This window comes from Acipenser ruthenus, chromosome 30, assembly GCF_902713425.1.
Source record: "Acipenser ruthenus chromosome 30, fAciRut3.2 maternal haplotype, whole genome shotgun sequence".
Taxonomy (NCBI): Eukaryota; Metazoa; Chordata; class Actinopteri; order Acipenseriformes; family Acipenseridae; genus Acipenser; species Acipenser ruthenus.
Genome location: NC_081218.1, coordinates 4,014,215 through 4,158,393, shown reverse-complemented (window position 1 = coordinate 4,158,393; position 144,179 = coordinate 4,014,215). Strand labels below are relative to the sequence as shown.

At 42.0% G+C, this 144,179-nt stretch overlaps 4 protein-coding genes across 8 annotated transcripts; all 4 read right to left on the bottom strand.

The window, feature by feature from the left end:
* Positions 1-16,746: 16,746 nt before the first annotated feature.
* LOC117395298 (tetratricopeptide repeat protein 9A-like) lies at positions 16,747-58,637 on the bottom strand. Its single transcript, XM_033994174.3, has 3 exons — positions 57,949-58,637; positions 29,295-29,477; positions 16,747-24,561 (listed from the first exon to the last, which is right to left on the bottom strand). Exons 1-3 carry the CDS (start codon positions 58,391-58,393, stop codon positions 24,467-24,469), a joined length of 723 nt encoding a protein of 240 aa, XP_033850065.1. The 5' UTR covers positions 58,394-58,637; the 3' UTR covers positions 16,747-24,466.
* A 9,925-nt stretch (positions 58,638-68,562) lies between these two features.
* On the bottom strand, positions 68,563-83,234 carry LOC117398220 (uncharacterized protein C19orf47 homolog). Of its 4 annotated transcripts, none has more exons than XM_033997202.3 (10): positions 83,146-83,234; positions 82,292-82,379; positions 81,783-81,897; positions 78,821-78,919; positions 77,484-77,565; positions 76,922-77,035; positions 75,945-76,073; positions 75,000-75,076; positions 74,064-74,492; positions 68,563-72,429 (listed from the first exon to the last, which is right to left on the bottom strand). In XM_033997202.3, exons 1-10 carry the CDS (start codon positions 83,162-83,164, stop codon positions 72,424-72,426), a joined length of 1,158 nt encoding a protein of 385 aa, XP_033853093.2. In that variant the 5' UTR covers positions 83,165-83,234; the 3' UTR covers positions 68,563-72,423. The 4 variants fall into 4 exon arrangements, 3 of the variants coding, with proteins under 3 accessions (XP_033853093.2, XP_033853090.2, XP_033853099.2); XR_009309491.1 differs by having other exon boundaries at positions 69,261-72,429; positions 73,657-74,492; XM_033997199.3 differs by lacking the exon at positions 68,563-72,429 and having other exon boundaries at positions 73,312-74,492.
* Positions 83,235-83,799: 565 nt separating this feature from the next.
* Positions 83,800-92,095, bottom strand: LOC117435703 (cyclin-P-like). 2 transcript variants are annotated; one of them, XM_059004637.1, is made up of 9 exons: positions 91,892-92,095; positions 90,752-90,883; positions 89,397-89,481; positions 88,745-88,899; positions 87,281-87,379; positions 86,642-86,797; positions 86,193-86,351; positions 85,112-85,290; positions 83,800-84,757 (listed from the first exon to the last, which is right to left on the bottom strand). In XM_059004637.1, the coding sequence occupies exons 1-9, from the start codon at positions 91,952-91,954 to the stop codon at positions 84,592-84,594; spliced, it is 1,194 nt and encodes a 397-aa protein (XP_058860620.1). In that variant the 5' UTR covers positions 91,955-92,095; the 3' UTR covers positions 83,800-84,591. The 2 variants fall into 2 exon arrangements, with proteins under 2 accessions (XP_058860620.1, XP_033914959.2); XM_034059068.3 differs by having other exon boundaries at positions 89,397-89,484; positions 91,892-92,094.
* Positions 92,096-97,558: 5,463 nt separating this feature from the next.
* On the bottom strand, positions 97,559-142,001 carry LOC117397139 (RAC-beta serine/threonine-protein kinase-like; the record flags this gene model as incomplete). Its single annotated transcript, XM_033995706.3, is given in 14 exon segments — positions 97,559-99,266; positions 100,010-100,112; positions 100,824-100,911; positions 101,676-101,890; positions 102,532-102,660; positions 102,805-102,927; positions 103,132-103,200; positions 106,118-106,183; positions 108,947-109,078; positions 111,181-111,334; positions 112,168-112,279; positions 114,253-114,381; positions 119,928-120,083; positions 141,407-142,001. Coding segments are annotated over 13 exon segments (1,446 nt in total). The 3' UTR covers positions 97,559-99,186.
* Between the last annotated feature and the right edge of the window lie 2,178 nt (positions 142,002-144,179).

The following is a 144,179-nucleotide window of genomic DNA, read 5'->3' as shown; positions in this document are numbered from 1 at the left end:
CTCACATGTATTTTATCAGGGAGGGATTTAACCCCCTGCCATAGTTGCTCACAAAATAGATATAATTTCCTGGTGGCAGCCACTGCAACAGTGTACGTATCTTCAAATCAAATAGCATAATTTTAATTCCCCTTGTCTACATTTCCTTTACTGTTTTACGTTGTTTGCAGTCATCCTGAGTGGTTCTGGGTCCTGTTGCTCCACTGTGACGTGTCTGAAGAACCCTAAGTGCCAGGACTGGAAAGCCTTCCTCAGTCCATGCATCATGTGACAATGTGACCCCTGAACACAGCATTTATATAAGCATTGTTATTGCTCTAAAAACTAGGGGTGCTCAGGAAATATTGCTATGCCATAAACTGGACGTTAATTCAAATACAAACTCGGGTATACCCTGGTGTGGGGCACGTTCTCCTGGTATACCCTCGTGTGGGCAAGTTCTCCTGGTATACCCTCGTGTGGGGATGTTCTCCTGGTATACCCTGGTGTGGGCATGTTCTCCTGGTATACCCTCGTGTGGGCATGTTCTCCTGGTATACCCTGGTGTGGAGCGTGTTCTCCTGGTATACCCTGGTGTGGGCATGATCTGGTATACCCGGGTGTGGGCATGTTCTCCAGGCATACCCTGGTGTGGGCATGTTCTCCTGGTATACCGTGGTGTGGGGCATGTTCTCCTGGTATACCCTAGTGTGGGCATGTTCTCCTTGTGTGGGCTTGTTCTCCTGGTATACCCTGGTGTGGGCATGTTCTCCTGGTATACCCTGTGGGTCCCTTGATTTCTCTGGGAGGCTGAATGGATGCTGTAATTTACTGAAGCCTCATTCCGGATCAAGTCCACTAAACAATGCTAAACCCTGATTGTGAGGGCTACTTTCAAGATGATAAGGCACCCATCCACCATGACAGAATTGTGCATGAATAGTTTGAGGAGCAGAATTGAGCTATATACATATCTATTCAAAACTATTCAATAAGTAACAATGATAAATATAAGACTGCAGCCCCAGGTTTATATAGCATCAGTCTACACCTGGGTGTGGATTATTCCCTACAGTAACAGTAATAATCTCCCCAAAGTCCCTTGGTATCTCTCCCCCCCCCCCCATCCATCTTATATGAGACAGACTGTGCTGTGCCTGGTGACACTCAACCATGCAGACATTTGTCTGTTACCTGGCAACGCCAACCCCCCCGCCCCGAGAGCAGCAGATACAAAAAAAATCTAAATCATATACCTGCTAGTGTCAAACTAAACGTGAAAAAGCCTGTGTTGTTTTGTGGTGCTTGTGAATTCAGTGCTCATGTAAGCAGGGATGATAGTTCTGCGCCTCAGTCTTGACCTGTACACCCTCCTGCCTGAAACACAGTCACCCAGTCACCCAGTGGAGGGTAGATTCAAAGCACACCGAGAGAACACAATACTTCCATTCAATCTTACCTAATATGTTTTACCAGCACCTCATAGATCTCACATTTGCCAATATGACAGAGGTGGACTATTATTTTTATTGGTATTTATAAACAATAACATTTCCAAGCACTCTTTTCCATGCTGTGCTTTTGCTTCTGGTTTGTTTTTTGGTTCCTTAGAGCATTTAAAAAAATATATGCATTTCTCAAGAAAAATCGTCGACTAATTTCAAAGCAGCAGCAGCAACATCTTAATGTTTTGTGTGTTTAAAGTGTACACTAGCAGCGAACTAGCAATGCCTAGCTTTAATATTTGAATTGTGTTCAGCTGTTTGAAATGAAACGGAAAGTATTTGTGAAGTGTGCGGTTTCAGATGGACAGAAGTATAAAGGATCATGTACACGTCAACCCTCTATCACACGCCACAAGCCAATGAAGTGTTTTTAAGATGGGGGTCCAGCCCTACTGTTTGTTCAAATGCAAGCTGCAGAGTTCTGCACAAGCTGCAGCCTAGCGATAACCACACTAGTCAGGTCAATGAAAAGAGCATTGCAATAATCAATCACATCCTGAACTAATCTCACAGCATCCATCATTCAAGATATGCACCGAGGATGTCTGTCTGCCTCAAAATCTACAATGTATGGTGAACGCAAGGGTTGCCTTGAATTTTCTGCATCTCCAAATTCTAATCCGAGACTCCGAGCTGCCTATAGGCTTTTCTCATTGCATTTCTCGATAATCTGATGCTGTTGATTTTATAGACTTCTCTAATAGATGCTGTTTGGCAGATATGCTTCACCAGCTGTGCTGAACCAGCAGATCAGTGTAATCCAATGTTATAACCCTTAGAAATGTTTACAATGCTTACCTGTGCTTTGCCATACTTTCACTATGCTTTATTACACGTTGCTATGGTTTTACTATGATAAATAGGGGAAGTATCCTTCGCTGATGTAATTTGTTGTGAGTATCATACCCTGAAAGTTGTGTGGAGGAAAAAACAGCAATAATGATTTAATTACAAGCTGAGCTGCAGTGTTTGCTAAAGTTACTCAAACAGATAATTAGAGACGTGTCAGCAGCCTCTCATTAAACAGGGGGGTGCTGAGGGGGCAAGAGTCATGATGTTTAACAGCCCACTGCTTTCTGCTACTGTATTATTATTATTTATTTCTTAGCAGACACCCTTATCCAGGGCGACTTACAGTTGTTGCAAGATATCACATAATTTCTACATACAATTACATTATTTTTACATACAATTACCCATTTATACAGTTGGGTTTTTACTGGAGCAATCTAGGTAAAGTACCTTGCTCAAGGGTACAGCAGCAGTGTCCCCCACCTGGGATTAAACCCACGACCTTCTGGTCAAGAGTCCAGAGCCCTAACCACTAATCCACACTGCTGCCCAAATATAGTAGGGGTGGTGATACTTCATTGTGGATCCCAAATGGCTCTGTGATCAATCAGCAATAAAGTGAAGAGGAGAACAAGAAATAAGATTTATCCACCAACTACTGGTCAATCATTGAGAGCTCCTGGCTTCACACCACTAATTAAAAAGGTAACCAGAAAATAGGCTTATATAGTCAAAAGTGTAGAAATCAAAGGAGGGTATGATGAGGTTGTATAATCAGACTAATCACTGGTCTTAAAGGAATGAGCCATGAAGACTGAGAGGACTGCATTTAATTAGCAGAGAGGAATTAGGAGGGCTTGATTGTTAACATCTTACAATGAGTTGAAAAGTTAACCTTAACCAATACTTTAAGTGAAGCACAGAGACCAAGACCAGAGGACACAGCTGGAAATTCAATGGCAACTTAGGACAGAGGGTAAGAGACATTTCTTTAAACAGAGAGGCATTTATATTCAGACATGGCATAATACATGAATCCAAAAGAGTAACTGCACTTTCAAAGAAAAGTCAGTTTACTCATAATAGAATAACAGTTTTTGAAAGCTGCAGTTTTTGACATGATTTGTAGCTGATGCTAGATAAAGGCTCGTCACAAAGACGGCCGGAGTGGGTGGCGTCAGACCAGAAACAGGAACACAAACGACAGAGAGATGTGGAGTTTGGTGGAGCTGAGCGAATGCCTTCGCTCAGCATTTAATGAATAAACAGACAGAAAATAAACGGTTGTAACAAAACACAAAAACACGGGACACGGCACTACACGCCAAAATAAAAAGACAAACAAAACGGACTACACAGACAAAACACGGTGAGCAGATTTAACTATTACTATTATTACTATTATTACTATCTTTACCTCCGTCTCCACTCACCGAACACCTAACCCCGACTGCATGCTACGTGTCTCTATATATACTGTTGTGCTGGGATTCAATTACTAATTAATTATTCATTGAATCCCAGCACGTGAATTAATTCTGTGCAACCCCGTGCTCACATATTACATTTAACCAGCACGTGAAGTGATTTGTGCTCTCCTCGTGCCTAAATACAAATCTACACTTTTTAAATATACGTGAAACACAGACCCGTTTATATCCCGTGTACCAATCTCTATACACCAACATTAACACACGCACGCAACATACAACACATAACACACAAATGCACACAGGGGCGGGGCACATTGCCACAAGGCTACATTGCACAAGGAAGACTTTGTTTATGATGCTTTCACTACAGCCTGACACGTGTCTAGATTATCAAAGCCCTACAGCCAATAACATAACGAACCAGTAACAAGCAACACCAGCATTTAATTGAGGGGCTTGGAAACAGTTTTATTTATTATACCGTAGTTGATGTTTTCCTTTCAGAAAGAGAAAATTAAGTAGATTAGCACATTTTTACTATATTTGCCAAAATATACTGTCCTTTTAAGCAGAAAATAAACTTTATTTAGCGCCCTGTAGGATGAAAATGTATTGGAAATATCACAAGAGTAAAATGGATGGTAATGTTAAACCAGTTCAATAAAAGGCGATCTGGGTTAGAATAACTGAGGTTTACATGATTGGAAAGATAATGCATGTGCAAAAATGTATGGAATGAAATATGGTCAATAATTTACCAAGGTAACCTTGTAAAAGAGATTGGTTAAGGGTCGGTTGCACATGAAGGGAGTAACAGGTAAAGGGCAAATTCTATTGAAAATAAAGAAGATAACAAAAACAGACTGTAGTCTGAGCCCACATGGTAGCAATACCGGGCATGGAGGCGACAGAGAAGCCTCTAATACCTCCAGGATCATTGTGGACCATCAGTGAATCAGTCTGAGGGCTCTCTCCAGGAGTTCAGGTAATCTGATCAATTGCCTCTCTCTGTTAATACTAGTGGCACGTATTGTATTGTAACGTCGAGCGTGCTGTGGGTTCCAAGCGGGAGGTTAATTCAGCAGCGACGGCGGCGAAATAAGCAGGCAGACACTGTTTGCTGAGTTGAAACGCACCCAAAGGTACCGTTTATTGCTCTTTATCAATGCAATCACCAAATCAATAAAACAGAACAGAACCAGAACATCGGCGCTGAGCCCCCTAATATAGCCCAACCAGGCTTGATCATTGGCCAACTAAAGTTGTCCCTAATTAGCATACTAACCCCCCAATCCCTGACAACTATACTTCCCCCCAATCCCAGCTGTACACAATTGGCACTATGCCCACTATACTACACAATGCAAGGTGTCTAACTATGTGATTAGCCCCCGTTTTTATAGCCCGCCGCTACATTGCCCCCCTTTTGCTGCTTACCGCCCTCGGAAAGCTCAATCTGTGTCCCGGAAGCGCAGGGGTGCCCGAACCTTGCGGCGGGGTCTTTGGTTAGGTTCAGAGGCAAGATGGCTGGGTTGAAGGGATGGAGGTCCCCTCTGTGAAGTAGAGGCTCGAGGCCGGCGGTGGCTTGCCACCACAGGAGGGGTGATTGTGGAATGATGGGGCCTTCCTCTATGGGCTCCCAATGGACCACTCTGAGGTTCCTGTCCTGGGTGGCCGGCTCCCTGGGGTGCTTCGGGTACCTGGTCTCCCCGGTAGGGAGCGAGGCGGTCCCGGTGGAGGACCACGCAGCGTCCTGTGAGGTGTATTTGGACCCGGTACACCACCTCGCCCAGCTGTTGCAAGATCCGACAGGGTCCCACCCAGGGGCTATCCAGTTTGGGGCAACGGCCCTTCATCCGTTTAGGTCCGTAGACCCAAACAAGCTCCCCCACTTTAAAGTGTCGCCCCTTCTCCCGGACGTCATAATTCCTCTTCTGTCGTATGCCGGCAGCCAGTAGACAGTCCCGGGCAAACTGGTGAGCAGCATCGATCCGGTCCTGAAGGCGTCGGGCATACTCTGGTCCAGGAGGGAGAGCTGTGGCGTCAGGAGGGCGACCGAACACAAGCTCGGCCGGTGTCTGGAGCTCACGACCGAGGAGCAGCAGTGCAGGAGTGCAGCCTGTCGATTCCTGCACCGCCGTGCGGTATGCCAGCATGATTAGAGGCAGCTGGAGGTCCCAGTCTCGTTGGTTCCGACTGGTAACAATAGCCAGCTGTGCCAAAAGAGTCCTGTTGAAGCGCTCCACGAGGCCGTCGCTCTGGGGGTGGAGCGGGGTGGTGCGGGTTTTCTTTATCCCGAGGCGACGGCACATCTCCGCAAAAATCCGGGATTCGAAATTCCGGCCCTGATCCGAATGGAGCTCCTGAGGAACCCCGAACCTTGAAAAGAAGCCTTCAATAAGAGCATCTGCTACCGTGCTTGCCTCCTGATCCGGTAGTGCGTAGACCTCTGGCCATTTTGAAAAATAATCCATCGCCACCAGCACATACTTATTGCCCTTGTCAGATACAGGTAATGGCCCAAGGATGTCCACTCCAACTCGTTGCATCGGACCGCCCACTGGACATTGCTGCATGGGAGCACGGGACTGCCCCGGAGGACCCTTGCGGGCAGCACAATGGTCACACCTGCGGCAATGGTTTTCGACATCCCTCCGACACCGGCTCCAGTAGTAACTCTGCCGCAGGCGTTGGAGGGTCTTGTTCACTCCAAAGTGCCCCACCCCAGGGGTCCCATGAACAGCCCGCAGAATCTCCGACTTGAGGGCTTCCGGAACCACGAGCTGCCACCTTGTCTCTCCTGATGTTGGTGTTACCCAGCGTCTCTGCAGCACTCCCTCCCGAAGTGCCACGCCATCCCATTGTGACCAGAGTGCCTTGGTGACTTCTGAATGAGCAGCTACATCCTCCCAGACCGGCCGTCGGTTCTCCGCCAGCCACTGGAAGACTGGTGCTAGATCCTGGTCTCTCTCCTGCTGCGCTCGCCACTCAGTTGCAGGCACAACACGGATCTCCCCGCACTCCCTCGTCTGTCCAACACCCTCTGCTCGGGCTCCCACATGGTACAGCTCCTTTGACCCCTCTTGCTCCTCTGTCTGCTGTTCCCTCTTCAGGCAGTAGGCGCAGTCGTCTGGCAAGCAGGGGCGCCTGGACATTGCGTCAGCGTTAGTGTGCTTCTCTCCAGCCCTATGCTGGATGGTGAAATCAAACTCTTGCAGCTGTTCTAACCAGCGGGCTAGCTGCCCTTCGGGCTCCTTAAAGTTGACTAGCCACTGGAGTGAAGCATGGTCGGTCCGCAGAAGGAAGTGCCTTCCACACTGGTAGGGCCGGAACTGTTTGACAGCCACTACCACAGCAAGTAGCTCTCTGCGAGTTACACAGTATCTCCGCTCCTGTTTGCTGAGGGCGTGGCTGTAATATGCAACCACGTGTTCTCCATCTGGCCACTTCTGGGAGAGCACTGCGCCGAGACCTCGGTCGCTGGCATCCGTGTCTAGCACAAAGGGGAGATCTGGCCGTGGCAACATAAGAACAGGCGCCTGGATCAGTGCTTCTTTCAGGGTGGTGAAAGCTTCTTCACAGGCCTCGTCCCAGTCAAAGGTCTGGTTCTTCCTCAAGAGTCGGTGGAGAGGGAACGCGATGTGGCCAAACCGGGGAACAAATCGGCGGTAGTAGGAGGCAAGCCCAATGAACCCTCGCAGCTGGCGTTGGTTAGCCGGCCTGGCCCACTGCCTCACCGCGTTGATTTTTGAGGGGTCAGTCTTAATTCCATCCTGCCCCACAATGTACCCCAGGAAGTAGACCTCCTGCTGCATAAAGCGGCACTTGTCCGGGTGCAGCTTAAGTCCGGCCGTCTCCAGTCGCTGCAACACGGTCCTCAAGTTTTCCAGTGCCTGCTCGAAGGTGGGGCCGTGCACTAGCAGGTCATCAAGATAAACCAGGCACACTTGAGGGGGAATGCCGGCCAGTACCCTCTCCATCAGACGCTCAAACGTGGCAGGGGCATTGCACAGCCCGAACGGCATAACTTGGAACTGCCACAAGCCCCTGCCAGTTGAAAAGGCAGTTTTTGAACGAGCGTCCGGGGAGAGCTCGACTTGCCAGTACCCACTGCGGAGGTCCAAAGAGCTAAACCAGGAGGACCCAGCGACCAGGTCCAGTGACTCATCTATCCGAGGCAGGGGGTAGGAGTCTTTCCTCGTAACCTCATTGAGGCGGCGGTAGTCCACACAAAACCGCATCTCTCCACTCTTCTTGGGAACGAGAACGACTGGAGAGGCCCATGGACTGTCTGATGGTTCTATAATGTTAGCCTCTCTCATCTCCCGGATAATCTTCTCAGCTACTCCCTGTTTGGCAAGTGGAAGTCGGCGGGGGCGCTGCCTAATCGGGGGGGACCCACCGGTGTTAATGGAATGCTGGATAACATGCGTGCGGCCGGTTTCTTCAGGCTTGGTGGCGAAGCAGTTGGGGAACTTGGCCAGCAGCTCCCCCAACTGGTCCTGCTGCTCCGGGCAAAGCCCCTCACAGCTACGGCGCCAGACTGCTTCCACTGCCATTTTTGTCTCAGACGGGGTGGTAGATCGCAGTTTCATGCCAGTCTCCTGGGACATAACTGAGGCAGGTGAGGGCTTTGGTGGAGGGGTGATGTTTGTTGTAACGGTGGCCTGGAAGTGCTGTGGGGTTGGGGGCAACCCTTCCCGTGTAGAGCAGGGGACTGGAGAAGGCCAAGCCGCTGTGCCCCGTGAGCAAGGGGGCTCTGGAGGAAGGACTTCAGCAGCAGCTGATATCGACTGTAGGGCTGTCTGTGCATAACACGCCACCCCCCTAGACTTGGTCGACTCCCCTAAGGCTGGCAGTGCCAGGCCAGGCTCGGCAAAGGTGGTGATGTGCCCATGGCGAAGATCAAGGGAGATACCGGCCCTCCTCAGGAAATCCAACCCGAGGATACAGCAGTCTTGCACTGCGGCGAGCCAAACTTCGTGGCGGAAGGTCCGTCCGGCGTATGTGACCCTCAGTTGGCCCCTACCTTCCATGGGTGCTTGCTCTCCGGTGACCGTTTTCAGTTGAACCGGTGTTGGTCTGACTCTGTTTCTCCAGTCTCCTACTGCTTGGTGAAGGACATCAGGACGAACGACAGTGATGGAGGAGCCGGTGTCGATGAGGGCCATGCAGGGGACCCCCTCAATGAGGACAGGAGCACGCAGGAAGGCCCCGTCACCAGTGCGGCCCACCACACGGGGTTGGCTTGAGTCGAATTCGGCTGCGGTTGGGTTCAACTGTTGGGCCCATGTTTCCCCCCCTACATGGACCCGTTCCCGTTCCCCGACAGTTCCGTCACCCCTTTTCCCTTGGGCTCTCGTTGGCGACAGTCAGCGATGAGGTGCCCAGGCTGTCCGCACCTCCAGCAGATTCTCTCTCTCACTCGTCGAGGGTTGGTAGTAGCCGCTCTCACTTTGTACTCTGGTTCGCTGTCAGTGCCTTCAGTGTCTCTCCACATATGCTCCACCAATCGGACTGGCTTGGAAGTAAGGTGGCGTGGTAGTGGCTCTTCATCCAGTAACACCTCTTCAATGGATTGTGCATATCCAAGGGCTTCTTTTAGTGTGCTGGGCCTCTTCAGGCGGACCTGGTGACGCAGCTCTGGGGGTTGTAGGCTGCGGAGGAAGGTGTCCAAAGCGATCCTCTGGCTAAAGCTGGTGGGCTCGTCACGGTATGCTTTACAGGAGAGGCGAGCGATGTCAGCTGCCAGGGCTCCTAGCTTTTCTCCTCTAGCTCTGCATCTACCCCGAAGTTGATCCTGTAGGCGGTACGGTGATTCGCTGTCTCCAAAGCGGCACTTCAGAGCATCAACCAGGGAGGTATAATTCACTCTCTCTTCTGGCCCGAGATCCAGCAATACCTCTGCTGCAGCACCCTCCAGTGACTGAGACAGGCAGGAAGCCTTCTTGCGCTGGGACCAGGCATAATCTTCAGCCACTAATTCAAACTGGGTCAGAAAGGCTTCCAAAGACATGACCCCGTTGTACCGTGGAAGCTTTGGGACTGGTCCATGCAAAGGAGCAGGTGGTTGAGGAAGCGAGACAGGTTGTGGACCACGCCCCTCCATCTGTAACTGCAGCCTGGATTCCTCTCCTCCGTGCAGGGGGCGTGTCTCGTTACTGTACGTCCCCTCTCTCGCTCTAACTGTGCTCCGTAGTGTCTGGTCTCTCTCTGCATGACGTAATGGTCGCTCTGCATCTGCAGGGGCTGTCAGCCTCATGTTTTCCATTAGCAGGCTGGCTTCGCTTGTAGCTGTCGTTTCCAAATCGCTCTTAATCGGCCGCCGGGGAAGGTTTCTCTCCCCCGTGAGAGTGAAGCGCTGCGGGGTAGGCAGCAAGGGAGTTCCCGGTTCCAGCATGACGTTTTCTCGGGGCGGAGTTCTGCTGCTTGGCCGTCTATCTCTCTGACTGTCAGGCTGGATATCAAGCAGCGTTGTAGAGTCGATTTCGCCGCTCTGTGCTTCCTCATAGACCTCATCTTCCTGCTCCTTCTCTCTCCCCCGGAGATTCTGTTCAATCCGCTGCGTCTTTTCTTCACCCCTCCAGAGCGCTTTAATTATTGGTGTTGCCTTAAGCCAAGCCACAGCCCACTCTCTGTTCCCGACAGCCGCTCCGAGCTGGGGCGACCGTTCACCCGGGTGGTTTCTTTCTGCCTCTGTTGGATCCATTTCCCGATCCCACTTCTGACACCAGTGTAACGTCGAGCGTGCTGTGGGTTCCAAGCGGGAGGTTAATTCAGCAGCGACGGCGGCGAAATAAGCAGGCAGACACTGTTTGCTGAGTTGAAACGCACCCAAAGGTACCGTTTATTGCTCTTTATCAATGCAATCACCAAATCAATAAAACAGAACAGAACCAGAACATCGGCGCTGAGCCCCCTAATATAGCCCAACCAGGCTTGATCATTGGCCAACTAAAGTTGTCCCTAATTAGCATACTAACCCCCCAATCCCTGACAACTATACTTCCCCCCAATCCCAGCTGTACACAATTGGCACTATGCCCACTATACTACACAATGCAAGGTGTCTAACTATGTGATTAGCCCCCGTTTTTATAGCCCGCCGCTACAGTATCTAAACAATAACGTTCAATGTAATGTGGGGATTTGGAACTAATAAATTGTAAACTTTGTTAAAATTTGAAACATGGTCTGGTCTAATCTTTACAGCGTAATAAAGTAGTGAATTCAATGTTTACCTTAATTCATAAATCTTACACTGGCATCTCTGACACCTTACACAAGGCAAGGATAATTCATATGTTCAGCTTACACCTCAAGATCCACCAGAAATCTCTTGTAATCCAACCTTAAATATAGACTCAGGTATTGGCCATCACAAGGTAAGATATGCAAAATACATTGAAGCATAAATACGTTTAGAATATGATATGATTTATACCATTAACATTCGTAATATTACATTTCTTTTAATGTAAAATCCTGTGGGTATTTCTGACCAGGTTTACAAACTAATATCATTTATCAACCAGGGGCCGGTTACACACACAATTTCAATGGTTCAGCTTCACCAAGCACATTCCCAGCATCTCACTTTGCCATTGGCTGTTGTGTACTTGACTCTGTTTCTGTCTCTGTGGTAACAGACACTTCAGTGCTCCACTAACACTGAAGCACGTATTTAAAAATCCACATGGGTGCTCTCTCCTGCCTCAAAATACTGAACAATTCCTAACTCTGAGTTGACCCTATTAGTGAACCCAATGGGTGTTAGGACTGGAATCAGGTTTTTAAAATGACAAATAGGGGTGCAACTGCTCCATGGGAAGGTTAGTTTAGTTTAGGGTTGGCCAATCAAGTTGAACAGGTATTTAAAGCAGGAGCAGACACAAAGCAAAGAGTTTAAGCTGAAATGAAAGAGGAGACGTGAAGACGTTGTCCCTGTGCCTCTCAGAACCACAGACAAGCTTTAATAATGAAATCATTATCTAGTTCACTTCCTGGATAGAGGTTGATTCAAGAATGGCCACCTTTGCCCATCTCTGTTTTTCCTAACTCACTTTGACTTGAAGTGACATCAAGCCACAAGCCATGCCTTGACCAAACTGTCAATTACTGGGGGAGCTTCTTAGTGCTTGCCGAAAAAACACACAGTACTGATAGCTTTAAATGTCCCTGTTGCCATGTAATGCATTCATTCAAACAGTTTAAAATTCCATCTTTTGATTTTATTGTTCTCTTTAGACTTTGAGCTTACAGCTTTCACACATGACTGTCACAGCACCATTAAGAGTTGAATCAGCACTCATCTTCAATATGTTGGTTTTGTTTTTATTATAGGGGGTAAATACCAGATCCACCCCCTCCCTTTGTGTAATACAATTTGTCTTTAAAAGCTTTTGCCTGTCTAATGCAGGAGCCCTCCCCCTCCTCTCTCATTCCCTCTTTCTGTCTCCTTCTGACCTCCTCTTTTTCTCCTTCACTCATTCTCTTCTCTCTCCTCCTACCCCTTTTCTCTCCCTTTCTCTCCCTCTCTTATCCCCTTCTCTCACTTGCTCTTTCTCTTCTGCACCTGCCCCTCTCTTCTCCTCTTTCTCACTTCCTCCCTTCTCTCCCCCTCTTTCTCTCCACTCTCACCGTTTCCCCTCCTCCTCTCACTAGCGCTTTCTCTCCCCCTCCTCTCTCTCTCTTTGACAAGCCCCCTCCCTCTCTCCCTCTTAAGAATAAATAAACCTCTCTCTTCCTGTCTGACAGCTGCAGTGGGAGCCATTATGCCAAGCAGCCATTGGTGACAGTTAAATTATTACCTTTGGAGAGAAACTCAACCATTAGCAGCTAACAGATTGATGCTTTCAAGGGGAGAAAAAACTCATGCAAGCATAGAGGAAGGACGGCTGTGTGTGCAGTGAAGAGATCGGAGCTGTGCTGAAGTTCCATTGAGGGCCTGAGAAGTGAAAATACAGAGGTCGGAAAAAAACATTAGAAATACCTGTGCAGCACTTTTCTGCAATATAATTAAATGACTCTTTTTATGCAAGTCCCTGTATTCTCTAGAATTGAAGCTCCCTGTTTTAGGTCAGTTTCAGTCGCAATGGGCGTGACAGATGGTAGATGTTCGGTTGGCAGGTGCTTCTGTATACAAAGACTGCGCTAGCAGATCAAAGGGATGACTCTCCCCTAATAAAAGTGCCCTATACTAAAAGCATAGCAAAGAGTAATGAAGCACAGTAAAGCACATTGCATTGTAAAGCACAGAGAGGTCTGGTAAAGCATATTTAAAACAAATGTGAATCCATGGTAAACGGTGGTAGCTGCATAGTAAAAGCAGGGGAAAACTGCAAAAATACCATGCAAATGTACCATGGCATAAGGGTCTTCATGGCCTCACTGAGGAATATGTAAACACCTGACTGCCCAGGATGGGCCCTATAACCTATTGGCAGTGTTCTGATCTGTGTTTCTAATTGATATCCTATCATGCCGCTTGTGCTGGTCAGTAGCTATCATACTGTATTTTATTATTATGTGGTTGCACGTTGCTAGTGAAAGACACAAGAGGCATTCGTTCTGCAGGCTGGAAATGCCTGAATAACAGGGGGCTAGCATGACAGGGGACCCCTAAAACCAGCCAGATGATTCTGTAGGGGCTACTGGACCGCTACAGTGGAATTCAGTCTTATAAAGACTGCCATGGTAATCAAGGACTTTCCTTTGCTTGCCCTGCTCGAGAGCACTTTGCTTTCAAGGTGTGGTTTTCAGTGTGTTAACCATGCTATTCAATGGCTGCCTCGTTCAACCTTGCTATACAATGGCTTCCTCGTCCTATTGTGTCTGTCCTTGTATTGCCGTTGACCCTCCTTATCCCCACTTGGTGATGAAATCCCCTGAAACAGGGATCTAGTGGATGGAGTTGAGTGTGCATATGTCGCAATTCTTCCATATCTGGAGAGCTTCCATATCTGGAGAGCTGCTTACCCCATTGTCATGAAACTTGGTATTAACATTATTTTGTATAAGGGAAAATACGGGGGTTTCTGTCTGCCCATTTGTCCATCTTTATGTCACACTGACATTTCTGCATGTATGTAGCCTACATACTGCTGTTCAAACTGTGATTAAACATTTCATTGCTGTTTTTTATTCTATATGTTTCTGTACATACTGTTGATATATGTCATAGTGGTCAGCATTTTCCTCATACTAATTGTGCCTTTACATAGGGATGTATGTAAATGATACTTGTTATAAATCAACCAATCACAGTTAAGGGTTTGTTAAAGTTACAGTACGTCTTATTAATCTGTTTGCAGTGATGTCATCCTGGGAATAGAATATACAGCACAATTCTAATAAAAACAGGTTCTGAGGTCCTGGGCATGATCTTCATTGCAGTTTTATTAGCTCGCCCAAACTGCACAAGATGTTATCTCTTATACAATATAAAGCACCTTACCCAGTTTACCACAGTCATTTTGCAGTCCCCATGGTCATCCATCACTGACCATGGTTTGCCATTTGTTTTAAATATGCTTTACTATACCTCTCTGTGCTGTCTTGCCTATGCTTTACTATGTTTCACTTAGCTTTATTAAACTTTGCACAGCTTTTAATATGGTAAACCTTTATAAGGACAAACACGACATATGAACTTGTAGTACAGGATCATTAAAATAGGGATTGTAGTGAATGAATTACCATTAAAGATTGATGTCCTGTTAGAATATCTTCAATCATAAGAAATCCTGTAACTGCAACAGGTCTGTGAAGTGAAGATGCATTATCACACAATGTGGAGCGAAGCAGACTGCAGACTAAGACGCTGCACACATTGATTCAGCCTCTGCAGTACTATTAATCTTCCACTCCGGTTCTGCAGACTGCTAGCCCAGCCACGCACGCCCCAAAAGTTTCTACAAAAAAGAGAAACCTGCAATACTGATGGCGCAGTGGGTTACTGCACTGGCCTTTCAGATCTGGAGGCTGGGGTTCAAATCTGACTTCTTAGATGGGAAGTCCAGTTAGTCTGGTGGTCTCAGTTTACTCCTGCAACAATGCAATCCACAGAGCATCCTCTCTGGCAGCGTTGGGGAGTAACCCATAACACATTACTGTAATCTGATTACATTTTGTAACTTGTAGTTGTAACGGTTCCTGGTTATGTGTAAAAATAATGTAGTTTCTTTTAGTTACATTTTTTAAAAAAACAAAAGGATCACGGCATAACATGGAAATCAGAAAGTGCTTCAACAGTGTGAGTCAAACCATACATGTCACAAGAACGGGCTTTTCACATCATCTTGCTAGAACATGCCATCAGAGGAGGGAAAGAGATAGTTCGATAGCTGGATCTTCAAAGACCAAACCGAAAAAATAGCTCTGTAAAATGCTGGCTTATTCCCATTACAGATCAGTAAAGAAAGTGACAAGATGATACTGTACCTATGAATCAGCGCTGTTTAAGCTCCTTATACCTTTAAATGTACCTACTATTTCAATGATTATACACTATAATGCTCATAAAAGAATGCCCATCTCCTTGCCTATTGAACCAGTATCACAGTTATACCAACACCTGTATGATGTATTGGACCATGCTGTGCTGTTTCCTATATTCCCAGAGCACTTGAAATAACTTTCAGTACTTGTTTGGAATTATGAACTGTGTCTGGCAAGTCTGGTCTACCCTGAAACATATTGCATTGTTTGTAGTTCTGGAATTCATTCTTTCCTGTCAGGTAGCAACCCCCAAGGACTCATTATTTTCACTCAAGAATTCCCCTGAGCTAACGTTTCCAGACAATACAAGTTTGCTCAGGTCACCCTAATGGAGACGGGTCTCTCCAATACTGAACAAAAGAATGCCAAAACACAGCAGTAAATCATAATTGAAAAAGGAATGCACATACGATACTGGACCTTTACATGTCATATTATTTTCAATGCATTTTCAATCAAAACATAATTCTATGTTATATAGTGTGGTGCAGTGGTCCCAAGGTCAAGGCTGGTCAGTGGCAAGTATAGCAACCCAGATGGAAAACTGTAAATAAAACAAAATGTTTAAACAAACAAATCCATAAACAGCTAAAAAAAAAAACATATATCTAACTGCGCCCTGTCACATTAGTCAAGCGTTGAGTACAAATCCAGGGAGATTATCATGAGGTTGTATAATTCCCTGGCAAGACCACACCAAAGCGTTTCAATCAGTTTCAACTGGGACTCTTTGAGCACCAGTTAGGAATGCAGGCTGGCAGAACCCGATCTCTCCAGCTCGCACTGTGAGTGGAAATCACCTGAACTGTCCAATGTGAAAGACGCTAAAGAGAGGAGGGTTTGAAGTTTGCAGAAAAATAACTGTAGGCAGTGAATATAATAAACTGTCAGGAAAATGCGTGGTTGATTAATTATTTTATAAATAAAATTATATAAAAGCGCATTACATAAGGTGATCTTTGACTTGTCTGGTTACAGATAGGAAATTGTAGACTGCAGATGGAACCGGCCCAGCCCCATATTGATATTGCTCAGCTGGATTAATACAGGGAGGCAGGCTCCCTTTGGGGGTCTCCCCTGGTAAAAGCGCAGGAGTGTTGCCTTGTCTCTGGGGCTCCCTTGGGTTAGGGAGACAAACCCAGCAGGGACTGCTTCTCCTCATCACACTACAGTGGATTCTACTGGCCAGACGTACTTAAGCTCAAGGAGGAACCTGCAGAACTGGCCTTTGTCGCCCAGAGGTCGGCAGCTCTCTGGCAACTGCTCAAGAGTTCCTAAGTGTAAGAGACAATTGGCTTGGTCGTGGGATTGGAGGACACCCACTGAACCTTGAGAGCGTGTGGGAAATTGCTGTGTTGAGGGACATTCTAATTGTGTAGAAAATTGGGGGTAAAATAATTGTGTGCTCTAAATAATACCCCAAAGACTGTAAAACACTCCACCAGAGTTTTATATGGAAAGTGATCATTCAACTGCACAAAAATAATCACACAGACAGGACAAAATGATTCCTTTTATTATTAAGAAATGCTGTACATAAAGACAAGCTCCACATTCAGGCACAGTTACCCACATGTACAAAATACTTTCCACAGATCCACCTACGAGAGTGACAGGTCTCCCGTACACAGCTGGTTCCTTGTATGGAAGGCACACTGTAGGGGCACAGTGTCACACAGCAGACTGAAACAACAAGTTGGTTTCTGTGGGTAATTGAGCCTATTGATGACCCATTAATCAAGGCTTGATATTCCATATCCTTACTCTCTTTAGTGTAATAATTAGCACACGGTCTCCGGTCACTGTGTGCTCCCTGTGGTGAAGCAGTGAGAGTCTCACACTCTCTGTGAGACATGTGGCACTTGCCCAGTGTTGCTGTTCTCAGCTGCATGCTTAGATGTGTTCTGAGCCCCGTTCTCTCGAGCCTCGTAATCGTTTCCACTGACAGTAATGCTTACACTTGTAATTAAAGTAACGGCAGATCATTTCATAAATCAACCTGCTTGCAGAGGGAGGGGAGGAACAGCACAGTGCTCTTGGGGAATAGTATTCAGAGCAGGGTTTGAGGCAGGAGAAACACAGCTTAAGATCGCTAGAGGGTTACTGTGCTTTTTACACTGCGCTCAGTTCTTCAGTTGAATCTGACGTGGAAATTGTTTGCTCTATTGCTATGGTATGTCATACTGTTGTGTCTTAAAGCTGTGGAGAGATAACAAAGAGACAGCAACGAGAATGTCTAGAGCTAAACTGATATGCGGACCCTCCAGCAGCTCCCCCATAGAGACGGCATCTGGCATTACATAGATGTGCATCTGCTTACATGACCGTGTGTCATTTCAAGTCATACACAAGAGCCCTTAGGATTCTGTCGTCTTGAAAGGTGTAAAGACCAAAATAACGTACCTCGTGTTAGCAACATTATGTCCAGAAAAAAAGAGCAAAATGCTGACAAGCTAATGAGGTGTAGACATGTTTTTAAATATTTATGTTAAAATTCCATTTTACACAAGAAACCTTCCCAAATGATCTTCAATAGAACCCACCCCCTTATAAAAGTTTACTATGGTCAATTTGCACAGTAATTTTCTAATGGTTTTATATGCATTTTTTTAGTATGCTTTACCATGCATCTCTGGGTAGTGCTTACCTAAGCTTGCACTGTGCTTTATTGCTTTGCTTTTACTATTTATAAGGTACAATGGGCAGAATGGAACGAGTGCCATTGGTAGAATGGTACGACAACAAGAACGGCATATATCTTCAATGGTATCATAATGGTATAAACAATAAACACTCCTGGTAATACATGATAGACTCATGATACCATGCCAGAATCCATGCAAATCCAATGTGGTAATGTTGGGGTCTATATACTGTATAGTTCTGCTCATTAGGGCAATGCACAGGGCTTATGGGACCCCAATGTGATTTTTCAGATTTTCTATAGCATTTCCCTTGATATTGTATTAGTTGTGGAGATCATGTGGTGAGTAAAATAAAATAAAAAACTGAACTTGTTTATTTCAGCTTGCCTGATATCACATCACTTTATTATAAATCATAATTTAAAAAAAACCTGCAAAGGAACGGACACCATGTCATTATTCATATTTATTGTTTTCCAATCACAGTGCATTGATTCACAAGCAGTTCTAGAACACCGCGGTGTATTGATTATTGTTGTCTAAAGATGCATGGTGTTCCTGTCTACTTCATATTTGATAATACATAGCTATTAATATTATTACATAGATTTCACTCACAGGGCCTGTATTTTAAAGCAAATGCAAAGAATATAATAATAATAACAAGAGGAGACCATTCAGCCCATCTGTGCTCATTCGGTTCCTAGTAGCTGATTGATTTCAGAATTGTCTCAAGTCGGGTCTTAAAGGAACCCAGTGATTCAACATCAACAACATGACTAGGTATCCCATTCTCACCACTCTGTGTGTGCAGAAGTGTCTCCTACCCTCTGTGCTTAGTCTGTCTCCATTTAATTTCCACCTGTGTCCTCTGGTCCTGGTTTCTGTGCTGTGCTTAAAGTAATCGCTATGGCTATATTTGTCAGCTCCTTTTAGGATTCTTTGAACTTCAAGCATGTCTCTTTGCACTTGCTTTAATGTAGGTAAAGCGATGAATTACAATGTCTAGCTTTAAAAACAACATACTGTCCTGGAGTCTCATAAGATAAGCACCACCATCTATACATTTTACAGTTATCACAGTTTAAACATCTTGGAATATCCTGGTTGCTATTAGTTTCGCCCCAGCTGAGCTTGCACTGGCATTCTTCGCCACCTATTGGATCCTTTGTGGGCTCAGGAAGTGTGGTCCTGTTGCCTTGAACAGAGGAAGGACGTGAATTGGGAGAACAAAACCCTTCAAATGTCCAGTCAGGTATCACCTGAAAAGGTGTTGCAGCTAACAAATACATTGCAAACAATGTTTTTAAATAAACACGCAACAGTAAAAGAAAGTTCAGAGTATGCTTGCCTTGCCTTCCTGGAGATCTGTTACAGCTTCACTTCCTAGGTCAGTGTCTTCGGGGGCAAAGGGTCTGACTGGCTGCAAAGCATGTCAGTCATTAAAGGAAACAGCGGATTGGTTAACAGGAAAGAAGGTCCCGAAGGGGCGGGGACAATTCCACTATCCTGGAAAAATGACTAAGAAAGTGCGAGACTATCAAAAGCCTGCAAACAGAGATTATGTTAAGCCAGGGCAGTACTAGATAGCATGCTTCAATATGAAAATACATGTATGTTCTTTTCAAAACTACACATTTGAAATCTCCCTTATAAAAGTTTACTGCAGCACATTTGCATGGCAATTGTGTAGGTTTATACTATCCATTGGTTTTTCTAAATACCAGACCTCTCTAGGATTTGCAATGCTCACCTATGTGTTAGCATGCTTTCATTATTACACTTTGCTGTGTTTTTACTGTCATAAACTTTTATAAGGGTCATAGACTAAATGGCATGGAAATTATATGGAGTTTTTCAGTTATCTACAATCACATTTTAAAGCACTAGTTAATACAGTACTTTGTGTGTTGGGTTAAGGCCCTCTTCATTTTGATGGGTTTTATTCAGTTTATTTCAAAATTGAAAAAAGGAAAATGGGCGTGAATGATGTGTATATATGAGAAAAATACCAGGATATTCATAAAGCAGTAAAAGCTGGAGTATAGCAGTTTTCTTTAATTGAAAATCAAAGGGCTTCTCTTACTGTGTGTCACTTCACATAATTTGCCAAATAGGCACAATACAAAAGACACCACATGCACACAACAACAGAAATAATTGGATCTTGTGCACTGACTGCCATGTGCATTTGTACTTGAACAATACTCTCCTAAAATGTTTCATTCAGCAAACGCTATTACTGTCACAGAGACGGCTCATTTGTATGGTTAACTGACCGCAAAGAACTCAGAATGCCCAGGGTGCAAACACCTGCAGTCGGAATAAGACATCAGCTTCAGTAGACTCACCCTGCACATCACACACAAAAAGAGGTCAGCCCCAGCCTTGTTAGAGGCAGCTATTTCTGAGAGACTCTGACAGCCAGACAAGTGCTGCTAAACAGAAGACAAGACCGTCTCGCAAACTGGGGCTGACAGTCTGAGAAAGGCATACATCCACATTGAATTACAGACAAAGTTAAAACAGAGGAGGGCGTACATCCACATTGAATTAAATACACCAGTTTGGAAGCAGGACAAAGATATACAGGCGATTCATAATTCACACACAATGTTTTGCGTTGTTTTCAATTCTACTTAAATATTGACATTATTGAACAACTCTGCTGGTCAAATGGTGCATCACGGAGTAGACTGTTTTACACTGTTCTGTTCTTTGTTCTTTTTTTACCAGAAAAAATAAATATCAGAAATGGTGATTTTGAAAGTCACTGACATGATCTTAAAGATGCCTAAAGTGCAGAACACTGGCTGTTTCGACACGATGGATGACAATTCAAATACATTTGAAATGTGTTATGCATCCCTAACACAGCATTTCGTTCTATTAACAGCACCTCTTGGACTTATTTCAACTGTATTCCTAAAATAGATGTGGGAACTTACATAGGAACTGGTTTTAAAACTGTTAGTATATATTATGCAGTAAATTAGCTTAGCAGTATCATACACAAGCTAAAGCAGCTTCTAGTGTAATTCAAGCTATTTGTTCCACCTGTTATGAAGTTTGCAATCAGTTGATGCTCCAGTATTGAGTTAATATCATTTTTCTCAATATCTGTCTTCCCTCACTTTGCCCTTGCTTTCAGCTTGTCTGGGGGGGGGGGGCAGCCCAGCACTGAACTGCCTTCCTCATTCAATTCCACCCTTCAAATCTGCTGGTTCAACCTGTGCTACATATAAAAAGGGTGAGTAGGTGGGAACAGGTTGAAAGGTCATTTTTGTCATATGGTTTGAATGGAGTGAGCAAGTCAGTCCAGTCCTTGGCAGCGCGCTCTTGCAACTACCTGCGGCGACTGGAGGTTATGAATGTCATGTGCAAGCTCTGGTGTAGTAAAAACACTAGAATCTGAAGTTCTGATAAAAAGTAAAACAAAAATACTATTAAGGGCACAGCATGCTCCTTTTTAATGTTATTATAACAGCAGTAGAACAGTGTTTTAAATTAGTGCTAAGCAAGGCTTTTAAATCCACTTCTTTATCTCTGGATCCTGTGGTTCTTCTCTTGTCAATGTTAGATTATCACCTACTGCGCTGAAGGTCAGATTTACTCCAGTGGTCTATCTGCAATCAGACCTGTAAGCTACACCATAGGATTGGGTGCATTTCAGTCTATATTGCTGTTAACACCAATGACTGGACTAAATAATTTTCTATATGCTTCAGCTCTCCCCAGTTTAAAGGGATTATGGCTAATTAAACGATTCCATAATTATTACCAGTTGAGCACGTCTGCTCGCTATGTAGATCTCATGCACAATTTTGAAAGAAGCAAAGATTTATATTTAAAAACATGATATCTGGTACTAAACTGCAAATGCAAATGTTTAAATGAGCATAGCTCATGACTCTTCGAAGACCACATGATATCCTTAGAGGTGATTCAACTTCAATCGCTTACCTTTATTGTGATACCCAGAATGAACCTGTCCAACCGGGGAAACAGGAGTAATTCTTCTTCAAAGTTCACAAGATCATTTTTTGGGGTGCGTTTGCACCCCTTTCTGCAATATGAGGTTTATATCTACATTTTTGACATACCACAATCACAGCTCCTGCGTACTGGCAGAGTAGATTGCTGAGAGCTGCAGGAGAGCCGAGGGAGATGTAGAAACAGTGCATTGCTTCTAAAATTATTGATTATTTATTTGCTTAGCCAATAGTTTCACGAAAGTGTCCATCTATGTTTATGCATTCGTTTCCAGCAAGTATTTCATAACTACAGCAACCTGCTAATTACCTGAAAGAGTACATATACTGTATAGACTGCCACGTACAGCTCCTGTTTACTTGCAGAATAGTGATGAGAGCTGCAGGGGAGCTGGGGGAGATGTAGTAACTGTATTACTTCTAAAATTATTGATTTAGCCCTACATAGTCATCTTTTATCCCTATGTAGTCAATTTCCTACCTTAGAATGAGCTTCTGTGAGTGTGTAATACATACGTTTTCAGCACTATTTGAGTACTGCATTCTTTACAGTAGCCTGCTTATTGTCTCCTATAGTACATTATCGAAAAAAATTGATTTCATATACTGGGCTACCACTCAGACTCTGTTGACTTGTAGAATCGATGCACTGAGAGAGATGACAGGCAGTTCAGTCAATGTGCCCCTCTTTACAGGACTCTGATAACGGTGCTATTTGGACTGGCGTTCTCTTTTTATTTTTCAAAGGGATGGAATCTTTCTTTTTTTCTGAGGTATGTGCAATGTGTTTTTTATTTTCGCCAAAAAGACTGAAGCCCGTTTTTTTATGTGCAATGCAACTTCATATTGAAGCACAGTATGTGTAGAGAAATTTTTTATTTAATAGATTTTGTACGTTAAGTTTCCAAGTACAATATAATAATGATTTATGCGGTTTATATTTGTGTCTGTGGCATTTTAAAGACATTTTAAAAAATAATATAAACTGGTTTTGTTATTTTGCATTAAATTCTAAGTTAACCGCATTTATGTATGTGGGGTACATTTGCACCCCTGTCCGCATTCCACTAGTGCCCAATTATTGCAGATGACTAAGGCTTAAAGACTGTTTGCTTGCCTTGATTTAAGTCTGAGACTGTTATAAAGAAAAGGGCTTTTAACCAGGATGTCCCTGGTTCAAATCCCGGCATACTCACTGTGTGACCTTGAGCAAGTCACTTAACCTCCTTGTGATCCGTCTTTCGGGTGAGATGTAGTTGTAAGTGACTCTGCAGCTGATGCATAGTTCACACACCCTAGTCTCTGTAAGTCGCCTTGGATAAAGGCGTCTGCTAAATAAACAAATAATAATAATATAGTTCTATATGTATATATGTGTTTTAATTAAAATGCATGTTTGCTAGAGCATGTGTTTCTATCACATATGAGATCTTTATAGTGAATGAAAGTGCACAGCAGGTATTTTTTATGGAATTATTTTGTTAACTGCCACCTGACTCAAGAAGAAATAAAGTGAAAGCACGCCAGTGAGCAGGCTGTAATTATAATACAGGGCAATGACATTTTTAAAGTCTTCAGTTTTACAACATAAAGTAATTCCATAGATCCTACCTGTTGTGCACTTCCATTAGCTGTATAGGTCTCAAATGTGCAGTTATGTAAGAAACACAAGCAACCATCTGGTTACGAAATCTCTGATGCAAGCCCTGCTTTTAAATAGTGTTGAACTTCCTGGGTCAGCCAGGAACATGACCCAGAAGACACTGCTGAGGTGAAGCGACCTAGTGCAAGTGGAAAGACATGGAGCGTGAAAACTTTCCGGAAACGAGTCTTGTACCGGCTATCATGTTTTATAAATCCATGTTTGATATAACATGTGTTTCTTTTAAAATTGACACTTAAGATATATGGAATTATTCTGTTAAACACAAACACTTTAAGTGAGCTGCACACACACATAAATAACTAGGCTGCAAGCGAATGGGAGAGCACACCTCAATCCTGACCACTGTCTGAGATTTCATCCTGGGCCTTTCTAAGCAGAGACTGAAAATTGAGCAGCTGGATCCCCACTCAGTCCTCCAAAAGTGAAAGGCCTGAGAGGATAGCGAATTAGCCTGCAGTTCAAACCACTTAGCCCCGAAGAAATCACAATTTTAAGCTTGTTTAATAAAGGGCGCAGGAAAATAAACCCCATTTGGCCCACAACACTTCCCCTAATTGCTTTCCATCTTGCATTTTGAATTATAGAAAGATACACTTTTCGCTAACACCAGACAACTATATAAATTGCTATTTGAAAATCTTAGCGCACTAGCAATATAACATTACTTGACCTTATTCCTAGAGTACAGTGTACTGCATTTGTCCCAAGGTGTCTCAGCTGATAAGCGGTCTAGTTTAAAAAATAAAAAAGCAACATACATGATTTGTATAATGGGATGCGGTGTTCCTTGATTTAGTTTCAGGGTTTTTTTGGCTCCTGTTGTGAAGGTTTCGCTGATCTGCCAAGAAGAGGGTCCTGACTTTCCCCCCATGGCTGTAGCAACATGAGGTCATGTGCCAGAATCCTCGCAAAAACAGCAAAACAGTCTGGAAGTCATGGGTAATGGGTCTGGCAGCTAGCCCAGCGCTTCTTTACTGCACTCTCTCTCCCTCGGGTTGCACTTGTTCATCTTCATCTCTGTCAACTGGATGTATCGCAACACATTCGTATCTGCGGAGAAAACAGAAGAAGGAAAGGGAGACGTCTTAAAGAGCTGATATGGAGTAGCTGGTGTATTCTGTGTGTTGTCTGGATTCATATGAATGAAATCTATGAACGAGGCCATTTGATCAACCTAAGCTGGTCCGGAACCTAGTAGTTGATTGACCTCAAAACCTTGGAAAATGGGTCTTAAAGGTTCCCAATGGTTCTGCCTCAGCAACATGACTAGGCAGCCCATTTCATCCCCCCACCACTCTGTGTGAAGAAGTGTCTCCTTCAACAACATGACTAGGCAGCCCATTCCATCCCCTCACCACTCTCTGTGTGAAGAAGTGTCTCCTTCAACAACATGACCAGGCAGCCCATTCCATCCCCTCACCACTCTCTGTGTGAAGTGTCTCCTTCAACAACATGACTAGGCAGCCCATTCCATCCCCTCACCACTCTCTGTGTGAAGAAGTGTCTCCTTCAACAACATGACTAGGCAGCCCATTCCATCCCCTCACCACTCTCTGTGTGAAGAAGTGTCTCCTTCAACAACATGACTAGGCAGCACATTCCACCCCCTCACCACTCTCTGTGTGAAGAAGTGTCTCCTTCAACAGCATGACTAGGCAGCCCCTTCCATTCCCTCACTACTCTCTGTGTGAAGAAGTGTCTCCTTCAACAACATGACTAGGCAGCCCATTCCATCCCCTCACCACTCTCTGTGGGAAGAAGCGTCTCCTTCAACAACATGACTAGGCAGCCCATTCCATCCCCTCACTACTCTCTGTGGGAAGAAGTGTCTCCTTCAACAACATGACTAGGCAGCCCATTCCATCCCCTCACCACTTTCTGTGTGAAGAAGTGTCTCCTTCAACAACATGACTAGGCAGCCCATTCCACCCCCTCACCACTCTCTGTGTGAAGAAGTGTCTCCTTCAACAGCATGACTAGGCAGCCCCTTCCATTCCCTCACTACTCTCTGTGTGAAGAAGTGTCTCCTTCAACAACATGACTAGGCAGCCCATTCCATCCCCTCACCACTCTCTGTGTGAAGTGTCTCCTTCAACAACATGACTAGGCAGCCCATTCCATCCCCTCACCACTTTCTGTGTGAAGAAGTGTCTCCTTCAACAACATGACTAGGCAGCCCATTCCACCCCCTCACCACTCTCTGTGTGAAGAAGTGTCTCCTTCAACAGCATGACTAGGCAGCCCCTTCCATTCCCTCACTACTCTCTGTGTGAAGAAGTGTCTCCTTCAACAACATGACTAGGCAGCCCATTCCATCCCCTCACCACTCTCTGTGTGAAGAAGTGTCTCCTTCAACAACATGACTAGGCAGCCCCTTCCATTCCCTCACTACTCTCTGTGTGAAGAAGTGTCTCCTTCAACAACATGACTAGGCAGCCCATTCCATCCCCTCACCACTCTCTGTGTGAAAAAGTGTCTCCTTCAACAACATGACCAGGCAGCCCATTCCATCCCCTCACCACTCTCTGTGTGAAGTGTCTCCTTCAACAACATGACTAGGCAGCCCATTCCATCCCCTCACCACTCTCTGTGTGAAGAAGTGTCTCCTTCAACAACATGACTAGGCAGCCCATTCCATCCCCTCACCACTTTCTGTGTGAAGAAGTGTCTCCTTCAACAACATGACTAGGCAGCACATTCCACCCCCTCACCACTCTCTGTGTGAAGAAGTGTCTCCTTCAACAGCATGACTAGGCAGCCCCTTCCATTCCCTCACTACTCTCTGTGTGAAGAAGTGTCTCCTTCAACAACATGACTAGGCAGCCCATTCCATCCCCTCACCACTCTCTGTGGGAAGAAGCGTCTCCTTCAACAACATGACTAGGCAGCCCATTCCATCCCCTCACTACTCTCTGTGGGAAGAAGCGTCTCCTTCAACAACATGACTAGGCAGCCCATTCCATCCCCTCACCACTTTCTGTGTGAAGAAGTGTCTCCTTCAACAACATGACTAGGCAGCCCATTCCACCCCCTCACCACTCTCTGTGTGAAGAAGTGTCTCCTTCAACAGCATGACTAGGCAGCCCCTTCCATTCCCTCACTACTCTCTGTGTGAAGAAGTGTCTCCTTCAACAACATGACTAGGCAGCCCATTCCATCCCCTCACCACTCTCTGTGTGAAGTGTCTCCTTCAACAACATGACTAGGCAGCCCATTCCATCCCCTCACCACTTTCTGTGTGAAGAAGTGTCTCCTTCAACAACATGACTAGGCAGCCCATTCCACCCCCTCACCACTCTCTGTGTGAAGAAGTGTCTCCTTCAACAGCATGACTAGGCAGCCCCTTCCATTCCCTCACTACTCTCTGTGTGAAGAAGTGTCTCCTTCAACAACATGACTAGGCAGCCCATTCCATCCCCTCACCACTCTCTGTGTGAAGAAGTGTCTCCTTCAACAACATGACTAGGCAGCCCCTTCCATTCCCTCACTACTCTCTGTGTGAAGAAGTGTCTCCTTCAACAACATGACTAGGCAGCCCATTCCATCCCCTCACCACTCTCTGTGTGAAAAAGTGTCTCCTTCAACAACATGACTAGGCAGCCCATTCCATTCCCTCACTACTCTCTGTGTGAAGAAGTGTCTCCTTCAACAACAGTCCTGTAAACCCTGGGATTAGTCTGGTTGCTCTTCGTTAGACTCTCTCCAGAGTCACAATGCCCCTTTGGTAATGTGGTGACCAGAATTAGACACAGTACTCTAAATGTGGTCTCACCAGTGTATTATGCAACCTCATTATAACTCCTTGGATTTGTACTGTACTCTTTTGGATATATACCAAATGAAGCATTAGCATGCCATTAAATGCATAGGACTTCAGTGTAAAGAATAGCACAATAAAGCTCTAAATACAGACCTGTAGCCTCTAGTGCATGCTTGCTAACATTAGGGGAAACAGTGTTGCAGAGGGACACGTTTATAACATGATGTGCCAGGTGAACTTGGAGGTAAGACATGAGATTCTGAGACCTCTGGGTTTTAAAGTCACAAGTAAAGATACAACTGGGTCTAGCAAGAAGAATCCATTGTTTAAGATCACTCTGAGGAGCTGCAGCATCCTTAACACAATACAGAGGGACAGCTGAGGATCACTTCAGAGACAGGTTCTTTATGCTGAGCAGACATCTTTATATTACTCAACTGTATGAGGCTGTGCTGGTATCGATCCGGCTGCATAGTGTCAGTGTGTTGTGCTGTATGAAGCTGTGCTGTTGTTGGTCAGGCTGCACAGTGTCAGTGTGTTGTGCTGTATGAGGCTGTGCTGGTGTTGGTCAGGCTGCACACAGTGTCAGTGTGTTGTGCTGTATGAAGCTGTGCTGGTATCGATCCGGCTGCACATTGTCAGTGTGTTGTGCTGTATGAAGCTGTGCTGGTGTTGGTCAGGCTGCACAGTGTCAGTGTGTTGTGCTGTATGAAGCTGTGCGGGTGTTGGTCAGGCTGCACAGTGTCAGTATGTTGTGCTGTATGAGGCTGTGCTGGTATCGATCCGGCAGCACAGTGTCAGTGTGTTGTGCTGTATGAAGCTGTGCTGGTATCGATCCGGCTGCACAGTGTCAGTGTGTTGTGCTGTATGAAGCTGTGCTGGTGTTGGTCAGGCTGCACACAGTGTCAGTGTGTTGTGCTGTATGAAGCTGTGCTGGTATCGATCCGGCTGCACAGTGTCAGTGTGTTGTGCTGTATGAAGCTGTGCTGGTGTTGGTCAGGCTGCACAGTGTCAGTATGTTGTGCTGTATGAAGCTGTGCTGGTATCGATCCGGCTGCACAGTGTCAGTGTGTTGTGTTGTATGAAGCTGTGCTGGTGTTGGTCAGGCTGCACAGTGTCAGCGTGTTGTGCTGTATGAGGCTGTGCTGGTATCGATCCGGCAGCACAGTGTCAGTGTGTTGTGTTGTATGAAGCTGTGCTGGTGTTGGTCAGGCTGCACAGTGTCAGTGTGTTGTGCTGTATGAGGCTGTGCTGGTGTTGGTCAGGCTGCACAGTGTCAGTGTGTTGTGCTGTATGAGGCTGTGCTGGTGTTGGTCTGGCTGCACAGTGTCAGTGTGTTGTGTTGTATGACGCTGTGCTGGTGTTGGTCAGGCTGCACAGTGTCAGTGTGTTGTGCTGTATGAAGCTGTGCTGTTGTTGGTCAGGCTGCACAGTGTCAGTGTGTTGTGCTGTATGAGGTTGTGCTGGTATCGATCCGGCTAAACAGTGTCAGTGTGTTGTGCTGTATGAAGCTGTGCTGGTGTTGGTCAGGCTGCACAGTGTCAGTATGTTGTGCTGTATGAAGCTGTGCTGGTATCGATCCGGCTGCACAGTGTCAGTGTGTTGTGTTGTATGACGCTGTGCTGGTGTTGGTCTGGCTGCACAGTGTCAGTGTGTTGTGTTGTATGACGCTGTGCTGGTGTTGGTCAGGCTGCACAGTGTCAGTGTGTTGTGCTGTATGAGGCTGTGCTGGTGTTGGTTTGGCTGCACAATGTCAGTGTGTTGTGTTGTATGACGCTGTGCTGGTGCTGGTCAGGCTGCAAACAGTGTCAGTGTGTTGTTCTGTATGAGGCTGTGCTGGTTTGGTCAGGCTGCACACAGTGTCAGTGTGTTGTGCTGTATGAAGCTGTGCTGGTATCGATCCGGCAGCACAGTGTCAGTGTGTTGTGCTGTATGAGGCTGTGCTGGTGTTGATCTGGCTGCACAGTGTCAGTGTGTTGTGCTGTATGAAGCTGTGCTGGTATCGGTCGGGCCGCAGTCTTACCTGTGGGCTCTCGTCTCTTTGCTTCTTTCAGGTAGAGCAGGGCGTTGTCGTAGTCTCCCAGATGGTAGAAGGCGATGCCTGCTCGGTACATGGCTTTGAAGTTATCCTTCTGTTTTCCCAGGAGCTTCAGACAGTACTCCTTCACACGCTCATAGTTCACCAGCTCCGACTGCAGTAAGCATGCTGGGGAGGAGAAAGCAGAGGGAGGCACTCTACACACGTGTACATTACATGAATGCTGCATATTGAACAAATGTCAGGAAGAGAGGGGAGAGAGTCTTTGATGGAAGACTCACTGCATCTTGTTATTAACGCAATTGTGAGGAGGGAAGCTCGCACAGGTGTTGAAAGTGAGACTAATAATCCAAGTAGTCTCACTCTCTAACCAATGTTATCACACTGATGACACAAAAAGCCCTGGTGGAATACTTAACTAAGGCTTGATGAAACAGTCTTCAACAGCTATGAACCCTGTTGAGCTTATTTTTAAATGATGTAATGAAAAACAGACAAAGAATTGGAAACTAAATAACATGAATGACACACTGGTAAGAGAGTAATACATTGTTTTAAACTCGGACCTCATAGTGATGTTCATACTCCTGGAGTCCTGGATATTCCCAGAACCTTTTTCACTGGAGAAGTACAGTAGATTCTTTGTTTTACAAATGACCTCCCGGACGTGTATTCTGTAATTTGCACTGAAATGTGTTGAGTGTTATTCTATTATTCTGATAGGCAGGCAGCATGTGGAGCTCTATTGGAATTTAGTGATGAAATAAGTATCACATCCATATCAGTTATACCAATACCTGTAAGATGTATTGGACCATGCTGTGCTGTTTCCTGTCTTCCCAGAGCACTTGAAATAACTTTCAGTACTTTGTATTATGAACTGTGTCTGGCATCTCCCATCTATCCCAAAGCTTTGTGGTATGTTTTCATTTTTGGCTGCAGTCCTTGAATTAGCATCTTCTTTCTTAAACATATTGGTTTTAGACATGTTTTATATCTGTATTTTTAAACACCATTAACACTAGAACCGAATAGAAATTAAAGACAAACTATCAGATACAACTCAAAAGTGTTATTCAAGCACGTCATATCAAACATCTGCACAGACAAAACGCTGTATTTAAATGAACAATTAAACATAAAATAGTTTATTTTCTAATTTACCACATATAAAGCACTACTTCAAAAAATGAAAAACTATAATAAAATAAACATTTCAAAAGAAACTAGTGTGTAAACAGGTATATGCACAAACAAAAGTAGTTTTTAATTTAAAACAAAAGTAACATATGTTTTTGCTTGCATGTGTCACTCAGTGCAGCACAGAATCTAGGTTGAGCTGCTGCAGCCTGCAGCTTTGCAGTTTTCTGATCGAAATGTTTCTGCTGAAGCGCTGTGGCTAGCTTCAAGATGAAACCTCTCCTACTGATATTTTCCCCGGTGCATTCCTTGTACAAAATGAAAGAATTGATTGAAGTCCAGTAGAGATAACAGCAAGCTTGTACAGTGGCACTGGAACTATTTTTAAAGTGGGGGTGCTGAAAGCCATTGAACGAAACTGTAACCCTTGTATATGATGGAAGCCATGTAAAGTCAACACCCCTAGTTCCAGCACCCCTGGGCTTGTATATAAAAATTAAATAGAATATTGTAGGTTATATTCAAAATAAAAAAGGCCTTATTGTAAAGGCAGTCAAAATGACTGCTCTGGCGGTTCTAGGTAGAGGGGATTATAACTTTTCTTTTATTTTTGTAATCCTGCCTTTCAAATCCTGCCATCAGGGAATTTAATACATGGATTTAGGAAGAGTCAAGAACAGACAACAGCATCAAAATCACTGCCGTGGTGGTTCTAGTATTAAAATGTTTTATTGTTATTTTTATGAGAAGCCTGCTGCAAGGGTAATTGTACACAGTAAATGAAATACCACGAGGCGCTCTGATTGTGAGCGGTCAGCATTCAGTTGTGTGAACACTGGGCCCTGTTTCTCATCAGAAGCCTGGTCACTCCCAACTGTCATTCAACCAACTCTGAAAAACATCCCTTTTTGCACAGATATGGTCAAAAGTTTTGCATCACCTAGAAATGTAGTATTGAGACATCATTTGAAAAAATTTAAACATGAACATAATTTAAATATTTTATTTAACATCATTTAATTATTTAAGAAAGTACACAATGACACCGCAAGGTCTTCCAGGAAGCCATAATAGCAGTACAGTATTTCATGTTGGATTTCAAAATGTTACAGTTTTCAATTTTTGTCTGTTTTTTGTTTAGTATATGGAAAACTGCAAAACTGTAATTCAATATGTTAACATGATTTCCATTACACGAGAGTAGATGTTAAAACTTCATGCTGATTTGAACTCGGCTCTCGCCAAGATAAGCACCAACTAAGACGTAGCTTTACTGTAAACTAATGTGATCCATATGTGTCTCCATCCATTTACGTTTCCTTCCATATGATGATGTAGATATCCTTCTGTCTGGTGTTAATGGCTGAAGTGTAATGTTGGCTCCAGGGATCAGCTTATTTTGCCTCCCCGGTGCATCAGCACACATAACGGCTGCGATGCTGGCTCCGGGGATCAACCACAGTGCGGCCTCCCCAGCGCATCAGCATGACAACCGTCTGGATTGAGCTAAGTAGGGTACATCTCTGGGGTCTTCAAGTGGGCACCTTCCATCCTCAGTGTTTCGTCGACTAGACCACGACACCTCAAGAGGGCTCGACGGTGATTCTGGCGTCCCAGCATCACCCCCCTCCGTCCCCCACTCAACGCAGCCCAGCTTACTTACCCATACATCAGCGTTTATTTCTTTCTATTGTGCTTGAGATCCCCAACCAGACTCTTTCTGTCTCAACCACAGCCAGTTGCTGCTCCTCTCTGCTGCTTCAGATAAGTTCTTCACTGTGCGACGCAACTCTTGGCCACTGAATCCGACGTCTCTGAGAAACCGGGTTGTAGAGTGTGCCACAAATCCTCGACAACCCACTTCCACTGGGTAAACCCGGACTCTCCATCCTCGCTGTTCTGCTTCAGTGGCTAGTTGAGCATACCATAGTTTCTTCCTCTCATACGCCTCATCTACAGCATCCTCCCATGGCACTGTTAACTCTACCAGGTGAACAAGGCGTGCTGATCCAGACCACAAGACAATATCTGGTCGAAGGTTAGTGGTGGCAATCTCAGGTGGGAAAATAAGCCATTGACCAACATCTGCCAGCATTTTCCAGTCTCTAGCAGCTTCCAGTTGTCCTGGGCAAGGACTGGTTTTAACACCTTTTCTTGGTGGTTGCTCTCCTGGGCGGAGGAATGTTGTCTTTTGTGTGTAATGTTTTGATGGAACATTATTAAGAAAGTTTTATTTGACTTTATGAAGCAAAATTAGTTAATGTTATAGGGTGATGCAAAACTTTTGGCCATAGCTGTATATCGTGGTTGCAAAAAAAATTAAATAGAGCAACACTCCACTTTTCTTTTTTTTTTATAAACATTTATTAATAGTATTATTATTAGTGTTACAACATTATAACAACTGTCGTTTTGACAAATGTATGTATAGACTACAATTTCTCTTTTTGTTTGGACAATATTTATCCTTTTATTCAAAACTGTGGGTCAGGACCACATATCCTGAAAACGTACTTTCAAATACATCATTTGCCAATGTTTATAACAAACAGGATTTTAATGACTAATGTTGTTGCAAAAAAAAGCTAACCAGTAGTTCTCCTCAAGTGACATGGTGGCAGTATTTCAACAACAGGTCACTTCAATTGTAAACCTGATTCCCGCAGTCTTTTGACAAAACGTCGGTGATATTTTTAAGTAGCACGTTGATTGAAAAAGATTTCATGTACAGTACACTATGAAGAGTAAAGTATGATACTGGATGTTTGAACCCTTTCCTTTCTACCTTTAAAAACACATGGGCAGCAGTGTGGAGTAGTGGTTAGGGCTCTGGACTCTTGACTGGAAGGTCGTGGGTTCAATCCCTGGTAGGGGACACTGCTGTTGTACCCTTGAGCAAGGTACTTTACCTAGATTGCTCCAGTAAAAACCCAACGGTATAATGGGTAATTGTATGTAAAAAATAATGTGATATCTTGTAACAATTGTAAGTCGCCCTGGATAAGGGCGTCTGCTAAGAAATAAATAATAATAACAACGACCCCGTAAGGATGTTCAGTTTGTGTGTTGATTACCCTGATATTCCCAGAAGCCTTTTCACTGGACAAACAGACAACCTGCCAGTCAGTCACAAAACTGATTTCTTTGTTTTGCAAATGACCACCCTGACATGTATTCTGCAATATGTTAAAAATTATTCCGTATGTGTGGAGTATTACTCTATGAATCTATTAGTCAGTCAGCATGCGTAGGCCTGTGGGGATTTAGTGATGAAATCAGTTAAGTTGAAGGGTTTTACACCCAGCATGACAAATTCCCAGGGCTGTTTTAGTGTTCAGACAATCAAGGATCTTTTAGTTTGTAGAAGTACCATTAATAGGAAATTAATATAGTTCTAAAAAGGTAAAACTATAAGGAACTAAGTCAAATAGTGGGGCAGCAGTGTGGAGTAGTGGTTAGGGCGCCGGACTCTTGACCGGAGGGTTGTGGGTTCAATCCCCAGTGGGGGACACTGCTGTTGTACCCTTGAGCAAGGTACTTTACCTAGATTGCTCCAGTAAAAACCCAACTGTATAAATGGGTAATTGTATGTAAAAATAATGTGATATCTGTATAATGTGAAATCATGTATAATGTGATATCTTGTAACAATTGTAAGTCGCCCTGGATAAGGGCGTCTGCTAAGAAATAAATAATAATAATAGATTGAGCATTTTAAAGATGAAAATGTCAACCTTTATTTAGCTTAAATTACTTTTTTTCTGGCTGAATTTATGCATTTACAGTACCTGCAGAACAATACATATTCAACACATTTGTAGATTAGCAGTATCTTTTCAAAATAGCATGTATTATATCTTATATATATTTTTCCCATGGTTATACTATAAATTTAACAGTTTACCATGGTTTGCTGTATTTTTTAATATGCTTCTCTCTACCCCTCTATGCTTTACCGTGCTTACCTATGCTTTGCTTTCACTAGCATTAATACACTTTGCTGTGCTTTTACTATTGTAAACTTGTATAAAGGTTGAGGGCAGCAGTGTGGAGTAGTGGTTAGGGCTCTGGACTCTTGACCGGAGGGTTGTGGGTTCAATCCCCAGTTCTGCTGTACCCTTGAGCAAGGTACTTTACCTAGATTGCTCCAGTAAAAACCCAACTGTATAAATGGGTAATTGTATGTAAAAATAATGTGATATCTTGTAAGTCGCCCTGGATAAGGGCGTCTGCTAAGAAATAAATAATAATAATAATAATAATAATAATAATAATGGGACCTAACCATGTATCTGAATGTTTTCAGTGGACAACCAAGTGTAAAAAATCAGTAATCCCAAATTAGATGGTGGCCAATGATACCATTAATATAGAAGCCTTTCCTTCAACTTCAGGACTGTAGAAAATGAACATATCACATGACAGACCCCCCCAAATTCATTACCTAATAGGAGACCCTTACAGGGTCATTATAAAGCAGACTAATCCTATTACCGTGTCATCACTCTTGTTCTCTTCCAGTAGATTCAACCTGCTTGTCGCTACCAACACAGAAGATACATTGCTGCTCAGTTGGATTGCAAAGGCAAAGCATGACGCACCCTGTCTAATGTGTCAGCAATATAAAGATGAAGAGCTTGCAGTTCTCATTGAAGAATAATATATCTTCCAGACTAATTTAAACACCTTTCAGACTCGCTTAATAACAGTGCTGCCCTGGCTGTGCACGGTGCTCCTTATTCACAGGGTTTTGGTGCTTTTTAAAAAGATTGTAGATAACAAAATTGTTTCATAAATCTTAGTGCTCTTCTATTCGATATATATATATATATATATATATATATATATATAGAAATGTGCATTTGACGGAGCAAGAGTCCTGTCTCTAAATAGTGGCTGTTCCCAATTAGCACCAATTATTCCATTTGGGAACAGCCACATTCTCACATGTTTTTGGCAGGAACAGGAATTAACCCCATCCCTGCCAACCACCACCAAAACACATACATACACCCACATTGTTTACAGACAGGGCTCTTGCTCTGCCACAGTGCCGTTTTGAAAGAAACACAGCAAACATGTAATTTCTTTTTAAAACATGATATCTGATGCTACATTAGGTGAAAGAAAGTTCTTAGTTTTCTTGTCATTTCCCCTTAGGAATCACAATACCTTATTGGCTGCAAAGCATATCAGTCATTAAGGGGAGCAGCTGTTTAGTTACTGACAGAAAGGAGGTCCCTCAAGGGGTGGGGAGAGTTTCACGCTACAGGTGAAATGACTCAGGGAGTGCAGGACAATCTGAGTACAAGGCTTGCAAACAGATATTTATTTAACCCAGTGTAATACCAGATAGATCATGTTTTAAAATACATGTTACCTAAGACATGTGTTTTATGTATGCTGTGCATTTAAGACCTATACAATAAACTGATGTACATGACAGGAAAATGTATGTATTTTATTTTGTTAGCTACATCGCTTTTTTTAAATTGGTTTCTACCACTGTAGCTTTCCGTGTTGGCTATTACTTGAGGTTCATTTTCCCTGTGTGAATATCGAAACACGAACAAGGAGACGCATGATTTGATCAAAACCATTACAGAAGCTGGCAAGGACATTCAAATGTAAATGTTGAAATTGAAAAGAAACGAAAGACACGCTGGTAATTTCAAACTAAACAAATCAGCAGCTATTTAACACTGGTTTCACGTGTTTAAAAAACCATTGGAAATGAAGTGTAAAGCATTTCCAATTTAGGAGGCTTTTAAATATAGAATATTAATGTATTTAACGTGCAAGAGAGACATGCTTTAAAATAAAATATTAACAGAATGGAATACGTATCCTGTCTGAAAGTTTGACTTAACAGCTCAACAAAATAGAAATAACATGAAAGCAACATATATTATTTTTACCAGTTTTTCTCCCCAATTTATAATGCCAAATAATTCCCTTAGCACGGGTCAGTGGATGCCAGCGACCTAACGATCCCTGGAGGACAAAGGCCAGTCATGCAGGTGTCCGCTTGAGCTCACTGGGCAATGCAACGCTGCTCTCCCCCAACTGTATGACTCTCCCTGCACACCACATGGCGATGTCTTTACCAGGGGAGACACTCAGGGACCCCTGCGCTCCCCTGACTGAATGACTCACCCTGCACACCACATGGCGATGTCTTTACCAGGGGAGACACTCAGGGACCCCTGCGCTCCCCTGACTGTATGACTCACCCTGCACACCACATGGCGATGTCTTTACCAGGGGAGACACTCAGGGACCCCTGCGCTCCCCTGACTGTATGACTCACCCTGCACACCACATGGCGATGTCTTTACCAGGGGAGACACTCAGGGACCCCTGCGCTCACCTGACTGAATGACTCACCCTGCACACCACATGGCGATGTCTTTACCAGGGGAGACACTCAGGGACCCCTGCGCTCCCCTGACTGAATGACTCACCCTGCACACCACATGGCGATGTCTTTACCAGGGGAGACACTCAGGGACCCCTGCGCTCCCCTGACTGTATGACTCACCCTGCACACCACATGGCGATGTCTTTACCAGGGGAGACACTCAGGGACCCCTGCGCTCCCCTGACTGTATGACTCTCCCTGCACACCACATGGCGATGTCTTTACCAGGGGAGACACTCAGGGACCCCTGCGCTCCCCTGACTGAATGACTCACCCTGCACACCACATGGCGATGTCTTTACCAGGGGAGACACTCAGGGACCCCTGCGCTCCCCTGACTGTATGACTCACCCTGCACACCACATGGCGATGTCTTTACCAGGGGAGACACTCAGGGACCCCTGCACTCCCCTGACTGTATGACTCACCCTACACACCACATGGCGATGTCGTTACCAGGGGAGACACTCAGGGACCCCTGCGCTCACCTGACTGAATGACTCACCGTGCACACCACATGGCGATGTCTTTACCAGGGAAGACACTCTGCAACACTCTCCATTATTTCTTGATAGAATCCACCCTGTCGTTTCTTACAGTTTGATTGATTGTTTGGAGTTCTGGTTGATACAATCACGCACCCTGTAGATCAACAGAGGTCATCGCTGGGCTGCTATGTGGTGCATTTGCATCAGGAATGCAATACATCTGAGGCTTTAGCTTGACATCTCTGACAAGCCTGGAACTGCCAGTTTGTAATGTGCTGAGTGTGGAAAATGTCAGAATTCTGGAAATCCAACTCCACAGAAAGAAGCATTCTCTCGTGAACATCAATCAAGGACTGTTTTTCTGCAGGCAGAGCTCATTTCACACTTGCCTACCTTGTCTGGCTGGCTTTGCTATAACACATTCTACTGTGTAGAAATATCTGTTTCCAACTAAATACATGATTAAAGAACCCACCATATAGATTGCAGTGCCACCAAAGCAGGCAGTCAGTTTAATATCCATAGTTTGACATCGTTTATTAATGTGTGTGCACTCCTAGGTATTTGGCATGTTTAATAAAGTCACCTGCATATTTGACCTTTGATGCACAGTAAGCCTGGGCCAGGTGGAATTTCTGGAATTTCAGTACCATGTCACCATGTGGAATGAGGACAGTATAAAAATCACTATTAGTGTGGTGCGCCTCTAATTACATCCCTCCTGAAAAAGTAGGGTAGAGGTGTGCTGATATTCATAGTTCCAGATTAATTACCTTTAAGAAATACATGTTGGCAGGTATTAATAAATCAAAACACACATGTTTATTAATGTGTTGATTGCCAAACAAGAAAAGCTGCTCTATTCTCACTTTTACAAACGTGTACCTATCAGTGGCAATTAACCTCCACGCTGAGTGTTTTAAAAGCTGATTGGAAGCTAATTATCACAATGCAACACAACGCACACCCTGTCGTGTGTTATCCCTCACTTTACAAGCTGCTGTGCTGAGTGCACGTGAGCGCGATACACGAAAACTCCCTAGTAAAGAATACATTTTAAACACAAAACTATATATGAGGAATGGACCTGGGGGAATCCATCGAAAAGAATCCCCACAACAAAAAAATAAAGGCAGGACCAGGAAACCACAGACCCATCCGCCTCACCTCCATAACATGTCAAACCATGGAGACCAGAGGAGAATCTATGCAGCAGCGGCATCATAGGAGACAGCCTACACAGATTCAGCAAAGGGCGTTCCTGTCTGACAAACTTCTTAGACTTTTTTGAAGACGTCACTGCAACGATGGGCACAGAAAGAGCTTCTGACATCATATACCTGGGCTTCCAAAAAGCCTTTGACAAAGTGCCACTTAACAGGCTATTCCTCAATTTGCAATCCACGGGAATACAAGGCAGTACATACAAGTGGATACAAAACTGGCTAAAACATAGGAAACCTCTAACTGGGGCCATGTACTCAGTGTGGTGCCGCAGGGCTCTGTCCTTGGACCACTCATGTTTCTTATCTACTACTTAAATTAGGAGAGGGTCCGAAGAAGATCAACCAGACTAATCCCAGGGTTTAAAGGACTGAGCTGAAAGAACTGAATCTATTTAGCCTGGAACAAAGAAGAATCAGGAGAGACATGATTAAAGTCTTTAAAATCTTAAAAGAAGTTGACATAGTTAACCTGAACCAACATTTTCAGTGCAGTTCAGAAACCAGGACCAGAGGAAATGAAGTGGAGACAGACTTAAGACAGACGGAAGGAGACACTTCTTCACACAGAGAGTGGTGAGGGGATGGAATGGACTACCAAGTCATGTTGTTGAGGCAGAAACACTTGGATCAATCGATTACTAGGAACCAGACAAGCTTTAATGGGCTGAATGGCCTCCTCTCGTTCGTAAATTGTCTTATGTCCTAATAGGGTGCAGGGCCACCACAGGCATCCAGGGTGCACTGATTCATTGTGTCAAGCGTGTGAAACAGGGCGAAGGTTGGGTGTGAACCAGCGACCCTGTGCACCGCCAGCAAGCGTCATAACCACAGTGCAAAAGAGCCGGGCTCCTCTGCATTCATGGTTTTAGAGCTTGTAACCTCATCTCCTCTCACCGACAGGGGACAGGACAGAATCCGTAAGGGCGGTGTCTCACACAGCACTGCCCGTTACACCTGCAAGGTGTCTAAATTGTTCTGCTGGGATAGGCCAGAGAAAGTTGTCACTTTTGAGGCTGTTTCTTGTGAAACCTCAGTAATGTGGGCAGTCTCAGATATGGAGGTACTTCCCAGCTGAGCGCCTGATCGGCTATTCTGCTGTCCCAAAGTGTCTCAAAGTGACTCGCAGAATGCATCTGCATGACAAATAAATCCTGTGAGGACAGCCCATTTAACATCTTACAAGTTGACAAACCTTAGCCAATATTTGCACAGAAAGGATCAGAGACATAGTTGGAAGAGGAGACAGACTTCAAACACTTCGTTACACAGAGAGTGGTGAGTGTATGGAATGGGTCTAGCCTTAAATCCTTAAAGATCCAGCTACTAAGAGCTCGACAAGTACTGCTGGGCAGAATGGCCTCTCTCTCTCATAAATCCTCATGTTCTTATGTTCTACAGTGTATAGAAGGTGTGCCACGTCGCGTATGTGTATCTAGGGTTTTGCCCATGGCTTGCCTCTTCTGTAATAAGAAGCCTCTCTCTCACACAACATTGCAGGCTCCCAGTGGAGGCCTGCTCCCCCTGCTCTCTAGCAGTGTCAGTACTACAGAACCATCCTCGTATTCCCAGGTCCATCCAATCCTATACAGCTCAGCTTCAAACAAGCTTGGTGTCTGACTCCTAAAGACGTGTCTATAAAGAGGTGGAATGGTTCCTTAGAAAACAATTTAAATGATTAGCTGTTAGGAGCTCAACAATCTATCAATGTGAGAAATTGAGTGTGAGGCACACAGGTTAATTGAGTTGTAGTATATGGCTCTGGTTTACCCGTGGCGCTCTCTCTCTCTCTCTCTCTCTCTCTCTCTCTCTCTCTCTCTCTCTCTCTCTCTCTCTCTCTCTCTCTCTCTCTACCCCAGAAAAGCATGAGTCATTGCTGATTAGCTTTCAGCTTTAGTGAGTAAAGCAGGCTTCGTCACTGGAGACCTCAGCACTAACTTGGTTATGTAAACCCTTGTTTTTAGAAGCTAATGTCATTGTAGCCTTTTCTAGGCCTGTACAGTACTATCTATCTCTCTATCTCTCTATCTATCTATCTATCTATCTATCTCTCTATCTATCTATCTATCTATCTATCTATGTAGTGCATATAATACAGTAGTACCATCTGAAAACACTGTAAGAACATGAGAATATTAGATAATTTCCAAACAAGAGGAGGTCCAGTGATTGTCCAGTTCTTACAAGCTGACTGATCAGGTCTTAAAGGATCCCAATTATTCAGAATGAACAACATGCCTGGGTTACCCATTCACCCATCACTGTATAAAGAAGTGCCTCCTACCCTTCCTCGTAATTTCCAACTGTGTTCTCTGGTCCTTCTTTTAAGATTTTAAAGACTTTAATCAAGTCTTATTTGTTCTTGGGTAACCTTCAACCTTTCCTTGTACCTCAGTCCTTTATGCTCTGGACTTTCTCCAAGGCCTCACTGTCCTCTTGGTAATGTGGAGACCAGAATTGACCACATTTTTTTTTTTTTCAACAGAACGGAATGGTGCTCAGCAATGAATAAGTGTGTTTTTTGAGTAATTTTCTAAAGAGGGTAAGTTGTTAAGGTTAGGGTTAGGGTTAGGGTTAGGGTTAGGGTTAGGGTGAGGGTTACACATTAGAAGTGGTTACCTATTTTTACTTTCAAGTACATTTCTCAAGTAAATTTACTCTTTCAAGTAAACTACACAATTATTTTCAAAACTTGCTAAAGATTATTAACACATAATGAGCTTCTTAAAACCGACCTTGCTTCCTGCACAGCAAGATGTCATGCAGTACCAGTTTTAAGTATAAAACATTTCTATGCCACGGGTTTGACACCAGGGGTGTCCTAAAATAAAACAACTGTTACAGTAAAACCAGTTAACAACAAAATATTATGTTAAACAAAAATTAAATACCAGCTGAGTTAAAATGCACATACCAACAAATGTTTACAAGCACTTGAAGGATATTTAAAAACTAGATACTAACGGCACAGTTAAATCAGTTACTTGAATTAGAAGAATACATTTATCGTTGTTTTTTAAAGCGTAACTAGAAATACAGTGCTGTTTTTTTCAATGTATATTAAATGAAATGGTTTAAGTACACCAGTGTCTGTGAAGGTCTGTGTTAACAGTGCACACTGCAATGAACGAGTCACAAGACCAACAGCTGTGATACAGTATAAATAAGTTATTTATATCATATAGGTGTGATTAATATTAGGCTGTGCACCCTGGATGAATGGAAGTTGCGACTGGGATCCAGGAAGAGTGTCTATCAATAAAATATAAAAAACAAAAGTGTTGACTGGGGTAATAAACCACCACCCCACTACAAAGACAGCAGCAGAGCGACGCCCCAGTCCACTCCAGCCCCACTGCGGCCCGGTTAGACACACAGGTACTCAGAGAGATCGACACGGTTTATCACAGTCACCACTTTCCAAAATAATAACTGCCGTTATTGAAAGGTTCTTCAGATTTCAGTTACTTCCCAACCACCGAGGAAGAGCAGCAACAAATCCAGGTCACACGTTTCCAAGTAACCGGAAACCGTGGTGCTGCTGACTGGACTAGCCTTTCTACCCAACTCATGCTGAAGTCATGTATTGAAACAGGAACAAGTTGCATTGCTTGAAAGTGCAAATGATCTGTGATGTGGAAGATTTAATTACCAATGTTTCAGAAAACTACCCAGGGCCATGCCATGATTTGTTCATATTGCAGCAGAACAATTATCACATTAACTATAGAGAGCTCCGAGACACATGGCTTCTTGTAAAACATAATACTGTGTCTTTTTAGTTTTTTAGAGCTTATAGTATGGTAATACTATTAGTTTGGGGTGTGGCATGATAATTCCAAAACAATGCACCCGTATACAGTATGTAGGTATTGATCATAATAATATAGGAGGCTACTGTTCATTTTAGTGATACCTGTGTCATATTGTTGTACACTGCTATTATCAGTGACCTGTGTGCAAATCAGACCATTTTAATAGTTTAAAGCACTTTAGATAATTAAATGTGAATTTAACTTTATCTACTGTGTACTTCTGTGCCCAGGGCATAACCGTCTCACTTATTTTTATCCATATTTTTCCTTTTGTGGAATATCCAGCTTTACTGCTGTTCTTTCCTAATAGCATCTGTTTTTTTGCTTCCTCGTCCAACAAAATGTGCAGCTGGGCTTTTGTAAAATATTCTTCCTGCTTTCTTTCTGTTCTGTGAGCCTCCCCTTCCTCTTGCTCCTTTCTTCCTCCATTGTACCTCAGTAGAATCGCTGTACTGCAGGTCCCCTGTATCACTGTTATCTTATCAAATAAGGGCTTTCTGCACCCAAAATAAATGCTATTTCGGTGGATGAAGACTGAATTCTGACATGATAGTAAGACAGTTTAAAGGCGATGTAAAACGACTTACTTAAACGTAATATTACTCCATTATGTTTTGATAATAAGAAGAACAGAAGAACAGAAGAAAGTTTACAAACGAGAGGAGGCCATTCGGCCCATCTTGCTCGTTTGGTTGTTAGTAGCTTATTGAGCCCAGAATCTCATCAAGCAGCTTCTTGAAGGATCCCAGGGTTTCATGCTACTGGGTAGCGGATTCTTTCATACAGAGCAAATTATTTTATTTTGGTCAGGTGTGTGTTGTTATGTGTCCGGTGGCCCCCCACCCACCTCCCCCCGCTGACTGTCTCCCAGGATACTGTTACCATATAGGTAATTTTCCATTTAGGATCTTATTATAGTTTCCATAAGTTTACATACAATATAAGTCAGGCTTATTGGTCTGTAGTTACCTGGTTCAGTTTTGTCCCCCTTTTTGTACTACTGTTACCCCTTTGTAGAGAACCACAGTAGTGCTCCTGTCTGCATAGCTAATGAAGATCATTTGGGAAGGGTATGGTGTACATGCTGTAGTATCATTCTACCACTAGCAGTCTAATCCCATTGTAGCTGCCCTATACTTACACTACCATTGCCCCTCCGTACAGAACCATTGTATTACCGTAGTAGTGCCACTGTCTGCATTGCCACTGAAGATCATTTGGGAAGTGTATAGTTTACATACTGTGGTACCATTCTACCAATAGCAACCTCATCCCATTGTAGCTAAACTAGTGACCCCACTACTCCTCAGTACAGAATCACTGCCATTGCAGTGCCCCTGTCTGCCGTTGAAGATCACCTGGGAAGGGTATAGTTAGCATGCTGTTGCTTCTAGCTCTACCTGTTGACAGGATGCTCACAATAGAATCTGCAGTGTGAATGTGTTTGTCTCAATCAGCATGCAAGACGTGGGCCTTCACAGCACTCACTAGAAATAAACCAAATGCAACAGGAAAACTGGCAAAGTCTCCCTGCTGCGATTTGACAGGCAAAGTCAGGCATGGCACAATATTGGGCAATCACCGCTGACTTTGACTGCCAGGTTGTGAAAAGGCTGAGATAAAAAAAAAATCATCTGGTGGTGGTTTGAATGTAGTTTTGCCATGAATACAGTTAGGCACACTATATATTTATTTTACAAACGCTGGACCGTTTAGAATCCCACCATATGAAATACTCATATTTAAGGGATGCTATCATGTTTTAATATATCATTACTTGTTTAATAATCTATGCTGTGTGTTTTGCAGCATGCCTTTGTGCAGTTTGTGCTTACCGCACTGTTATGCCCTGCAGTGGTTGAAATCCCTGGCGAAGGGGATATTATGCAGTGGTACTTCTGTCACACATTATTTCATATACCTGGAAAATCACCATCGAGATGAAATTTGGGTTTAACATTATTAGCATGGTATTGAGAGTATTCGATTCTGGAGATATTGGGGTCTTTTCATGTATTTGTCCATCTGTAAGTCAGGCTTACAGTTTTGAATATATCTGGAAAACTGCTTCATAAATTGGGATAAAACCTGGTATTAACAATGTTTAGTATTCATTAGTGGATGTATCAGTTTGTGCTATACATTTACAATATATATTTTTAGAAAATACATTTTGTATTTCAAATTAATACATTAAAAAAGACATATATTATCAAATGTACATGTTGTCTCTTTGCAAGAAAACTTAAAAATATATCTGGAAATATATTGTATCAATGTATCAATGACCCATATATTTAATTTCAATTGTAGCTTTCATTGCACCCAAGTACAGAACCATTGCCGTTTCCATTGTCTGCATTGTCACTGAAGAGCATTTGGTAAGGAAAACCACAAAAGTGCCAAGCCAGTAACACCTTGCTATTACCTCAGTGCATTGTGACGGGTAGCATGTGTGCACACACTCCCTATAATCCCTATATAAATAGCAATGTGAAATTATGTAAACCTATCCATGCTTTTGGAAACAGAAAAATAAACTGCAGTGCCAATTAGAAGAGAGATGAGCAGCCGAGCTCTCACTCTAGCCCTGGGAGCTGGCTCTCTCAGGCTGTTACCAGCTGTGCTGAGAATCACCACATCTCCCATCCAACTCCCTCCTCAACCTGCACATGCACAGGGCTGGCACAGAGAATCACCATGTCTCCCATCCCTCCCTCCTCCTCAACCTGCACATGCACAGGACTGGAACAGAGAATCACCATGTCTCCCATCCCTCCCTCCTCAACCTGCACATGCACAGGACTGGCACAGAGAATCACCACATCTCCATCCCTCCCTCCTCAACCTGCACATGCACAGGACTGGCACAGAGAATCACCACGTCTCCCATCCAACTCCCTCCTCAACCTGCACATGCACAGGACTGGCACAGAGAATCACCACATCTCCATCCCTCCCTCCTCCTCAACCTGCACATGCACAGGGCTGACACAGAGAATCACCACGTCTCCCTTCCAACTCCCTCCTCAACCTGCACATGCACAGAACTGGCACAGAGAATCACCACATCTCCATCCCTCCCTCCTCCTCAACCTGCACATGCACAGGACTGGCACAGAGAATCACCACATCTCCATCCCTCCCTCCTCCTCAACCTGCACATGCACAGGACTGGCACAGAGAATCACCACATCTCCATCCCTCCCTCCTCAACCTGCACATGCACAGGACTGGCACGGCCCTTATCAGGTGATGTCAGCCTCAATGCTGTATGCAGAAGCTCCCTATAGATGTAAGCCATAGCAACTGGGCCACCACACAACTGTCTAGCATTGTTAATCTCTACAGCTGTGTAGTATCGAAAATGCCAAGTGAAATCCCTAATAATGTAATGTTATAGTATATAGAGGATATGAACGTTTATGGAGTAGCTATTCCACTCATGAGGACAGAGAATAACCCGGGCGAGCCCCCGACAGGGTCGACTGGGATGTTTATTGCTATCCTCATGAGTGATGCAGGGTTTATATTACTAAGATCAATGTATGGGAATGAAAGCTCATTTATACCTAAAGGTAAGAGCTGAATGCGCAAAATGACTTTCCTCATCCACTTAGCAGCCCCTCATAATTTGGAACAGTGTGATTCACCCGGTCATTGGATTTGAATCACACCACAGTTAGTGGATGCTAGGTCTCTCAACACTTACTGTATAAATAGAGAATGTTGTACCGGGTGCTGTATGGTACAAGCTGATCTTAACCTTCATCATTTTCATCTGCTACAAACTATCTGATATAGAAGGTTATTACAGGAAATATCAACTGGATGAGCCCATGAAAAACAGTTACTATAGATCAATGTCCATAGTTCTATATTTTCCAGCAAGGTGACCCCAGAATTCTACTAATATTGGACCAACATTATTATTATTTATTTCTTAGCAGACGCCCTTATCCAGGGCGACTTACAATTGTTACAAGATATCACATTATACAGATATCACATTATTTTACATACAATTACCCATTTATACAGTTGGGTTTTTACTGGAGCAATCTAGGTAAAGTACCTTGCTCAAGGGTACAACAGCAGTGTCTCCCACTGGGGATTGAACCCACAACCCTCCGGTCAAGAGTCCAGAGCCCTAACCACTACTCCACACTGCTGCCCCTATTAAAAAAGGTAAAGAAGATACAAACCAACAATTCTTTGAGCTAAAAATTGTTCTAACAGTTTAGATGACAAACCTTCAAGGTTCAAAGACACATTGCGCTAATTAAGTGAGTTTGTGTCAATTAATCTGTCAAGCTATTTGTGAAGCAAGTTCATGGGATAATTTGTTAACGACAATAAAAATATAGTACATAGCAACTCAATGTTTGTCAAATAAGTTTTATTTTAGTATTTCTACATATTCAGCAATTTCATATTCTATATCTATGGATGTACCACTGTATAAATATATGTATTATTATTTTTAATTGTCATGTGGACCTGCCTGCAGTTGATTCTTTTTTACGGTCAGCTTGTGCAAACCTTGGGATCTTAATCTGAATTTATAAAGAACTACAACTCTGTTGAACTACAACACCCATGATGTTTCACCTCTACATCTGCCATAGCCGCTATATCCTTTTCTTGGGAAGCTTTTATCTCTGCAAAACACATTGATACTTCTCATCTAAAAGGCTCTAAGTAAGTATGACGGGAACTCCCACGCCCTTGGGGCTGCTTTATTAGTCTTATAATAGACTGATGGAAAACACTCTATTTCCAATCAGAATGAAAAATGCTTGCATTCTCTCTATCTCTCTGTCTCTCTCTCTCCCTCTATCCCCTGTGGAACATCTGCAACACCACATCCGAAATCTACATTATAGAGGGAGCAAGAGAGGATGATCCATAACTTCAAAACACGCAATCAGAATTCTCAAGTAAAACTTAGAAGAAACTCAGTCAAGCAAACTTCTGTTTCAGCTTTTGCCAGCTTCAGTGTACTGATTAGCAACTGTATGGGGTGGTATATAACTGTATCAGTTAGGGGTGGCATCACCACCCTTGTGGGAGCTTAGTGTGAACAGCACCCATCAGATTATTCTAAACACCGTGGGTCATAAATCAACTCGGGAATGCATTTCTCAAGAATTTCTCTTTTAAGGGTCATAGTGTACCCAGTTCATGCTCCCTCCTGCAATTCTCTGGTGTTCTGATTGAAATTACTGGCATATTGCGGGAATAGAAATGAGCACTGTTGCAGGATGGAGCATGGTTTAGACATCATGTTTAGAAGTGAAGTTCAGGGTCCCCAAGTGGCTCATCCAGTTAAAGCGCTGCCACTGGGAGTGTAGGATGAGTCACACAGCTTGGACGGTGCCGGTTTGCATCCAGGCTGTGCAAAGACGTTGAACTTTGCTGGGGACTCCGAGTGGGGCGTCACACTGGCTCTGACGCTCCCAGGATGGGGATGGGAAACCGGCAGGGATTGCTTCTCCTCATCGCACAACAGCGGACCCTGCTGGCCAGACACCGAACAGAGTGGATAAAAAGCAGGGCTGGTCTCTGCTCTCCGGGATCGGTAGCCCGCCCATCTCTGCTCTGGATTGCTCAGCATAAAAGTGGAGTAGTGTGGAGTAGTGGTTAGGGCTCTGGACTCTTGACCAGAGGGTTGTGGGTTCAATCCCCAGTGGGGGACACTGCTGTTGTACCCTTGAGCAAGGTACTTTACCTAGATTGCTCCAGTAAAAACCCAACTGTATAAATGGGTAATTGTATGTAAAAATAATGTGATATCTGTATAATGTGAAATAATGTATAATGTGATATGTTGTAACAATTGTAAGTCGCCCTGGATAAGGGCGTCTGCTAAGAAATAAATAATAATAATAATAAATAATAATAAAAACAATTCTGGCTTTGGGCTTGTGAGATCGGAGACACTCACACACCCTCAGAACGCCTGTGCTGTGTGGGGACTCGCTGCGGTGAGGAGAAAAAAACATAATTGTACATTCCAAAATTGGGGGTAAAATAAATAAAAATAATAATTGGCCACTCCAAATTAAAAAAAAAGAATAATCTTTCTCCTGGTGAGTACACATGAGAGTTGAGAAATGTATTCCTTTGCCAATGTATGATCCCTGATGTGTGAATACAAAATAAAACAATCAGGGTGCTGTTGCTGCGATACGGACCATGTGTGATATTTTTCTATTTTAAGATGAAAAGGTGCTAATGACACTTTGGAGTAAAAGGCTTAAACATCTTGTCGCTCACACAATAATTATGTAATAAATGTTAATTACTGTGCACTTCCATTCTCTATAGGTCTCAAATGTGCAGTTTTGAAAGAAACACATATTAAAACAGAAATGTACTTTAATTTTTGGTACCGTACTAGGTTAAAGAAATCTCTGTCTGCAAGCATTGCTTTCAGATCGTGATGCACTTCCTTAATCACCTGGAGAGTAAATTGTTCCCACCCCCTTCAATAAACCACCCAGCTTATTCCCCTGTGTACTGACAGGCATCGTAGCCAGTGATATGCCTTGATCCCTGAGACACTGCTGAGGTGAAATAATAGAAACTGCCTATATAGCCTTTATTCCTTTTAAGTTATATTGCATTACGACCTTTCAACGGCTAGCCTGCTCTCTCTCCCTCGCTCTCAATATATATATCAAGCTTAAAACAGCTCAAAGCAGCTCTGAACCAGGTAAAGACAGATTTAGAAAATAATTACAATAACTCAGTTTTGGAACAACAGAACCACAGAATAATTGCTAACACAATAAATATATATATATATATATATATATATATATATATATATATATATATATATATATATATATATATATATATTTATATTAAAATCCATTTAAAGCTTCTTGCTCTCTCAATGCAGAGTGAGCCTGGTGCTAGGTGTGCTGGCTGTGATTGATGAGCGGTGCTGCTGCATCACTCTGTGAGTGCTTTGGGTCAGTATCTCCTGCACAGAGCCACAGATCAGCACACAGCCTCCACGCGGAGGGCAAGGCTGGGGTTCTGCTTCGTCAGCCTGGTTCTATTGATGAGTGGAAGACATGACCAGCGCCCATTAACCCTGGTCCATTACAGTTCAATGCCATGCACATCCATTCACTGTACACTGTAGGTCTCAGATGTTTAGTTTAAAGCAATCTCTGTTCATAGTCCTTGCTTGGACCTTTCACCTGAAGAGTAAAGGGCTTTCTTTCATGTCATTAACCAACCAGCGGCTTCCTTCAATGACTGACATGCTTTGCAGCCAATAAGATGCTTGACCCTGTAGACACTGCTAAGGTGACATGATCCAAGTGAAGCAGTACCAGACTACCTGGCAGGCAAGCCAAGCAAACTGAGATCATTCTTTTACCTGGTGTCATGTTTCAAAATGAAAATACAAGTTTGTGCATTTGGGTTCTACAGTATATAATGACTACAAGTGCACAACAGGTAAGATTTATGAAATAGTTTTGTTAGCTCCAGTAACTTTGTGAGCCCTCAATTCTGATCTGAGCCTCCCTGAATCCAGCACTTGTGCCAGGTGGGGTTTACTATTGACCAGCAAATTCATTTCAGAAGAGACAAGCCCCCTTAAAGTAGCATCTTAAAATAATCCTTAACTTTCATGCATTTCTATTCATTATACAAGTCTATTCACAACTCACATCATGCAAAGGTAAGGGAGCAGAAAAAAAATAAGCAAAGGAAATTCAATTTGAACTTCCTTTTTGTTGATTTTACAGCATCACAACCTTTCTAACCAATCAGATGACTCTATTCCAGTAGATTATGTCACCATATACTACAGTTTTTTGTTGTAATAGTTTAGGAATTAGTAAAATAATAATAATAATAATAATAATAATAATAATAATAATAATAATAATAATAATAATAATACTTGGCACATGAATGCACAATACAGGTTTGTTGGAGAGAGTCTAACAGAGAGCAACCAGACTGACTCCATGCCTCAGAGAAATGAGCCACACAGATTGAGTTTATTTGGACCAAAAAAGTCAGGGGGACATGACTGAAGATTTAAAATCTTAAAGCAGTTGACGAGAGTTATCCCAAACCAATACTTTAAGCGCTGCACAGAAACCAGGACCAGAGGACACAGTTGGAGACAGGACAGACAGAAGGAGACACTTCTTCACACATGGAGTGGTGAGGGGATGGAATGGACTACCAAGTCATGTTATTGAGACAGAAACACTTGGATCAATCGATTACTAGGAACCAGCCAAGCTTAGATGTGCCGAATGGCCTCCTCTCATTTGTAAATGTTCTTATGTTCTAATAGGGTGCAGGACCACCACAGGAGCACTGATTCAATGCACCAACCCTGCAAGGTGTTTAAATTGATATGCAGGGATAAGCCAGAGAAAGGGAAGAGACAGAGAGTAGGAGACACAGAAGAGTGGTGAGGGGAATGGGTTACCTAGCCATATTGTTGAGGCTAATCATTAAGATTTTTTAAGACCCGACCTGACAACGTTTTGAGATCAATCGATACTAGGAATCAGAGAGCATTGATGGGGCCAATGGCCTCCTCTGATTCTTAAATGTGCTTATTTTCATGCCATCTGTATAGGCAGTAAACTTTCTGCTCTCATCTTCTCTTCACATTTCCCAGTATCCATTGTGAAAACAGCAACTTGAACTAACTAGAATTCAGGACTATGCTGCAACAATTAAATGATTCATCGATTACTGATTGCCATGGCTTTCCTTGATTATTGTTTTGTTTGTTATTTTGTGAATTAAATGTGTGCAACAGCGCTTCACTGGAGCTTTCTTGTCTCTGAGTCTTCCTGCTGGTAACAGCTTGGGCCGTGATGCTACCTTGTCACAGTTGGTGTCAGCAGTGGGATAGCGCCCCCTAGAGACTCAGAGACAAGAAAGCTGCAGTGAAGCGCTGTTGCACAGATTTAGTTCACAAAACAACAAACAAAACACTGGAACAAATAAACAGGCACAAGGTGTGTGTTGGCAGGAATGGATTTAACCCCATCCTTACATTCCCACGCACACACTATGTACAGCACCAGGGCTTCTGCCCTGCCACACAGCGACTGCGTTGTTTTCACTTCTAGGATTATTACTGTTGGTTGGAAACCACCTGCCTATAAAGGAAGAAGAGGATCATTGTCAATTATTACCCCTCCACAATATATACCACCATTGTATTAATATTTCATTTCTTACCAGTTTTATATTGTTATGATTGTTCTTTATCATTCTCGTTGAGCTTATTACCAGTAATTTATTATTTTTGTTCATGATGGGTATTCATCTGTGATGTCTGCCTCTCCTGAGGAAAGCAACACCATTCACTGTGCCAACTGTGAGCTAGTAAGCAGAGCATCTCTCTACAAAAATCACACTTTCAGAGAGACCTTAAAGGTGGACACCCTTTTGGCCATTGTTCAAAGCACCTCTCTTCAGGTTTTAGTTATGCAATAGTTAGTAAGTGAGGTAATCTTAGCAGAAGCAACTATAGAGAATGATAGAGAGAGGCACAGAGACTGAACTGCTCCAGAGTTATTATGAACACAGCAGAAGAGCACTCGTTATACCATATACATTAGTAGCCTAGCAGTAGTAGTAGTAGTAGTAGTAGTAGTAGTAGTTCTTAAAATTAAGAGTGTACTATGAACTAGCAAGAAAGAGGAGGAGAGGGGACAGAAAGAGAGAGAGAGAGAGCTCCTCCGTTTACTGTAATTTACTCATCTTTACTAAGCTTGCTGTGCTTTTACCGGGGGATACCAAAGCACTACACTTTATCGACTCTGTGCTTTACTATACTGTGCTGTGCTTTACTACACTGTGCTGTGCTTTACTACACTGTGCTGTGCTTTACTACACTGTGCTGTGCTTTTACCACGTGTAAACTTTTAGAAGGGGCTGGTTCATCATCTTCTCTGTGCTTTGCTACACTGTGCTGTAATGACTTTTAGAAGAGGCTGGTTCATCATCTTCTCTGTGCTTTGCTACACTGTGCTGTAATGACTTTTAGAAGAGGCTGGTTCATCATCTTCTTTGAGCATTGCTACACTGTGCTGTAATGACTTTTAGAAGAGGCTGGTTCATCGTCTTCTCTGTGCTGTGCTACACTGTGCTGTAATGACTTTTAGAAGAGGCTGGTTCATCGTCTTCTCTGTGCTTTGCTACACTGTGCTGTAATGACTTTTAGAAGAGGCTGGTTCATCATTTTCTCTGTGCTTTGCTACACTGTGCTGTAATGACTTTTAGAAGAGGCTGGTTCATCATCTTCTCTGTGCTTTGCTACACTGTGCTGTAATGACTTTTAGAAGAGGCTGGTTCATCGTCTTCTCTGTGCTTTGCTACACTGGGCTGTAATGACTTTTAGAAGAGGCTGGTTCATCATCTTCTCTGTGCTTTGCTACACTGTGCTGTAATGACTTTTAGAAGAGGCTGGTTCATCATCTTCTCTGTGCTTTGCTACACTGTGCTGTAATGACTTTTAGAAGAGGCTGGTTCATCATCTTCTCTGTGCTTTGCTACACTGTGCTGTAATGACTTTTAGAAGAGGCTGGTTCATCATCTTCTCTGAACTTTGCTACACCTTTATATCCTGCACAACTATTTTGCAGATCTTAGTGTTGTTGTTGTTTTTTTTAACAGATCGCGATTGAGACAATTAGAATGGCATCGCTGTATCTTGCACTAACGCGAGTAGCGTTTGTTTTTCCCTTATTACCCTTTGGGAAATAGGGTCCCACTTGTTCCAGAAAAGACAATTAATGACATAATACTCAACGGAGGGAGAAAAACATTCTGCTTGAGTGAATAGACTACACCAGATGACAATACGAGTTCAATTTCTATGTCCGTATTTATAAACGAAGCTGAGGCTGTTTGCTATAATGTATATTAAATGTATTGTAATGAACCGTGGTTCCTGCAGGCAGGAATTTCTTTCAGGCAGAGGTGGGGCGTGAACCAGGGATCTGGCCCTCTGAAGCATAGAGCAAGCTGGCTTGCAGGAGCAGATTTCAGGCGCATGTCTTTTCAGACTGCGTCACCTACCAGCCATGACCCCTACCCCTGTGCACGCTACAGTATTATATACACAGTTATTTATGCGGATGAGCTGAAACCGCAGCTGTGTGTTTTTTAGCAACAGGCCACTGAGTTATTTATGGGGTACCATGTTTAATTTGCAGAAGCAATTGTGAAACATAACAGCCTCTGACGCTGTAGGGTATAAAGGTTTATTATTATGATTATTATTGAATTATTTAACAGAAGCTTTTTACCCAACGCATTAAATTAAACAAAAAGAAATTAAACAAAACATAAAAAATAATACCTTAGAAATGTTCAAATGTTTCTTATAAGAAGGAAAAATAAAACTGAAAATGAAAAATACAGGTACGGAGAGAACTGGCAGATAAAAACATATAGAAGCAAATGAAGAATGATAAGTTTAGCTAGGCTGTCGCTGACTAATAAAGTGTTCCAATAAATGGCATTGTAGCAACCACTTTATCATTTAAAGGACATTAAAAAGAGAGGCATTTTGATGCATGAAAAATAAAATAATTCTAGCTATCTGAAAAATGAAACTACATATAAAACATTCAATAAAGTGTTTGATTTAACAAAATAAAACGTTGATGTCAAAAGGTGATGTTATTGATATTATTACATCTAATCAATATTTTAAATATCATTATTTAATTTCATTTCAACCATGTATCTTCTTTGTAATTGTAACACAGATATAATAAGGTCCAAAATTGTTACATGATATAAACAATTATCCATTTTAATAAAAAGATCCAACTTCAATATTTGCAAGTTAGATAGATCTTTTTTTATATATATCAGAAATATATCAGAAACATTTAAAATGTTTTTTTTATATTATTATTATTATTATTATTATTATTATTATTATTATTATTATTATTATTATCAGAAATAGAATTCTTAATTTAAAAATAAATATGCTGGTGTTAATAGCCTACAACCTATCGTACCTGCTAGCAATATAAACCAAATGGTTAAGAATGAAATTCAACGGATTATAAACATGTTTTATTATTCATATACTTTACACACGATATTATTATTTGTTTATTTAGCAGACGCCTTTATCCAAGGCGACTTACAGAGACTCGGGTGTGTGAACTATGCATCAGCTGCAGAGTCACTTACAATTACATCTCACCCGAAAGACGGAGCACAAGGAGGTTAAGTGACTTGCTCAGGGTCACACAATGAGTCAGTGGCTGAGGTGGGATTTGAACCGGGGACCTCCTGGTTACAAGCCCTTTTCTTTAACCACTGGACCACACATATATTGTTATTTATGGTAACACTTGTGTTTTTGTGTATGCTATATTCACAAACTTAAAATAACTTAAAATAATATGTTTTAAAATGTTAGCACAAAACAAAATCTACATTTCAATCCCATACATTTTCACCGCGTAGCGTTCTGACCCGCTAGGCTCGGGTTCTTCTTTAGCAGTACTCTTGTCTGACTATTGCTGCCCCATCTTTACACCATCACTTTCTTGATAATTACTCGTGATATAATTAATTAAGTTGCTGAATTATAATTAAAAGTGCGAGTATGGCTGACCCACTGTAGCCTAGCCAGTTAGGATACACGCACTTGGTAGGTGCCAAAGCTTGTCCTGGTATTCAGGCGACAAATTCCATCAGTGAATTGCGGTTCTGTGAGATGGCACACGAAGCTGTTAGGGTGTACAGGAGACGTCTCTTTTCAACGAGCCTCATAAAAAACACAACGTTATAAACAGTGTATTTTCTTTGTCAACAGCTCGACCTAATCAAAGCGCTGCATATGAGACATTATGGCGTCTGAATAACGAAACCAAACGGGAATGTGTGTTGACTTTCACGTAAACACATGGTTAACCTGACACAATTCCTAACGGACATTTTTAACACCATTTTATTAGACTCGTAATTTAGACATAATTCCTAATTAAAAGGCACGTGTTAAAATAAAAATAAAAAGCGTACACACCTTTTACTGTGTGTTTATGTAGATGCTACTGGATTCAATTCGTGAGTTATTGAGTTATAAACAGAATGATTTTTTTTAACTCAATAAGAAACATACAGCAACCACAACACACCCCTATCTGTCGTAAGAGACCTCAGAATTGAAACACAAAGACGGATAGGGTCATTGTCCTCTCACCTCAGGGCTGGGTTCGAATCTAACTTGAGTAGCCTTGAATCTAGCTTGAGTAGCCTTGAATCTAGCTTGAGTAGCCTTGAATCTAGCTTGAGTAGCGCTGAATCTAGCTTGAGTAGCCTTGAATCCAGCTTGAGTAGCCTTGAATCTCGCTTGGGTAGCGCTGAATCTAGCTTGAGTAGCCTTGAATCCAGCTTGTGTAACCTTGAATCTAGCTTGGGTAGCCTCGAATCTATCTTGAGTAGCCTTGAATCTAGCTTGGGTAGCGCTGAATCTCGCTTGGGTAGCGCTGAATCTAGCTTGGGTAGCCTTGTATCTAGCTTGAGTAGCCTTGAATCCAGCTTGGGTAGCCTCGAATCTAGCTTGAGTAGCCTTGAATCTCGCTTGGGTAGCGCTGAATCTAGCTTGAGTAGCCTTGAATCTAGCTTGAGTAGCCTTGAATCTAGCTTGGGTAGCGCTGAATCTCGCTTGGGTAGCGCTGAATCTAGCTTGAGTAGCCTTGAATCTAGCTTGGGTAGCCTCGAATCTAGCTTGAGTAGCCTTGAATCTAGCTTGGGTAGCGCTGAATCTAGCTTGAGTAGCCTTGAATCTCGCTTGGGTAGCGCTGAATCTCGCTTGGGTAGCGCTGAATCTAGCTTGAGTAGCCTTGAATCTCGCTTGGGTAGCGCTGAATCTCGCTTGGGTAGCGCTGAATCTAGCTTGAGTAGCCTTGAATCTAGCTTAAGTAGCCTTGAATCTAGCTTGAGTAGCCTTGAATCTAGCTTGGGTAGGCTCGAATCTAGCTTGGGTAGCCTCGAATCTAGCTTGGGTAGCCTTGAATCTGGCTTGGGTAGCCTTGAATCTGGCTTGGGTAGCCTTGAATCTATCTTGGGTAGCCTTGTATCTAGCTTGAGTAGCCTTGAATCTAGCTTGGGTAGCCTTGAATCTGGCTTGGGTAGCCTTGAATCTAGCTTGGGTAGCCTTGAATCTGGCTTGAGTAGCCTTGAATCTAGCTTGGGTAGCCTTGAATCTGGCTTGAGTAGCCTTGAATCTAGCTTGGGTAGCCTTGAATCTGGCTTGAGTAGCCTCGATGTATCACACAGGTTAGCGCGCGCGATTGGCACCGATAATCACAAAGAGAGAGACCCGAGATCGGTGAGCATAGAGAATGAACTAGCCCTATACTCACTATGCACGGACATAAGAAAAACAAACCACATCATATAACAAAAATAAAACAAAAATAGTCTGCAATACAGATCATTATAGCCTCCTGTATTTTTATTTTTGTGTTTTTAAATTTGACAGAGATAATGGGTTGGTGTCTGTGTTTTCAAAGGTAGGTTTGGGGTTACACGTTAACAAAAGAAAGGGTGTGACCAACACTATCATTTTGATTAAGCACCCACAGGTCAACTCTACATTTTGTTGCCGACACATATTTTCACTTCGCTATATAGCCTTTCTGCTATTTAACTCAGAAGACCTGGGTTCAAATCTGTCTCATGAGTGAGAACTGTTTTGTGGTCGCACGATCCGTCTCGGTATCCAATATAGCGTATTTCTCATTAGCATATCTGCAAAGACACATATGCCTGTCTACATGATTGTGTTACCCCTGTAACATTTCACATCGAGTTTGTAAGATGTTATTAACACCAGCGTGTGCTGTCATGTGAATACGGGGTTTCAGGATGTTAAACAGACGAGGAGACGGCTTGAGCAGAACGTTTTTTCCGCGCCACATTGTTTTCATTTTAAAATCACAGTTGATCGCACAATACTTCGCAAACAAAAGCTGACACAAGTATTTGTCTTCCAAGACTGGAATACATTTCACCACAGATAACTAAACAAAGAATATTTTAGATTTAACCTACATCCGACATATACCTGTGCCGAACGATAAATAACAAACTTCAGTCAGCAAATCAGTTCAAACGACGTTTCGTCGATAAACCAAATGTACAATGTTTGTCGTTTACTATTTTTTTAAAATCTATGATTTAAATGTAAACCCATTTCAATAAATATGAACGTGTAACACGATACAAATAATTGCAGGGAAGCAAAGCAACACCCATTGAAATATAATTGCCAAGGGGCGAAAGAAATAAACAATGGAACCAACTAGAACTTCTTGTTGTTTTGGAATAATTACATCACTCTGTTTTTTTTCCTTGCTGTCATGACTGTGCTTTTTTCTACAGCCAGACGTTGCTGGTGTTGTGGGTCTAATTGCCCTCAAAATACAGTACAGCTGAGCGAACAACGGTGTGTCAGCGACACAGACAATACAAAATAGCGCAGAGTGAGTGGAATCCGCACCGGCCCCTTACCAGTCAAGCTGTCGTAACACTCCATCTCCGTGCTTTCAATGAGCCTCTGCTGATCCTCGGTCAGCTTGCTGTTGGCTTTGCTGAGCAGATTCACGTCGGACCCCGTCGTCCCTTCCCCGGCGTGCACCCCTTTGAGCTGCAGCAGAGCCCGGTGGTACTTCCCAATCGCCTCCCTGAATTTCTTCTCCTTGTAGCAGCGGTTTCCCTCCACCTTAAACTCTACCGCTTTTTGGATTTTTGACTCCATTTCCACCTCTGCTTTGGCACGGAAGCCGTCCCCACCCGCGGCCGCGGCCAGGCTCCTGCCCCCAGCCTCTGGGTAGCTTTTCAAGCTCTTTATGGTATGCTGTTTCGCTTCCATGTCTTTCACTGGCAGCGGCTGGCCATGCTTTTTAAATTCAAATGCCTGTTTTCTCTGAATAAGCTGAAACAATGTACTGTGCATAAAGGATGCGAGACCCCCCCTTCTCCCTCCAAAAAACAAAAACAAACAAATAACAAAAACAGTCGCCGCGGCAGCCCTCCCTTCTCCCGTTCTGTTTTGCTTTCCGATGCGATGTGGCTCCGGCGCTCACTCCTCCAGAAGCACCAGTACACGACGACTCGCAGCTACAACATTCACATCAGCACCACGGACAGCGACACAATGCTGGCTCCTGCGCACATTGCATTGTGGGTACCTAATACTGCATCGCACAATACAATACAGAGAATGTGTTACAAAACCTTTACAGTCCCGCCGTCCCATTTTCGCCGTGTGTGTGTGTGTGTGCGTGTGTGTGTGTGTGTGTGTGTGGTAGGGGGAGAGGTAATATAATTAAACATATCCCATGTATTTACCGACCTACCTGCACCAACAAATTGAAACACTGAAACCGCGTCCAGACAGGCGTACCAAGGAGACAAAACAAAATTCTACTACAGAACATTTCAGTTCTCTCTGACCCAGAACATTGCAATTCGATTTCCTAACGCCAGTCTAGTTTCCTCTCCTATTGCTGAAAGGAAACAATTCGGTCACTCATATTCTTACAAAATAGTCGCATTGTAATATCAACGATCTTTGCTTGAACACATGTAACTAACATGTAGCGTTTTACATTCCTTTTTAATAATGCTATTTTTATGATTATTTTAAAACTTGCTGCTACATATGCGTACGTGCTACAGGAATATCAGAGGGATAGACCATATACACAAACTGCTGGTACGTTTAGATTTTTCCGTCCAGGGCTAAAGGTAAGTGGAGGTAGCGGAGTGTTACAGTTTGCTAATGGGGTATCTGTACGTGATCTGCAATTTGATCCACGCGTTGGTTGTGCTGTGAACGTTCTTCACAGTGGGGGAAATATGCACCGTGTATAAAGGACTGATTAAATCGGCCTATTCCAACACGTTAGTGTTAAAAACAATACAATCATTGCGAGATAACCAAATATGAAATGCATATACGTTGGAGTATTAAACTCAAACCATGGTTGGTATATTATGGGGCAAAACAAAACTACACGCGCTGTTATGCAAGATACTACACGGGCTGCAGGGTTCATTATGACTATCGGAATCTGAGTGTTCCATCATACGTTTGAGTGCTACTCAAGTGAAATGGGTAAATTAAAATGATGACTCATTAATGAAATATTCTGATATGTACATAAAACAAAACATTTTATGTCGGCACAGCTGTGTTTTATAATTGTATTCTCCCTCTCAAAAAAAAAAATCATTCAGATATACAAATGTAGCAATAACACCCGTTCTTTAAATTTCCACATGCACAGAAGAGACTCTTCAAACTGATTTTCTATCATAGCTATTTTAAAAAAAGAAAAATATTATCCAATTTTTTATCCTCAACCTAAGCCAACAATTGGTTTGTGTTTCTGATGTAGTGGGTGAAACAATACCTTTTATTTAGTTATTTCTTAAAGTTTTTAATTATTGTATTATGAAGTTGAAACAGTCAGTCAGATTGGGGGGGGGAGGGGGGGCGGTTGTCTGACCGTCTATTTAACTATAACTAATCAGTCAATGGAAACAATTCTACAGCTGAGCGCCGCATTAGATCTTTTCCATGCTTACTATCTATTCCATAGTAAAAGCATTGCAAAAGCATTGTAAGGCATAGGTAAGCATTATAAAGCAAATAGCGGTATTGGTAAAGCATATTAATTTACACCCCAGGGAATTATGCACAGAAAAAAACAAAATTATGCAAGGAAAAAAAAAAATATGCAAGGAAAAAATAGAAATTATGCAAAATTATGCAAAATTAAATCCTTATAGACGCTCACAAGTGCAAAACAAAAAACAAATAAAAGAACAACAATGATGTGCAGTTATACTGGGTACTTCTCATAAACTACCACAGCACAGCAGTTACAAATAACATAAAGCATCAAAGACTTAACAAAATGGTTTTATGTTAAGTCTTTTTAAATTGCAAGATTGAAATAAAGGAAAACCAGCTCTTTTAGTTTGTCCTCCGAGAAAGAACGCTTCCGCTCAGAGAAAACAAGGTTGTACAGCGAGTTGCTGCGCTCGGCATCAGCTGTGTTTGTTACAGCATTTATGTATCTAAACGCTAGTCGGTCGGATGTTGCTGACTAGAACATGGCGATGTCAATTTCCCCTGACTGTTCAGCGCTCTGGATCGCGTCGGGTGCCACTTCCCGGTGTACAAAGCAAACTCCTCTTCTGGAATGTCACTGAAGCCAGGAATTGAAGCGTAATCCTCCTTGACATGAGACATTACAGGCACTCTTCTGGGATTGAAGATCCTTATGCATTTCAGGAACTTAATTGCGGGCTGCCCACTCTCAGTATCACTGATACTTCTTCAGCTTTTCAGCTGAGCTGTCAACAGCCGAACGAAACAGGCGCACCAACTTGCTACTTTGGTCAGTTGTTACAGTGTTGACATCTTCAGCCCTGCGAAACCTCTGAGTGCTTTCCTCCGAAAACCGAATATGTCTCTCAAAGAAAAACAGCAGTTCTTCCATTTTCTCAAAAATCAAAGAGAGTGCACGGTCTCTGGCTTTCAAATGTATCGATTAGGTCAATGATTGGCTTGCACATTTCATTGATGAAACGCAAAGCCATCTTCAGCATTAAACACTGGGTTTCATCTGACAGCATTCTTTCAAGTTCCCGCAACAAGTGTGGTGCCGATTTGCCACACACACACATTTCTTCTTCAACAAAGCCGTGATAGTACTGAAAGTGGTTTGCATGGTACTGAACAGCAGCAAACCAGGTGTTGCTACTGGGTCTAGTGCCATTGTTGCACTGAGAGCTTTATGCCTCAGGTAATTTAAGTACCTCATCTTCCTGCCCCCTGCCATATAGAACATTTCCGAGAAAGCTCTTACCATTGCATTGACATCCTCGAATGGCTTACGAAAACTTTTCCCCACCAGGTTGATTATGTGAGCAAGGCACGTTACGTGGATGCTATCGGGAAACAGTCCAGACAGTACTGTTTTGTAAGCTTTTTTAATATACACGACATTATCCGTGTCAAAGACACTCGTAACTTTGCACAGTCTGAATGACTGCTTGAGACACGGTGCTGTGATTTTTTTTCTGCATGAAGTGCGTGTCAGCAAGATAGGAGGACACCTTCCCTGTACAGTCTTTCACTAGTGGGGCGAGTAAAAATGTAAGCACATAGCGGCCTTCATCGTCAGTCATTTCATCAAATATAGCTGACACGTCCTTATCCTTCAGTTTGTCCTTAAGTTTATTACTCTCAGTTTTGTAGACACCTGTAAGATATGCATCTTGAAGCTGGTAACAACCAGGCGCTCACGTTGTGCTATTGCGGTTGTATTGAAACACGTTGAAAGTGTACGCTGCATGTGCGATTCTCCCTGCGATGAAGCTGTTCTTTTTAAATGCTTCTGTGATTTGGTGAGGTGGTTTACAATGGTCGATTTTCTCTGATTTTCTCCAGAATAACGTTGCACGTTTTGCAAAAGAGTTTACCGCCATCTTCAAAAACCTGTTCAGGAAAATCTTTTACTCTCTGTTTTGCTGTTTTATTTGCAACGTGTGACTTTTGTCATGGCGTTTTCTGGCAAAATCGATCAATGCTCCCTTCGCCCTCAGCGTGATCCTAAATTTTTAACGGTCTTAAGGGTTATTGTGCAATATTATGCGGCAATGCCTGATCATACCTTTCATGCGTAAAATTAGGCGGGCGCGTAATTGCGTAGTTCCCTAGTGTAAAATAAGCATGAAAAATGATGGAAAACTATAGTAAATGCATGCATAACCATGGAAAAAACATAAAAACTGCAAAATTACAGAGCAAAAACACCATGGTAAACTTTTTAAAGGGCTTCTTCTGAAAATACTTCACAGTGCTATCACCTGAAGTGAGGTGTTGCACACAGACCTCCAGAGCTGAAGTATTCTGCACTGAAGCCTGTGCGATACTAAGATGCTTCCCCGGCTCATTTCCCCACAATCAGCCTGAGTAGTATTTCTAGAAGCATTTTTATTGGAAAAGAATAATACGCAGAAACAACAACAGATACAGAACACATATTATTTATTTATTAGTAGACGCCCTTATCCAGGGATACTAACAATTGTTACAAGATACCACATTATTTTTAATTACAATTACCCATTTATACAGTTGGGTTTTTATTGGAACAATCTAGGTAAAGTACCTTGGTGAAGGGTACAGCAGCAGTGTACCCCACCTGGGATTGAACCCACGACCCTCCGGTCAAGAGTCCAAAACCCTAACCACTACTCCACACTGCTGCCCATAGTATGTGTAGAAATGCAAGGACTTCAGGGAGGAAATCTCCACACCCAAACTAAATCAGATCTGCAGAGAAATGAAATATCGCATATTTTGAGGATAACATTTCAGCTTAACAACTGTTAACATCTTGCTTACTAATATGTTAACACATGTTGTTAATGGTTAGTTAATATGAAGTAAACTAATAAAAAACATAATCTTTAACTGTTCAACAAGCAATCTCCCATTTCAGGGGAATTAACCAAGCAGTGCGACAATAAGGTCCAAATATCCAAGAGAGCAGAAACAGTATTACTTGATGATTAACAAAACGCACAGGGCATTATACTTCAGTTATAGCAATACTGTGCAAGTGCATCAGTATACAGCAGCAAGGGAGTGCGGACTGGATTGAGATTATTTGTCAACCCCTTTATTCTGTAAATGTATTCTAAATCTTTTTATGTCAGATTAAAAGGGAATAACAGCACCTACATTTATATTCTCAACAAAGATGAATGATGACTTTCGCATAATGTGCTTTCTGATTCTCAGAAAGAGTCTCTGGAATCTGGGGGTTGTGTGATCAAACCTGCTGTGCATTTTAAACCTGCGCAGCAGTAGAGTCACACGACATACACGGCACTGCAATCTAATCCTGCTCTGTGCAGCTCAGCTGCGTTTTACTGTCTAGTCAATTGTATTTTCCAAACGTACAGTCAAGTGCATCAACCCTTAATAAAGTGTCCCATAGTTAAAGCATAGCAAGGTATAAATAATAAAGCATAGTGAAAGCATGCTAAAGCATAAAAAACAAAAAGGTATGAAAAACATGGACAATCATGGTAAACTGTGGTAAACGCATTGATTAACCATGGGATAAACTTGGGAAAACTGCAAAATGACCATGCAAATTTACTGCAGTAAACTGTTATAAAGGAAGTGTTAGGATCTGAATTGTAGCTAACAAAGTAATCCATACATTTTCCACACTGCACATCCATTCACTATATTGGTCTCAAATGTTTTGAAACAAAACCTGTTTTAATTAACATGTTTTCAAATGAAGTACAGTAATCTGTGTCATATCCGACTGCTGTGGGACCAGAGTCAGGGTGGATATGTAAAAAGTCGGATGAATGAATCCTGTTTTTAAATACCGTTATGCACAGCTGTAACAATTACTATATTCACACAATTATTGTTTGGAGATTAAGTTTTTATAAGGAAGCTCCCCTAAATCCCTTGTTTAGAAAGATACAGGGTATTAATGCTTGTGACAGGGTAGCCGTCTGCCGTGTGGGTGCGTGCGTTCGCTGCTGAGTGACAGGCAGGCGATTGAGACGGAGGTTGAAGTTGATACGCCCCCTGCAGGCAAACAGGATTTATTTACATATCAACACACTGAACAGCTCACGTGACACTGCCACCAATGGCAGCGCACGCAGCACATACAACACAGTGTACGAAAACTTAGGTAGGATCTACAATCTCTGAACTAATCTTCTCTGTTCAATATGAACTAACATTGTGAAGAGATTGATCATGGTGGATAAACGGTTAGGGTGGATATGGGACGGGCGGATACACGATGGATTACTGTACATCCCACACTCCATTAAAGAAGTCTCTGTTTGCACATTTATGGTCAGTTCAAGAGTGGATTGACCAAACTCCTTCAGAGCTGGATCTGTTTAGATTTGTATCTATTTTGATAAATTAGGGGGTGTGGGGCATGATTGAAGTTATTTTATATCTTAAAAGGAATTGACAAACCATAATCTGTACTTTTAGCACAGCAGAACCAGGAGACACAGTTGGAAATTAAGATAGAATTAGGACAGAGTGAGAGGGTATGCTTTGGGTTGCCTCGCCATGGTGTTGATGCTGAATCACTGGGCTCAGGCGAGGACTTGTGAACTTAATACAGGGGGGCAAATTTGGTGATATGGTGCTAGATTGTAGCACCAGGGTACCTCATATAGAGCCAGTGGCATTTAATTTACATTTTTTGTTTGATATTTTGTAGTTTAGCAACCATAGATGATGATAGTTTCTCATTGGGTCTGGACTACTCACATGGTTAGGGCTCTGGACTCTTGACCGGAGAGTCGTGGGTTCAATCCCAGGTGGGGACACTGCTGCTGTACCCTTGAGCAAGGTACTTTACCTAGATTGCTCCAGTAAAAACCCAACTGTATAAATGGGTAATTATATGTAAAAAATAATGTGATAACTTGTAATAATTGTAAGTCACCCTGGATAAGGGTGTCAGCTAAGAAATAAATAATAATAATAACAATAATAACCCACCCACACTCATCCACATACACAGGAGAGAAGGTCTGTGTCGTGTGGGAAGTTGTGAGGGGGGCTTGACCATAAGGCTAAATGATTTGCATTCCTGTAATATAAAAACACACGAGGCTCCATGGCACCAGTTCAATTAATCAATCAATGTTTAAGTGAGGATGGGAAAGTCAAATAAAAGCTCAATGATTTGCGATTGAATGTCGCTTCTCTACTGATTTTGATGTCCTCGTTCCATATGTGAGAAAGTAACCTTTCATCATCGTTGGCTCCATCTCTTATATAGTGCATAAAAATTAAACAAGGAGAAAATAAACGGCATTATTATTCCCAATCATGAAGCCAACACATTAGCATAACAAAAGAACTGCTGATTGCTTTATATACTACTACAGCTTGTATTCATGGGGTTCTGTAGAAAACAGGCTTATCTGTGTCAGAAACCATCGTCACATAAACCCCAAGGAAATCCTTGTTCCTGGAGACCAAGGCAGCTCAGTAAAAAGGGTTTCTTTCTAATGCTGAAGAGAATTGGCGTGTCGCGACTGACACATTAGTGTCAGCGCGAGTACAAACTGCTTAGGATTGTGCCAGTCACGGATATCAGCCTCAGACTGTGGAAACGGTTACCTAGCAACAGAACACTTGTGACGAGGCAACCCAAGGTGAAATCCTGAGCCTGCCCTACTCAAATAAAACCCATTTTAATCTGCAAAATGGAAACATAAGAAGAGTTTTTATTTATTTAATATCGGTCTATTCTGACAGTGAGAAAATGACCAACGTACATTGAGGTTGTAATGTACCTCAGCCGTGTCTCCTGGGTCATGTTACTGGCTGAAAGCATGTCAGTCAGTAGGGGAAGCAGCTGATTCGTTACTGACAGGAAATGTGGAAAAGTAAGTGCAACACTATCTGAAAGCATGGCTTGCAAACAGAGATTTCTTCAACCTAGTAAAGAACCAGGTATCATGTTTTAAAATAAAAATATAGAAAGACCAGAACACTTTCACGTAACTGCTGGAACTAATGTACTGCTGGAACTAAATCTAAAGCTGTTGGTGTAACTGACTAACCCTGCTAACACTAAGTTCCCTACAGTAAAAGCACAGCAACGTGTACTAAAGCAAAGTGAAAGCATGGTAAAGCACAGGTAAGGACTGTAAAGCACAGAGAGGTGTGGTAAAGCATATTAATAAACATTGCAAACTAGGATCAACTATGGTAAATGCATTGCATAACATCAGGGAATGCATTGTACAACTGCCAGTATACTGTGGTAACATTTTATTACAAGGGAATCTATTTATCTCAGAGATTGTGGCCCAAGTGCAGACGTTCATTTTCACTGCATATAAAACATACACTCCACTCCACAAGTCTAGTCCTGGTCCTGGTCACTAGTGCTGATATGGCACCATGGTACAGCAATAGATTAATTCTTTATATCAGTGGCATGTAAAACTTAAAACTTAGCATTGTGGTACCATTCCACTAATGGGATCCCATTGTAGCTGCCATTGCTTCCCAAGACAGACCCATTGTTTGTGCCCCCGCCTGCATAGTTAGCGTCCTGTGGTACTGCTGTACCAATGAATCTTGTGAGTCATAGATCTTTCATCAACAACCACTAACTTATTGTAATACTAAAAAGAAAATAATACATTTAATGACTAACATTTCAACAAAAAAAAAAATGTTGAGACATTGAAAAAGACTTCTAGTCGAAACGGTTTGTCATTGAATTTTGTATTTTAGTATTTATAAATTCAGCCGTATTTTTTCTGGCGATGTGGTTTCAATATGAAACAACAGATTCTTAATTGTCAGAGGAGAGAAAGTTCATCAGAAGCCATGTTTTTGCTGTGTATGTTTTAAAGCAGTGAAAATTGGTTTCAGGTTTTTTTTTTCAGTCTTTTGTGCTTGTTTCTTGTGTTAATTAATTTGTGAAATTGTGTTGTGTAGTGTGTTGTGAATAACAGAAAACATATTTCAGTTAGTTTTTTCAGCGTTTTTTGCCTGTTTCATATGTACAGTACTAGAGTAGAAATATGTATAAGATTTGTGAAATGTGTTTTGATAGTTCAGACACATTTTATATTAATTGGTTTTATATACATAGCACTTATGGTGCATTGCATCTTTATGCGCATGCATGGCTGTTTGAAAATATGCTCCTTCTGATGCAACTATTTTAGGTGAAGGGTAAGGAGAGGTCTTCGAAAAGGATAAGTCAAGAGATAAATCTGCGATACAAACCCTACATTCCAGTTGAGCAACACACAAGCCAGGCACGACACATGCCAGTTCACAGCACCTTGAGGCATTGCTCTGCATGCAGTACAAGAGAAAACCCTCACAGACCCCAGGGGTGTGCTCACAATGCAAAGTGGGCTTATGATTGAGCTTGGTGAAAAAATGTTTTGCTGTATTCCACCAGAAACAGAGGATTCAGTGTTCATTAGTGGATTCACTATGAGGGTCTCTAACATCACGGTCATTTCAATAAGTGACCGCCTGAACACTCTTGGACAAGTTCTGTTTGTTTTCAAAGATTTTTGTACCATACTAGGTTGGAATGTTATTTTTTTTTTTTCATTAGGATTACAGTATCTCAAAAACATAGGTTACTGTGTCTCAAAGGGTTAATGGTTCTGGGTGACTATTTATTGTAAAAAAAAAAAAAAAAAAAGTGCAGTTTTGTATATTAGCAAAACTAGCATAGCATAAATATGACCTGGAGTCTAAACGCTGCTATCAAAACATGATCATGATTTCAAACAACACGCAAGCATCTCATTCAGAATTACCAAAACAAATTATCAATAAACCTGCGTTTTTCTCTCCATTTAAAAAATTTTAACCTAAAATGTTCTTGTTTGACTTTTTCTTTGCTGGCGCGTCTGTTTGCCATTGCAGCGCATTCGGGTAGGGTTTAGTTAGCCTACCCTGGTACCATTTTACCAATAGCAGCCTCATCCTATTTAGCTTCCATATACATGTGCTACCATTGCCACTACAGTGCAATTGTCTGTTTATTAGCAGCTGGTCAGGGTGGTAGCCAATGAGGTGATGTAAGCACTATGTGTCAATATCCTTGCACCAGTATCTTGTAATTGGAATATACATTCAAACCAAATGGGATGACTGTCTCGTCCCAGTGGCAAGCATGCTCTTCATTTAGAAGCTGCCCCTGGTCTCCTCATGGCTGCTGTTTTATGAAAGCTGATCTATGTTGTTCACAGGGCGCTGAAGCTAAGGGGAGGTCACAGTCATTTGCTGAATATAATGCTGCATTTAATGGATTCTGTGCTTGTAGCCATCTGTATTCTACATGATATTAACTGTAACAGCAGGGAGCACATCTGATCGTTGAAGAATCAGCATGGGCAGTAAAGAGGATATATTGCTTTTGTTATTTGATTTATTCTAATGAAATACTGAGATACGATGAACATTTATACTAGAAGACGTTGATTAAAGATATTGAGAAAGAACTATAGTGGAAATGTTTGTCATATAATGTATTCTATTTATTAGGTTTAGTTTCTCTAAAGGGAGGGAGGGTGCAGTTCAGTCTCTGTGAATCTAATCCGCCTTGGATTGGAGGGAGAGCACTCTCTCTCTTGGAGGGTCTGGGAGGGAGTAGTTCAGTCTCCATGCCTCAAACCTGCCCTGGTCTGGAGGAAGAACCCTTTCTCTTCAAGGATGAGGGAGGGAGCAATCATCCATGAGTGCATCACCTCACCGCCCCACAGCGGCCCAAACTGGCCAGTGAGCCTGGTGAGCCTGGTGAGCTGTGCTGGTCTGTCCTCCAAAAATCGGTAGCTTGCTGACATCTGCTCCCGGTTTTAAAGAGGCAGCTGGCTTGATGATGGGATCAGAGGATGCCCACTGACCTTCAGTTCTCCTGAGCTGTTGTGGGGAATTGCTGTGGTGAGAGAACATAATTGGGGTGGAAAACAGGGGTAAAATAATTGAAGACTAAATTGTAATGTACGTTATAAAATACAAAACTTTTCTGTTCTCTATCTGGAGTCAAGCTATAGCTGAAATAAATCAGAGGTCCTCCTAAGGTTATCATCTGTCTTCTAAACAATCCACCAGGATTATTAGGCTTGCTGATGTTTCTATGGAGCAGCGCAATGAATTTTAGATCACTACTGTGATAATGACGGCACTTTGCTATTTTTTTTATAAAGCATTAATTATTTGAGAGGATTTTTCTGTTGGCTTTAGCATGTGTCAGACTCCAGACTGTAATTCCTTTCAAATTGCTGCCTCTGCTCATCCCTTTGGCTGAGAGCTCCTAGTTTATGACGGTTCATTTGACAGCTGACCTCCTTCTCCAGTCAATAGGATAAGCTGACGAAAGCTGATAACAAAATAGGAATGAAATGCCAATTACTGCACCTTGTGGCTACTAAATATGAACAGGGTGACCACAATGACATGCAGGTGATGTGTACCATGCAGTGAGGGGGTGTAGCAGGCTAATCCACTGCCTCTCTTGCCTCTGATCCTGGGTTCAAATCCAGGTCAGGCCACAAATTAAATTAATTTGGTGACTAAATTTACAAGTACAATTTTTTTAAAGAAAGATAGGTACTACAGTAGTCTCCGGATAAGAGAACAGCCCTCGGGAAGCAAGCAAAGTGTTCTTAGAGTGGATCACCAGACACAATATGAATCAATCAATAAATAAAAATTTATAGCTTGTCATGACGGACGTGCATCAACATATGAAATGAACAGAATAAGAGAAAAGCAATAGGCAGGTGTATGTTAATAAACTATAATAATAAAGTAACAGGCAAACCAACGGTAAAAAACCAACTGTCACACTAAATTAACACAGCTCTAGATTAATTATGAATACCTGTACAGGAGCAGTATTCAAGACATGAAGCAGGGCTGAGTGCAGGATGATTTCAATACTGGAGTGTACTTGAGGGATGCTGTTCCTTCCTGTATGACAGCAGTGCTGAGTGCAGTGTTGGAACATAACATAATAACAGGAATCGGCACATAGGTCTGGAGGCAGCTGGACTAGTCTCTATGACAACCAGAAAGAGAAGGTGTGTAGCCTTTTATTCTGTGTTCTAACCTTATTTTTAATTGTACTGAAGCTGCAAAACTGTCATAAAAGAGGTCAAAGGGAGTGAGCCCAGTAACCATAGCTACACCGCTAAGTGAAGCACACAGCTCGACCAAGTTTGACTCCCTAGAACTGCCAGGTGTGGCGGCTAATTTAATATAGTTATTGTGAACAATGAGAGATATTGTAAGTTTGGAAATCTTCAAGGGCAACCAAGAGGCTATCTTTGTTTTAGAGGGAGTTTTGTACAGTCAAAGAAAGGTAAGAACAGGCATAACATTGTGAACGGCAATGCTGCTATCAACATCTAGCAAGCAAAGTCAGAAAAAAAGGAGCGTGTGTATAACATCTTTAACCAACAGCTCCAAACATGAACGAGTAAGTCAGAGGAAAGGGAGATTGCTTTTAACAACTGGACTGCAAGCTCGGAATAACATCTAGAAAACCTGCAATGATTAAGAAACTTGAAGACTCAAAGATTGTTTAATGGATATTAAAATACAAATAACTTCAATACCTGGAATTGTAATTAAAGAAGAGGACAACTAATGATTTAAAGACTCAATTAATGGACTGAACTGACCTAGGGGGAATGGTTAATTTTACTGGAGGAATGTATGTTTTGTTAAATAAAGGCTAAAAGGGGACACTGCTCTACAAGACGACCCGCATGCTCAACACTGCAACAACTCTGCAGAACAAACAGAGTAATGCCAATTAAACTAAAGATTAGAAAGGGTTACAGAAACTATACTTGGGGAATTAATGTTTATTTGCAGAAAAGTGGATAGTGGTGTAATGTAAAAAGGGTTTGTGTGATATTTAGTTCTTACAAAAAGAAAGCCAGTTTTAATTTTCTATCTAAATGGATTACAGCCAACAGCTAGTATTGCAAGGTGATCTATGAACTTGAATAAGGGGTACCGAATCTTATTTTCCTTAAACAAATGAATGTTCAGATGTTTTTGTGCCGTGATTTTAATTAAAGGATATATAATTAAACAACTGATGGATAGAGAATTAACAATTTCATAATACCGTATTAGTTCACTGAATTTAATTTATTTACTTGCACAATGATCCTGCTTGCATATTCATATTATTATAGTTACTGATTCTTACAGAATAGACAATGAATGCATTGCTTTCACTTGTAATTGACATTTACACTGAGATTCTGCCTAACCAGTACTGATAACTGGTAATGTGCCAATTTACATTTTGATATTAACCTTCTTTCCTACTTTTGTACTGCATTTTATTCACAAACTTCTGATAAAAAATACAGCAGTGTTGTGTATTTTATTGTGCAATTGTTTCCTCGCGCTCTTGAGCTTGGTTCAAAGTAATGAATAATTCAGAGTGCTAATTAATTAAAACCATTACACATATCAGCTAGTTACTCTTGATTGGGTATCGTACATTTATTTACTTGTTAATTCTTCCTACAGCAGAATGATGTCAATACTTGAGTGTGTTTGAGGGATGCCATTCCTCCGTGTATGACAGCAGTGCTGAGGGCAGATGATGTCAATACTAGAGTGTGTTTGAGGAATGCTCTTTCCTATATGACAGCAGTCTCCTAACTCCAGCAGCTGTTCCTGGATAGGGAGATCATCTTCTGAGGTTCCTATCTTAAGTGACAGATCTGATGGATTAATAGCAGGGATACAGAATGCAGTCACAGAGAAGTGGACCACCACCAGATAAACACTCTGATGAAAAGGCAATGCGTTTCTTAACTTATTTTTTTAAAAATCAATTTAGACTAACAGTCTTTCATTTCAAAGAGGTACAATCTAGCATTGTTTTACAGTCAAATGACCTTCAAAAAACAAAAGATGGCCGGTTCTCTACAGTAGAATGTGTTTTTTAAAATTTTATTACAGGTGTTTAATACATATCCTGTAAAACCTGGTACCAATAGTCTAACTTCACAAAGGGCAGAAATTTTATGATAATTGTTGGTATACAAATGTATATAAATTATGTTGGGTACATCTTAAAATAAAATAGTTGCAAATCCATGTGAATTCCAATGGAATAGCTATCATTCAAGAATTCATTATGAATCATGGCTACTTAAGTGATCTGTAGAACTAATTTCTCAAGACAAAGTAAGTCGTAATTCAAATTCTATGAAAAGTCAACAGCTTGTATTTTTTAATGTAAAGTGTTTCCATTATGTTTGAAAATGGTGAAATAATTTTGCCGATTTACATTCCACAGGTGTTTGTTCCAATACTTGCCCCAGCACTGTGTTAATAGTCTGTGCTCCCAGCTCTGTTTCAAGAACAAACTCCCAGGGTCACTTCTAGAGAAAAACAAAGAAAATTAACCACTCCAAAGAACTCCAGCTCCTCTTCACAAACACACAAGCAGCAACAGCAGAACATACAGCAGACTTCCCTCCAAGATAAACAGTCAGATTCAAGACATCCGTGGAATTAATTTCTTGTGACGTTTGTTCAATAGACAAACACTATAAATAAAATGAAATATGACTGCATGTACTGTATACACCTACGCCTCTCTATAAGGTCATTGCTAAGAGGCAACCCTTTTAGCAAGGTTCTGGTGATGAGCCACCACTTACTATTAACTATTTAAAACTGCAGACCTGCATTTAGGAAAACTAACGTCATTCAAAACAGCAGACCACTACTGCTCTAGTCCCCGATGCACAAGTAATTGCAGAGTACGTGCAGGGTGCACAGCTCTCAGCGAGCAGCTCTGAATGCACAATGTGTGCTTCAGACGTGGAAGCAGCTACACGAATGCCTTCGGACAGTGGAGGTCATAAGATCCAACTGACAGTGAAGCATGACAGTAAGTCAGCTAAAAATGTTCATTATTATTATTATTATTTGTTTATTTAGCAGACGCCTTTATCCAAGGCGACTTATAGAGACTAGGGTGTGTGAACTAAGCATCAGCTGCAGAGTCACTTACGACTACGTCTCACCCGAAAGACGGAGCACAAGGAGGTTAAGTGACTTGCTCAGGGTCACACAATGAGTCAGTGGCTGAGGTGGGATTTGAACCGGGGACCTCCTGGTTACAAGCCCTTTTCTTTAACCACTGGACAACACAGCCTCCTGTTCACTCATTTGAGCACTTAGGGCAGTAGAGGGGGATACAGAAGCCACCAGACAACTGGGACAAACATACAGGATGAACACAGAATTAAGTACTGCCCATTTGTCCAGGTTTTTATTTTATATCAGGATCAAAATCTTTAAATCACTTAATTAAGGTTGACAGAAAATCTGGACTGGCTTACATCGCTTAAATGATGTCTTGAAACTGATGGGGTTATGAAATCCATGCCAATGTTTTCAGAGTTAGTGATGTTTTACATACACGACAATGATGAGCCACTCTCATTGCAGCTTATGGGGAGATTCCAAAACTAGTTTTTACAGCCTCTTAAATACCACGTTGTGCACGACACTTTACAAAACAAATTTATAAAAACAAGACCACCACAATTGGGGAAATCAAACAAAAAAAAATAGTTGCAAGTTAAAAAGAAACTTACATGCTTACAACTTGAGACTTGCAGCACTACAGGGTGTGTTGTAATTAGTTGTCAGGGTTTCCATTTACTACTAGTTAAACGGGATCAAATAGTGAGCCAGCCAACTTCCCACAGGGGTAGCTGTATAGACAAGACAATAGTGTCACTGTACTGAATATATAAGACCATTAAATCCAAATTTGCTGTAAAAAATTAAAAAGTGGTACACCATTATTGTTGCATGTTTTTTTTGTTTCTTTTTCCCCTCATACAAAAAACTCATGCAACCGTAAAACCGATAAACATTATTAAAAGCGCGGGACGCAGCGAGGCAGTCAGGTGTTCTTCAGGCCCAGTCTCTTGAAGACGCTGACAGAGCCGGCACTGTCCATCTGCGCCCCCTGGCACTCCCCAGTGCTGCTGCTCACCTTGGCGCTGCCCAGCCCCCGGTTGATGGTGACGGTGAACCCTTTGCTCTTGGTGCTGGTCACCCTGCTGTCCTGAGTGTCGGGTTGTGGGCTGGAGGGCTTGCCCAGCCTCTGCAGCACGCTGACCTTGGCAGCAGGCTCTGGCTTGTCTGTGGCAGTGCAGGCTGCCAGGGCCCTGGCAGGCTTGCCCAGGCGCTTCAAGGTGACGACGGCTGGTCTGCGAGCCGCAAGGGCAGTCCTGGTCTTGGCCGTGGTCAGGGAGGCAGGGCTGGCCTTGGTCGGGGTTTTCCTGGCAGGCTGTGCTGTTCTCTTCAGGACCCCAGCGTACTGAAGCACGGAGCCTTCCCCGTCGCTCTCCACCGCCTTCTCGTCCTCCTCCTCCCTGCGCTCGCCCATCGCGTCTCCCAACCGGCTGAACACCCCCGTGGGCTGTAAATTAAGGGAAGGGGATTCATCTTTGTGAATGCAAGAAAAGCATTCTTGGGATCCCAAGGCTGTACATCTACACTTTATATTAAACATTTAACCATGAGTAAACTGTACAAATCATACACTTTCAACAAAGTTGTACACATGACTGTATTATAGTAATTAAATTGCACAGCAGAACATCAGAAATCAGTAGTGTGATATCAGTAGTTCAAATTTCAGTGGCAGATTGACAATTACATACAAGCGGCCCCGTCAGTGTTTTATAGCAGATTATCTGAAACACACAAGTTCAATGCAAAAGGCTGATAGGAGACATGGAGTCTATGATTAAAGTTTGCAAAAGTTATTGTGTGTGACAGAATTACAGACAGATAAGACAATAAGTCCATAATGTACACATTTTGAATAAGATCCCTAAAAATGTTTTAAAACATTTAAAAACCTGTAAATGTTACTGTATCCAGAGGAATATTCCAACTTAAGAACCAGTAAAGAATGTCTTACCTTGCTTCCCATAGTGGCATCAGCCTTGGATTCAGCTCCTAGTCTCTCAAACACAGAGGTTCGATAAACACCCTTTTCTGCAAAGAGCATAAACTGAATTAACATGATGCAAAGATCGCTGTTGAAACACTGGATTTTTGCATAGCATACAGTGGATGATGGTGGTATGTGGCCGATTGGGATTTGAATTTAGTGCACATTGCCACCAAGTGGTCAAATGTAATTTCAGAAAGGATTTACTGATTAGTAGCAGCAGCAGCTCCAAAGGTAAGACAGCAGTGAGGGATGCTAATAGTTTAGAGTTTAAACGTTTTCAAACTGTTGAACGTTGACAGTCACAAACATGCACGTGAAATATACAGATCAGATGTAGTGATTATACAGTGTGATGTGTACAATGTAAGGTTATTTAACAAAATGCACGCAGTATTTTCTATACACACAAAATCATCTACAGGCTGCTTTTACAGATTACCTTAACTGAAGTAACATTTGGTAGTCAAAGCCTAGTATTAATCTGGGTCTTTGAAACCAGCTGTACATCCATTTCATGTATATTTTAAACAAAAGGTATCAACATATGCATCGTTAAAGCATAAGTGGCTTCAAATGTCTTTTTTTTTTTATGTACATTTTGTGTAGTTCTTGTTTTGTTGCACCAATAGTTAACATTTTTCCATACCTTTACCTGGCTTTGAGCTTGTCTGGCGAATCCCAAGTGCCCCAACTAAGCTTTCTATAAAAATGTGGTGCTGGTCACATGATTTGAATGGAATGAAGGAGGCTGTTCAGTGTCAGATCAAGGCAGATTTAGAGAAAAATCACAGTAATATTGGAGCAACACAACCCAGAAACACAGCCATAAATTATTAAATATCAATGACATCTGAAGCTGCTTACTCAACAGTTACTCAAACAGACATGCGTGTGCTGAGCCCGCAGTACCTATCTCTGCCTGCTCCTCCAGGATCCTCTTGGTTCGCTCCGTGGTCCCCTTTGGCATGTTGATGATGTATTTGCCCTCCATCTCTGCAGTGACCCGCCGTCGCTTCACCGAAACATCGGGCCCCGCGTCTGCACAGAGCAGGGAGTTAATCACGTCATATAGGGCAGCACTGAGCAGCACAGAGCAGGGCGTGAACCTCTTCATACAGTCCCTCTCCCCTACTTCTTTTAGACCTCTTCAGATGCCCCACACGTAGAAGGGTACTAGCTTGCAGTGGCAATGGAGTCGCCCCGTTTGTGGGGCTGGAAATCAGTGGACATAATTGCTTTGTTCACCATATTACAACTAGCTGAACTATCAAGGAAGAGACAGGTGTGTGGATAGCCAGTTTTAAAGCTTCTATTATATATTGAATTCTATTGCGATCAACTATTTTACATAACTAATGTAGAAGTCAGATTCAACTGTAGCTTTTTGCTCTGCACTATTACGGGCAGCCAGAAAAAAATCCTGAATAGTAATGTCTCGTCTCTGCAAAGCTAAGGTGAAGAGCAATACTTTTTCCAGCTGGTATGCAGTTTGTTTTTCACGGTTTTGCTTCTCTGTATTCCCTTCTTTTTTATGCATGAACTGTCCCTTACTTTTCCAGACCACTAAACTCTCAAAACACCATGAAAGAAATAAGAAAAAAAGAATGTATGAATGAGGACGTAATTTAGCCTCCTGTTCCTAGTAGTTGACTGATTGTCAAGTTGGGTCTTAAAGCATTGCACCGATAAAGCATCTACAACATGACTAGGTGCCCCATTCCCTACCTTCACCACTATGTAAAGAAGTGCCCCCTCCTCTCTGTCTTAAGTTCACTCCAACTAATTTCTAACTGGTTTCTGTGCTGCGCTTAAAGTACTGCTTAACTTTGTCAAGCTCTTTTAAGATTTTAAAAGGCCAGTGTGTAGTACAGTACCCCCTTGCATACCTGCTTTGGCCTGCTTATTGGACACAGTGACGGACAGTCTGTTGTCCGGTTTCCTGACGGGGGTGGGTGGGGGAGAGTCTTGGCTCAGACTGTTTGCGATCATCCGGGTCGCAGCTGCAAGACAGGAATCACACAGATGAGTGCTAGTTCTAAACAGAATTTATACTGTGCGTGTGGGTGTTTATTTTTCATGTTTCAATTGCTATGAATTACCAAGCTTTGAATTCCCCACGCAACAGCAGCTGGGGGATGCCTTAATGAAATCTATCACCATGAGTAAATGGCTAATTATGCTTGGCATAAACTGAACACACAACAGCTCTTCATGGGTAACTCAAATTATCAACTTGAGAGTAAAGACATAAAACAGGTCTTGTTATTCTTCTGTTACCCACTTAAACATCCTCAGTTTTTTGTTTTTTTTTGCTTGCGAGACTCTTAGTAGTTCCATCTTAACAGATGTAGTCAGCTCTACAAACAGAGTTGTATCCTGAATAGAACACCCACTACAGGATAGTCACACAATGCAGTCCTTTCTTCCAAAACAGAGAACTTTACTTACGGGTGTTGGCATTTCTTCTGAGTTCTGCCTGAATGGTTGTTTGACCCGATGATATTGCCTCAGTTGCCATTTTACACATATCCTGTACAAAGGAAAAGAAAAGCCTTTTGTTAATTTGAGTGTGAAATACCCAGGTGCTATTCCACCACAGGGCTGAGCTTCATAATCTTACATGATGTGCAACAGCCTTTAACTAGTAGTGAGACACATTTATAAGTGCAGAACAAATGGGGTCTGCTGCCCACCCCATACCTTTTTTTGGTATCCATGAAAAGATATCTCCTTTTCAAATGCATTGAAAATATTTTAATCTTACAAATGCAGCAATACCCCAGAATGTCATGCATTTTCTTGGAATGCATTAACTATTGGCTGTTGCAGAAACTCAAGAGTAAAATGAAGAATGCCATCCAGTTGTTCTGCCTGGGTAATGCCTTTGCACATGAAAAACAGATTTTTTCATTAAGATCTTCAGTATACGCACACACTAGAAGAGAAGATCAAGATGCCAAGGTATTTTATGAAGAGGTCGCAGTGGGTCACTGCATTTATTGATCTGTCTGAACAACAGTTTTTGGATAGGAGAGTGCATACCCACTACTACCAATCTCAATCTCTCTGCTGTTACAAGATACATGAGTGACTCCTCCTTTTCAGTAACATATATTCTATTGTGATGTCCTGAGTTGCTGCTGCAGAGTGTAGTCCTTCTGTCTCGGGTAACAATAGTGCTGCACTCTAAGTGGAAAAGGTAGCTTTGATGCCACCAAATGACTTCCTAAGCAGTTAATACCAGCTGACTAGAGTGGCGCACAGAGGAGACCTTGGGGCAAGCTGGGAGGGGATGAAGTTCCAGAGGGCCTGCGTTGTAGCAGCAGCTGGGGAGAGGCTCTCTTCTTGGGCTGGTTGATGAAGCACAGCAGGGTGGTTACCATCTGAAGCCTCCTGAAGATTTCTCAGTCCGTGCTTTGAAAGACACAAAACGCCAGCTGTACAGACTTCTAAACAGAGGTTTGTAAACCTGTGCAGTCCATGTCTTTCACCAATCTTCATCTGGCCACACAGCAGCTTTGTGTACAGCTCATATGCCCCGTTTCTCTATGCCCAGGAAGAAGGAAGCCATTGTATTGGGAAGTGTATTTTGATGTTTATATATATATATATATATATATATATATATATATATATATATATATATATATATATATATAGATATATGTTGTTACAGTGTTATTACAGTTCAAAAGCATGTATTGGTTTCTTTTCCCCCACCCCATGACAATAAAACACAAAATGTCAGAATGTGAAATACAAGATGTAATTCAGATGGCACTTACATCTGCAGGGGCTCTCTTCCTGAAAGTGCCTCCAGTCCTGGATTCCATGCTGGGTCGAGTAGGAGGAGAAGGAGGAGAGTTCCAATCTGCGCTTTTCATCTTCACAAAACAATTCCAAAAAAGTACAGAAGATAATTATCCGGTGGAAGTGAAGTGAGAAAACACATTTCAAGGGAAACGCCACCATTTGCTGAAACACATCTTATTGCCTTTTTAAAAACAAAGATCGCTTCAGTGACAAACAGTGATTCCAATAGAAAAAATGGCCTTCTTCCGTTCACACATCCAAGTTAAGAAGATGCCGGACGTACAGGGGCTTTTGGTGCTAGGCGGTATCCAAACAGCAGATGCAGGAAACCAATTACACTTTATCAGGATTCTTTGGGTTAAGCACAGGAATAAATAGAATTCCCTACACCAGTATTCTTTAAGAATCGCTTAATGAACACTTAAAAACCTTAAACAATACATTTCATAAAATCTAAAGTTTAGATTTGCTGAAGTTAAGCCTAACATATGTCATCTCAGAGCCACGTGCATGTCTCACTATGGCTCAGAGGTGCAGCTGTTTTTAAACAGATTGATAATTTGGACCTCAAGAGTTTTCACACAACTGTACTCGGAATCATACAAGATTTTGTTTCAGTCATGACCTAAAGATGTATTTGAAATATGTAGCTGCTTTCCAGTGCAGGTCAAACAGAACAGCCTCAGAGACTGTGTGGTGATTATTCTATTCTTAGAATAACACTGAAACAAAACACTGGAGTGTTTGCTACACTTCCATCTGCCACTTAAACTGATCTAAAAGATCAGTCCTGTTTGGTTTCAAGGACTTTCATTATTCTTTGACTTTTAACTGGGAAAAACACAAAATAACACTCCACACAGAGAGCTCAGTGCTATAAAATCCACATGCCAGGGGCACATCTGAGCTGTTAGTCACATTGCTAGTCAATGTGTTTGTTTGTTTGGCACCCCTTTCAGATTAGTCATGAGAAGTGATCTCATATACATGATTTCCTTGCTTGTTTTTCAAAGTGTTTAACTGGGGGACTACTAGACAGGTACTAAAAACAACTGGTTCAATCATGTGAATCAGTCTTGCAGTGCATAACATCTTCTTTAAAAACATTTTGGCAATTTAAAAATAAAACTTTTTTTTTTTTTTTCATGCAGACATGGAGGCATTCCTGGGGGATTTAAGCACTAAGTACTTAAGGGATATAAGAATCCGTCTCGGGTGATTTGATTCTTTATAAGCGGTTGATTCTTAAAAGCGGACCGATATGATTACTGTGGTACAGAATCAAATTTAGTATGAGAATGATAAGAGCTTGTTCCCTGGCTGCTGTGTAATGGGTTGACCATTAGATGTCATGAGTTCCCACATGTATGCACGCCCACGAAAAATCCACAACTGCTTTCCTTAACGAATTCTGGATAACACTCAATTGGTTAACTGCTTGTTAAAGTTAATGACACCTCGATAGAAATGGCTTAGCCTATAGCTTTGTGATGGGGGTATAGAAGCGTAAGGAAGCAGAAGTAACAAAAAGAAACCAGAACTCGAGGAAGAGATCTAGTGTTTGTTCCACACGAAGTACTGTTAGTTGGTGCTCCAGCTGAGGGCTAGGTTTACTTTGTTTGTTTTATTAGCGATTGTTTCGCCAGCGCAGTGTAAGAAAAATAAAACCAACACCGGTTTAAAACTGTAAATCAAGACTCCAGCCTGATAATTTACACTGTCCTCAGCAACTCTGCCATCAGCAGTTTAAATACACTATACAGATGTCAATGGTGCTCAATCATTGAGGACAATACATCGAAACAAGTCCTTGTGGGTAAGCAGATTGTTATGTGATCATGTTGAGGCTGCAGAATCCTATTTTACTACAATATATTTGAGAAGCGATCGTCTCTTGAGGATGCCTAGTTTAACTGCCGTGCGGGGTTACATGTAATGGCCTTTGAATTAAAATGACATTACAGTACAGTATTTTACTGTCAGGACTACCACTGCATGTGATTTTTACTGCTGGGCTCAGTCCCTTTGAAAACGTCAATGAATTTACATGTACCTTTTGTATATACGTTTATCCATCCAGGTAAGCTCCATTCAGCATGTCTAAGGCAAATCATTTTTGGGAGTTATTTTTGATCACGTGTTCTTTTTTTTTTTTTTTTGAAGCCGACTCAGTTAAACTCTTGGAAAAACGTTGATTGTGAAACAAGTTCACTTTTAGTTTTTTTCATATATATATATATATATATATAACAGAAAAACAACACAGCCACTCTTGATCCCCTATTTACTTCTGGCTGTGAAAACACATTTTAGAGTCCAGATTAGTCTGTGGATGCACTAGCTACCAAATAGCGATTTCTACACACATGTGAAGTTCCTGGTTTCTGCTTCAGATTTGGGAAGCAAGTTAAATCAGTGATCAGTGTTTTCTTTCATGAAAGGGTATATACTGTTTTTTTTCACTGTACAACACACCCATTTCCATTTATTTTATTTGAAGCATTTATTCAAGTTAAAAAATTATGTTATTACTTTATGAAAAATGTGCTATGGCCACTTTGTTTATTGCGAAGACACAATGACAAGGATAAAAAAAAGGGTTAAAAAAATGCGCTGGTCGACGCATCATGTTTTTACCTGAAATACACACAAGAATTTTTTTTGACCTTAACTACTGTATGGCATCCTTTGGTTTGCAGTTAATTCACAGGTAAGTTCAGGTCTTTCTTACTTCTGGGATATTTGTGTTACATATAATGGCTGTGATATTTGTCTGAATCCTGAACGGATATCCGAATGTGAAAATGCTCGTCCAGCACTGATAATTATTACGATCTGAAGGCTGTCGATTGCCTGCTGTTTCTGAGAAGCCTGGTGTTGAAATGCAGCGAGATGCATTACTTCACATACTCCTATCCGGAGCTGGATTTGTACCTGTCTATAAACAACTTTGGCGTGTTTCAGGATGGCAATGATATCTCCGATCACTGTGATCCCCAGGTCCATCATGAACTCCTTACTCAGGTCCATCAGCATGTTCTTCTGAATTCTGCACAGGGAAGACAAATGCATTAAGGCTGCAAATCTATGTTTAATAACATCTAAACCTGTATATTGTTGCTTACCATTTAAACTATCATACAAATTGTCAATAAAAACATGTGACTTAGTATTTGTAAACCATATTTTAATACAGTAGATTAAAATGCATAAAAGATATTATTTATAATGAACTTTGTAAAAAAAATCAATTCAGGATCCTCATAAAATAGCACATTTGCGGTTAACTGTATAGCATGTAAATGCTGTTTAGGATTTTTACTTTACTGTTTAAACCTTTACAGACATAGTGTAAATATAAACGTTAACCAAGTGATCTCACATACAAGCACTATTTTAGACATCTTTATCAAACTATTAATTACAATCCATTAACACAGTACCTGTTATCAACGAAAGAGACTGCGTAGTGAACAGCCAGACCAGCAGGGATGCCAGCATCCTTGAAGAACTGTATCCACTCGGATGTAGCTGAGAGAGGGGCATGCAAAGGTTTAGCTCACAAATACACAAAGTAACCTAAAGTATATTTTGATACAGTGTTATGCTAATTTACATTTTACACATAATGGAAACTTTACACCTACTGTCAGGCTTGAAGATAAAATAACAAATGCATCACGCTAAATGGGTGGGTAAGAATAAAACACGGATAGAAACCGGGGTTTCTATAGAACCATCGCCTAAACATCGCCTTTTTTTATCATTCATAGTTTCATCCTCTCTAGTTCTCTAAACCTAAAGACCAATAAATAGTTTGTTTTTCCTCTCTTTCAGTACCGATTTAAATGTGTAAACATTTAAAAAGTAGAAGCTTAAATTCCTAATCATAAACTCCAATGTTGACTTTTGCGACATTAAAACACTTTCAAACTTAAGATAAAAACCAGGGCGCCCGGGACTGGTCTGTTTCACATTCTAGTACAGTATTCTGGTATTGCAGCCTAAATGAACTATTTATAGAAAGTTACTCTGAGTAGAAACTCCTTCTAAAGTGGCAGCTGCTACCGTGCATCTCACACGGCCTAACCAACAACAGCAGAAACCTGCACCCAATTCATACAGACACAATCACTCCGGCAACCACCGACACTCTCCAAAGCCACTGAGCAGTCTCTAAATAAGCTTAACTACGCTAGACTCGCTATTCCTAGACTCCTAACCACCAGTGGCCCAAATAATTATAAACCAGAGCTGTTTAAGCTTAAATCGGTCAAAATCAAACAGTTCTCCTCACCGTTGGTCACAGACGCCATGTTTAATTCTCAACAGCAGCTGCGTCCGCGGTATGATGACGCAACTTCCAGGAGTTGATAAGGGGGGCGGGGCCGAGCCGGAGAAAGCCGAACAAAGACGATATTGGAGAGGCTGTACCTGAGTAATTATGGCTGGTTTCATAAAAACAAAAAATTAGGGTGTAGCTAACTCCACTCCATCACGTTCCATTGGCTCCCACATTTTACTTAAAATCATACAGCAGTAGCGGGGAAACAATACGCTTCTGAAATATGACTGGATATGATATGTGTGAACACAATGCGTGCCAGGCAGTGCAGTGCGCGAAGGTCAGCAGCCGAAGAGAGAGGGAACGAGCTGTGAATGATTTCCAAGGATAAATATCGAGACGTTCTTCCTATGCATTGGGACGTGAGACACTTGCTAGGAAATCGGGACTATCCTGACCATATAGGGACTGTTGCCATGTAGGGAATTTCAAAAGCCATGCAAAGAGTGCGTAGAGAACATATCTGTTATTGGATGAACACAGAAAAAGTCTTTTTTCAGAAAACTTTTACTCGTTTGCTGAAGTTGCCAGACCAGCACAATATGTGAAAGAACAAGAAGTTGCAGTTTTTATTTTATATGTTGCTAATGTTCTAGATCCTACGACGGTACTTCACCTGGTAGGTTATTCAATGCATCTATAACCCGTGTAAAAACGTCCCTCTCCATTGATACACTCTCACCCTACTCTGTGCTAAATGTAGAGCAGTGACTTGGGGTAACTATAACATTTGGGATTTCATAAACTTCACTGAAATTCCCTCTTTTCAGCCTAGTTCCTCTTCTCTGGAAAATCAAACCACACCAAAACATCAGGGCGTACACCAGTCTCTTTTAATGACATTTTAATAACATTCTATAAAATACTCTTTATTTTCACAATTCTAAAACAATGTTTATTTCTAGGCAGGTTATACAACAATGATAACTTAAAAACATAAATATTTACATTATAAACCAACAATTGCACCAAAAATGTTATTCACAATATCAAATACTATTTATATATATTATTTGAATGACTTCCGTTGACCGTTCGTTTAATTACTGTACTTATTAGCACTATTTCCAACAGAGATTTCAAACCATCGTCGTGTCCAACAGCATTTTGGGTATTTACTTCAGCCGAGAAGCGCAGTGCGTTTCGATTTTATATCACTGCCAATTTCACACAGACCTCACAAGAGAAGTTAAATCTGTGGTCCTTTTTCTGTGCATCCGATTTATTTTGTGGACCTGCTTGAAACTTGTTGCGTTCAAAAGCTGGCAGTCTAAAATCACAATTAAAGACACTTGTTTGATTTGACCTAAATTTGATCTTGTCCTTGGTTTCCGGCAGCGAGATAAGACAACTATTGCATGGAGAACCTATTCACTGCTGTGAGTGTGGCGTGGTCGGCTACACACAGTCCAGAAGGTATCGTGAGCAGAGGACGGTGGAGTTGATGCTGACCTCCATTCTCTCAGGGGCGGAGTACTTCATGAATGTGGCTCGAGTCTCAGAGTTTTCTGCACAGAGGGCTGCTCTGGCCATGCACCGCTTGATCCTGCAGAGCGCCGATTCACTGAAACAAAAGGCGTTCGGAAAAGCATGCATTCAAGATTACTGGCAAGTTCTCAAATGTTGTTTCGTCCAATTGTACCCCCGTTTTTCACCCCAATTTAGAATAACCAATTATGATCCCTCACAGCAGCAATACCCCAGCTTGGGTGAACTGAAGGTCAGTGGGTGTCCTCTCATCCCTGAGCCAATTGTCCCTTTACACCCAGGAGCTCCACAACGGGTGTCGGCGAGCTACCGGCTCCTGGAGCACAAAGACCAGTCCTGCATGTGTCCGCCTGAGCTCAACAGCAGCCTGGCCAGTAGGGGGTGCTGTAGAATGATGGGTCCCCGTTCCCCTCTCCCAACCCTCTCTTACCTGACGCTGTAAAGGCTCACAGCTCTGGTCCAGGCCTCCTCAGCCCCTGGGGAGCTCCTCTCCTGCAGTACCCTCCTCGCCAGACAGAGGGCAGCAGCAGCTAACTGGGCTGGCTCGCACACGATGCACTCTATATTCATCAGAGTCAGTTCCAGGAAGTACTTGGCCAGATGCAGCACCTTTGAACAAACAAGGGGCCTCAGTAACAAGCACATTTCAATGTTGATGTTTAGACTATATTACAACTGTATTGAGAAGGGGTCATACATATTGCTGTTATTTTTATAAAGAGGCAACACATTTGAACAAATATAATTGCACTTTGCAATTTAACGGTATGTCATATTAAAGTGTTATTAAAACTGTGATTCATGTCACTATTCACTAAATATTTTCATGTAAAGTGTAGCTTTTAATAATTCTGACCATTTTTAAAGTTTTAAACAGTTTGCTATATTTTTACAATTTTATGGTAACCAGTTTAAAATAAAAAACTTTGATATACAGGGTGTTCAATGATTAAAGCCGTGAACCCTCCCTTTAATTTAAGAACTTCTCGCGTGTGCAGTAAAGGCGAGATCTGCTTTATTCATTGTCTACCAATCTCCCGTGACAATGGCTCTATGAGCTGAACTGTCCCAGCATGCCCTTTGTCCTTTGACAAAGTCTTTATTCCAAAAGTTTAGAGATGGCATTTTAGATCCCAGGGGATATTTGCATTCAGCCTACAGGAGAATGGTGGTGAAACCTCAGGAACCCTAAATCCTCATATTTTGGATTTTATCTGGTAGTCAAGCAGATCCTTTGATTTAACTGGAACAACCTTAAAAAGGTAAGAAACACACCTTAATGAATCACTGCATGGTCCCACAGTCTGGACACTAAGAACCACACCTTACAATAATCAGAGTTGACACGAGTAGAGTTTGATTGGTAGTGCAGCCACATTGTCATCATGTGCTACAGTCCATTTTCCAGAACACAACCATGTTCCACTGATTCTCACAAACAAATACCAAGGGTGCAGGTACACAAGCGGCTGTTCCTGCACAGGTCTACGGGAGGGGCCTCTCTCGCTCACCTGCTGGCTGCACTGGGACACGGTGTGGACGATGTAGAGGAAGTGGAGGGGCTGGGAGTAGGAGAGGTCAAACTTGAGGCAGGTCAGAACCTTGCGTTCCATTCTCAGCAGCTGCTTCCTGGTGAAGCAGTTCTCCATGAGGAAGCAGAGCTCCGTTGACTGCCAGGAAATACAACACCAACAGCCGTGACTTAATTTCTCACCAGGGTCAGCGGGGCTACTCGGCCTCTAGCCTGAATTATTGCTGTTGGAAAGCCCTTGAAAACAAGCTTTAGTGATAATGTTATCTGTCTAGGTCATTGCCTACATGGGAAGTAGTCAATGGGCAATTTTACCATCTTAATTTTTTCACCACCTGGGTCACCCGAGGTGTGCAGTCCATTTAAGCATTTCCTTTGTTACAGCTTGTTTCTTAATGCACTCTAGTGTGTCAGCCTGGCGTGCCCTACCTCTGGAAACAGACACTCCTCCTTCTTGCAGGCCACGAAGAGACAGGCCATTCCCAGCAGCTGGAAGGTGGGGATGTTGACTTTAGACAGACGCATGGAGCTGTTCAGCAGGTGAACACAGAGGTACAGGGTCTCCTCCGTACATCTGAACGATTCCTGAACAAGACGACAAGGGCTCAGTAACATCAGTATACCGCACATGAAAAATAGGATGCGTGTCTTTACCAAGTTTCTTCATCAGCGCACAAGCAGTTCTCTAGCTCTTTGGATAACAATGCTGGTGTATTAAGAGGAATGAAAAAAGTGGGTAGTATCCCCAGTTAATGTATTAAGTGACTTAATTTAATAACGTATCTTTAAGCTAGATCTAATTTTGGAATCTTGTACCTGTATGAGCCAGTCCACCAGTATAGCCTGCATGCACGTGTATGAGCCAGTCCACCAGTATAGCCTGCATGGACACTTACATGCACCTGTATGAGCCAGTCCACCAGTATAGCCTGCATGCACCTGTATGAGCCAGTCCACCAGTATAGCCTGCATGCACCTGTATGAGCCAGTCCACCAGTATAGCCTGCATGGACACTTACATGCACCTGTATGAGGCAGTCCACCAGTATAGCCTGCATGGACACTTACATGCACCTGTGTGAGCCAGTCCACCAGTATAGCCCGCATGTAGTCTGTGAACCCCCTGGGGAGTTCGGAGCTCTTAAATGCACAGCTCGACTGCTTCCGCTGCAAGAGAGGAAACACACAATCAAACCAGGCAGGGTTAGAAACCCACCAGCCCTGCAACTAGTCAGGTTCCTGCTAAATCTGCCCTGACCTGACTGTGCTCATCACAGCATGAGGAAGTCTCACCTTGGTTGGAGGTTTACTATTTGGAATTTGTCATGCAGTTACAGGCTAGGAACAATTTATATAGGGGCCCGATTGCTCAAATAAAAAAAAAACATTTAACAAATTAAGTTCTGAAACTCAGGACTGGGTGCAGGGCTAGTGCAAGTTTCTGTCATGACAGATTATAAAATGCATTGGACAGCAAATTAAGACAAGTCTAATGGTTTTGCCTATATTCACACTGAACCCAGATTAAGAGGCAAAAGGATCTTGTATGAATTCTTTTGGGCACCCCAATTGACCGAGTGCACAGTTTCTAACTATTTGGGTCTGAGAGGTAATGTAGTCCTCTGGGCCTTACCATCACCCTGTAATCCGCCCTGCCCTCACCATCACGCCCACGCTACTCCACTACTCCGCTCGCTCCACTGGCTCCCGATCACCGCTCGCATCCAGTTCAAGACTCTTGTACTAGCCTACAGATGCCTTGATCAGACTGCACCCAGCTACCTCCAGACCCTCATCTCTCCCTACACCCCCACTCGACCTCTCCGCTCTGCCTGCACTAGAAGACTAGCTCTACCTCCGCTACGCTCCCCTGCCTCCCGAGCCCGCTCCTTCTCCACCCTTGCTCCGCAGTGGTGGAACGACCTTCCTACAGATGTCAGGACTGCCCAGTCCCTGACCACATTCCGGCGCCTCCTTAAGACTCACCTCTTCAAACAGCACCTGTAGAACTCCTCTGTTGTATCCTGGGACACTATCACCCTTCATTTAAATATGTTTTATTTTGCTCTTATCTGCCCCCTATTTTACTGCATTTAATCCTGTACCTCAGAATATTGTTATCTGCCAAGTGTTTAATCTGTAGTATTTTGTACTTAATCATATCCTGATGTAACTATCACTATTTAATCATATCCTGATGTAACTTTCACTATTATCTGCTGTATTATTGAATTGTGGTTTGTCACACTTGAGAATTATTGTATTTCTTGTTCTTATTGTATGACTTATATTGTAACACTTGAATGTATTTGCTTGCGATTGTAAGTCGCCCTGGATAAGGGCGTCTGCTAAGAAATAAATAATAATAATAATAATAATAATAATAATAATAATCATGGCTGAGAAGAGTCTCTTCCTGTAACCCGCCCTGCCCTTACCATCATGGCTGAGAAGAGTCCCTCCCTGTAACCCGCCCTGCCCTCACCATCATGGCTGAGAAGAGTCCCTCCCTGTAACCCGCCCTGCCCTCACCATCATGGCTGAGAAGATGTCCCAGGAGTATTCCCTCTCGTAGCTCAACCCCAGTGTGACCATGGCCTCTTCCAGCGCTCTCAGCAGGGGGCGGGGCACTGGGGCGAGGCCGACACTGCGCAGCCGGCTGAGCTGCTCCTCACCGTCGGAAAGCTCTGAAAGGAAAATCAGCAATCAGGGGCTCGACACTCCAGCAGCATTCATATTCACAACACTGCACTGACATGGCAAAACACTGTCTGCAAGACGGGAATTTAGCCTACAATTGGCAGACTAAAATGAAATATTTACTATGGAAGTTGTTTCACCTTTAAAGGAATACTTAAGAGGGTATATTTGCAGAAATGCACTTATCAAATCATATCAAATCCTATGCACTTGTGCAATTTAGTTCATTTTATTTAATCCCCCTCCCCCCTCTCCTCCTCCTCCTCCATTTTTTGTAATGCAAGTACCATCTTTGGCATGTTATGATGTGATAAATACTCATAGCGATACCAATTAAAAATGGCACACACAACATAGCGTCATTTTTTCCCTCCATACGTGCTGATCACATGTAGTCTTACACAGTAAATATAAAAGAACACCCAGCACTATCCCGGGCTTGCCCATTTAAAGCACACATTCCCTCACACACAGCAGGAAGTACCTGCTTGACTCCGGCAGATCTTTAGATTCTCCACGCTTTCTGCCGCGACATCATCGATCCCACCACAGATCCCCAGCCTCCGCCTCTGCTGGTGGAAGTTGTAAGAAAGCGCTTAAAGTAAATATCGATACTCCAGATGAGGTACGCATGTATTGTTCTGTCTCTTCTTGACCATTTGAACTCCATAGCATCCAACCACCATTCTGTGCAGACCAGAGTCACATGCAGAGCTCTTCAAGACCGCATCCAGTTTGACAAGAAATACAAGCTCTGACAGAGCACAATGTTTCAAGTTTGTTTTTGAACAGCACTGTGATATAGTAATTTAAACATTAACACAAAAAAAACTTCCCTTGTTTAGGTATATGGACTAGAGTCAGGAGTTTGAACATCTGCTCAGAACAAACTGACCTCACTTCTCATCACAGCATGATGAAATCATGTTTAAGTCAGGCTTGCTAATAGGAGTTGTTCGTGCAGCTGTAACAATTCAATGTATTTAAACATCAATCTCCTGCAACCTGCTCATTTAAATGTACCTGACTGAGGGTGGCTCTGAAACCCAGCACTGGCTGTAGGTTGACTGCACATTTCCAGCCATGCACGTCCATAATTCAAGATGTATAAACTTGTACACCCTTGTTAGTTAGCAAAGCTACACTTAGACACTTGATTTTCTACAAATTTAGCAAAATCTGTAAACCACTGAAAAAGTTAAAACATTTAGAATTTGTGCAATTAAACTCACACAATGCGCTCCATTTATTACGCAATACATAATGTAACAACGTAAACTGTTTAATAAACAAAAACAAATTAACTAACTGAACTAACCGATTGGCCAATACCTGCAAGTTTAGTGACTGACGAAATCTTTAGCAGTATGAACTAAACTGGATCATGCACACGTTTCAACTTCACATTCCTAGTGGACGTTTGTACGAAAAATAATAAAAAAAATGGGGGGGGAAATGGGGGAACATTTAGAAAAAAATGACAGCAAGAGTGGAGTTCTAGTGTTGCGTGATTTTCATATTCAATGCTGCAGAGTGAATACCTTTATTCAGTGTTGTGTATATTTCACTTAAGGATAGCCATAACAAGCCACTTTGAAGAACTAACCATCCATCCAACTGAAAAGAATTTCCCTGCCCATCCATTCTCTGTACCTCAAGCCTGCCCAGGACATGAAGGACATGTCCAGTATCTATCGAGTAAGACACCAAACTTATAACATGTCCCACAAGACCCCAGCACATCTCTACCTCCGACAGAGGGCTTCTGTTTATGGCTTTTGTGATTCTCCAATAAAGTGCAGTTTAAACGGTTACAGGCTCTTGAACCCTCCCCTCTACCTTTCTTCTCTCTGTCTCCGGCTTCCTGCGGATCTTCATCTCCTCCTCCTCCTCGTCAGGCTGCTGTCTCCGATCCTTGGACACTTGGCAGATATTGCCCCAGCTTTTCAGTGGTACTCTCTTCTCTTCTGGCTATAAAACAAAGCAAGTGGATCTGTAGGGTTTCCTGTTAACGTCCAAGGCTCTGAATTAGGAGTGTTGGCGGTTTAGAGTCGTCCAGGCGTTCACAATGTTACATGAACACCAGCAATAAGCAAGAACAATCCAGGGGCTTGTCTCAGTGTTTACATAGAAACAAGTGTACTGTGTTTCTAACATGTTTTCCAGATTTAAAATATTAATAATGACTCGTTACAAAACTGTTATAACCTGTTTTGCAAATAGTTTCCTCTTAATTACGATTAGAGAGAGAGAGAGAGAGAGAGAGAGGTGTTTTTACATTTATCAATGTAACAAAACTAGTCTCAATCAAGTTTCGGGAAAAAAGAACTAAAGTGAACTTGTTTCACAATCAACGCTTTTCCAAGAGTTTAACTGGGTCGGCTCAAAAAAAAAAAAAAAAAAAAAAAAAAAAAAAAAAAAAAACACACACACACGTGATCAAAAATAAACCCCAAAAACGAACTGAGGTGTACGGTCAGTATACAGATTACATTCTAATCGTGTCCAAAACCTTCCCGGGAATACGGGTTTGGGGTTTGACAACTAAAATATAATCCAGATTTCTACACACTGCTTTACCATATTCGGCAATTAATAGTTCGACAATACGGATACCAAGTAGCCGAAAAATAAAAGCGAACAACGGGCCTGTGTGATTCACGTTCGTGTCTTGAATGATATGCAAGACGTTTATCATGATTATTAAACCATAACAGCACTAGCCCGCCCTCATGCAACTGTTTAGGTGCTAAATCTTGGGACACAACTCTTGTTGACTGCAGTATTTTGTCTGTTTCAGTGGAACTATGCACGAACAAAAAGTGATATTGTTTGCTCCGAACCAAGTTGTCACCGCTAACTACTCCAGTAGCTTACCTGGATGGATAAACTACTGTATATACAAAAGTTACATGTAAATTCAACGACGTTTTCAAAGGGACTGAGCCCAGCCGCAAAAAAGACTTTAATTACAGTTACCTTTCTATAGAGGTCGAGTGTTGCTCTCGCATCGCAGTAAGTGGCCCGTGCCATGGCTTGCATTTCGCTACAGCAAAACGGTCGATCCTACCCGGTTCGGAGCGAAATAGCAACTCCAAAGCGTACCAATACTTACGAACGCCAAAAAAAAGAGAGAAAACCTAACACGCCAACCCCTCCCCTTTCCCACACAGGTTTAACTAAAATCACGAACCCAGGTTTTAATGGTTTAATTGATAGCAAGTAATTGAAGAGACGACCTGTCAATCAAACCATATACGTCACTGAACTACGTTCAAAAAACAAATCTTAGTAATTTAAGGGTGCCGATACGAGGGGTGTTTTTATTTTTCAAAATCACCGCAATCACATTTTTTTTCTTTCACACAAATCACAAACCCTATTGATAAATTTAAGACTATACTGTTTATGCAACTCTGTATTAAAAACTGCCAGCAAGCCCCCTCTCCGCTCAACAACAAACACAGGGGGGGCTGGGGGTCGCCTGGATTACGTTTCGGGGGGTCAGGGGTGCTGGTGATGGATCGAGATTTTTCCACATGGCTGATGTTTTTTTTTTTATTGTCCCACGTAGTTGAATAATTCATTTCGGCTCTCTCCCTTTGACACCTGCTACCCACCACAGAAAAAGGCAGGCACCTGTTGTTAATTGCAGCAGTAGGTAGTTATTCACGATCTCCTGTAGTTCAGCAAAACAAACTCTTACTAATACTGTTTACAGACCCAAAGTTTGTTTAACCCTACACTAGCTTCAATACCTTTTAGACTATACAAGATCCTACAGCACGTTTCATTTGTGTTAAACTGGGAGGTGAATGCATCATCCAGGAGTCCAAGACTGGAGATGCATAGCCCTGCAGTACAGCGAGCTGCTGCTGTATTTGCTACTGAATCCATAACTATTAAACACTCAATAGGGTTACATTTAGAAGTACTAAAAGAAACGCTTGTCTTTGAGTTTCTTTGAGTATTTCTGTATTTGCTATTTGTGAAGTGTTGCATTTCCACTGTTGTTCCTTGAAATCGCTTTGACAAAACATATGCCAGTAAAGATTTTTAGAGTTAGAATTTAAGAGAGAGAGAGAGAGAGGGAGAAGGTTTAACACTGGGGTGACCATGTTGCTCCAGGACAGTTTGGTGCGGTTCAGTTTGTAAATCACATTGCTATGCATGCTGGTACCTGTAGTTCTGTTTAATAATGGAAGATACAGGTAAAATGCACCAGAATACATGTAATAGGATGAGTTAAAAACATGAACTGTACCTCACTGCCCAGTGAATCTGGAGGAACGTGGTCACCCTACACAACAGAGTTCATCACAGATCTAAAAACTTGAACTGTACCGCACTGTCCAGTGAATCTGGAGGAACGTGGTCACCCTACACAACAGAGTTCATCACAGATATAAACACTTGAACTGTACCTCACTGCCCAGTGAATCTGGAGGAACGTGGTCACCCTACACAACAGAGTTCATCACAGATCTAAAAACTTGAACTGTACCTCACTGCCCAGTGAATCTGGAGGAACGTGGTCACCCTACACAACAGAGTTCATCACAGATCTAAAAACTTGAACTGTACCTCACTGCCCAGTGAATCTGGAGGAACGTGGTCACTCTACACAACAGAGTTCATCACAGATCTAAAAACTTGAACTGTACCTCACTGCCCAGTGAATCTGGAGGAACGTGGTCACTCTACACAACAGAGTTCATCACAGATCTAAAAACTTGAACTGTACCGCACTGTCCAGTGAATCTGGAGGAACGTGGTCACCCTACACAACAGAGTTCATCACAGATATAAACACTTGAACTGTACCTCACTGCCCAGTGAATCTGGAGGAACGTGGTCACCCTACACAACAGAGTTCATCACAGATATAAACACTTGAACTGTACCTCACTGCCCAGTGAATCTGGAGGAACGTGGTCACCCTACACAACAGAGTTCATCACAGATCTAAAAACTTGAACTGTAACTCACTGCCCAGTGAATCTGGAGGAACGTGGTCACCCTACACAACAGAGTTCATCACAGATCTAAAAACTTGAACTGTACCTCACTGCCCAGTGAATCTGGAGGAACGTGGTCACTCTACACAACAGAGTTCATCACAGATCTAAAAACTTGAACTGTACCTCACTGCCCAGTGAATCTGGAGGAACGTGGTCACCCTACACAACAGAGTTCATCACAGATCTAAAAACTTGAACTGTACCTCACTGCCCAGTGAATCTGGAGGAACGTGGTCACCCTACACAACAGAGTTCATCACAGATCTAAAAACTTGAACTGTACCTCACTGCCCAGTGAATCTGGAGGAACGTGGTCACCCTACACAACAGAGTTCATCACAGATCTAAAAACTTGAACTGTACCTCACTGCCCAGTGAATCTGGAGGAACGTGGTCACCCTACACAACAGAGTTCATCACAGATTTTTAAGTAAAGACACACATAAAAAAGTTTCATCTGATCAACCTGCCCCTTGCCTGGCTAGGAAGCAGCTGGGTTACTTCAGAGCATTTTACAGCACTGTGAAATGGAGCTGGGTTACATCACACTGATATTTTTAGGTTTAACCCCAGGATGGCCATGGAGAGTTTTATCCTGTAAGGGTACAGTCTGATTCAATAAACACGAAACATTTCGTATTAAAGCTAGTTAAAATAGTTGCAGCTACTAACAAAACAATTTTGCTTCATAAAGTCGAATGAAACTGCTGACTTTTGCAATATCATTTTGTAGTTTCTTCGATTACATGTTAATTATGTATCAATCCTAAAGTGAAGTGTGGCTTGCGAACACAGGGTTGTTTCACCTAGCTGAGTACCAGATATCGGGCCACATTTTCAAAACGTTTACTCCTATCTTTAATTAACTCCAGTTTTTTTTGTAGCACAACAGTTGTTTCATTCTAGTTTTATCGAATAAGCAGCTTTCATTCTCCTCCAGCAGCAGGAGTTAACTAAACACTTTGAAAATATGGCCATCATGTTTTACAATGAAAATACATGTTTGCTCAGGTTTTGCAAGTGAAGTAGAAACACGTTGATTTCATTCAGCTGTTCAGTGTTAGGGGTTGATCCTGCAGGTAGATAGTTTTTTTGTTCTTTTTTTTTCTATTTGTGAATGGAGTGCTCCTGTAAGTTGAGAGATAATGGCTTTTACCAGTCTGTATTGTGCATGCTTTTGGGAATTACACTAATGTCCACGGGGGGGTGTTATCGTGAGACCAGCAAATTTGTTTCCCCAGAGACTGGAGTAGCTTTTCCCCCAGGCTTCCAGAGATGAAAGGCAGAAAACCTACCTCACAAAATATCAGCTTACAGGTTTCCTCAACTATTCGTGCCAATTTCTACACCTTTGCACAGCTCCTTGTAACACATAAATACAAACTGCTCTGCTGCTATATAGTAGAAACCAGAAAGGGAAATCTGAAAATATATACAAGACAGGGATAATCACTTTGATGATATCACCAGCTGCATTGTGTAATTTTAATGATTAGACATATGTTCATACTCCTTAATGTATTTTTATTTACATTTAAGATTAGTTTAGGCAACTGTATAAAACAGATTAGCCCAGTTAGAAAATTCTAGGTTCAGGTGCAGTTTAGGTTGTTAAGTTGAGCATTATCTACCCTTGATAGTTTAAAATCAGTGCAGAAATCAGGACCAGAGGAGACAGACTCAGCACAGAGGGAAGGAGACACTTGTTCACAGAGTGGTGAGAGTGTGGAATGTGTTACCCAGCCATGCTGTTCATGCTGAATCATGGGATCAATCAGCTACTAGGAGCTGGTCAAGCGTAGATGGGTGGAATGGCCTCCTCTCGTTCATAAATGCTCTTATGTTCTGAAGAAAGGAATTGCAGGGTCTTCTCAATTGTTCTTGAAGTCAGAAAACAGGTACATTGAATGCAGAAATACAAAAAGAAATGTGCAAAATACTGATATATGGCAGTATTTTCTATTGGGATTATAGTTTTGGGGAATTGTTATGCTGTGGCGTCCCTATTCCAGAGGATAAGGGACAATAAGATGGAAAATTTGTCTACAAAAAAAATACATTTGAATTGTGCAATTGTTTCAGCTTTAATGGGACTACCATAGAGTAGATTGGCAGAACTTGTCAACTGCCACATTTTGTGTTTTTTTCTTATGCAGCGAATCCTATATTGGCCTTGATTTTGCTCATTTTAAGGTCATTTTTTCAAAGTTTGCATTTATTTTTTAATGTGAGCTGCATCTTTAAAAAACCTCAAGTGTGTTGTTCAGCATTATGTGATTTTATACATATTAACAGGTGAGAAGGTTTAAACGGTGACATTAAAAAAATGGATGTAAAGTATGAAATATTACCTTAAATAAGTGGTCTTACATAGGATTCAATACAACTCTGTCTGTCTCTGGTAGTCTCAATTCCCGTTACAGACCTTGTCCTTTTTAATTTAAGGGTTACTTGGGTTTGATTTTATTTACATATATTTACATTTAGATGCATATGGCGGCGTCTCCTCCATTGGTGGGAGGGGGGCTTTGGGATAGTTTTCTCCATGTGGTAGATGGCGTTGACAAAGGTCAAGTTTCCACCTGCTAGACTGGACATGGATTTTAAATCAGACTCATTAATTTCCATCAGCAGCAGATCGAGATCAAAATCATCCGACTGCAGAATGGAATTGTTTTCTTTTCTTACGGATCCCTCACCCTTTTATGATGTTTGCAGTATCATTAGGAGTAGTTCATATTGCAATAACTGAAGCATTGTGTTTTTTTCGTTAAGATTTTCAGTGATAGTTTCCTTTTCCAATAGGCTGCTCTTCTGTTTTATTTGCCTGTGGCCAAAAGCTTTGCATCATCTAGAATTTTAGGATTGAGGCAAATTTATATTATATATATATAAAAATAATGTGGGTGGGTGTAAACCTAATTGCGATCTTTAATTTACATCACGTAATCGAATAAACTGCTCAATGATATCTCAAAAGTCTACAGGAAGCCACAATAGTACAGTATTCCATGTTAGATATTGAAATGTCACATTGTCAGTTTTTCATTAAGTATATGGAAAACTACAACGCGGTATGTGATTCAATAGGTTAATGTAGCATTATTCAGCAGATTTTATTCGACTTCATGAAGCAAAATTTGTTAATTCTATAGGGTGATGCAACGCTTTTGGCCATAGCTGTATGTAAATCCCTGTAGGCACACGAGGAGACTGTGATTCAACAGACCTATATGAGCTGTGCGAGAGTTGTGTGCAACTATTCAGCAACAATCATGGGAAAGCAGTGATCTCAGTGACTTCACAAGGGGCATGATAGTGGGTGCATGAGCAATCAGCCCTTAACACAGGGGCTGCAGTATCTTTGTAACACTAGATAACCCACTTCCACTCCATCAGTGAGGCAGCTGAACACTGTGGGCTCTGCAGCCCATTCTCTGGGGTTCGTAGCCAGTGTACAAGGTCAGTTGATAGGTTTGGTTAATGTAGTTCTATCAGTTTATATATAGGGTTACTCTGTTGATTTCTCAGTAGCTCACAAAATGCTACAATAAATCACTCGCCTTTTAACATCATTATTTTTGAGCCGACTCTAGTTCTTTAATGAACAATCAGAAAACCTGCAAACTGTGCAACTCAATGCGATCAAATCAATTTATTATTTCCTCCTGACTGTCAGCTGACCAAATGCAGCCGGGGTAGAGAAATCCAAGCTTGGGGAAATCACAGCAAATGAAACGGCTGTCAGTCATACCTGACTCTTTCCTACTGACTTTGGATACCAGTATCTCCACCCCTCAATCACAGCAGCTCAGCTGGTCAGACACGACTCTGAAAGTGGTGAAACCTCAGGGTTCATAGTGTTGCAATGAAGAACCTCAGTTAAATCAGTGATTTATCACAGCCTAGTTATATACTGCAAACAGTAGAGCAAGGCTCAAACGATCTTGCCACAAACTTCACCTCTTTACAAAAAAAAAGAGCACAAAAGATTGGACAAAAGACTTTCTAAAAATGTGTTCAGTCAGCATCATCATTTACTGAAACAGAATTTCTATATAATAATGTGTAATAATAAAGGTCTATCAGGTAGAAGAACCAGGCTTTTTATCTTAAATCAGAGCCATGTAACAGAGGCTCCCATGATCCAAGTTCCCGTGCACTCGTGATGCACTTAAAGAAAGCTTGAATAAACTTCTGAGAAAGGTGTCCACAGCATAGTGGATTGAGTATTTTACAATGCCCCCCTCCTTCCCCACCCCACACAGAAGAACCGTATTAACATCTCTTGCAATATTAGCATAAAGATACATTCGTGACTGCAAACTGTCACATTCATATACATCAGACCGCTTCTCTTTTTTCTCTTTTTACTACTAGCTTTTAATATTCAATTAAAAAATAATTCTTGCTGTCCATTTACTTCCATAACCTTCTGTGCATGTTCCTGTGCCAGACCTTGATGACAGTCCAGTTGTTTTACATTCTCCAGTGGAAGTCGGGACACCAGCCCCTTTTGAAACCACCACACTAGGACGTGCCTGACTTGCAACAGCAGGTGGTTATAACTGATATCAAAGCCCGTTTACAGAACAGGAAGGAAGTGTAAAAAAGGGGATCGTCTTTTCTGCCTAAATGGTGTCTGATATTTTACAGAAAACAAAACAAAGTCTGTAGTTTTATGATTAAGTTTCGCACCCTCTACGGGCCACATTGCAAACACGCCATTATTGTGAATCACAAGTAAAAATCGGGAATCAATAAAAAGGGATGTTAAGCCCACCCTCTTATTTATTTATTTTTTTACCTTGAGTGCGAAAAAAAAAAAAAAAAAAAAAAAAAAAAGCGGCTATACAAAACCTTCCCTTCGTTGTGACATCACTCTGAGCGTGCCAAGTAAGAACAGTTCAACACTATTGGTAACAGCTGCTTTCCAAAAAGAGCACTTGTATCGCAGACTATGGCTTAAAACGGTGTAACATTCAGAAACATTAAAAAAAGAAAGGACTTTTCCTCTTAAACAAGAAAAGAAAGAAAAAAAGAGTTCAGGTAGGGTTTCTCAATGGATTCCTGCAGTCTCTGGGATGAGTGTGAGTGTGTGTGTGTGTGTGTGTATTGTTCTCTTTTGGGTTTGTTTTTAGTGTAGAACCCGATTAAGGCAGGGCTATGGGCGTTGCTGTCCCGTGAATTGGACCAGTCAATGCGTCTTGTCTTCTGTTCTTGTTGCTTCGTCGAGTTTCTCTCCCCTCCTGGTCACTCTCGTATACTGGCAGAGTAGGAAAACTGAGGGAAATGTGTCCGCTGAGTGGGGTCTTCAGAGTCCAGGCTGTCATCTGCAAAACAACAAACAAGCAGGTCAGAAACACACACAACCAGCAGGAAGCCAACAAACCTACAGAAGCACATGTACACTGCTTGTCCAGCTCCTAGTCGCTGATTGATCTCAGAACTTTGTTAAGTTGGGTCTTAAAGGATCCTGATGATTCAGCAGCAACAACATGACTAGGTATCCCATTCTCATCTATGTTAAGAAGTGTCTCCTACCCTCCTCTTAATTTCATTTCCACTATTGGCTAACGTTGTCAACTCCTTTTAAGATTAAGGGCATCAATCTTATTATTCAAAGTCTTATTATTAATTAGTCATTTAGCAGACGCCTTTATCCGAAGCGACTTACAGAGACTAGGAGGTGCACTATGCATCAACAACTGCTGCTGGAAGGACGGAGCACAAGGAGGTTAAGTGACTTGCTCAGGATCACACACAGTGAGTCAGTGGCTGGGATTAAACTGGGAACCTCCTGGTAACAAGCCCCTTTCTTTAACCACTGGACCATCAAGCCTCCTATATGCTCTTGGCCACACAAATGATACAGTAAATCAAATCTGTTATAATTTGCCTCTCAGCAGATGGACAGAGTGTGTGCTGGTCTCTAAACCTGAAGACACTCCCTACCTCCTGACTGTGTCCAGCACATCAGCAATTTGTACAAGAGATGACATTTCCAAGGAAACACACTGGGGCTGTTGTCCGTTTCTTGTCAGCGAGAAGCATCACGGCATGGAACGGTACTCACATTTGTCTGGGGGGGTGACTGTAATCGTCTGCGCTGTGAATTCATCATCGAAGTATCTCGTATCGGTTTCCGACGTCACCTGGGGCTTGAAAGGGGGGACAAGCTGGAGGTGGAAAGAAAACAAGAGAATCCGCGAATCAGAACGATCTCTTCAGGAAGCGTCTATTGAATAAGATCGTAAGAACATTTACAAACGAGAGGAGGCCGTGCTCAAGAGAACTTGAGATGAATTATTTCAAACCCAATTAGACAGTTTAAAATACAGTCTTCACACCAGTTTATGGAATATGTTCTTGTAAGAAATGTCCATGCAAAGATGATCAAATCCATTGACACCTCTGCAAGGTTAATTTCTTATACAAAACCAGCACATACATTCCACCTAAAGGGGCTTTATCAATACGGAGTGGAGCCCACATCACCCAGTAAAATAAAAATGTTAGTCAATAAAAAGGGATGTTAAGCCCTTTGTCATTGAACTGAAGTTTCTTTTAACGTTTCTAAATGTTTACTCAAATTCAGACAAGCTGTTCTGAAGATAACCTATCCGGACACATTCAAGACCTGTAATCAAATCAATAGTATGATGGGCTATAGCCATAGATAAAGCCAATTTAGAGCATACACTATGCTCGCCTGGTTCCTAGTAGCTAATGGTTCCTAACAGCTGATAACCTGGTCAAGTTGATTCTTAAAGGATCCAAGGGATTCATCATCAACATGACTAGGTAACCCATTGGTAAACGCTGCTTAATTCACAAGCTCCCAAGTGTGAGAGAGGAAAGCAGAGACAGGAATGCATTAAAGCCATTACCTTCTTCTGCAGTACGTCCTGCCAGTTAATGGCAGTGAAGAACTTGTGGGTCATCACATCCTTAGCATCATCCGGCCCGCCTCCCAACCTGCAGAGACACTGCAATATTACAGCAAAGACAATCCTGAAACCAACACCTCTTATTAGCATGAGCAGCATCAATGAACCCCCTTTAATTGTGTAAAGAGATTTGGGTTCTTCACTTGTGCTTTTCAGTCTACAATGCTAATTCTATATGTGCTAAAGAATGTCCTTAGCAGATCTCATCACAAGTCAATAAGCAATGCTCTATATGTAAAGAGATAAATCACACATTGGCAATCAACCAATACAATCCTATTGTAGAAGAGATGGCATCTCTTATACAATCGAAGACACCCTGCACACGACATATTCACTTGTACTCGTGCACCCCGAGCTGGGGATTCAAATACATTTTGCCAGAGAGCAGGATGTGAACCCCCCACCTCCCGAGTCAAGGTCTCTCTTCACTGCGCTACGATAGCTGGCTTTGATGGGTCCTCAGAGCGCAGTCTCCACAGCACTTCAAATGGGCAGCAGTGGCTCTCTCCCTGAAGGGTAGTGATGGGGTAAGTGGATCTCTCTCTGAAGGGTAGTGATGGGGTAAGTGGATCTCTCTCTGTAGGGTAGTGATGATGGGGTGAGTGGCTCTCTCTCTGAAGGGTAGTGATGATGGGGTGAGTGACTCTCCCTGAAGGGTAGTGATGATGGGGTGAGTGGCTCTCTCCCTGAAGGGTAGTGATGATGGGGTGAGTGGATCTCTCCCTGAAGGGTAGTGATGATGGGGTGAGTGACTCTCTCCCTGAAGGGCAGTGATGGGGTCAGTGTTACCTCTGCTTGGGGTCCTTCTTGAGCAGTCCTGCCAGCAATGCCCTGGCCTCGGGGGAGAGGTTGCGTGGGAATCTGATCTCCTCCATGAGGATGAGCTCAAAAAGGCGCTCGTGGTCTTGGTTGTAGAAGGGCAGCCGGCCGCACATCATCTCATACATGACCACGCCCAGCCCCCACCAGTCCACTGCACGCCCATAGTCATTGTCCTCTAGCACCTGGGAGACACAGCCACGCACAGGGATTTACACACACCCAGGGTTTAGTGCCACACACACACACACACACACACACAGAGCGTTTACAGAACCACACACACAGCCACAGCATTTACAGAGCTGCAGAACTGCCCCCCCCCCCCCCCCCCCAACACACACAGGACTTTACACACTCCCAGTGTTTACAGTGTTGGATAAACCCATTGATAATTTCTTTGGTTATTTGAAAAATGTACAAATACCGCCTATTTGGTACTGTAATTTAAACATTTGTTTTACCTAATCTAGTTTTCATTGGCTTTTTAAAAATGTTTTAAAATGAACTCTTTGTTCAGGCATTCTTAGTATATCTAATTACACGTCTTCCGTAGACTATAACTTGAAGAAACATGCCGATACAGTTTGTTTATGGTTACATACTGTATAGCTCTGCTTTTCATTTGTCCAAGTACGACAAGCAAATACAGAACACCTTTTTTTATTATTAAAAACTGGATTTGTATTGTCTTGAATAGACGAGACCGGTTCTGTCAACATTAATCCGTGAATATTTAATTGAAAGTGCCAAGCTCCCAGATATTCAATACTATGTCTGCAGGACGAGGGTCCGCTCTCACACGCACACACAGACACGCACACACCTCAGGTGCCAGGTATTCGGGGGTCCCGCAGAACGTCTTCATGGTGGCCCCGTCAGTGATGCCCTCCTTGCAAAGCCCGAAGTCTGTGATCTTGATGTGGCCGTCTTTATCCAGCATTAGGTTCTCCAGCTGTGCAGGGACAGGCTGGTTTAGTCTTGAAGCTCAATTAATCAGAGCATGGCACAGATCCGTTTCTATGATACGGAATTTAATACAAGAACTATAAAACACCAAAGCTCTAAAATTCCAGGGCAAAGACCAAGCTTTGCTCACCTTCAGGTCCCTGTAGACCACGTTCCTGGAGTGCAGATACTCCAGAGCAGACACGATCTCAGCACCATAGAACCGGGCTCGCTCCTCCGTGAACACACGGTCCCGGGACAGGTGGAAAAACAGCTGCACAGAGGGGGAGAGAGCAAACAAATAAACAGCTGGAGACGGGGAATCAGTGAAGCACTTTGAGCAGCCTGAACAACTGAAGTTCATTGAAAATGTTAAAACAGTGCGTTGGTTGTGTTGTGCTGAGGAGCGCACTGTGGGAGACACTGCCCCTGTTAAACAGTGTATTAGTTACTGTTGTGCTGAGGATCGCTAGCTCACCTCTCCTCCGTTGGCGTACTCCATCACGAAGCACAGCCGGTCGTGCGTCTGGAAAGCATACTTTAGTGTCTGCAAAGAAACAGACATGTGATTCAGTGCAGGGATCGGGGAGGCAGACCTACACCCACTACACTGTAGAGATACTTGACAGCAGTGTGGATCTCTCTCTGCAGTCACCATTATGCAACCTTTTCACCATTACTTTCTAGAGTAAAACTACTAATATGAGCAAGAAACAACTGCCAAAGAAAAGGTGCATCTAGAAAATCTGAGATTATTTTTAAATAATGCTGGGATACTACAAGACCAACATTGCTAGAAAATGTATTCCGTGGCAAATGACCAAGTTCGTATTTGTTCATATAATTAGAAATAAGGAGTGTCATAAAAATATGATAAATGACATCACTCTCCTTCCTTTAGCAGGTGATGGAATACCAAGTTCATTTTACTACTGAGAGGTTTGTTTTACTGTAATATGGTATGAATTATATTTTTATTTTAGAGCCAATTGAAAATGAAAGAATGTTGGAATAGTAGTTTAAATGTTAAAATATCTGAACATGAATACATTTGTGAATGCACACGACGAACACACCCAAACAATTTACTTTATTTTCCTTTTTTTTTTTTTGTTTGTTTGTTTTTGTTGAGTTAACTTGTGTTTTTTCATCCTTTTATAAATTGCACTGATAATAATTTGAAGTACAAAGTGTGAGAAGCTTTCCCTTCAGTTCAGTGACATTTGCGGGATCAATAAAGATGAAGCATGTCACGGTATACACTCCCTGCCAGGGCTGACGCAAAATGAACCCAAGCTGACCCTTATAACCTTCAGCACAGCCAGCAGTGCTGGGGTGAATATGGGCTTTGCATGCTTGAATATTCTTTCAACATTTTAAAGAATATTAAAATATTCTTCAACTTTGACTCAGCTGGAAAACACAAGTAATTTGTGCCATGCTACAGTAAATAAAAAAAATCTCTGAAACAACAAACCCAGTACCCCATCAAATCACCTATTAAATAAAACACTTTCTGTACTTCATTTATGCATTGGTTTCATTTTTTTCATATTAATTTATAAATTCACATTTATATGAATGAATACAAACATGCCATTTTTGTAACAATGCATTTCAAGCAGTGTTTATGCAAACAATTGTCATGGAAATATATACATGTCTCTCGACATGCTAAAGATCAGCCACTGCCTCCAGGGATATGCACCCTCAGCAAAGACCATACAAGCAGCATGAGGACTAGCGAGGGGCCAACCCCTCCCACCCAGTGTCTGCCTGCAAGTGCAGAAGCACACAGCTTCCTCATTCAAACGAACGACTGAAATAACCCTGAGTCAGTTCCCAGAAAAACAGTGACGCTCTCTTTTTCCATCTCTCTCCGTGACTAACACAGATCTGTCCCCATTACTTTCACAGTTTAATCTACCATTTGTAAAAACAAAAAAACAAACAAAAAAAAAACAGTCCTTGAATCACTCTAAAAAGCATGCACAGAGAATGACTCTCTCTCTAACAAAGAGATCCATGGCAAAAAGATCCAGTTTGGAATTTTTAGATCCTGTTTGGAATTTTTAGATCCTGTTTGGAATTAAAAGCTGTATTGGCAGCAGAGTACTGTCCAGTTTCTGCTTCAGCATGATGTCGTACAAGACATTTACAAAGGAGGAGGCGCTTTGGCCCATCAGTGCTCGTCTTAAATCTCAAAATGTGTGCCTGGTTGGTTCTTCAAGAATCGACAGCATAGCTTAATAACCCATTCCATGCCCTCACCACTCTGAGTACAGAAACGTGTCCTCCCCTCTGTCCTAGTAAACAAGTAGCGGGTTCTGAAAAATACAGCGTTCTACATCCCTACGTGTTGCTACAACTGTTCAAATTATTATTATTATTATTATTATTTAGCAGACGCCCTTATCCAGGGCGACTTACAATTGTTACAAGATGTCACATTATTTTTTACATACAATTACATTATTTTTTACACATTATTTTTACATACAATTACCCATTTATACAGTTGGGTTTTTACTGGAGCAATCTAGGTAAAGTACCTTGCTCAAGGGCACAGCAGCAGTGTCCCCCACCTGGGATTTAACCCACGACCCTCTGGTCAAGAGTCCAGAGCCCAAACCACTACTCCACACTGCTGCCCCAAATAAATCCACCTGTAATTTCTCTTTTCAATGTTAACATCCTGACAATTTTGTACACTTATAAAAAGTCTGTGGTAATGCTCTTTTCAAAATTCTCACTGACTCTAGTGTAGTTCTTTTATCTAGACACAACACTAACAAACCACTTCCTGTGCAGCAGGTACTACAACCCCACCTGATGCTCAAACCCACTTCCAGTGCTACAGTGAAAGCCAGGGGTCCCAGTAATAGCTGTTGCACAGATAATAAAACTGCCAAAAAATATATAGTATGAGGAACTATGATGTGCAGTACAAGAAAACAACAAGTATATCAGTAAAATACAGCCCACCCAATCAGTATCATGAAATAGTTGATGACACACATCAACAGTATGTACAGAAGTAGTGTCGTAGCATCGACAGTAGCATTGAAGAACAATTGCCAATGAAATGTTTCATTACAATTTGATATATGCAAAAACATTAGTGTGACAGAGATGGACGGATGTACGGAAAGCTACCCACCTATATCCCTGAATCCGATACTCAATGCATTATGTTAAATAATGTTAATAACGTTTCATGACAATAGGATAAGAAGTTCTCCAGACATATACCAAAAATGTATAGTGACATACAGATGTATGGACAGACAGACAACCCTGTATATCCCAGAATATTATGCTAAATAATATTAATAACGTTTCATGACAGATAAGCGGTTCTGCAGATATTTAAAGAAGTGTGTGAACGATCACCTCCACTCCACACCTTTGGTTATTTTATTTCAAGCCCTCAGATGCACGTCTCTTAAAACACATCTACTCACAGTTAGAAAGGGGTGCCTCGTGTTCTGTAGCACTCTGCTCTCAGTGACTGTGTGAGCGACTTCATCCTGGACGGAAGAGACAAGAGACATCCCATTAGAACACAGAAATCAATCACAGACATTCGAAACGAACAAAACAGCACCGCTACACCAGAAAATATTGCCCACTTAAGATCGCACCGAATCCACCATTCGTATCCTCTCATGCTTTTCTTTTTCCATAGTTTTTCCATGCAATCTTCCCTTCCATAGCCAGAGCAATTAAACCACTAAAACACTAACTGGTTCAGGAGATGCAACATGAACAAGGAGGAAGGACAGGGCTAATCTACCACACACCTGTGGTGTGTCTCTCAGAAAACACTGAGCCAAGAAAGACGAAACTTTATATCTGAGGTAAATATTGAACCGAGAGATGAACTTCTACCATTTGACAGGCATTAGGACCCTGGCTGTCTCAGTCCTGATGGAATGATCTTTACAGGAAATACTCAACCAGCAGAAACCAAAAAACATTTACAGACAAATGTAAAGTCTTTTGGAGGACCAGTAAATACCAGCACATACAGGTTAACAGATCAGTGCAAATTCTGATGACAGAATTCATGTCCAAAGGTTTTACATTTTGAGGAAAATTAAGCACAGGTATGGCGTTTTATTCTTTAGTGCTGGGACTAAATATTCTTTGGATATTATTTAATTTTGAATTAGCTGGAAAACAAAAGTAAAATTTGTATGACGCGACACTAGGAAATCTAGGAGTAAAACAAATGTAATTATTAATAAAAGGAGAGAAACACTTTCCTGTACAGAACAGTGCGTGTTGTTATTTCAGACATCACATATGCATTGGTTTCCTTTGCAGCTTTTTGATCCAGTCATTGAGATGGATCCTCTTATGTGAACAAATACGAACATTGTCAGCACTATTATTCTTTAGATGATTATATGTCACTATTATGTGAACAAACACTCTTTCTAGCAGCATTACTAGGAAATAACCAAACACCCACCACAGAGTCACAGCTCACTACACCCTGGAGTCCTGACCCAGCGCACTACACCCTGGAGTCCTGACCCAGCGCACTACACCCTGGCAGTGTACATATCTGAAGGGTGACCCCCACGCACGTGCCGGGGGGCTCAGCTCACCCAGCGGCTCCTCGCTCTGGTAGGCAGAAATGAACTCTCTTTAGGTTTCAGTGCTGCAACCTCAGCATTAAAGCTAATGAATTGATTCCAAGAATCTTGTTTATTACGCCGCGTGGTTCTGTTAAAACTGCATATGTAAGAGCAGCATAGTGAAAGTGCATAGCAATGCAGGCACATGAGCAATGTGAGATATCCTCATGGAACAGCAGGAAACACTGTTACCAAAGACACTGCCCGTGTACAATCCACTATCGCCTAGCGACCAAAAGACAGCGAATGACTGTCGCACATTGGACAAGGCAGGAATAGCTTGCAGAGATGTAAAAATAATAATAATAATAATAATAATAATAATAATAATAATAATAATAATAATAAATAACCCTGATAATAAACTCTGACGAATTCAAAGCAGATTAGTAGATCACCAAATCCACAATTCTTCCCCTTATCTTTATCAGCTACTAAAAAAAAGTGTTTGACTTGATCAATTAAAGCGATGCTATACAGCACAGTAGAACCTAATGCAGAAACTGTTAGAACTTTGGCAGAAGAACTAAACAAAACAAGGTCGACAATTACTTCTGCATTAATTTCCTAAGAAGCTTACCAGAGAAAGATGTGCTGTGGTTTTTTTGGTTATCACCCCCCCCCCCGTTCATATGAAATGTGGGGAGTGGGGGGGGGGGGGGGGATAACCAAAAAAACCACAGCACATCTTTCTCTGGTATTGAACAGTGTCCTAGATGTGAATTTGCAAACGTTTTAATCCATTCGAATGGTACTTGGCCCCTCCGTGAGAATCAGGTGTGAATTTCACCCAGTATTATGAGAATGTGTACAAGCCTGCTACAAAGTTACAACACCAAGCTGTGAAGGGAGCGGTACATGCAAGTTAAGGAACTGATACACCTACGTACAGCCAAATGAAGTGCTGAGAGAGCTAGAATCCAGTCGCTTTGCTTCCTACCTGGGATGGTTAATGAAACAGAGTTATCTGAACCAAGGCATTCTTCCCGTTTAGATTCACTTTGTATCCTGTTCCAGACATCACGTCCTGGTGACGATTTGAAACTCAAAAGAGACACCCTGTCTCAATAAAAAAATCTAACCTTTAAGTACATCTGGTACACCAGAGTGCGACCACTAACATGCCCCCCTAGCTTGTAAGTACCACCACATTTGTTCCAGGTGTCATTTCTAATAGCTACTGTACTATTGGTGGTGTTGTAAGAGATCAATGGTTATGAACTTTAAAGTTAGACATGGGATGTTAAGTCAACTGACGAAGATCCCAAAGATTCAGCATGAACATGGCTAGGTAAACCCATTCCAGCCCCTCATCACTCTGTGTGAAGATGCATCTCCTTCCCTCTGTCTCAAGTATATCTCTATTTTCAACTGTGTCCTCTGGTCCTGGTCCTGCTGTGCTTAAAAGTACTGGTTATGGGGTGTCAATTATTTTAAGATATAATTCTTCTTCTAGGCTAAATAAATTGAGTTCCCTTTCATTCCTTTAAACCCTGGGATTAGTCTGGCTGCTCTTTATTGGACTGTCTCCTACCCCAAGTCCACTTCCAACTGCTGGCTTCTGTGCTGCGCTTAAAGTTTGTCAACTAAAAAACTAAGATATAAAGAACAGGACCCCACAGCTGGTAAAGCTGAGTCGGCACTCACTTTGGCAATGATAACCTCTTTCCTCAGAATCTTCATGGCGTAGTACATCCCGGTGGCTTTCTCTTTCACCAGAATCACCTTCCCGAACGTCCCCTTGCCAAGCAGCTTCAGATAGTCAAAGTCACTCATGGTCTGCGTAAGAAAGGGGGAGAAAACACAGAGCAATCAAACCAGAACCTAGGGGTGGAGGGACTACTAACTTCAGAGTCGATTAGAGGCAAAAATAGTCAAATAAGTTGACTAGTCACCCCTTTAATGAATCCTGTATTTGATTATGTCAAATATGTACTGTTTTGTAACACTTGTTTGAGCGCTATATTTTAAAACATTATCAATGCCGTCCATGAGCATGCAAATGTTCTAAAGTTTAATTTACATGTTAATGCTTTGCATCCACAAATTGCACTTCTGTCCATCTGAGACGACACGCTTCTCAATTGCAAGCATGTAATGTGCGACTAGTCGTTTGTTCAGTGCTACCCATAGCAGAACCTGACCATGAAATAAAATGAGCTAACTGAATATCAGTACTGGCCATATGTGTCCCACAGCAATGCAGTACAAGCAATAGAATTAATATAGGCCAGGAATTGATAGTTACATTCTATCCAACAATCTTGCAAGCAAGCTCACACTAATTACTTAATTGTGTTTGTTGTAGTTAGCAGGATAGATTTCTTAAACTCATCATTACAACCAGTTATTCTGGCCGGCCCTTTGAGAAATGAATTAGGCAATATTGTTGCAAAATGTAATTTCATAAGAAAGGAGTTATTCCATTCTGTTGGTTTTGCTGCTTTGTTTACAAGGAAAACAATTGCCCAGCTTTTAGTTCAACATTATTTAACGAATGCTGCAGCACAAACAAATACTGTGGAAGGGTATTTGCATATTGTCGTTCCTTGTTTTATTAAAAAAAAGAAAAAAAATGCAAAACACCTTCCTTTTCTCTATTTCGAACTGCTACCTAAACCACTGTTGACAGTTTGAGCACTTCCCCTATTCATTCTTCACAAGGAATTGACATGGATCTGCTTTTGAATGAATCACTCGAGTATAAATCGGAGGAAGTAAGCTATTTCTACTGGCAATACTACCGTATATCATACACTAGCAGAAGCTCCAGTGCATAGTTCTTTAGAAGGAGTTTGCAGTTGTTATTTATGGTTAGAAACAGTCCTGGAGTTCAGAACTACCTTCAATTAGGGAAGAAACCAGATATCAGATCAAATGGCTTGTAAACTCATTTGCATTAGCAGGATCATCTCAGGAAACTAAACAATGTACAGCCTCACGTCATGAGGGTGTGGTGTCTATTGAGAAGTGAAAAATGTGTGCAAGCCACTTGGTTTCACACAGCTGCTGTGGAGACTCATCGTAGCACTATCACCAAGAGCAATAGAGACAATGCAGTGTATCCGACACCTACTGTACAGAATGGGGTTGCATATAAGTAGAGTTGCACTGCCTGGACCCTGACTCAATTTGGAACCACTAAGTTACAGATGGAAATTAGGTTCCGTCTACCACAAATGGGGAAAGATCTCATTGGAAAGAGGTGTGATAGCGGGTGCACGTGGAGCAGGAGCCACAGTAGCAAGGACAGTGCTGTTGGTCAGGCTGCTCCAGGAGTCAGAGTGGATCAGCAATGGCAAAGGGAAAGTAGAGAGAGCGCTGTGGCTGCAAACAGGTGACAGACTGAGGGAAAATACGGTTAGGGAGGCCTGGCACATCTCAAATATTAATGACAAAGTATTTACAGCAAAGTGGCTCAACCTGATATTCGGTACAGGGCTTCTGGGTTGTGTTTATTTCCCCCCCCCCACCCCCTTTCCAGTGTTATTCGATTCTATTTTTTAAATGCAGTGTTTATCCAGGCTTTTACTTTACACATTGTCTGAAAAGTTTTGATGTGCTGAGGAATGTTGAGAACTGAGCTCAAGGCACAGATGAGAATCACGCACGACCTATATTGAAAAAACATGCAGTAAACTGCACCATGAACATACTAATTTAAAGTAGTAGCCTCCAGGTTTTCTTTGTGTTTATAGGATAAACATTTTTCTATTTTTTTGTTTTGTTTTCGGAAACACTAATTATATTGAATCATCAAATAAAAGGCAGTAAAATAAGCAGCAGGCTTTAAAATGACGTTACTCCTCTCTGAAAACGAGCCGATTCAGAATAAGGCACCCGGTTTTGTGAACGGATTGAGAGAAGGGAAGGAGACTTGCCACTTTGGATCTGGTCTTGGAGATTGCCACTTCCATCTCCTCTGCACCACAGTTCTCGCTAGGAGAGCCGAACTTGATGTCCATGGGCTCCTCATCCGGCACTCTGTTCTTCAGGCTGTTCGCCACCGTTTGGATCGCTCGGATCCACTCCTCCCTGCCAGACAGCAAGCAGGCAATCAGCAACAGGGCAGGAATTACACTCGCACAGACAGGGAATAGAGGAGGGCTGTGCAGATCCGATTTTCAGATATTCCCTTTAAGATATATTTTGTCAGCAGGTATTAAATGAAACTGAAAAAGCCCATCAATTTGTTATTTTCACAACTAATTAAAACTTCTTAAAAGGGAATTACTCTGAAAATGAGTATCTGCACAGCCCCACAATGAATGCTTCCCAATAAAAACCCCGACGCCAGCTGCAAACAGCTTTACATGCAGAATGGATAGCGGATTTAAGAATTGATTCCTCCAACAGGTAGTTTGAATCTGATTTGACTGTGTATATAAATGAGGCAATTCAAGGACATACTCAGACCTATACAAGGCATCCCAAGAGGGAACAGAATGGCTGGTAAACGCAGAAATAAAACAGATACGTGAAACAATGAGTAGTGGTTGTCAAGTTGAAGAACTACTTATGGAAGTATGTGGAATAACTGGAACCCTGTTTTAAATGCCTAATTTTGTTCCCTTATTACAGCAACAGCTCCGGAGAACTGAAGGTCAGAGGGGAACCGGCCCCTGGAGGAGAAAGGCCAGCCCTGCAGGTGACTGCTTGAGCTCCCCTAAACCTGCACTCCCCTGACTGTGTGGCTCACCCTGCACACCAAGTGGCCATGCCTTTACCAGGGGAGACTTCCAGGGAGATGAGGGGCAGCTGCACAGACCTTACTCATGGATCAATGGACCAGCCTCATGGGCAGCTGCACAGACCTCACTGCTGGATCAGCACTCCTCTGCTCCAATACAATGGCAAGACGGCCTTACCTCTCTTCTGGACTGTCCACATGAAAGGTCCGCTCGATGACCGTCGTCCACTGCAGACATCTGATCATAAAGGTGTTGGGTCTCGGACGCTCCGTCTTCATCAGCTGACATTCTGTCGGCATGGAAACAAGGCAGGAGAAATGAAACCTGCGTCAGACCTTGAAAGAGTGAAGAGAAGGGGAGGGAAGGGGCATGTACCAGCTCTTCAAACTCTTTCAAACTTGTTAGGTTGTAGCCAGCTGTAACAGGTTTGTTTTTTTAATGTAATTTTAGACCTAGACTATCTATGGCAAGCCACATTGTCGTTTAGAGATATTGAAAAAATATTTAGGAGATACCTATAAATTAAAGGTATCTTTAAATCACTTCCAGATATCTTCAAATAGTTAAAGATATCTAAAATACATTTAGAGATATCTGAAAATGATTTCCAGATGTCTTTAAATGGAGCTTTAAAATGAGATATCTAAAATGGATTTTCAGATATCTTTAAGTCATTTTCAGATATCTGAAATTAAAATTTAAGATATCTTGAAACTACCTCCTGTTCATTTCGCGATATCTCTAAATGTACAGAAACTCCATTCAAAGGTTTAGGGGTGTAAACTTTCTTTACATTGTGTATTGTATCAGAATAGAGGTTTGTACTATGGTTGAAGACTAAAAGCACATCAGCATAGCTCTTCGTATCTCACCAGGTGGTTCCTGAATGATGAAGTAGTATGTTAAGCTATGCTTAAAAGTGAAGTGTGATTTATATACAACTTGTTTTACCCATGCCTTATCATTGCAACACAGTGGAAAACAGACCCCAATGTTCACTATACCAACATTGGAAAATACATTCTGAATAATGATATTAGCTGTAGGAAATTATATACTGTGTGTGTACCCAAGTCCTCGGTTCCATTAAGGAGTTTTTAATTTAGCCCCTTGAGGATTGATCAAAAGTGAGTTTTGGTGGTGTTCTCAGGATAGTCCTGTAACCTGCAACACAAAGCAAACTCCACCACACAATCTGGCACAACTGAAGCCAACAGTGCAGCATACGAGCTAACTTGTGAGAATGCAACTGCCTGGCACTGCAGACACAGAACTGCAGTTTCTTGTGACAGGGTGTCAAATGCCTCTGGACAGCAGTAGGTATGAAGTCAGAATAAGTGAGCTCTTACTGCAATCACAGCGCGACAGAAACGTCAGTGTGAAGCTCTGCGCCGAGATACAGCAGTAGCCTAGGTTAACCTCATCTACCCACTTCACTAAAATACAATAAATACGTGTTCTTTATCTTCATTCGAGGACGTTGTACTTCTAAACCATATTCATAGCACATATAGTGCTGCCCCATTATAACTCTGTACTCGGGAGCCATAGGCAGGACACCCTAACCCTAACCCCTAAGCCTTTGTGTTCTGCCTGTAACAAGAACGAAGGTTCTAGTATACTAGTATTGTGGGGCAAATGACCGTAACGCATTACAATGCGAGATCACTGTACTGTATTAGTAATCAAAAACATGAGAAATATACTAATTAAAAAATCTAAAAAGCATGTCTGAACTACGGATAACTCCCACCAAGGATAAACAACACATCAAATTCAGCCCGTAGGATATAGGCTTATAAAAAAAACTCAGGGGCAGCAGTGTGGAGTAGTGGTTAGGGCTCTGGACTCTTGGCCGGAGGGTCGTGGGTTCAATCCCAGGTGGGGGACACTGCTGCTGTAACCTTGAGCAAGGTACTTTACCTAGATTGCTCCAGTAAAAACCCAACTGTATAAATAGGTAATTGCATGTAAAAATAATGTGTACAAAATAATGTGATATCTTGTAACAATTGTAAGTCGCCCTGGATAAGGGCGTCTGCTAAAAAATAATTAATAATAATGCAGCTGCTAACCTGTGCAAAAGAATGTTTTAAATCACAATGGTTGGTTCTAACAAACAAAACATAACAGATTGAAGAGTTGATGGTGTTTATTCGATTGACTGCAATATGCAGGGGGAGTCATAGTTCTCTTTTGTAATATTTACCAGGGATATACATGAGGGGTTAAACAAAAAAAAAAAGTAAAGAATACACTTACCGCCTACTGTGAAATTGTTTAAAGGAGGCAAGATGTGGTCGGATGTCTCTGGTTTCTCTTTGTAGCCAATAAAGGAGCCATCGCTCTTTAGGATGAAATAACGGGGTCTCCATGTTTTAATGTACTCTCCTGCAAGACCAAACATGCCGACTTTAACATAGGAATTCAGGGAACAAGAAGCCTGGGGTGTCAGCTCAGGGTAAGAAGGGCTCGCTCATGTCTCAAAGCCATACAGCAGGGCTCAGCCCAGTCAGAACGCATTGGATTGGGATGTGGTCACACACAGTATGTGAAAGCTATGCAGCAGCTGGGTCAGGTCGGGCCTTGCTGGATTGGGATCTGGCATTGCCTGCTGTGTACTCAGCAGAACTTCACTTCCTGTACATGAGCCAAGCCTTGCATGAAGATACTATGTAACCTAGAGGAACTACGACAACCAAACATATAAAGTTGCAATTATTTCTGCATTCATCACCTCGTACAGAGGGCAATGCTCGTGTGAACCTGTAAAAGCCAGGACAAATGACAGCATTCAAAAGTTTAGTTATAATAAGGCTTTCTCCTTTTCAACATCAATTTTCCAAGGGCTCACAAAGTACTGTAATAAATCCCTTGCCTATCAGAGTATGTATTTGACCAGGGCTCTTCACCATGAAACCTGTTCATTATTACAGCAGGTTTCACCACTTTCAGCTTTGTCGTTTCTGCCCAGCTGAGCCAACACTGTGATTGAATGGGGCGGAGATATCCAAAGTCAACAGTAGGAAAGCGCCAGGTATGATTTGACACCCGCTGCATTTGCTGTGATTTTCCTAAGCTTGGAGATCTCCTGACCAATAGCTGACCAAATGTGGCAAAGCTGCTGCAACAGTTAACAGGTTTCAATAAAGAACTTAATGGAAGGCGAGTGGTTTATTACAGTATTTTGTGAGCCCTCCCAAAAATAAAAAGGCATCACTGAAAATCAAAGAACATGAACCTTCATCTGTTTAATTAACACAGTTGGATGGAAGTTCCATGGTAGCTGAGGAACAAGCCACAGCAATGCCATTATCACTGTTATACTACAACTTTAAGTTATTCATTTACCTTTGACTGAAATACTCACTGTAGGTCCCTGTGAAGCGTTTCATCAGTAAGCCATGGTTTTAGAACAGTATCTATTTGCTGTTCTCTTATTGAGGAATAACTGAATGGTTGACCTCCACAGAAATCAGTGGGGGAGTACGTTTTTTGCAGAATGTAAATGGCCTTTGTTTGCATGTGACCGAGTGTGACTGTGTTCTGTTGCTGCTGTTCTAGATCTAGAATTCAGTGGGTTCTCACCCTGGTTGAATAAGAGAAACTGACAAGCTGTCCAAAAAACATGTAGTTTAATCACAGTCTCTCACATGGTTGTGTTCCTCAGTGGCAGATTGTCCTGTGACTGTACATTTTGTTTGCTGTAGTTCTACCAGGTTTTAAAGAATACCTCCACACACAATCTCAATATGCCACTACTTTCTTCTCAATAAATGACAAAATAGTGCCTGTGCTCAAGAAACAGTTTTAAAGCTGTCACTGCTCAGTAAACAGAAGGCTGAGCTATTGATTGGTGTAGCGACACAAGGGGTTTGTGAGGCTGGGAAGGTGACAACAAAACAGTTTCCCACGCCGAGATATGTGCTGGGGTTAAGGGTGCAGCAAGTGTGCAGAGGTCAATTTTAGACAGAATTCTGTGATTTATACGTACAGTAACCAGGCTTGAAAGTTGCACTAGCCCTGCACCTAGTCCTGATTTCAGAACTCTGTTTAGGCATATTATTGAAATGGCCATGAGTTTGAACAATCAGGCCCGTGGTAAATCTGCTCTGAATGAACCGATTTTCATCAGAGCATGAATATATTTGCTAATAGGAGTTGTTGACACAGCTATAAAGGAGCACTTTATTTAACATCAAACTCTGGGCTTGTGATCATTTCAATAACAGACTTAATTGAGGGTAGTTCTGACACCTAGGGCTAGGTGCAGGGCTAATGTGAGTTTCAAGCCACGCAGCAATACATTTCTGAAACGTGGATGTATCTAAGACTTCCAATTTGCATTTCCCCATTCTATCTTCATTCAAATAGCGGCTGTGTGCCCAGTTCTTACTCCATCAATCAAGCAAAAAGGACCTTGTTCCCCCATTCAAAGGGAAGCAGCTTGGCATGGTCTATCTGTGGGGTTGTGTACGGTCAGTGGCAGTTCATGTTAAGAGGTACAATACTGTGCACATACTGTACAGTGCTGTTGATAGTTAGTGCAAGCTTTTATAAGTGTTAATGCTGTATGACCAATACAGACTGCTTGCCCACTTGAACAGGACCAGTGCCTAATTTTGGGTTGGGCCACTGTTTGACCTGGTCACAGTCTTGACATGGCACAGACTCCACAAGGTGTTGGAAGGTGTCAAGGGATGTCAATCTATTCAGGCTTACATTTTTCATGGAATCCATGATGACAAATGCCTTGTTCAAGCTCATCCCAAGCATGCTCAATTGGATTGTGAGTCAGGGATTGTGGTGGCCTTAAGTCTCTATCAAATCTCCTCAAACTATTCACACACAATTCTGGCACGATGGCTGCAGTTGAATAACCAGTGAAACTAGTCAGTGCTGGTATAGAGCAGCGGTAGTCTGTAATTGACAGGGGCATGTTTAGGGGTTTTCAATTGATTTCATACAGTTTGCCAGCTGTTTCTCTGACCTTTGCCCCACTCCAAAACACTACATAAGCCTACATGCATTCAGTATAGTGTAGCCTACAGCTCAGCTTTTACATTTGTAAGTGCAGTTTACCACTGGAAATACCGGTCTGTGCATGAGTGAAACAGAGAATAAAATTAGTGTGAATAGTTCATGTGAAGCATGTTCTGTTTCTGTAATGAGTCTGTTTGCTGCACATAATTACTTTAGATTTATTATTATAATACTGTTTCTGATTCATCAATCCTTGCTTACCCTGTGTATTATATAACGCACTTATTGCAAATTAAAATGTGCTTCAACGTAAGTTTGTCCTATTACCAGTAGTATAAATTGTTAAATAGAAGTATACTCCATAAGCTAAATTAAATTTGAAACTGTATTAATGCTGGGTTTTTCATATTCAAATACTCTTTCTAAACTGCATGAATGTAAGTGTAGCTCTGAGTGTATTTGTAGAGCACATCACTAGAGGTGAGAGACTGTGGTGTTTTGTTTAGTGTTGGGGAAACGTGTGGGTTACTGGAAATGGCCAGATCTCTCATACTGCAAAATGCAATCAAATCTCAATATCAAGTCTCAGACAATAATATGCTATTTGCTGCAACTAGCATCAATGGCGACATATTCTACTGTAACAGAGTGACATGTAAATCGCTAAGAATAACATGGTTATAAAATATAAAGTGACGCATTCATGGAAAGCATTAATACAAAATACCTCCAGAATGAATATTCCAACTCATTTGTAGTTATTTCAATCAATTAGTTAGTTAGATTCATCGAAGATCTAGTTCTAAAAAGAAAGTTTTAAAGTTTTAAATAAATGCTGGTTTTGTGAAGTCTTTGTATTCCTAAAAGACACCTTTGTCTTATTTTGTAAGTGTTCTTTTGGTTATACTGTAGTTTTTGTACAAAAAAGTGTATTGTATTATATACCCAAATGCAATTCGAGAGTTCCATAGGAGGTCAGAGTCTATAAGTTTGTAGAATATTAGTGGAAATTCACAGCAGCTAATGTGCTCACCATGTTGAGGTTTACAGACAAACGCAATCATTGCATAAGGGTCCCCATTGTAAATCAGCACCCTAAAAATCATTCTTAAAAGCACTTAAACTTTAAAATGTTGAGAAATTTCAACAGTATAAAAAGCAATACTGAAACACTGTTTTAGCTAAAAATCGCAGCGAGTTCGTTTTATATCCATTATCCTATTTCTTTGGGACTTGGGTACATTCAATATTAAATTTAAACAGTGTCGTTTTTGTTGTTTCACTTCAGCTAGCGCAAACGTTTCCAGACAGTGGTAATGTTGTGCTACCTGCAGTAGTAAAGCACATGGCATGGCAGTCCGCACAGGGCATGCCTGTAGTACCAATTGACGCTTGCCCTTCACAAGCATGGAAATATACAAGCACTAGAAATAAATAAAACTAACAAATAAACACAATCCCCCGTCCCCTTGGCGTTTCCAGTGCCAGTCATTTTAGCCGGGTTCGGACACTTGAAATTGCAGATGCGGTCAGTGGAAGCAGGCGGATACAGTAAACTGCCCCAGCTGTCAAGCAAGCTGGAAGAGCAGGAATGGTACAGAAATAGAGTTGATTCATGGAGCTAATTTAGAGCTCTAGACGCTGGCTATATCTGTCTCCATGAGAGAAGAACCTGGGAGCCTGGAGAGAGGGGGGAGTGGGAATGTCCTGTGCCCAGGATACTTGTCTCCAATACCTCTGGGATCTGGGATTCATATATTTCAATTTACAACGGTTTCGCTACAAAGTGAAGAAAAACTAACAAATAAATGGTTTTGTTTTTTCTTTTACAAAATTACTAAAAAAAAACCCTGTAAAATATCACTTACTGTAAAAAATAAAAGAATAAATAATATTATATCATGTCTTTACTATGTCTCACCTGCACACCACGCGATCGTGTCATTACCAGGGGAGACACTAGCACAGAAGAAGAACATCTTTTGTTCTCCACCATATTAGAGTCACTTCATTATTCAACAAAACCAACAAAAATATTAGCGGTATGAATTCGTACAGTGGTTTAAAATGAGATCTGGGTGTCATATCGGAAGTTATAAAAAAAAAAAAGGTACAGCCAGTCCCAAAAGCATTTACTGAACTAACATGCATACTGCATAGAATGAAGCAGGCGTTGAATGTTTTGTTTTTTAGACAGCGACATTTCAAAAAAATGATTTGCAACAAGCAACAGAGACAGTTTCCACAAAACTGGATGCATCATCCGCAACTATTAAAGAACCATTCAGTAAGAAACGTTTCAACGAGGCGGTGCTGAACTGCAAGTCTTCTAGACTAAACATTTGTCATTATATTCCTGTTGCTTGCGGATTGCTGTGTAAACAGACTTTTCAAACTGAGCAAGGTTACCCAGTAAAAGAAAAAGAAATGAAACATTTCAAATGTCTTCTTCACACACAAAAGCAATTTCCTTTACGGTTCAAAATACCATTACGAGCAAGATGCTTCAGATTTCCATTTTTGGTCTAAATCTGCCTCTCTCAAATTTACCTGTCTTTGAGCTTGTCTGGAGAATCCTAAAAACATATTATATATATATATATATAATATATCGCAGATCCTGACATTGATGTGATACAGCCATCTGAAATGTCTTGGTACCAGTTAGTTTGTATCAGATGCAATTTCTACATTATAGAAATATACTACAGGCTACTGTGCAAGACAGACGCTGAGTGCCCCCCACTCCAGCTCAAAGTGGTCTGTAAGTGAGGAAAGCTGTTCAGTTCAGCAGCACTCTCTAGACAAGCAGCTCAAAGCCAGGTAAATAACCAACAAACCAGTAAGAAGCAAAAATGACATTTGAAGCTACTTTAAAACCCTTCTCAGGTCATAACTCCCAGCTCTCCGCCTCGCTGCGCTGGGTTACAATGTTTGAAGCTGTGGACGGTCACCTCTCTTGTGAAGCCAGCCCTCCCGCACCACGGTCACTTCGTTCATGCTGGGGCCGGAGTGCGCTGTCTGCTCCTCTGTGTGGTCAAGCACGGGTCAGCGCGTCCACGGCGTCACGCAGAGAGGGGAGGAGACCTTCCACAGAGTCTCGGGGAAACCTGCGCGACAAGAGGGGCAAACACTGGCATTACACACACTGAGGGGCGTCCCAACCTTTAATTTCAACAGAGACTGGACCTACACACACTCAGCTAACTGGAATACAACACACAGCCGAACTGAGAGTCAGGGTGCAGCAGTGCCAACACCATGAAACTGCTCGGAACATTTTATAAGAGCAGTAACACACCCAGGGTGTTCAAATATGGTGCAATATCTGCAGGCCTGAGCTGATTAACAGCACTTGGTTGCGTCAACACCCCGAGGCGTGCGGATATTGGTGCATATTTGAAAACCCTGTCCTGTTGCGGCTTTCATACAATCACATCTACATGCTTGGATACTGAAGCACTGCCAACGGGATTGAAAGAGTCTTGAAAGCTGTGGAGCCCCCAATGCAAGGAACAGATGGGGTTTTAGACTCTGAGTCCAGAAAAAAAAAAAACCCATGCAGGCTGGGAATATATTACTGTCAGGGACATACTGGAGGCTGGCAAATGAATTTAAACGTAGCAGTTATACAAAAACATGATACATGGCCCCAGTTTGATAATGGTACATGCCACAGCCTTCACCCAGTTTAGCACTGCAGCTTCATGCGTCCCTGTGGTGCTGTGCGTGCGTCAGTACAACAAACACTGATAACAACCATTACTTCACTTGAAAACTCCATGTACTGTCACATGACCCCATCAACCTGGGCTTACTGAAGACTGCTCTATGAATGAGCAGCCTATCAGGTCATGTGCCTATCAGGGGCAGCAGTGTGGAGTAGTGGTTAGGGCTCTGGACTCTTGACCGGAGGGTCGTGGGTTCAATCCCCAGTGGGGACACTGCTGCTGTACCCTTGAGCAAGGTACTTTACCTAATTTGCTCCAGTAAAAAAGCCCAACTGTATAAATGGGTAATTGTATGTAAAAATAATGTGATATCTTGTAACAATTGTAAGTCGCCCTGGATAAGGGCGTCAGCTGAGAAATAAAAAAAAATAATAATAATAATAATAATAATAATAATAATAATAATAATAATAATGTGCAGTGTAACACACAAGCCTGCATTTACCAAAGCGGCTCTCCTAACTAGCAAGAAGCAAATTGGTTAAAAATAAAAAAGACAATATTTAATGCCGAATTTCTTTTAGGATTTCTGAATGTAGCACATTTTTGGTCATCCATTTTAATAGCTATGTGACAATTAATTGTTTTCTAGAAGACTGATATTAATATGACAATATCTAAATATACAATTTAAAACTGAAATAAATTCATCTCTATAACTCCTAAGAAAATATTGAGGGGTCACCCCGGGCGCCCACCACTTTCACACTTTTAAGGCCTTGGTAAACATTCAAAATGAATTCTGCACACTCTTCTCTCTAAGTATTTCTAAATTTAGCAGTCATTTCAGACACACTATTGTAAATGCACATAAATGGGGAAAATGAGTGTCTCTTTTAGAAGCAGACTTGTCAGGGTCCTCTCAGAATACCAGTTTAACCAGTGAGTCGTGTTACTTCCAAATAAGCCCAAAGAGCAGAACGGCAGACTGGCCGACTCCTGCCCAGCTCAGCCTCCTGACCACAAGGCTGGACACGGCGCTGCAGAGACCCAGGGCAGGCTCCCAAACGCTTGTGGTCTGGTGGACGGCCAGAGACATGAAAGTGATTCTGTTCCTGACTGTATATAAAAAGATCTGCTCCCTGCATTGTGGTTTTACTCCAGCTGAGCCCAGCGCACACACATGAAACCGTACTTCTGCTAAAGAGCACTCGGGGATGCCACAGGCTGGGTTTACAGTAAATCAGCAATCAGGAGGGTGTGCAGGGTGGCACACCACAGGGAATGGAGCATGGGGGGAGGCTGCATTGGATTGCATGCTTCGCTTGAACTAGCTGCTTAAGAAGGGGATCTAGCAAAATACTTTTCGTGAATCCCAGCTACCGTGCACTTCCATTCACTACACAGATGGCAGCTTCGAAATATAAATATGAATGCAAACTACTTATTTTTTTTAAAAAGACATCAGGTACTGCACTAGGTCAAAAAAAGTTCTCAGTTTGCTTGTAGTATTTTCCAGGTGATTTCACCGCAGCCGAGTCATTAAGGGAAACAGCAAGTTGGTTCCTAACAAAAGCAAAGGCCCTGTAGGTAAAATGACCATGAAGTGTAAGACTATCAGAAAGCAAGTTGTGCAAACAGAGTTTTAAAATGAATACACACTTGAGATCCAATCAGGGACTGACGTGCACTACATGGAACACCGTATGGAATGTTTGAGATCAAATCAGGGACTGACGTGCACTACATGGAACACTGTACGGAATGTTTGAGATCCAATCAGGGACCGACGTGCACTACATGGAACACTGTACGGAATGTTTGAGATCCAATCAGGGACCGACGTGCACTACATGGAACACCGTATGGAATGTCTGAGATCCAATCAGGGACTGACGTGCACTACATGGAACACCGTACGGAATGTTTGAGATCCAATCAGGGACTGACGTGCACTACATGGAACACCGTATGGAATGTTTGTTGGCATCAAGCACTTCAACATTTACTCCAAGAAGACCGGGACTCTGTTTTATATGAACTGGAAACTGTATTTTATATATGAACTCGGGTGTAAATGCGTCTCACTTTAGAGGCCGGGGTTCAGCAAATTCATCAGCCTCTCATTCCTGTCTTTTACCACTGGAGGCCTGGGTTCAAATCCGGGGGGCTAGGTGACACACACACACAGCAGGCCAATTCTCTTGCTCTTCTACTTTCATCTCTGGAGACCTGGGTTTGAATCAGTTGGGCCAGTGGTCATCCATTGGACATAGAGTAAGCAAGCACTAGTCACACAACTGCCCGACTGTTGCCACTGCCCCTCACCTGTCACAAGCTGCAAGCCATTTTAAATAAATACACCTGAGGGTCTGCGTGAACAGTGGCTGGATCAGCTCTGTATGCTGCTGCCAAAACACAAGAACACAAAAACAAAAACACATACATCACACAGATGACTGACAAATAAACACAGACAAGGAAGTTGAATTACAGAAGATAGTTCAGCCCAGCCCGATGTATCCACCGATAAGGCACTGCACAGCCTGTGTCACAGCAGAGACTGGTACACGCTACACAGCAATGCTGCCAGGGGATTAAAAACACACACTGACAAAAACAAGAATTTCAAGAACGGAATAGCTAAAAAACACACACACACACACACACACACAATCTCCTTGCGGTTATGTAAGAAAAAAAAAAATGGAAAGCATGTAAAATTTCACTGGGGTAAACAAAGGCCAGCATTCATAGTCTTTTAACCTGTTATGGTATCCGACAGCTACATATTCTACCTACATGATTGCAACACAATAATTATATAGATCTTACCTGTTGTGCACTTCTATTCCATATATAGGTCTTAAATGTGCAGTTTTGAAAGAAACACAATTCTTAGTAAACATTTTTATTCATTTTTATTTTAAAACATGATTTATAGTACTACACTTGGTTAAAGAAATCTCTGTTTGCAAGCCATGCTTTCAGTTAGTGTTGCGCCTCCTAGGTCACCTAGTGTGTGAAATTGTCCCCCACGCCATCAACAGCATATTTCCTGTCATTAACCAATCAGCTGCTTCCCCCATTGACTGTCAGCCAGTAACCTGAACCAGAAGACACTGTAGAAGTGACATAGAAAGTGTAAACCTTTATTTAACCGAGTGTAGTACCAGATATAATGTTTTAAAATGAAATGTTTGCTAGAATTACTTGTAAAATACCATTTTAAAAAGGAAAATTAATATGAACACTTATCTTTCAAAACTGCACATTTAAAAGACCTACAGTCTGACAGGCAAGCTTTTATTATTTTGTTAACTTAAAACAATTGAGAGAAGTGTGTTGTTTTGGGCCTGGCTGTTTCACAGAGTGAGCTGGGAGCTGTCAGCTTGTTCAGCTCTAATATCACACAGTGTGTCTCTGCTCCTGTGTGGCTTCTATTAGGACAGAGACCAGTAGGTAAACATGACCCAGAGCGCACATGTAACACAGCGTGTGTGTGAGCCTAGTGACAGGAGAAAAGCCACGTACACAGCCTCACCGAGAGTTGAACACAAACATTTAGAGAACAAAACACCTCCCTGCCTGGACTGAATGCGAGCTGCCTGCAAAACAACACCTCCCTGCCTGGACTGAATGCGAGCTGCCTGCAAAACAACACCTCCCTGCCTGGACTGAATGCGAGCTGCCTGCAAAGCAACACCTCCCTGCCTGGACTGAATGCGAGCTGCCTGCAAAACAACACCTCCCTGCCTGGACTGAATGCGAGCTGCCTGCAAAACAACACCTCCCTGCCTGGACTGAATGCGAGATGCCTGCAACAGAGTAGAGCCGTCCACAGATTCTGATGCAGGCACTCCTACTGCAATACATATTACTTATCAACATTATCTTGTTCGAATATAATGGGAGTCAATGGCTACAAGCTCCTAGTAATATCAATCTCAGTCATATGACACATTTCCATTTAATATTACTTTGGCAGCTTTACATTGAAGTACAAATGTTCCGACACACTACAGTAGCACAATACAGCTTTCAAATGTTTTAATTATTAGAACGAGTTTTACATACAGAACAGTAGACTGCATATTAATTATTTACACACACTAATTATAATCAATGCAATACCTATTGTAGTACTCCGTTCTGAGTTCTAGACATAGTAGGCTATTAAAATGTGCAATAACTTCTTACGTTCTCAAGATGCATATAAAAATGTGACATGCAGACAGAGACATCCTCACAATCTATTACTCCCAATAACTAATGCTAAATAATATTATTTCATGACAACTGGATAAGTGATTCTCCCGATATACTGAGACATCCTCTCCGTACATCAAATCCCCTCCACAGCGACTTCATCCTGAGCAGAGGATAGCAAGTCAATCACCATGACAGACACACTGTATTCTTCCACCTGCCCCTGGAATAAGACAGGCACAGTGGCTTGTACTAAGGAGCAAACAGTGCTCTAGATATAATGAAGTGTGCTAGCAGGGCAGATGCACATGAACATACACTGACTGACGGCCGACCGATCGCACGTCACGCGATTGTAAAGTAATTGCGCAGCGTGCGGTTTCAGGACGGATGGTGGTTGCAATGCGTTAGATTTTCAGATGCCAGGTGCCTTTTGCACTTCTGACCGCAGCCAGAGAAAGGGATTTGAAAGCCTTGGTTAGATCACCTCTGTAAGCCCGGGACTGACGTCAGAGCGTCATTAAAGAGAGTGCAACTTATCCAAAGTGACTGCTGTTGTCGTCAAAGCAGAGCAGATGAAAGGCTCTGTGTAGGAGGCTGAAGGGTTCTTCTGTGTTCCTGAGAAAAAAAACAAGCAGATACATCTAGCTGCTAATTACTTGAGTGATGTACAACAACCAAGGACATGAATACTGATCCAGCTCACATTGCGCTAATTAACAGATGTTTTTCAACTAAATATTATCATCAGAATATGACTGAATTCTTCCGAGAATATCTACAGAGAAGATAAAAGCTCTCTTGGGGACGGTGAACTTTGGGCAGAGGGAACAGACAGACAGGGCTGACCACCTAAGACTCACTGAAGCCATCAGCATTGAAACATGCTGTCCACTGATAGCATTCTGTGGGGAGATTTCTGCACAGTGCTTAACATGGCAGTTCTTGATTATTCAAAGAACGGGGACCCTTTTGCGCTGAGCATGTCCTTCTCTCTGTCTCAATCTACACTGTCTGCCTTGATTTTACATCACCTCTCTGCATCACTCTTATACAGGCAGCTAGGTGTGTGTTGTAGAAATGAACAAGGAATTAAAAACATTCGTTAATGTTATTTTTTTCCTCAGTGCATCCACAAGTATACAGTTATTGTGATTCCAAACTCTGTTGTAGATTTCAAGAAATATATTTTATTTGGTACAGTAGAGCAACTGGGTACTCTATTTTCCTCAAAGGGTACATAAGGACCTTTTTTATTTGATTGTGTTACATGTTCCCATGTGTTGTTACAACTGTTGACGTAAGGTGTGTGTGTAGTGTTTAATTCTTTTAATTTTTTTTTTTTTTTAGATTTTGACCAGTTTCTTAAACTTAGGAAACTTTCAGAACTACATTTCCCATCATCCTCCTGCTCACTGGTAAATCCATCTGTTACATATGTGAGGAGGAGGATGATGGGAAATGAGGTTCTGAGAGGTCCATGCGGGTACATGTGAAGCCATCTTGAGGCAGGGAATGCAATTTAAAAGTTTAAAAAAGTGGTGAAGATGTAAAAAAAAAAAAATTAAAATAATACACACACCTTATGTAAACAGTTGTAGCAGCACATGGGAACATGTAATAAAAAGGTTCTTGTGCACCCTTTAGCCTATCAGAAGACAATTAAATACTGATGCATATTTTTATCAACCAACCATATCATTGACCACGTGGGTCCACCTTCCTTTTATTACCTTAAGTGAATGTGACATCGAAGCCTCTTTGATGTTTTACTCAGGAAACCATAATGTAAGAACGGAAGGAGATTGTAATTCTCTTAAATGGTTTTAGCCCCAGCATGTTATCTCTGAGAAAACACAGGTCCCCTTTAAATTGCCATATGGTGCACTTCAAAGATTTCTCCTTACCATCCGACTTTCCTGCTCCAACAATCAATATTAAACCCACAATTGTCTAACTAACTACAGTGCCTTGCAAAAGTATTCAGACCCCTGACCAATTTTCTCATATTACTGAATTACAAATGGTACATTGAAATTTCGTTCTGTTTGATATTTTATTTTAAAACACTGAAACTCAAAATCAATTATTGTAAGGTGACATTGGTTTTATGTTGTGAAATATTTAAGAAAAATAAAAAACTGAAATATCTTGCTTGCATAAGTATTCAACCCCTGTGCTGTGGAAGCTCCCAGTTTACACCGATGAAAGAAATTGCCCTAACGAGGACACAATTACCTTACCATTGGCCTCCACCTGTGAACGATTAAAGTTGCTGTCACATTTTCTGTATAAAAACCCCACTGTTGAAGGATCATTGGTCAGGCTGTGAATCTGAAGGAAAATGAAGACCAAAGAGCATTCTACAGAAGTTAGAGATAAAGTAATACAAATGCATAGATTAGGGAAAGGGTACAAAATAATATCCAAGTGTTTGGATATCCCAGTGAGCACAGTTGGATCAATAAATCAGGAAGTGGAAGCTGCATCACACCACCCAGGCACTGCCAAGAAAAGGCCGTCCCTCAAAACTCAGCGCTCAAACAAGAAGGAGACTTGTGAGAGAAGCCACAGAGAGGCCAACAATCACTTTGAAGGAGCTACAGAGTTCAGTGGCTGGGAGTGGAGTAATGGTGCTCCAGCCACAGAGAGGCCAACAATCACTTTGAAGGAGCTACAGAGTTCAGTGGCTGGGAGTGGAGTAATGGTGCACCAGTTCTGCATAACACTGGCCTGTATGGGAGGGAAGAAAGAAGCCGTTACTCAAAAAGTACCATCTGAAAGCACGTCTGGAGTTTGCCAGAAAGCATGAGAGTGACCCAGCTGCGATGTGGGAAAACGTTTTGTGGTCAGATGAGACCAAGATAGAGCTTTTTGGCCAAAACTCAAAGCGCTATGTGTGGCGCAAACCTAACACTGCCCATGCCACAAGACACACCATCCCTACAGTGAAGTATGGTGGTGGCAGCATCATGCTGTGGGGATGCTTCTCATCAGCAGGGACTGGCATCTTGTTAAAACTGAAGGAAGAATGGATGGAGCAAAATACAGGGAAATACTGCAAGAGAACCTGCTTCAGTCTGCTAAAAAACTGAAGCTTGGGAGGAATTTCACCTTTCAGCAGGACAATGATCCCAAGCACAAGGCCAAAGCAACATTGGAATGGCACAAGAACAAAAAGGTGAATGTCCTACAGTGGCCCAGTCAAAGTCCTGATCTCAATCCCATTGAGAATCTGTGGCACTATTTGAAAATTGCGGTCCACAAGCATCGTCCAACCAACCTGAACAACCTGGAGCAAATCTGCCAAGAAGAATGGGCCAAAATCACTCCGACACTGTGTGCAAAGCTGGTACATACTTACCCCAAAAGGCTTAAAGCTGTTATTGCAGCGAAAGGTGGCTCTACCAAATATTAATGTGTGGGGGTTGAATACTTATGCAAGCAAGATATTTCAGTTTTTTATTTTTCTTAAAAATATTTCCCAACATAAAACCAATGTCACCTTACAATAATTGATTTTGAGTTTCAGTGTTTTAAAATAAAATATCAAACAGAACAAAATTTCAATGTACCATTTGTAATTCAGTAATATGAGAGAATTGGTCAGGGGTCTGAATACTTTTGCAAGGCACTGTAACTAACTAACTGAAACCCAAATACCAACCGATTCTTAAACCCAGTTCATTTTATAAACTACAGTGTCTCACAAAGTGTATGTTTCTCCAACACGCGTGAGATAAGACTGATGTACAATCAAGGCAGACAATACACACCTAGCTTCCTATATAGGTTTCTAATTGCATTTGCCTATAATTTTATAAAGACTTTCAGATACTGTGCGATTGTTACGCGATTATGAGGGCCCTCTGTATATGCCTGGCCTAGTTTTCAAGTGCATTAATTAAGAAAATCTAGGGTTGGACAAACACAAATGGCTGAAATATGTAGCACATACTTTGTCCCTTTAAGTCAGTGCCTCACGGGATTCATTATTAACTTTTATGGCACACCTCCACACAGAACAGAACCCCATATCAAACTCTGCAGAAGCTTGCAAAGGACATTCTTTAGTCATTGAGTTTGGGTGTCAGTTACTACATGTTTTGCCAGTTATTAAAGGTTTAAAATACACAGACATGAGCCACTAAATAAACTCAGCGCATCATTCACCGCTATGTTACTCCAACAGTTTATCTGAGTCCAGTCTGCAATGCTTACTAAATTGGGAGCACTGTAGTGATGCAAAATATGATTTTCACTGTGAGAGTCGGTCTCTAGACTGGACTTCTTTGCACACAATTTGACACAATGAAGTGTCTAGGGAGCTGATCCACCTACACCCCGATAACTCACAGATGGCTTTTTAGAGCATTTTATAGCACTGGGGAAAATCTCCCAGGACTGCATCAACTACGGATTGGTGGTTACCCAGGATCACCACTAAACTAGTTGATGCAGTCCAGGAGAATTCTCTATTGCTGTAAAATGCTTTAAATGGTTTTAATGGTCTTCTGAAATATGTTACGATACCAATAGCCAGAGGTCACGGTCACACAGATACAAATATAAATTAAAAAGTGTGTAGTCAAAATAAATAAGTCAACTTGCATACAGTAAGCCAGCATTAAGTGCGGTTTTCATATCTCTCAGCATACACGGCAATATACGTAATGATCTTTATAAACTAGATTTTTTTTCTGGTTTTGAAACGCGTATGATAACTGCATGTAACATTTTATGTAAACTCAATTGCTCTATATTTAACAATTGAATCGCGAAACTGAAAAACCGTTATGTGAAATTTTTGCAGATTGTGATAAGACATGAGTTTGGTTCAGATCTCATCTTTATGTATAAGTAACCTGGCTGATACCAGCTGCTACTGTTTCATGCTGTGACGGGGAGAGCCCTGTTGCTGGTTCTTGTGCAGATGGGTGCAGCCGGGGCACAACAGGAGAGGCGTTGGTATGCAACCAATTGAGCAGTTAGGCTCGGAGACTGGCTAGGGAGCGTGCCCGGGGAGACTGCGTGAAGCTCAAAAAGCGTCTGTGCCACAGCTCGAGGCTACAGTACGGCCACTACTACACTGAGGAGCGCTTTGTTTCCACCCAGGAGATCGTCCGCTCTGCAGGACAACTACTACAGAACTCTTCAACTGCAAGACAGTGCCTGTGAAGATCTGTTCAGCCAGGACCGGCACAATGACCCGGAGTCGCTGGGAGACCGGGAATTCGGGAACAACAGCAATAGGTTAGTTTAGGGGATGTTGATCCCAACCAAGTATAGAGAGGGTTTTGTAGAGTAGTAGGTTCCTGGAGCGGGAAGTCTCTTTTAGCGAGACTAACGCTCGCCTTGTCTGGCAAACTTTTATTTTTGGCTTTGTTTTGTTTTCTTTATTAAATCCATTGCTAGGATTACCGTTGTTGATACCCTAGCATCAGGCCTGTGTTGTAATTAAATCTGTGTCGGGTGGTACCCGAAATAACATTAAAAATCTATCTTTATAAGGATGTGGCAATTTTCCATTCAGGGATACCAAGATATTTAAAATTGACAAGGGGCCTAAAAGCATTTTATTGCCCGTGTTGGGGTACAGATGCACTTGTGAGACAGCCTGATCATTCAAATGTTTTTATTTAAAGAGGCGATGGATGTTTAGTAAGTGGGTCTCAAAAAACCTACCCTCGACCCCGCCTCCCTCCTACCCTTCCTCTCCAAAACCCTCAAGCGGACTGTACACCGCCAGCTCTCTGATTTCCTGTCCAACCACTCTCTGCTTGACCCTCTCCAATCTGGCTTCCGCTCTGCTCACTCCACTGAAACCGCCCTCCTGTCTGTCACCAACTCACTTAAGTGTGCCCGAGCTGCCTCGCTCTCCTCTGTCCTAATTCTCCTCGACCTCTCTGCTGCCTTTGACACTGTCGATCACTCTATTCTACTATCATCTCTTGCTGACCTGGGGATCTCTGGCACTGCTCTGGCCTGGTTCTCCTCCTACCTCTCCAACTGCACTTACCAGGTAATCTGGCATGGAGCAACCTCCACACCTTAGCCTCTCTTAACTGGAGTCCCCCCAAGGGTCAGTCTTGGGTCCTCTCCTGTTCTCTCTCTACACCTGCTCCCTGGGCCCCCTCATCACATCCTATGGTTTCTCATACCATTTCTATGCTGATGATGCTCAGATTTTCCTCTCCTTCCCCACCTCTGACTCAACCATCTCCTCCCGTATCTCTACCTGTCTGTCTGCTATTTCCTCCTGGATGCACTCGCATCACCTCAAACTCAACCTCTCTAAATCTGACCTCCTTTTCTTTCCCTCCTCCTCCTTCTCCTCTGATCTCTCTCTCTCTCTGTTCCTCTGGAATCTACCACACTCTCTCCCTCTTCCTCAGCTAAGAACCTTGGAGTCACCCTGGACCCCTGCCTCTCTTATTCCCAGCACATCTCCACTCTGGCACGCACTTGCCGATTCTTCCTGAGCAACATCCGAAGAATCCGACCCTTCCTCACCAACTATGCTACCCAGCTCCTGGTCCAGGCCCTGGTACTCTCCCGCCTAGACTACTGCAACTCCCTCCTGGCTGGCCTCCCTGCGTCCGCCACCCGTCCGCTCCAGCTCATCCAGAACTCTGCTGCCCGCCTGGTGTTCTCTCTGCCTCGCTTCACCCACGCTACTCCACTACTCCGCTCACTCCACTGGCTCCCGATCACCGCTCGCATCCAGTTCAAGACTCTTGTACTAGCCTACAGATGCCTTGACCAGACTGCACCCAGCTACCTCCAGACCCTCATCTCTCCCTACACCCCCACTCGACCTCTCCGCTCCGCCTGCACTAGAAGACTGCCTCCAGAGCCCGCTCCTTCTCCACCCTTGCTCCGCAGTGGTGGAATGACCTTCCTACAGATGTCAGGACTGCCCAGTCCCTGACCACATTCCGGTGCCTCCTTAAGACTCACCTCTTCAAACAGCACCTGTAGAACTCCTCAGTTTGTATCCTGGGACACTATCACCCTTCATTTAAATGTGCTTTATTTTGCTCTCATCTGCCCCCTATTTTACTGCATTTAATCCTGTACTTCAGAATACTGTAATCTGCCAAGTGTTTAACCTGTAGTACTTTGTACTTAATCATATCCTGATGTAACTACCACTATTTAATCATATCCTGATGTAACTATCACTATTATCTGCTGTATTATTGAATTGTGGTTTGTCACACTTGTACTTTGCTTGAACAAAAGTTATTGTATTTCTTGCTCTTATTGTATTACTTTTATTGTAACACTTGAAATGTATTTGCTTACGATTGTAAGTCGTCCTGGATAAGGGCGTCTGCTAAGAAATAAATAATAATAATAATAATAATAATAATAATAATAGTAAGTGGGTCTGAGGGGGATAAAAGGGACAATCAATGCCCCACCCCAGTCATTCTGTTGTTCAGGTGTACCGACATGCTTGTTTCTATTCCCGCAGTACTACAACCAGAGCTGTAGAAAGAGGCCTGCAAATAAGTACTCCTGGCAGCTCTCCCAGTCATGGGGTAAAACCTAGAGCACAGACAGGGGCACAGCGCCGGATTACTGCAAATCAATCCACCTTGTGATACAAGACCTAAATAACCTGCAGCCAATAGAATCCAGACACCATTTTTGTTAATCAGAGGAAATCTTTAAGATTTATTTTGCTAGCTTCAATTAAACATTCATTAATCACCCTGGTGCTCTATTTGGAGCCAGGAACACATGCTTTCCTTGAATGTTTGTGCCCTAAAGCTATTCCGTTTGGATTGGTTTTGTGCTGGGAAATGACAGAATCAAATGAAAATAAGCGTTCTCAAAGCACTGATCTTGAATGACTACCCTTCCAATACTCCGTTAGCAAACTGGATGCAGATTTAAAACATCTTCATGGAGTAAGGTTGTTTGACTTTAAATCAGAGTACAGCAAGTGTGTATGCTAGGGGACATCAGGGCTTGAAACTTGCACTAGCCTTGCACCCAGTCCTGGGCTTCATCTGTACCCTTGTTTAGGTATAGTATTGAAATGACCAGGTGGGGTTTGAACAAGCAGCTACCCCTCCAAACGGACAGGTGCATGTTGAACTTCTCAGATAAATACAACACCTACACTAGAGAATGAAGTTAACCCACTCTCCCCTGCCAATATTGAAAGTGCATTTCCGAGTCTCGCCTGGTAAGAGCTTGGCTCTGGAGCTCCCGCGGGTTAGGGAGGCAAAACCGTCTGGACTGTTTCTCTTCATCGCGCTACAGCAGACCCTACTGGCCAGGAGCCTGGTGAGCTGGCTTTTGTCTTTTGGAGGCCAGTGGCTCCCTGACATCTGCTCTCGAGCTTCTGGGTACAAAGAGGTGCTTGGCTTGGTCGCGAGAGTGGAGGACACCCACTGAGCTTCACTTCTGAGCTATAGTGGGGGAAGGCTGCGGTGGAGCACAACTATTAAAAAAAACTGAGTTAGGAAGGCTGAGGTTATATAATTGGGCATATTAAACATATTCACTTTCCACAACACAGTATGAAAATAAATACGTGCCATTTGAAATTCAAACAGAAGCTGCTTGAAATGTGTATGGTGGCAAAAATGGTTGTGATTGTATTCGTTCATATAACAGAATCTATCAATGACTGGATCAAAAAGATGTAAAGGAAACCAATGTATAAAATGACGTCTTAAATAAAAAAACATTCTACTGTACAGAAGAGTGTTCCTCTCCTGTCTAATAGATAATTTGACAGGTTACCTCGTTTCCTGTAATATGACACATATACTGTAGTTGTTTTCTAGCTAATTCAAAATAAATAAAAAAAACGTGTTGTTTTGAAGCCAGCCAGAATGAACTTTCCCCTTCTTAGGCTAAAAGCGGCCAGCTAGCACAAGGTTTGGTCAGCTTTTCCTCCCTGCGTTTGTGTCATTAGAGCAGGTTTTCCAGGGGTCTGATTGTTCAAACTCCTGGAACCTGGTCATTTCAGTATTATATCTTCTCTGAAACTCAGCACTGGGTGCAGGGCTAGTGCGAGTTTCAAGCCCTGTTATACTACAAACAGTTTTTGGATAAAGATTTCTGTAGATTCATTTAAAAGTCATGCTCACGCTATCCTCCGGTCAAGAGTCCAGAGCCCTAACCACTACTCCACACTGCTGCCCTAACATAATCTGCTACACAGGGTAGGGTCCTGCATCGGGTCAGGTTTGGGTCGCAATGTGAACTTTTTCGCGGTTCGGGTCAGAAAATGTCATTTTTTGGGTCAGGCTCTGGTCTGAACTTGAACCACCAAAAACGTTTTCTGTCCTTTTAGCGTACTCCACTGTAACCCTTTCCCAAATAACGTATTAGAAGGTAAATGTACCTGTACTTCCTTCACTAAAGCAGGAGGCGATTAGGGAGGAGTCAGCTGACTAAGCAGTGTTCTCGCTTGTTTGATACGTCACAAGATCCCTTGATCGCATCTGCTTGGTGATATTAAAAATACCTGTGGGTGAGGTAAAACAAAAGATAGCGCAGGGTTTATATCATGTAGTGGATAATAGTGCGAGAAGTCAATCAGAAGTGTGCAATTCTTTTGGAATCGAATGAAAATAGTGAACATGTCACTGGATTCGCTGCTTGTAAAAGCTGTCATTATGTTTTTGTAAACAACAGCCACAAAACTGGTACATCATCTCTGCGAAAGCACAGGTGTAGCTCCCTTTCAACGGGTGGCACAAAAGGAACAGACAGGTATTTTATAGTAAAGTAAGTAGAGATAGTTAATATGTTACACTGTCCAGACCACTAGAGAAAGCTACCACACTGTATAGCCGATTGTATGAACTCAATCTGTGGAGAATGGTAGAGATATCAGTGTGTGAATGTGAGAGTGTGAGACAGTCAGTTGACGCAGGCAGTAGGTAAAGGGCAAACACTTGCGGGTTCAGGTCGGGTCACGGGTAAGAAGACGGTGCTGCAGCGGGTTGTGGGTTCGGGTCGGGTTCTGTAGTAGCAGGTCCGGGTCGGAAGCAGGTTGTAAAAATCGAACCTGCGCAGGACTGTGAACACAGGGCTTTTTAAAAAAGTATATTATTTGTAAGGCGCATACGCTTAGTAAATTATAAAACCTATGTGCTATATATATATCCAGAAGATTCTGCACAAGGTGATAACATTAATTGTTCCGAACAAGGGTTTAAGAAATCAATACCAGAATATCCATACTGCTCAGCATACAGTCCTTAATTCAGGCTTCATGCAAAATTATTTGTAAACTTCATCCAATTAGTGACTGATCAATAAGGCAATTGATTTCATTATAAACAAGAACATTTACGAAGGAGTTCACAAAGTTAACCCTAGACAATATTTAAGTGCAGCACAGAAACCAGGACCAGAGGACTGGGTTGGAAATGAAGTGGATTGTGATAGGCTGTGGGAGACCATTGCGTGTTCATTACCTAACTGCTGACTGATCCCACACCCTTGTCAAGATGGGTCTCAAAGGATCCAGCATCAACAGCATGGAACATCAACAATAATGGAACTCTGGAACAAACGCTGCTTGAAATGTATTCCATGGGAAGAATGACCATGATAGTAATTATTTACATAACAGAATGTATTATGACTAGATCAAAAAAATATCATGCAAACCAATGCATGAATGAGGTCTGAGATAAATAGCACACATTCTGCTGTAGAGATGCAGTGTTTCTCTCCTTTCTTTAAGAGGTTGTTTGATGGGGTAGTGGGTAGGGATGGGAATTTTAAACGTTTAAAAATATATAAACGCTAAAGAAGGGGTTAAACGTTTCACAATGAAAGACTGTCAGGTGACAGATTTCACCAAACGTACATTTTTCTATGTATTCATTTTAGTAATTTATCATCGTATACAGTACTAGTCTGTCGCGTATCCGACTGCTGTGGTGCCACAGTAAGGGCGGATATTATAAAAAGGAAGGGGTTTGGCAATTGCCTCCAAGTAGCTTTTCTAATTGGTGCAACAGAAAGATTGACACTGGGGCGGGTTTTATTCTCGGTCGATCTGGCGCTTCATTGGTGCACTCAGATTTTCATGTTGTGGTGGGCATGATACGGTATCCAGACCACGTGTTAACAGAGTTAATGACAAGTGTTTTTTCTGACATTTAATTTTATAATTTTTTATAATTTTATAATTTTGGTCAAAGTTACTTATAAAAAAAAATAAAATAAATTACTCAAGTTTTTTTTTTAATGAACATTTAAAAACAAACTATTCTGAAAACTTTATACTGTCTGAAAATGTGTTGACTATGTCTATAGTTCTATCTCCACAACTTGAATTACAACCATTGTTAGATTGAAGAGGACATTTCAATACAAACATTTCAATATATACTTCAGCGAGTATGTGTTTTTTGTTTAATTTAATTTTTTAAAAACGTTGTAGTTAAGTCTTTGCAATGTTAAAACGTTATTTGCTTATTTATGGTTTCTTTGCTTGGAAAATACAAACCAGGGCTGTCAGTATACCTCAGAGTGTAATATAAAGAGAGAGAGTGTGTGTAGATATGGTTTAAACGCGGACACTGCGCAGCATTTAGACGTTCATAAAATTGTACCAAAATACACATCCCTAGTACTGGGTTTATTTTACTGCTGAGATTTCTTTTATTACAGTAACACAATACAAATTATACCTTTTGTTTTCCAGCTAATTTGAAATATATTTATATGTTTTAAATTTTTAAAGAATATTCACCCCAGCACTACATTGTTTATGTGGTATAGGTGGTGTGTTATTTTCTCAATTGTATTTTGTGGGGTGTAGTGAATGATATATTTGTAGCTCTTGAAATGTCTTCTGTCCCATGAGACCATTGAAAATGTTCCCTTTCACATGTTAATTCAGGGACAGCAGGTCTAGGTAAATACAAGTATACCAGTAACGACTGTAAATGCAAAACCATAGATATCAATACAAAGCAGCTTTGCAAATAAAACACATGCATATAGATAATGTATGAAGATTTGAATGAAACCCAACTCCAGTCCTGCATATGGAAAGGGTTTTTTTGTAATGTGTAGGGGTACAGAGTTTATTCTGCTCGTTTTCCAAGGATACTTAAATTATCAGGAATTTAAAGTCAAACAAAGTAATTCCACTAATTTTTATCGAACATGTTTTATTATCACATTTCCTATGAGAAAGCAGCACACATTACGTGAAATGTGTATTTGAATCCTAAAGATTCTTTTCATAGCTTTACAGATTGTGAAACTCCCAAAGGAACACAGCCGGGGCTTCTGGGAGTTTGGAAAAAATAAATCAGAATGTTTATACAAATCTATAAAAAATGTGTGCCATGTACTTAAAGAAATGAAAGTCCCAGAATGTCCGGGCTCTAGTTTCCTGACTGATGCGATTTCAATGTTCACTGCGTTTCTTTATGCACCTTGGCGAAACTGATGGAAGTGTAGCACTGAAGTATCCGAAAGAAACAATCAATACACTTCTTCACAAACAGCTTTAAATAAATTACCATCTAAAAAATCAAATACACCTTTACCGTAATGTGTAAGACAGGAACATGTGAGCCCTATGAATGAATACATTTTAGGTAAGCCTTACTGGAATGAGCTCTCTGCTTTGAATTCAAGTCTATTGTTAAGCTGTTTTGATTAGTCTGCAGTACAGGACATTATTTTACATGTTTATCATCAGTATACACTGTTTAATACAGTACTTTAAATGGACTGAGCAGAGCTTATCAGGAGTTCACCAATAACCTGGAAAAATAAGCATTAAAAACACACAAGATATGTGCTTGTTTTGCTGTGGAACTTGAAATGTAGCACCTGAAAAAGATGGACAAATTTACAGACAGACAGTCCCATATATACCCAGAATCAGATACATCTGATAAATAATGGCAATACCAAAGTTCATGACAATTGGGTGTGTGTACAGTATCTCAAGACATGCAAAAATGTAAGTGACAGAAAATACCAAAATATTAATACCAATTTCATGACTGGATATGTGGTTTTCCAGATACAAAACCACTTGAGAATGGGAGACCACAGAACTATTTGTGCGACACTGTTAGAAATCTGAGAGAAACATAACCAGGTTATGCAGCATCAGTGTCAGGTGTAGTGTGCTGTACCTCTGTCCGAGACACCTGACTGACTTTGCACCTTTTTTTTTTTTGCAATTCGTGGAATATTGCACAACGCATTCCTCTCTGATTGAGTTTCCTCTCTTTAACATGTACACTGTCACATAATGGGATTAATCATAATCTGAATGTTTGTAACCATTACAGGAAAAATATTGGAATCGTATTATTAGAAATGATTAACATTTATGACTTCGGATTTGTATTCCCAGTCAATAAATTTGCATGGCCACAGTGGATAATAAATGTAGTGAATGGAGTGAACATTTAAGGAATGGCTAAACTAAACCTTTGTCTGCGTTTTTTTATTAAATTTTTTTTAAACAAGGTTATAACCTTTAATTTAATCACTGCTTATATAAAAAAGGTGCATAGGTGGGGGGTTGGACCCACACAACTTCTTCTTCTTCTTCTTCTTCTTCTTCTTATTATTATTATTAATAATAATAATAATAATTATTATTATTATTATCATTTAGCAGATGCCTTTATCCAAGGCAACTTACAGAGACTAGGGTGTGTGAACTATGCATCAGCTGCAGAGTCACTTACAACTACGTCTCACCCGAAAGACGGAGCACAAGGAGGTTAAGTGACTTGCTCAGGGTCACACAATGAGTCAGTGGCTGAGCTGGGATTTGAACCGGGGAACTCCTGGTTACAAGCCCTTTTCTTTAACCACTGGACCACACAGCCTCCTATTATAAAAACTCATCTGTTTTCTATAGAGTTTCAATTGATTTACAAACTATTTGAGAACTTTCTCGTGAATTTCCACCTTATTATGATACTCGCAATGCTGAACTCTCCTTAACTCTGAGGCATTTACATTATTCGTTTATACATTGATCTTACAAAGCTTGTTACAGAAAATGTACTCAAGGTAATAATGAATTACAATTGGCAATCTATATTATAGGGATTTTCTTGAGTCTCACCGGGAGACGGGAGATCACGCTTCTATATTCGGAGTCTCGTATCGTATTGGACCCCCTATAAGCAATACACAATATCAGATAAAACATCAAAGCATTAAGCATGCCATTAGACAGAAATTTGTGCCAAGTGCAATGTAACCAGCGTTAGCCTTTATTTTCATGGAATAACCTGCTTTACAGCACGACTGCCATGCAGGCATAATTTGCGATATAAAGCGGGTCATGATATAAACCGAGTTTCACGACGAGTGCGAGGGAAAAAAGAAAGAAATAACTGTGAATTAAAGAGCTGTGTTTTAATACTGTACATTTAGTCGTTCTTTACATTTAAACACATGCACATCGTTTACTACAGGACAAGTACGTTGTGTATCATTAGCTGGAACAAAACACTTTGTGTCATTAAATAAAAAAGGCATGAACTGTCGTCTGATGAGAGCTATCAATTAGGCATTGCACTTGTTTTTTTATTTGTAAATAAGACTAAAAAAAGAAATTAGGTGACATTGGTATTTTGTAACTGAACTGTATCCTGTTAAGACCGCCCACGCAGCATTTGACAGGCTGCACAAAATGTCAGTTTATGATCCGAGATGATTATTGGTTGTTAGTTGCTATGGGAATTAATTCTATCCTGTGGTTACTTAAGCCCCTTTCACTGGTCAGAACCTACCCAGGTCAGGACCCGGTATCATGTGGGTCGGGTTTGTGATTTCACACTGCTTTTGATAAAGCAGGGCTGACCTGGGTGACGGACGCAAGTACACAACGCGTGTATCAATGCCCTGGAAGCAGCTTGTTACAGACGCTTCCATCCAAGCTTCTCTGGATTGAACCATCGGCCCACATGCTGATGAGAGCAAATGTGTCTTCATCCCTGCTGCAATCTGGCTCATGGTGTGTCTCAATCAATCACCAAAAATATGGCTAAACAGAATAAACAGAAACGTTCCTTGGGGAAGTGAAACCTTCAGGCAGGCGTGGCTGTTTGTTATTGCATCGGCTCATGAACGGCCGTCAAGCATTTTGTCTTGATCAACCCGGGTCGAAGCGTGTCGACCCACATCCTGAGGTGGGTCGCTGGGACCCGGGTACGACCCAGGTACGTGATTTCACACGACACGGGATTGTGACCCGGTTAGCCCGGACCTGGGTAGGAGTGCCAGTGTGAAATGGGCTTTAGTAAAGCCTGGCCACCCAGCATTAGACAGGCTGCACAAAACGTGACAATAAGCGGCTTTGTGAGATGATACTAAGAGAGGTAATTTCTCCAAGAGCCAATGGCGCCTGGCGAGCGGTTTTTGAAAAATCATAATAAACGAGACATGATATTAAGCGAGGGGATATAAAACGTGTTCATCTATATATACTCATTCATTGACCAAGAACTTAACTAGTCAAACCCATTTTAACATCACTTAAATATACCCTAATGTGCAAACCCCCGCTTAATATCAAACTGTAATGCCTATATATTGAATCTGTCTATAATTATTTGGGTACACAATGCAGTGAGTGAAACTGCTCACTATAGTATAGTCTTGGACTGTGGAGATATAAATCTGACACTGGGAGCTACTCCGTGGCCATCACGGATTACATCGTTATATTTACAATAACACTGTACTACAAAAAAGTGCACGATATAAAACAATACCTTTGTTTACAAGTAAAGGTAAAGTAGCATTTGTGGAAGTAATATTTGTACACAGAGTAGTTCTTATACAATGTGTAGTTTTGGTTGACCATTTGAATATTGTAAACGTCCATATACAACAAACGTGTACATTTAATGTAAAATGTGGTGTATTTTCATTACTGTAAACTAAAACATAATAAAAAAAAACAGGGATGAGTTGCTTAGACGCATAACATTTGAAATAATAAAAACATATACGGAAGTTATGCATCGTAATAAATTATGAATTGGCTTGAAACTGAAAATAATTACAGTGCAAGCGGGTTTGTACACTACGGTAGCTGAAGAGGTTTAAACAATGTTATTTACCGTTGTGTAATTAAAATAATAGCCAATGCAATCCTGCTGTTGCCCAATCAACTAGTTGGCCAATATTTGTTTAGCCATTCCAGTCAACTGACCATCACCCGAGTACATGGTGTGTGTATTTTAATGCATCTATGCAGATGTGTTGCAAAACAGGTCTGGCGGAGCAGCAACAACACACACGACACGGGAAAACTTCATCACTGACCGACTTGACTTCAGCACCAGCAAATCAAAGTGTTGTTTTTTTGGAGAAAAGGAGCGACATAACCTTGTCACTTCGAACAAGCAAAACTCATACCTTAATGGTGCGAAAATGTTACCTAGCACCGCACGATCGGGGCCACCCGTCAAGGGTAGCGAATATAATGAGATTTACAAACACGATTGAGACGGGAGGAAAACAAAAAAACGATCGCGTACCTCATTTTAAAGTTATGCAGCCCTTACCTTGTGAAACTGATGGGAGTATCCAATCCCTCAGCTTCAATACAACCAAACGTGTTTACCGTCAGGGCAGGATTATACAAGAAGTCTCTCGGACGGGTTGCCAGTAGCTGTTGTCTTTGTAGTTTGAATGTTTATAGTTGTTCCTCAGACGTGTGAGTCTATTCTTTCACTTTGCTGATCGTGTATTTATGTATTTTTTCCCTGAGTCCGTGTCGCACTAAGCAAGGCCCCAGTTCTGCTGCTGGTGATCCACAAAGGAACTAACTCACTCAGAAACACAAACAGGAAGTGACATCCACGCTGGCTGCTGAATGGCAGATTCCACGGCTCAGAGCTGCACACGCGCCGCATCCCCTTTTCTTTCTGCAGTGTTGAACGTCGTTACATTTAAAGCAACAGCGCAGCATTTAAAATAAACAGCGAAAGTTTATCTGTGGGATGGATTTGTGTGGTCGGACGCTGTTCCAAAAATAAACACCACAGAGACCGCAACAGCTTTTTATATACATTGTAATTAATAAACCGTTCTTAAAGTGAGAGAGAAAGTCGTAAATAATAGTGTCAGTGGTATCTGCTGCCAGTGGTTGGAATGTTGTTTTGCCTTTGAGCGCACCAGATTCCAGGAATAGATTGCTGAGTGAGAGCCCTTTCCAAAAATAAACCACGGTATTATGGTTACCGCAATAAACTAGTCTTACAACGCAGTATTTTGGGTAAAGCAACTGTGTAATGCAGCAAATGGGATGTTGTTGAATGCAATTCTGTAGTCTCAAGTTGCTGTGTAAAACAGACAAACGTCTGGGTTTAAATATGCTTTAGGAAACTATATCCCAGAATATATAATCTATGTTTAAAGCAAGTAAATATACATTATATACTTTTATTTGTTTTTAATACATATATTTGTAACTGAAAACTACGTTATAATCATGATCACACAAAAATGAATGTTGGCTAACATAGCTTTTTGTACACTTCATAAAGCAGACTTTTTACTGCATTGACAGTTTGTTTGTTTGTTTTGTTTTGTTTACATTTCCAGGTCGTTTTATCTGTACGGTAACAAGCTGCAACCAGCCTGCCACGACATGCATCTCTCTGCGAGGCAGAGGCACGCGCGCCTGCAGCTACCTGCACGCTGTATGCTATTGCAGGATTCAATTACACCTTCCGGCGCTGCTGTAGATAAGTGGTGTGCAAACCCCCGGGGGTGAGGGGGAGAGGGGGGCTCGGAGAGTCAGTAAGGGGGCGCGACTATGTCTAAATTATTATTTGATTGTTTATTTAGCAAACGCCTTTATCCATGACAACTTACAGAGACTAGGGTGTGTGAACTATGCATCAGCTGCAGAATCACTTACAATTACGTCTCAACCTAAAGACGGAGCACAAGGAGGTTAAGTGACTTGCTCAGGGTCACACAATGAGGCAGTGGCTGAGGTGGGATTTGAACCGGGGACCTCCTGGTTACAAGCCCTTTTCTTTAACCACTGGACCACACAGCCTCTAAAGGGGCAGTAATGTATTTTCTTTAAAGGATAGAACATTTTAAATAAATGACAGCTAATTAGTCCAAGTTCTTACCTTTCAAATGAGGACTTGTAGAAATGATGTTTGAAGTGGCGGGTGTGAACAGGGGCCACAAGTGTAAAAAAAAACACTAATGTTTTAACAGTTATTTTTTCCCAGATTTCATGTAAACAGCGTATTTTTCCCAAGACTTAACCAAAAAAAGTCCAGATTTAGTTAAATACATAAATGTTAACAAACACAGTAGATTTAAATGGGTAATGCACACCGCAAGCGAAGTGAGCGACACGAATGAATTGAGCATATGTGTATCAAATTCTATGAATGGACACTTTTTTTTATTTTTCACGTGAGCACAAACTTCAAACAACGTCTGTGCTCGGGTGAGCTGTTTGGCAAAACGAAATGTGATTATTAAAAGATGATTCTGTTTAAAGCTGGGTCTGACCTTAAAAAATCTGTGTAATGTTGAAACATTACATTAAAATGCACAAGTGGGCCAACATGGAATTCAATACAGTGGAAAAATAAGAATGTGGCAATAGACAAGTTTTTGTGGTCAGTTTTGATTGGCTGTGTGGGTGGAGCTAAAATTATTCACCCATCACATTGAAACACATCAGCAGGATTTATGCACTGTCTTACAATGCATTCAAATGTCAGTTGGGCATTCTATTTGTTTGAGTGAAATTCTTTGTAATAACAGTAAAATGGGTTTGGTGTCTCAGTCTAGCCTCCCTATACTGGATTATTGCAATCCGCCATACAATAAACTCCAGCACTTAACTCAGGGCAATTGACACAGCTGGAAATTAAGTGGAGATAGGGTTAGGGCATAGGGAAGGAGGCGCTTCTTTACACAGGTGACTTGGCAAAGTTCAGAGGTCAATCCTCTAGGGACTGGAAGAGCTCCAACGTTGGTTCTCATGGTGTTGATGCTGTGCAGGTCAGTGGGTGTCCTGCTGACTGTCCCTGTGATTAGGCCATGCTTTCGTACAGGCAAGCTCTTCTTACAGAGTGTAGTCACATGACACAGCTCTCCTCGCTGTCCCACACTTTCCAAAGAAGGGCTTTTTGTTTACCAGGCCCCTATGACATCCCACAAAATGTGGAGTAATGCGTTTTGTTTTGTTTTTAGTTGAAAGAAGGCCTGGGAACCAACTGTTGGTGTTTAGTTTATTAGATTTCAAAGAGATAAAAGCTTTGCAATTGCTGACCGTGCATAGCATAGCAACGTGTAGTA

Bases quoted from the DNA above. Each gene is read 5' to 3' on its own strand.
- LOC117398220 (XM_033997199.3), bottom strand. The intron at 81,898-82,291 runs GTACTGTGTTAA...TTCCCTGTGCAG, and splicing joins GTCTCTTTCGTTGATAACAG to AATTCAGAAGAACATGCTGA. The intron at 77,036-77,483 runs GTAAGTAAAGTT...CCTGTCTTGCAG, and splicing joins CAGAAGAAATGCCAACACCC to CTGCGACCCGGATGATCGCA.
- LOC117395298 (XM_033994174.3), bottom strand. From the start codon at position 58,393: ATGCACAGTACATTGTTTCAGCTTATTCAGAGAAAACAGGCATTTGAA. The intron at 29,478-57,948 runs GTAAGGGGCCGG...TCTCCTCCCCAG, and splicing joins GTGTTACGACAGCTTGACTG to CATGCTTACTGCAGTCGGAG. The intron at 24,562-29,294 runs GTAAGACTGCGG...TTTTCTCCGCAG, and splicing joins AAAGAGACGAGAGCCCACAG to ATACGAATGTGTTGCGATAC.
- LOC117435703 (XM_034059068.3), bottom strand. From the start codon at position 91,954: ATGCAAGCCATGGCACGGGCCACTTACTGCGATGCGAGAGCAACACTC. The intron at 87,380-88,744 runs GTGAGGGCAGGG...CCTCTCTTGCAG, and splicing joins ACATCTTCTCAGCCATGATG to CGGAAGCAGTCGAGCTGTGC. The intron at 84,758-85,111 runs GTAAGAGAGGGT...CTTTTGTTTCAG, and splicing joins GTGAGCCTTTACAGCGTCAG to TGAATCGGCGCTCTGCAGGA.